Below are 144,179 nucleotides of genomic sequence, written 5' to 3' on the forward strand. Positions count from 1 at the left end.
GGAAGGGAGATAGTCCCTAATGAGGCCGAAAGGTGTAAGAGATTTGAAGAGGGATTAAATGACAACATAAAGATCATGATCACTGCCTTGGGAATCACCGACTTCACCAAGTTAGTGGAAGCTGCAATAAAGGTTGAAAAGGTTAGAATAAGTGAGCAGACCAGAAGAGAGAGACAGCAGAAGAGGGGCCCAAGTCAGTCTAATTCATCTCCTGCATTTGGGAAAAAGTTCAAGGGTCTACCTGCACAGAGTTCAGGTCAACCACAAGGTCAAGGTCACCTCAGGCCCAGTTACGCCACCCCTAGGAGAGGCCACCCACACCATCGGTGGCGCCTCTCTAGGGATGGGGTTCAGGGGACCAGCCCCAGCATCTTCTGCATGTCCACATTGCCTGAAGTGGCATAAGGGGGAGTGTTGGAGAGTGACTGGTGCCTGCTTAAGGTATGGGTCAACAGAGCATCAGTTGAGGAACTACCCACGTAGAACTACTACAGCTGCTCCAACACAAGCAGACAGACATGCTCCTGCACCACAAAGAGGTAGGAAATCTGGCAAATCTGACGCAGTGGGACCATCACAGAGGCCTGCATCTGAGCCAGCAGAGAGGCTTGAGAGTAGACCACCTGCCAGAGCCTATGCCATGAGAGCCCAGGAGGAGCAAGATGCCCCGGACGTCATCAGGGGTACGTTCTCCCTCTACAATACATCTATGCATGCATTGGTGGATCCAGGATCCACTCATTCATACATCTGCATCAACATACCCATAGAAAGGGGGATACTAGTGGGGGAGAGTGACCAAGACATTCTGGTCACTAATCCATTGGGCCACAGTGTAGTGGTGAACAAAGTGTACAAGGGTTGCCCGTTAAGGATTCAGGTTTGACGTGATTTTGGGAATGGACTGGTTGTCACGTCATCAGGCAATGGTTGATTGTAAATTGAAGAGGATTTCTTTGAAAACTCCTGGGGGTAATGAGATCACAGTTGTGGGAGAAAGGACAGATTTCTTGTCCAATGTCATCTCAGCCACAGTTGCAAGAAGAATGATGAGAAAAAGCTGTGAAGCCTACCTAGCACATGTGGTGGATACTAGGCAGGCTAAGCCAGATCTGTGTGACATATCCACAGTAAAGGACTTCCCAGATGTGTTTCCTGAAGAATTGCCCGTTTGCCACCGTAAAGGGAAGTTGAATTTGCTATTGAAACCCCGCTGCACAAAGACCCATTTCCATTGCTCCTTATAGGATGGCACCCATCGAATTGAGGGAGTTGAAAACTCACCGCAAGAGTTGCTTGATAAGGGGTTCATACGCCCAAAGGTGTCACCATGGGGAGCTCCAAGGTCGCTTGTGAAAAAGAAGGATGGGACTTTGAGGTTATGCATCGATTACCGGCAGTTGAATAAAGTGACTGTGAAGAACAAATATCCGTTGCCTAGAATTGATGATTTATTCGATCAGTTGAAGGGAGCAGGAGTATTTTCTAAGATTGATCTCAAATCAGGGTATCATCAGTTGAAGGTGAAGGATGTAGATGTGCCAAAGACTGCATTCAGGACCCGGTATGGGCATTATGAGTTTCTGGTGATGCCCTTTAGCCTAACGAATGCACCAGCAGCATTCATGGACCTTATGAACCGTATCTTCCATCCATACTTAGATCGGTTCATAGTGGTCTTTATTGATGATATTTTAGTGTATTCCAAGACCAGGGAAGAACATGATGAACATATGAGGATTGTTCTGTAAACCCTGAGAGAAAAGAAGCTGTATGCTAAGTTGTCCAAGTGTGACTTTTGGTTGAATGAGATTGCATTCCTTGGACACATAGTGTCAGCTGATGGGATTAGGGTGGATCCCAAGAAAATAGAAGCAGTGATGGAATGGAAGCCTCCCAGGAATACAACTGAGGTCAGAATTTTCTTGGGGCTAGCTGGGTATTACAGAAGATTTGTGAAGGGATTTTCCTTAATAGCTGCTCCAATGACCAAGTTGTTACACAAGAATGTCAGATTTGATTGGAATGACAAGTGTCAGACCAGTTTTGAGAAGTTGAAGGCTATGTTGATAGAGGCACCAGTGTTAACACAGCCAGTGTCAGGAAAGGACTTTGTGGTCTATAATGATGCCTCTCATAATGGGTTAGGGTGTGTATTGATGCAAGAGGGGAAGGTGGTCGCTTATGCTTCCAGGCAGCTAAGGCCACATGAACAGAATTACCCTACCCATGATCTAGAGCTTGCAGCAATTATCTTCGCACTGAAGATATGGAGGCATTACTTATATGGTGAAAAGTGCTACATTTACACGGACCACAAAAGCCTGAAATACTTACCAACCCAGAAGGAGCTCAACCTTAGACAGAGACGAAGGATTGAGTTCCTGAAAGACTATGATTGTGTAATTGACTACCATCCTGGGAAGGCAAATGTAGTTGCTAATGCTTTGAGCAGAAAGTCCATCACAGCTTTGAGATCATTGAATGCCCGTCTAACTTTGGTTCGAGATGGAGCTATTTTGGCTGAGTTGCAAATGAGACCAAACCTGTTACAGTAGATTTTAGATGGGCAGAATGTAGATGAGAAGCTAAAGGCTATTATGAGAAAAATCCTAGAAGGGAAAGCAACTGACTATGAGGTGAAAGCAGATGGGTGTCTCAGATTTACAAAGGAAGACTGTGTACCGGATGATGGGGAATTGAAGGCCAGTATTCTAAAAGAGGCACATACCAGTGTTTATGCTATGCACCCAGGGAGTACAAAAATGTATCATGATTTGAAGCTTCAGTATTGGTGGCCTGGTATGAAGAAGGACATAGCTGACTATGTGACTAAATGCTTGACATGTCAGCAAGTCAAGGCAGAACATCAAGTTCTATCAGGTTTGCTACAGCCTATACGCATACCTGAATGGAAATGGGATCGGGTCACCATGGATTTTATAAGTGGTCTACCTCTCACCCAGAAGAAACATGATGCAGTATGGGTGATAGTGGATAGATTGACGAAGCCAGCACACTTTCTGCCAGTTAGGACTGAGTACTCACTGGAGAAGTTAGCAGAATTGTATATCAGTGAGATAGTTAGACTGCATGGAATTCCACTTTCCATCATATCTGATCGAGACCCAAGGTTTACATTTAGATTTTGGAAGAAGTTGCATGAGTCCTTGGGTACACAACTCCACTTCAGCACAGCTTTCCATCCTCAGACGGATGGGCAATCAGAAAGAGTAATCCAGGTAAACAATTGAATCAATTGAATTAATACAAATATTGAATTAGAATGATAATAATAACATGAAATACATGTCAGGTCCTTTAGGATATGCTGAGGAGTTGTGTCATCGAGTTTGAGGGAAGTTGGGATAGATACCAAGCTAGCATCCAAATGGCCTCGTATGAAGCACTGTATGGGAGGAAATGTAGAACTCCAGTGTGCTGGACTGAATTGGGCGAAGATAAACTAGTAGGGCCAGACCTGGTGAAACAGACTGAGGAGAAAGTAAAACTAATCAAAGTCAATCTGAAGGTTGTCTCAGATAGACAGAAATCTTATGCCGACCTGAAGAGAAAAGAAATAGAATATGCGGTTGGCGACAAAGTGTTCCTCAAGGTGTCACCGTGGAAGAAGGTACTGAGATTTGGAAGAAAAGGTAAGTTAAGCCCTAGGTTCATTGGGCCATATGAAGTCATTGAACGTGTGGGTCCAATGGCCTATAGGCTAGCTTTACCACCAGAGCTGGACAAGATCCACAATGTGTTCCACGTGTCTATGTTAAGAAGATACCACTCAGATCCTTCACATGTCATCTCCAGGGAAGAAATTGAAGTACAACCGGATTTGACATATGAACAAGAACCCATACGGATTCTGGCTCGGGAAATGAAAGAGTTGAGAAATAAGCAGATTCCATTGGTGAAAGTGCTTTGGAGGCACCACAATACCGAAGAGGCAACTTGGGAAAGTGAAGAGACGATGAGGCAACAACTCCCTCAACTTTTTACATCAGGTAAATTTCGAGGACGAAATTTAAATTAGAAGGGAAGAGTTGTAACACCCTCCCGGTAGCAACTCCGTACATTCTACTGTTCCGGTGACCAGTGTCCGTCCGGACAGCTAGAACATCCGGAAAAATATTTAAACTAAAGTGAGGAACCATAATTAACTCAAATATTAATAAGAAAAATTTAGGAAAAATTTTAGAAATAAAATACAACTAAGTTAAATGAGCCGGTGCCCAAGCGATGGGCAACCTAGTGGGAAGTTGCGGTTCTCGCAACGAGGAGCCCTAGACCTGAAGGAAAATTTATAAAATAATTTTTGAAACTCCAGAGAAGGGTCATTGAGGTTCCTATGGCATTAGAATGCCAAGAAAATATTTAGAAAAATTTTTCAATCGGTACAGACAATTTTGACCCGTTAAGCCAAACGGAGGGCATTTTGGTCATTTCGCCTTCAGAGGCGATTTTTGGCCGACTTGTCCAGTTAATTAAATAATTATTATGATCTAAAATATGAATAAATATTGCTAAAAAATTAAATTAAAAATGAATAGAAAAGAAAGAAAAAGAAAATGACTTAAATCCCTAATTATGACATCATTATGATGTCATTTAAATGCCCTCCACTAATCACCATTCAACAACACAACTAAAATTCTTTAAAAAGGGAAAAATGACAAATTAAGAAACCAATTTCTGGTTTCTTCTTCTTCATCTAGCCGTGACCCTCTCTTCCATCTCCCTCCATAAAAATTTTCTTTCATCACTTCCATTTCCCATGAATTCTCACTACTAAACCCTAGACATCTTTCATTAAAACTTGTCTATACCTCTTGGGAAAGTGTTTGGAAACCTAGAAAAAGAAAGAAAGTGAAGTTCAAGCTTGGGAAAATTCTGCTCAAAAAGGTTAGTGCTTATTTATGGACATATCTCTCTTATTCCATGTTAGGGACTTAAAATGAGTATGAAAGTGTAAATTAAATGGAATAAAACTTATGTGTATGTACACTATGGAATTCGGCATCCCTAAGGAAGGGATAAGGTTGATTGTTTTGATAGGCTTAGAGTGGACTAGAGATGATGTTTAAAATATATATATATATATATATATATATATATATATATATATATATATATATATATATATATATATATATGGATAATGAATTAGTGTGTTTAACTAAGGTATGTTGTGTGAATTTGAAATGGGGAATTAGGGTTTTGGAGAGAAACTTGGACTTTGCTTATGTAATGGTGAATGAACATTCTAATGGTCAATTAGTGACCATTTGAGGTAATTTGACCATAATTTGAAGGGAATTATAGCATGACAAACTGATTTGGTATGCTGCCTAGTGAGAGCAGTAGGTGTGGCTGTGAGTCCAACCTGTTTGGACAGCCATAACTTTGGCTGTGTAGGTTCAATTGGTGTTTGGCCAATTGGACATGAAACTAGACACATAATGGCACAACTTTGGTGAAGAAACCATGCCCATAAGACCAAACCAAGTGTACCAAAAACTTACCCCAATCTGGGTGTCCTGCAACCAGTTTCTGCAGAAATGACCAAATGAATAGATTGCTCATTTGGCCATAACTCATTGTAGAATGGCCCAATTGACCTGAAATTTTTACAACAACAAGCTAAGATATAGACCAACAACTTTCATGAAGAAACCTACCCCAAATTATGACCAGAACCTATTCAACAAGAGAGTGGAAGTTACTGTTTACTGCACTGCAGATATGGTTAGTTCTGAAATTTTTCAATCCGGCCAGTTGTGGTTTTTGGACCATAACTTGAGCTACAAAACTCCAAATGGAGTGATTCAAAAAAATAAATTCAACTAGACAAAATAAGGAACAACTTTCATGTTTATCATTTTCCCAAATTCCCACTGCAACAGCAACTAATGGAACAGTAAAATTTGGGTATAAAAACTGAAATTTCTGCTCCATAAATTTTAAGCTTAGAAATGGTATTGTTAACCAATACCAACAAATTTTGAATGCAAAATGTGGTATGTTGGGAGTGTTAAAACCAATGTACCTATTTTCTATGCAAAGGTCAACATTTTTGTTGACTAATGAAGGGAATAGTAATACCAAAACTTGAAATTCAAAAATTGTAAAATTTAAAAGTATCAAATGCCCTAGTACACCTAACAAGATTAGTTTGGATAGTTTGGCATGCCAATAGGGTTCAGTTAGCAGTACTGCACATGGCATTATACCATTCTGTGATTTCATGGCTTTTAGCCATTCTGATATTATGTTGAGATTTGGTCTTGTGCCTGATGTTATTACAGCTTGTTAGCTATTCTGTTACACACCGGGAGATACATATGTGACCGATGGTGTGACGGCCCGAGGTACTTGATACCCAATGCCAGTTTACCCGTTTATCCAGTCCAGTTGTCCAGTATAGGTTACTTGGGCAACCAAAAATGAAAGTGGATAAATTTAATGAAATAATGAATATAACAAGTACAAAATAAGCAAGACTACAAATACGCATCGAAAGTTTATTTGCAATAAGACACCGATACATTCACTGCATATTTACTTCCTTTTATTTCTTTTTATTTTATTATTGGCACCACTAAGCATTATTGCATAGCGCGTTGCTTTTGCCACGCGTAGGTTTTGGAGATACTGACCGAGAGCCCAGTAGACCACAGGCTGGGTGAGACCTCCTGCAGTTCTGCATAGTGTCCGTGTCACCTCACCATCTTCAGTGCATTGGTAGGACACTAGGTTTCATTTTGGTATTTTGTAACTATCTTTTATTTTCTATTGTGTAAATGAGACTTATATATTGTATTTTGATGTTAATGTAAATCGTGAAAATTGTGGTTATGAATGGAAATTTTGAGTATTTATTTATTTATTTCTTATACATATGAGTACTATGAGAAATGAATGATTGAGAAATGTTGTTGAAAAATATTGAGTTTTTGATGATTATTGGAGTTGAGAATGATTGGATATGATTATTGGAAGTGTTTTTCACAGGTTCCGAAGAACTGTTTTCTCCATTTTTAGCCGGTACTCTACCGAATTTTCTATAAAATTTTCGGAACCTCAAACAAATTATAATTTCAATCAATAACTTAAATGAATTATATTTCACAAGTTATATTCAAAATTATGATAAAAATAAATTAAGGAAGAATAAAAATGATTATGATAAAATAAAGGGTTCCGGTACACCGTGTGACATATCTTACTCGGATATACTATAGACGGGTAAGGGGTGTCACACCTTTACACCCATTTGAGATATGAAAATTTTTATATTGCTCTATGTTTGATTGTTAAATTTAGAGTTTTTTTTTTTTTCTTTCTTTTTGTGTGATAATTTTGGAGAATTGGCATTTGATCATTAGGAATTGATTTGCAATAAATTTAGAGAATTGGTATTTGATCATTAGGTATTGATGTTTGGCAATTTTGGATTAGTGAAAAGAGAAGATACAAAGGGGTAGGACAACGAGGAAAGAAAAATTTTTATCATGCTAAAGCCATGGCTCTTGTTTATATGCTATAATCTTCTTCTTTTTCTGGATAAAATTTCGAGATTTTTTCTTAATCTAAAAAAACATTGGATCTTTAAATTACAAAAGCTCGCCTTTTATTGAGAAACATTCAATCAAGAGATACTAAAGATTACTGAGAGGTTCAGATTTTTTCGAGCTGAAATGAATTAAGTGTTTGGATTTCATTAGGTGTTAATGCATTATAATTTTTCAAGTTTTTTTGAGTTTTGATAAATTGATTTGTGGAATTGTAATATAGGCCAATTTGCTGTAAATAAATTTCAAATTATGATCTTTTTCAAACTATTAATAAATTTCAAGTTAAGGTTTTGAGTATTGTTGTGAACTAATTTGTGGATTGTGGTTTTGTTTCATTGTTGATTTTAGCTCATTAGATGGAGAAAAAGGAGAGAGATCATGCACACACAGAGATAGAGAGAGAGAGAGAGAGAGAGGAGAGAGGATAAAGAAAGGAAGGAGATGACAGAGAGTTAGAGGGAGACAATTCGTGCTAAAGAGAGAAATTTTTTATTGTTAAAATGCCAATGTGGCATGTCCACGTAAGCTTATCGTTGGAGATTCCATCAAAAAGTGGCCTCCGAGACTTTGGGTTGTATTAAATTGAAGTTGGATGATTTTTGTGATAAAAATTGAAGTTGATGGACATTTATAAAACAACACTCAAAGTTGAGAAACAGTAGGTAAAATTTAGCCCTAGAAACTTCATCATGTTTAATTAGAAGTACAATTGTAAGGAGGAAAGCTTGCATAAGATGCCTGCAAATGTCACTTGCTAATTACATTAGACTACTTATAGTGTAGATGCCATGCCATGGTCTTGTTTATTATCTTGGGTTGGTAGTAGGGATGTGTGGTTCTGTTTTCAATTTGGTGTCTATTTAGAAATCATAACTGAATCAAAATTTTAGTATGATTTTGGTTTAATTTTTTGTTGTTTCAGTTTTCGGGTCAGTATGATTCTTGTTTTTTAGTTCTAATTTGATTTAGTATAATTCCAATTCAATTCTTGGTTCTTGAATCAATATTGTACGACTATTTCCATTAAAAGTCTTACTTGAATTAATATTTAAGTTTTAAAGTATGTCATTAATCTATAATATATCATGTAATATACTTTTTAACTATTTATTAGTATGTATTCTTTAATTATAAGATATAAATACAAATATAAATTAAGCACATATATAATATAATATAATAGTATAGTATAATTGTAAAATAATTTAGTGTATTTATCACTAAAATTATTAAAGAAAAATAAAAAAATGAAATATAATATTAATTTATATTTAGTATATTTATTTTAAAAATATATAATATATCTAAAAAAATCATGAAATAACACATATATAAATTTGATTTTTAGTTTTGGTATGATTCCGATTAATGAAAAATCATAATTAAATCAAATATCAAAATAAGTTCGATTCAGCACGATTCTTATTAATTTTGTACAATTATTTTTTTGTTTGAGATCTGCATAGCCTTAATTGATAACCATGGCAGGTTCTACGTTCTTATTTTTAATATATAAAATTAATACAATATATAAGGGTAAATTTTATTTGTGATTGTTTTATTACCGTTTCTTAATTTTGTTTCAAAAAAAGTAATTTCAATTTAAGCAATATTTTGTGTGTGAGAGGGGGGAGGGAGAACCAAAGTTGATATAAAAAAAAAAAAGACTTTAATGTAAATAAAATATAGTTAAGTAATTTTTCTTTTCAAAATAATATCCAAAAAAAATTAATATTAAAATTTATAATATTTTATTATAATAATTGTAATTTTACTCAAATTGTAGTTAAAAAAAAATAAAATTAGAAGAAGACAGTGAAACAACTCGAATATAGCAGGTGTCTGGGGGTTGGGTCACTACTAGTTCATCGGATCCTACTACAAACGATGAGAAGTAACTATAAAAAAAGTAACGACCGCATACTAAGCCCAAACAATATTTAAGGTTTACGATTCATTTCAAAAATTGATCATATTTTTATATTAAAATAAAAAAAATTACTTTAATTTATAAACTAAGTTAATTTACAAATTTTAAAAGTAAATTCATTTAAAAAAATAATGGGAAGGACTCAACTTTTTTATCAAATTTTTTAAAGAAAAAATAAAAGAAAAATAAAAGCCCAGCTCACAAATTCAAGGAAATGTCCCATTCTCACGTTTTCAACCAGACAATACAAGGCCTGAGGAACGAGGCTAATCACAACTACCAACTACTTTACAGCCTGAAGGGTCGCCAATCCCGAAGACTTTATCTCAATTTCACTATCACTACCAACCCAATAGTCCATTAGTCTGAAAGAGAAACCCAGGCTATCATAAGATCAAAGACTTGTAATTATATAAAGGAAAGATATAATAATCGCGCGTAAAAGAGAAAAGAAGCCTTATCTTATTTATGGTGTGGTTCTCAACCCATCAACATAGAAAAATGATAAAAAAAAAAAAAAAGATTCTAAAAAAAGGGTAAGAAGTACTGATGACCCCAACCCTGTACGCACACCAGATCCTAATTTACTACCACATGTAGGGATACACCATCACCACCACCATCACCGCCGCGGTTATCATCATCTGCGATCGCAGATCACTTAAGAAAGCTGCCCGCAATCGGCGATCACAACAGGCTTCGAGGTCCTCCCGGAGCTGGAACCTACCTTTTCGATGGCCTTCACCACATCCAGACCCTCCACAACGTTACCAAACACCACGTGCTTCCCATCAAGCCACTCGGTCTTAGCAGTACAAATGAAGAACTGAGATCCATTGGTTCCGGGACCAGCATTAGCCATGGAAAGCACACCAGGACCAGTGTGCTTCTTCACGAAGTTCTCGTCCGCGAATTTCGCTCCGTAGATCGACTCGCCTCCGGTGCCATTTCCGGCGGTGAAGTCTCCTCCCTGGCACATGAAGCCGGGAATCACACGGTGGAAGGAAGAGCCCTTGTAGTGGAGGGGCTTCCCGCTCTTGCCAACGCCTTTCTCTCCGGTGCAAAGAGCACGGAAGTTGTCAGCGGTGCGAGGAACGACATCGGCGTATAGCTCTATCACGATCCTGCCAGCAGGCTGACCGCCGACGGTCATATCAAAGAAAACCTTTGGGTTCGCCATAGAAAGATAATACTAATGAAGAAAATTAGGAACTCTTTCAGGATGAATATTACCGTTTAGGGTTTTTTGTTAGAGCCGGTTCGGGGGGTTGCTTATATAGAAAGGCGAGGCAGTGATTTATCTACGGTAGGTGGATTGGGGCCGTTGGATGAAGACACGTGTACAGATTGAGGATTGGGGAATTAACCGTGGTTAGGCTGGGATTTGACTAGGGTTAAGTTTGGGGATCCGGTGTAATATAGATAAAACCGGTTTGGAGTTTTATCATAGAGAAAAAAAAAAGAATTTTTTTTAAAAATAAATTATTATAAATTTAAAATATAATTATATAAAATTTATATATTTAATAAATAAATTTTATATATTTTAAATTATAATAAATTAAATTTAAATAAATATATAAAAAAAAAATCTAAGCGTCTTAACAAGTGGTCAACGATGCAGATCTACTTTCACGCGAATAATACGGATCTACGAATACGAGGGAAATTAAAAAAAAAAAAAAAAAAAAAAAAAAGCAGCATAGAAGAGGATAGAAAATAGAAAAATAGAAAGTACTTTACTATATATATATATATATATTTTAACTTTCAAACAAAGAGTGGAAGATTTGTCGCACCAAGGATGCATGCTTTTGCCATCCATCAAGTACTGATCTTCAGGCAAATTCGACCCCAGTCATTTAGATCCACGTTCGCTTATGACATGCAGGGTAATTATTGGAAATACTGGAAGCGTTCCTTGCATTTATATATTTATAGATTTTTTTTATATAAATTATGCGAGAATTCTCCATTTATGTCAGTAAACAAACTGATATTTTATAACTTGCCTTGCAATGCTACCATATACCAACCTTCATCTGACAACTATGATTAACCAAAAAAAAAAAGCTGCTATGCCATCGTACAAATCTCTCTCAGTTAAAAAAAAAAATTTCAAATCTCTCACAGCACAATTTTTTTTTTTTTAAATAGTGATACCATACCTCATTAGAGATAAAATTACATTTGGTATACCTTAGGATTGATGCATGCAGCGAGTTGAGGGTGAGAATTCCTCATTTCTGCATCCAGGCATAATTTTTCCGTCAGGAACAGGGCAAAATGAATTCTACGCTAGGACTTTCTTTTTTTTTTTTTAATTTATTATTATATAATAAAAATTTATTTATTAAAAAAATTATAATTTAAAAATATAAATTTTAAACATAATTTTATTAATATATTTTTTTCTAATTTTATAATATATAAAAATAAATTATTTTTTAATAAAAAATTAAATATTATTGTGTAGGAAGCTATAAAAATTCAAGCCATAGAGAAGATCATTCCATCCTTATTTCACACAATATCAAGGCAAGATCGATAAAAATTGATTCAATTTGAAGCGAATCAAATTAAGTTTAAGTTTGAAAACAATTATCATTCCTATTAGACCTGACCACTAACCAATTTTAGGCTGAAACCGCTGGTTTTGATAGTCTCGCAGTTCAAACTGAATCCAATTTGTAATGATTTCGATTCATAATGGTTTCAATTTTAAATGGTTCAATATAATTTTAATTCAATTCCAATTCTACTCAACTCAACTCAATTCCAATTCTAATGTAACAAAATTAAAAGGATCCAGTATTTTTTTTTTTTTTTAAAGAAAAGGAGAATAAATCTTGAATCATGCCAGTTTCGATTCAAATTGGTGATTCGGAACCAGTTCTAATTTAGATTTAAGGAGGGAATCAAAATCAGCCCCTATACTCCAGTTTAGACCGATTCATGAACTAGAATCATTGACCTGGTGGTCCCAGTCTAATTCATGGATCAAATCAACAAGCGGCTAGGTCTACATTAGGTGCTCACTTATTGTCTCGGCAAAAATAATAAATTGTCTTAAAACTCGAAACCTCCAACCTTAACTCTAACCAAGGAACCAAAGCTCTTCGGCTCTCCACGTTCATAGCTCTTAAAACATGCACAAATGAGCAGGGCCCATCACAGCACAAGAGAAAAATATGAGGTAAATAATTATTCATTTCCCGCATGATGACAATAATTAAGATCACTACCAGATACACATTCCCTCTTTCCTTGGTGGGCATACAACAGATACGTTTGTTGAGAAGAAAAAGCCACCCCCTTTCAACCGCAAAAGGAACGGCTGGAGGAAAATGCCACAACCAAGAAATTTTAGGGTACAAAAAATTTCAGTCATGTATGCCTAAATGATTATTCACTCTTTTCTAAAACTTCCTGCAATACACCAATGTCCACTAAAGTATTTCAAACCAAACCTTCGGTTTGTAACAGTCCAGGATAAACCAGAGATATTATCTCTTTTAAGGATTTTACTGATGCCTTCAAGAAAATTTGCCCCTCCATTGCTACAAAAGCCAATATAAATAGTGGTTATACTGGAGTAAATTTAAAAAATCATATACAGCTAGCAGGTGCAGGTTGAAAGGAATTTACCTTTTAACAGCAATTTGACCTCCTTTGAGAAATCCTCTACACGCCCTAATATTGGTCTTATTCCACAAATGTGCAAAACACATAACTCTAAATATAGTGCCATCTCCATTATTTGAAGCATTAAGAGACAGACTGACTGGATTTCTGGATGAACTTGCTTCATTTTGTTTGCATTACACAGTTCAGAAACAACTGAAATTGCTTGATCCTACAATTTTCAGAAAAATATTTAGCCAACAAAGACATCAATAACTTAAAAAGGTTTTGCATAAATGTCTGAATTATTAATGGGAAGGGAAAAATAAAAACTAATGCTCATTTATATCATGTAAGTTACACCTTAAGTATTAGCCCAGAGGAAGTTACAACAATCAAATGCTAGGTAATCAATCCTTGTCCCACATCTTGTATATCCCCTAATTCAGAGAACTAGACAAAGCAAAAGCAGATTTTTACCTGCAAGCCATGTAATATCTCAGGCATTGGAAGCTCAGGAATATGAGCAAGATCAATAAATCCCACTTCCTCTGACCTTCTAAGAGCACCTTTTGCTTCAAAACAAAGAAATTTCAACAGAAGAAATGCAATTCTATATATCTGCAAGGCAACTATGTCTGAGAAATATGTTGGAGAAACAGTATTTGCAGTTTCAGTTGATTGGCCCTGGATTACAAGTGCATTACTTGTGGCTGAGACAGTGGAAAGTTTGGGCTTTGAAGCACAACAAATAGGTGAAAGCGCAAACCATCCATTCCTTATATTTAAAAAGGTTGGCTTCTTGCAGCAATCAAATTCCTCTTTGAAGATAGGAGGACAGAAGAGAGGCGCAGTTCTTCCGGGAGATTCTCCAGGACGATGAATTCCTCGGCTAATAAAGGCCAACAGATGGACACTTTTCTCTCGCAACTGCGAATCCATTTCTTTCATGCCCTTAACCCACAAATTCCAATGATTTGCCAGAGTGCACATCAACAGAAGAGTATGTTCTGTTTCCTTAAGAGCATTCAGAGAAGTTTGTGTCCTTTGTGCCCGCAGTCTTTTCTTATCATGATTATCAGATGGGAAGTCAGGTGCATCAAGATAATAAGAAATCAAATGAGCTTTCTCTGAAAACAAGTAAGGTATTACATTGTCCATTAGATCAGTATAATAAGAGTCTCCCAAAGAATTAATCATAGCTGTAACCACAGCCAAGCCAAAACCCCAAATCTGTTGTGGCTTTTCTTCTTTCTCAGATGACTTTGCAAAGCTATTGTTGTTAATAATCGTTGTGAAAGGCCTACTATCCAATAAGTTGTCAAACAAGGCCCTAAGAGACAAGAAAAAACCAGCATTAAGAAGCATTTCAGCACCTCCTCTCACCTGTGCCAAAGTCAAAAGGAACTTCAATGCTATTGCGATCGATGCAAAAGAATCATCTTGAAGCTTTAGAATAACATGCTGCAATTGTAGATGTGTCCGTATGATAGGGAACCAAGTCTTAGGTGTCAAAAAACTTCTTAGTATTAAGTCAATGGTAGTCAAGGTGAGGCCACTATGTTCAGCAATAGTAATGCAATTGCATAAAATAGGCAATAGTCCTAGGCAAACATTGGAAATCTCTGCAAAGCCTTCAGATTCCTTGTCTGGAGTTTTATTGGACTCCACTGCAAAGAGAAGCAGCATAAGCAAGACCTTCAATGTTTTGTTAACCCCACTAACGGATGACCGGAGGCCACTCAGCATTTTGAGGCCAGAACCTGAGGTTTTCAAAACAAGTACACAAGCAGATAAAGACAAGTTGCCTTGGGCTGATCTTACAAGATGGAGAAGTAATTCTGCTTGTGCTGAAAGGAAATCAAGAATCTCTTCAGAGGCATCAAGAACTGGAGCCAATGATTCCACTGTGACGTGAAAATGTTGGCATATGTGATCAATGCATGAGAAGCAGAGTTGACGAGGGAGCTTTCCTCCAATTACAGTCTTTTTCTCTGGCGACTTCACACAAATAGTAGATTTAAATCATTTTAACAAGGGGAAATGCAAAAGCATCATCCAAAGAATATGGAAACAGATGAAATAAATTTTAATTATGAAAAATATACAAATAGATACATCCCATTCCATCCCATCCCCCACACCCGGCCCCAAAATAATAATAATAATAATAATCTAAAAAAGACGAAAGAATAGAAAGGAAAAAGGATAAAAAAAAAAAAAAAAAAGAAGAAAACAGGTCTATTGGTAAGTATGTCCTTGATCTTGATAGAAGGCTAAAAATCTGATAGGTAAGGCACACCATGTTTGTATTCAATAGCTGCTGTTTAAACCCAAATCTGTGTCTAATATATCATCTTTTATTAAACACAGTGCATCTGATGCTTATGAAGAAAGAAGAAAGAAAGAGTACAGATTGGAAGATAAGATATCCTCCGAAAGAAAAAAATGTATTAAGCTAACATCAGTCATGGCCACGACTGCTTCCCTAACTGTTGGAAAAATGATGGGAGGATGCTCTAAGCCAAACATGAAATGACATCAAATCACAATGGCTGTGAACAGAATTTTAAAAGGTAGCCAAATTCTATTTTGAATAAACTGGCAGTCATACACATAAAGTTCCCCCACTCCAGGTGCCTAACCTTCAACAGGATGCTCAAGAGACATAATTAAGACATCTTACTCTTAACCATTCTCAAAGGACATGATCACAACATTGCACTCAACTATAACAAAGTTAACTTCCAAAACACCAGAAAAACATAAACATACAGAAGTTAAACTAACAATTTAGACAAAATCCCCCAAACTTGGATTCTAATTCACCACAAAATATTAGTTTTAATAAATTCAGTTTACAGCTTAACACTTTTTCATGTAAAAACTATTAACAAACATCGTAGATCTTCATATTGCAAAATTTGGCAATGCAACAAAAACTAATAAGAATTGCGTACTTACATTATCGTCATACAAAGTCAAGACAGTTATCAAGGCCTTCAGTGTGGAAAGTTTTGAACTAGAAAGTAAAATCATTGAATTCACTTGCTGCATGCAATCCAACATTGTTTCTGCAATTGCTTTACATTCTTTCCACTCTGTATGATCCCACATATGTAGTCCCAAATCTGTTCGTATATGATTGATATCATACAAGCAGATGCTTTTGGCATGTGCAAAACATTCATCATTGTACTTTTGTTGGTATGTCTGCAAACATTTTGATTCAACTAGACACATAGAGAGTTCTTTAAATGGCCCGGGACCAATTTTACGGCCTCGGAGCTCCCCTTGTAGATGATAATAAAGATCACTGAGGATCAGACTTTTTAGTTCCTTTCCCTCACTGAAACGAAAATAAAAATAATCAGAAAAATAAAAGTCAATCGCAATATCAACATTTTCAGGACATATAAAAAGGAGCCAAGCATTTTAGACAAATACAAGCAAAACAAACCAATAAACCCACTTATAATGAAGTTTTTTTTTTCCTCTTTTTTTAGAAAAAAAATAAAGATAATTAATAAACCTAATATACATTTTTGTTCATGTTATTTGAAAATTAGTTACTTTACTCCTTACACTACTATAATATTTGACGAATTAGAAAAGAGAGAAGCAAGATTGAAGTAAATTAGCTTGATTATTCCTTCGAGCCTTTTGGGGATGTTGGGCAAATTTTCTCTTGTATTTCACAATGAATTGATACAAAATATATATACACTTTTCTTCCTATCAAAACAGATAATTAAGCTATCCTAACTAATTAGGAATATAAATCTATATAAATATATACAAGGGTCAACACTATCCATAACAGGGAAGATAGATACTATTACAGAAATCCTAATTAGGAAAACAATTACATGCACAATTTAGGCATATTACTACTCTACTTAATTACAGTATAATTTCCTAATCTAAGGCATAATCATAGAGAGTATCTTAGCACTATTAGTGAAAAGTGTAATTTTTTAGGGCTAAAAGTATTATATAAAACAAACTAATAAAATCTCCATGAACAAAGCTTTGGGGCATCTGCACAGGTCTGAATGTAACACGGAATAGAAGCTTCAGGACAGTAATAATTAGAAGGATTTAGAGAATAACACAGTGAAAATAAAGACTTTCAGTCTCATTGTTCAGTTAATACTATTTTGATGCTTTTACGGCCTTTATCAGACCCCACATCCCATGGACATGGACAGTCCTAATAGTGATATACTAGATGATATCAAGGAGATGCTCGAGAAAACTTCCTGGGAGGTGAAGGCTCATCATATACACAAAGAAGTCAATTTTGCTGCAGACTGGTAGCTGGTTATAGGCTTATAGCTTCTCCCTCTCTCACTCTGAAGAGAGATTCGTTTGTTTTGAGTTTCTGCCAAAAGGACTAGAAGAATTTCTGTATAGGGATTTGGTAGAAGTTGCATTTCCCAAATAGTTGTGCTTTAATAGCAGCATTTATCAAGCACACACAAAAAAAGTGTTTCATAATATAACAATTTGGGGACTAAAGTGTTGTCATTAAAAATATTAGGGACTAAAATGTAATGAAAACAATATCATATCTTGCTTATCAAGGGCTAGAGAGTAGAGGAGGTAATAACTATAAATTACGCCAAACTCAAAAAAGGGGTTTAGTAATTTACCCTAATTAATAATATAAAATTCCGTCAAAGCAAGAAAGTAACAATTAAGCGCATATAGCTAATTTCGGAGTTTGGTGTTCCCCAAAATAACCAATTGAGATTTAATGGGTATTTGGTTTGGCTTATAAGTTGGTCAAACCTACTTGTAAGTAGAACATTATAAGTAGATTAACGTTTAGTTTGACTTATAATTTAAAAAAACTATTTAAAATAAGTCAGAAGTCATAATTAAGGATAATTTATCTACGACTTATTTACTTATTTTAAAATTACTCTTTCACCGAGTAAAAGACTATATTATCCTAATAATTTTTTTACAATATCAACATTATTCTCATTTTAACAACTATAACGCTTAATTATATATCCTTTTTGGTAGTTTCAATAAATTAACTTATTTTTAAGCAACTTTTAATCAAATACTTAAACTGTTTAAAAATTATAAATAAGTAACTTTACCAAACGATTAATTACTTAATTTTAATTTGACTCATAAGTTAAAAAATATATTTTAAGTCAAAAGTTAAAAAAAAAGTAACCAAACCAAACACCATCTTGATGTACTTTATTCATGAACTTTAGAAAGATTACATGTTTATGAGTACAATTAAATATATCACATATCCACAATCTCAGTCATACTGATTCCTGGGTTATGAGTGGAACATTTGACAACAGCTAAAATGGCAAAGCTAGAACATATATGCATATTACCTGTAACCCCGTTGAGAGTATTGAGCCAACAGTTCAGAAAGGGCAGGCTGACAGTTCAACTGTTAAGAGGGGAAAAAAAAGGACAAAATCTAAACTCAACAAAATTGAACAGCAAAGCAGGAAAAAATTGAATGCAGCAGTTAAGAAGGAATTACAATGAGCTTTTCAGAGGGCTCGTCAAACAACTCATAATGTAAGTTTTTATTATTTTTTTTCTTTCCTTGAATTGAATAATAAAATTTATCATGTTGACAGGCTATTTTCTGGGATTGTTAGTGTTGTCAGAAGAAGTTCTTGGCTGTTTTGATTCTGACCTTTATTGATAGCATTTGTACTTTTTACCTCATGCTCTTGCAGTTCATGCTGATTCTTTGGATGAGTTTTGTTCACTGCTACTTTTGTTGGTTCTTATGGTCTTGCTACTTTTGGAATATTTGTTCTCACTTACTAGCTTGAGGCTTCATCTAGGACTTTTATCTTTTTTCTTAGCAGGTGTTTACTGATGAGTGTGCATTAATAAATAGTAATATCTCTGATTTATCAGGAAAAAAAAAAAGTCTGGTTTATCCTTAAAGAATTGGCTTAATGTGGAAACAATAAGTTGGCCATCAAGAGCACGGAACATACATTTTCAAAAGTGACACGGATCTTCTTCAGTAATGATACAGATATGCTTCCAGTATTGCCAGATTCCAACTTCCCCATCACATGGACAATGAACATACTGGAAGCAACCTGCAAATTGCAGATGACAAAGTTATTATTACATTATCAATAATAACCATTATTGGGAGTTGCTAGAGGGATTTTAGATCCCAAGTGAACATGAGAGAGTCCAATGAGAACAGAAACAGAATGTAAGTCAACATGCTTGAACTCAAAGCAACAAGAACAAATACCCTTCCCACTCAGAAAAAAAAAAAAAAAAAAAAAGAGAGAGAGAGAGAGAGAGAGAAAGGAAAGTTGAAAGTTCACCTTTGCACGATAACAAATTTCATCATCATATTCACAGCAAGAATACGACTTCATTAGGTTCCCCAAAAAGGACTTGTCACACCAATTTGACAAGATATTCTCCAAATCAAAATCACTCCCAGATTGCAACTTTTCTGTGCTCACTCTATGTTCTGTTTTGTCCTTAGAATGAGGAGCATCTTTTAGAAGTGAGTTAGCATGCAACAACTTCTTCCTCAGAAACATCTCATATGCCATTATTTCCAATACAGCAGATTGACAGCAATATTTGTACACCAAGCTTTGAGCTTCCATTTCGGTCAAATTTTCAAGCACAAAAGTTTTCGAGCTAGTAACCACTGAAACACAGTTGCAGAGTTGCTTCCAAAACATTCTAGAGCTTTTGAGATGCTCCAAAATATTAATATACTGAACAGCCCCTTCCCACAATGCCTTTAAGAAATCTAGTACACCAAGCAGTACACGGGGATTGCTGGAGAATAAGAGAATCAACAAATTATGATGTAAAATATGCAAGGTTCAATCATATCGGATATGAACAAAATCAGAAATAAGATTTTGTAGGATCTTGGGAATTTTAGAAAATCTGTCCATTTTGATCTTTAGAATATATATTATCCAAAACTTCATTCTTATATATGAAAAAGGGATCTATGACTATGAGCAAAATAGGAGCTTGTTTAGTTGATGAAATTTCATATTTAATTGGATCAAACTCCAGTTTTGTCATCTACTTTTCTCATTCCCATCCTCTCTCATCCAAAACCTTGGGTTCATACCTTCTCGTATTTTCTCTCCATGATTTAGTTTGTCCTTTTCCACAGTTCTAACTTTTATCACCTAATTTAACCAATCCTTACTCCCCTAGGCTGCATCAAAATAGTAAACTGACCGAGAAAGAAACCACAACCCAAATCCTTTCAAGACAAACCTGTTAATAAAGTCACCAGCACTGTCTACATATTGCATAAGTGCATCAAGCAGACTTGATTTCTGGGACCCCGGTGGACCATTGGAAATTTCACTCAATTGTTGCTTCATGCCACCAGTGTTACTTGATTGGACTTCAGTATCCACTTTCGGAGCTAAAATCGCAAGAAGAAAAGAAGGCTACATAAAGAAACCACCTATAAGCAAACAATAATTGGACAAACCAAAAAGATAACAATGCAAACATGACTTATTTCCAGAAAAATAAAAGATGATTCATAAATTTTTTAAACAAATTATAATAAATACAAGCTTTATATAATTGAAGCAGATTTTGGTTTGACTTGAAACTCAAATTTTTATCCAAATACAGAAACATAGGGGCAATAAACAATAATTCTTGAAGCTATCAATAAGCTGCAACCAACGACACACCACTGCCAAAAAAGCACAATGCCAAAGGCATGTGGGAAACCTCTTGATAACCAAAATATATGTGCCCGCACATCCATGCCATTGAGCAAGACAAATGCTCATTGGATTATTAGTTCCAAAAGCACAATAAACACATTAGGAGATAGAGCCTTATGAGGCATCTGAATATGGAACAAATCATGATCATTCATTCCATTACACACTGATAACCAAAACAATGACCTCAACCATAGAGGAGACTTTCGCCTTCCAACTAGTTGAGATGGCCAGAGAACTTTGTTTCACCTAGTTTACATTTGCATAAAAATAGAGGTGATGAGCTATATAGATCCTTTTCCTTTGTTTCACCTAGTTTAGAACATCTGCATAAAAATTAGAGGCAGTGGGCCATATAGATCCTATCTGTTTTACTCAGTTTCTAGAGTTACATTTGCATAAAATCATGGCTTCTCGTTTTTGCAGGAAGTAGGATTAGGAAGTTGAGCATCTTTATAATTAGGCAAAATTGGTCTGCTGGGTTAGTCAGGAATAACAAATTCAAAGGCAAGTTAGACCTACCCTTGACCACTCAACTTCCTAAATACCAAGTAACTTACCATAAGGTGGTGAATAAGTTTAGCTCCTACGAGAAAAAGGAACACAATTATTTAAAATTAAAATAATATTCCAATACTCCCATAAAATAAATTTATATTGATATGATAAGGATATTATTGTATTTTTTGATATAATAGCTAGAAAGTTGATAAATATTAGTAAACTTTTTGGAAGAAAACAATTGTGAACCAAATACTAAAAGCACAGCTTCCCACAAAATAAATTCCTAGCAAATTTCATTTCTCCGTTTGTAACTTCCTAGGAATAGACATGTTTGAACCTAACCAGATCCTAGCATGACTAAGTCCTTTTTCTATGAATGGCACCAAACCATCTCAATCTCCATTGTTTCAACTTTTCTTCAGTGGCTACAACTTCTACGAAACGAACTTAGCAGAAACACACCCCAATAATCATACGCAACATTACCCTTGATCTTAACAAGTCTTGATGCCATTGTAATGCCCTTCGTTCCAAATGTGGAGCTGCCACTTTAACCGTCTCATTCTTCACCACATTTGCCACATCAAAAAAATATTCAGCTCTCATAATCCACCCTTCCAATCCCTCACCATCTAACTTTGGAAACTCCAGTTTCTTTGCATGCCCCCAATTCTGATTTCCATTCCCAAATCCACCCCCACTACTACTGGCCCTTGAATCCATCTTTACATATTTCCCATTAGCTCGTTCCATATTCTACAAACTCAAACCAACAATTAGGGTTTTGATTTCTATAGAGAAAATAGACAGAATATAACTCTAACCCAAAATCCAGCTCAAGGGGAGAAGACTTGTTCAAGTCTTTCATTTAGATCAAATACGTTATCCCAAACCAATGTGGAACAACAAACTCCCCTTACGCCCAGGCATAAGCACCTAGAGCATGAAGTTTGTACACAAATTCATTTGAGTGGGCCAACGCCAAAGTAAGATAGGCTCTGATACTATGTAGTGAAAATAGACCGAGCCTAACTCCACCCAAAAACTAGCTCAAAGGGCAGAGGTTTGCCAAAGTCTTATATTTAGCTCAAAAACCTTATCCCAGTTTCAATGCATACCCCCAATTTTGATTTCCATTCCCAAATCCACCCTCACTACTACTGGCCCTTGAATCTATCTCTACACTTTTCCCCTTAGCTCATTCCATATTTTGCAAACTCAAACCAACAATTAGGGCTTTGATTTTTGTAAAGAAAATGGACCCAACATAATTCCACCCAAAAACCCATCTCTAGGAGAGGAGGCTTGCTCAAATCTTATATTTAGTTCCAATGCCTTATCCTAAACCAATGTGGGACAACACACCCCCTCACGCCCATGCATGAATATTTAAAGCGTGAACTTTGCATACAAACTCATATGCGAGTAGCCCAACACCGAAACAGGATAGGCTTTGATACTATATAGTGAAAATGGACCAGACCTACCTCTACCCCAAAAGCTAACTCAAGGGGAGGAGACTTGTCCAAGTCTTATATTTAACTTAAATACCTTATCCCAAATCAATGTGGGACAACACCCCCCTCCTAGGCCAAGTATGAATATCTAAAATATGAAATTTGCAAGCAAACACATTTGCAGGTAGCCCAACATTGAAGCAATATAGGCTCTGAAATAATGATGAAACCAAAGGTTTTATGAGAGAATTTTCTAGTATATTTCTCAATGTAAAAATACTTTGTACATTCTTCTATTTATACACAAGAATCCTAACTATACAAGGAAACCAAAATCAATAGGAAACTAATAGAAATAGGAAACAAGATATACAATTTCGTCCAAAGCCTTTTGATTTCTACCCTCAACTTCTTTCCCCAATTGATCTTGCCTTAATTCCAATTCCTGCATCATAACATTCGTCTTCCATTCCCAATCATAAGACCTAGTCCCTTTAGCCATTTCCGAGGATCGAAGAGCTCTGATACCAATGATACGTAATTCTCAAGAATAGAAGAATACATAAAGGGAGAGAAAAAGAATCCAGAGAACAAGAGACTAAGAAGAGAAGAATACTTAACAGAGGAAGCACTTCCATTAACAATCTTCACAAAGACTATTACAATCCATACAATCTATTTATACAATTGATTACAAAGAATAAGCTAATTTGCGTGTCCCATCTCTCTCGGAAGCCAACTGCGTGTCCATCTCTAACTCGCCCTTCTTGAACTGTCTAACAACCTCCAATTAATTCCTTCAACAGCCATAACAACTCAACAACCCATCCGGCCAATTGTAACCATAAGCTGCACAACGCCGTATGCATAACGTTCTACCTTTCATAATACATTCACTCATGCTCCATCCTTGTATTTTGACACATCCATCTTAGCACCCTTATTTTTGTCACACCAATATTATGCAAATGTTTCTGCACCACTCAACAAACTGCCATCCATCATAGCTCATTGAATCATGCCCTTGCAAAACTTCCCCTTAAAGTTCTCTAGTGTTTTATGATTGCATAGGACTCATGCTGTAATTCTCCAAGTAACCATCCAACTTTAACCCTTTGGTTGAATCTGTTACATACTATAGGAGAAGGAAGAATAAGGGAGTTAGTTAAGGGTGTCAAGTAAAGTGAATTTCGAAGAGAAAGTTGTTGAGAGTTGGTTAGGGAATCAATTATCTATCTAATTAGGTGAGCAGCAATTATGCTACTTTGTTAAATAAGAGAGAACTTACTTACATTCTTTATTCTTTTGAAGAATCAATAACAGATCTCTATTTCTCCTATCTGATTCTATTTCTTTTCTCATCTCCTCTAATTCTCCAATTGTTGTTAGGTTTCTGCCCCAGTCTCTGTGTTCAGGGACTGACCTGAGCTGATGCCTAACAATTTGGTAACAGAGCAAGGTTTCGAAGGGAAATAGTTTATGTTTGTTGCAATTGGAGTCACAACAATGACCAGATCGAGGGCAGTTACTCAAGATGCCAGGGTAGCTGAAATTGATGAGCAAATTAGGGCTTTATAGGAGGCTTCAAGAAATGATAAGGAGGAATTAAAGGAACCTAGGGATAGGAGCAAATTGGAATTGAGGGAAGAAATTAAGTAGTCTGCAGTGGAGACTAGGAAGGTGATTCTTGATGAATTTCGAGCCCTTTTTGCGAGTACTATGGTGGACAAGGGCAAAGGGAATAGTGTGGGGGAAAGTGATGAAGTAGGGACTTTCTTAGCTACTTTGGGTGTTAAGAGAATTTTGTCCAAACCTAAAGAAACTGGGAATCAGTTCAATAAAGATCATATTTGCACCGGATCTACTGTTGAAACTGAAGGTATGACTAAAATTGTACCTAAAGTCAAATTGATTACATTTGATAGAAAAGAGCCTAGGGCTTGGATTAGGAAATATATTAAGTACTTTGAAGTGTTTGGGATTCCTACAGATCAAGTGGTAGGGATTGCTAGTCAGTTTTTGATTGATAGAGTTGATGCTTGGTATCATAATTGGATTACCGGAGAGGGTTTTCAATCTTGGGAAGATTTGAATGGGAATTGTGTAAAAGATTTGGGGAAGATGGGTTAGAAGATGTAGTTGATGAATTTATGAAGATTAGACAAGGGAGTATTGGGGAATATCAAGATAAGCTTGAAGATGTGAGAACTAGGCGAGAGAGAGTTAGGCCAAATTTGGGGGAAGCATATTTCTTGTCTTTGCTCGTTGGGGGTTTAAGAGAGGATATTAGGCCTGTGGTAAAGAAAATGAAACCTGCTACCCTATATATTAGGCCTGTGGCAAAGATGATGAAACCTACTACCCTGTCCCATGCCTTAGAAATTGCTAGATTCCAAGAACAATTCTTGAATTGCAATAAGAAACCACATAATTATTCCAGACCTTTCCAAAACAATTTCAGATCTACTTCTGGTTCTACAGTGGCATCCTCTCATAGATTTGCTCCATTATATTCCAATAACCCTTATGCACCAAAACCACCCAATTCAGACCAAAATACCAGCCCTAAACAGCCTGCTCTTGCGCATAAACCAGTGCCTGCAACTAGTCAAACTTCTATTAATCAACTTGTACTTAAACCAACCTTAAATTCTACCAATTCCAATACCATTACACAGCCTAGGCCTTGCTTTAAATGTGGGGGAGAAATTCTTCCCTAGTCATCAGTGTAAGCAGCAAAAAACTGTTACCGCTATACAAGGCTGTAATTATGAAGGAACAACTTTTCAATTGCAAGTGCAAGAAGGTGAAGAAGGGGAGTAAGTATGGCATGATGTATCTGAAGGAGATGTGCCTAATTCTATGGATGAAATAACTCTCTCAACCCATGCCATTGAAGGGAAACAAGGGGCTGAAACTATAAGAGTTAAAGGTCAATACAGAAACAGGAAATTATAGATTTTAATAGACAGTGGTAGCGCTCATAGCTTTTTGGATGTGAAGGTAGCTAAGGAACTGAAGCTTCCAATAGTACATGTGACTCAATTTGTTGTGACTATGGCTGATGGAAGGAAAATTGGTAGTACTAATATGTGTCCCTCTTTTCCATGGAAGATTCATCATCGATCATTCAGTTTTGATTTTAGATTGCTGGACATGGGGAGTTTTGACATGATTCTTGGGGTAGATTGGATGAAAACCTTCAATCCTGTGTTCTTTGATTTCAGAATTCAACAGTGAGTTTCTATAAGGCTGGAATACTAGTTACATTGAAAGGGATTACTGATACAGACCAAAGTCCTGAGATTTTGAGTTATGTAGATGGGGAGCAGTTGGGTCATAAGCAAGGAGAGGACTTCCAAACTCCATTATTTTGTGTACAATTATCTCAATTCCAGGATGTGGTAACCTCTACTTCTGTTTTAGCTAGTAATTCTTTCGTTGCTGCATATCCTGTTGATTTGTAGCTATGATTGAGTAAATACCAATGTATTTTTGAAGATTCAAATGTATTACCTCCCTTCAGAAGCCACAATCACTCTATTCCTCTGTTATCCTCTGCCCAGCCTGTTAACATTAGACTCTACAGTATCCTCATTTCCAAAAAGCTGAGATTGAAAAGCTTGTTAAAAAAATGTTGGATACTGGTGTTATACAGTCAAGTATAAGCCCTTATACCTCTCTCGTATTATTAGTTAAGAAGAAAAATGGGCTTTCATTGACTATGGAAGACTTAATGACCTCACTATTAAGGACAAATTTCCAATCCCCATTATAGATGACTTTCTAGATGAGCTTCTTGGGGCATCCATTTTCTCTAAAATAGTCCTGAAAGCTGGATACCACCAAATTAGGATGGACCTTTTAGATGTTCATAAGGCAGCTTTTAGAAGTCATCAAGGGCGCTATGAGTTTACTGTCATGCCTTTTGGCTTGACTAATGCCCCCTGCAACTTTTCAAGCCCTCATGAATCACATCTTTCAACCATTTTTGAGGAAATTTGTCCTAGTATTTTTTGAGGTCATCCTTATCTACAGTTCTTGGTCTGACCATTTGAGGCATCTAGAAGAGGTTTTTAAGGTGCTGAAACAACATAAATCATATGCTAAGTTAAGTATGCTTGCTTTTGGGAAGTCCAAAATTGATTATTTGGGGCACATAATATCTGCAAAGGCAGTGGCAACTGACCCTGCTAAGGTTAAAACAATGGTTTCTTGGCCAGTACCAAAATCCATTAAGGAACTCCGGAGCTTCCTTGGATTAACTGGCTATTATAGAAAGTTTGTTAAGCATTATGGCATTATCAGCAAACCATTGACTGACCTGCTTAAGAAGGATGCTTTCCAGTGGAGTGAAGTGGCTCAGAATGCTTTTGAGCAGCTCAAGGAAGCCATGTCTCATGCTCCTATGCTGGCTTTACTAGATTTTTCCCAACCTTTTGTAATTGAGACTGATGCTAGTGGAATTGGCATGGGGGCAGTGTTACAGCAGAATGGGCATCCTATAGCATTTATTTCTAAGGTTTTGGGCCTAGAACTTTATAAGTTTATGAAAGGAATTATTAGCAATCACATTTGTTGTTTCAAAGTGGAGACATTAATTGGAGCAAAGAACTTTTTTCATCAAGACTGATCATGAGAGTATCAAATACCTACTAAAACAGAGGCTGCATACCAATTTACAGCTCAGGGGGTTTTATAAACTCTTGGGACTGCAATATAAAATTTTGTATAAGAAGGGAGTGGACAATAAGGTGGCAGATGCCGTGTCCAGGAGACCTGCAGATCCTGAAGGTCAGTTATTAGCCTTATAATCTTCCTTACGACCTACTTGGATGACTCAATTAACTCAAAGTTATATTGATGATAAGGTTGCTACTGATTTAATCTCTTATTTATCCTTCAATGATAAGGCTCACCCTGGTTATTCCTTGAAAGATGGTCTTCTCTTTTATAAAGATAGACTCTATGTTGGACAGCATGGCACTCTGAAGGACCATTTGTTGACTCTATCATAATTCACAATCAGGTGGGTATTCAGGGATTAATGCTATCTATGTGAGACTAAGCAGGCATTTCTTTTGGCCTGGAATGATGAAGGCAGTAGTGGATTGGGTTAAGAAGTGTGATATTTGTGCTAGATGTAAGTCTAAAACTTGTGCATCTCCTGGATTATTGCAGCCTCTTCCCATTCCCAGTCAAGCTTGGCAATGTGTTACAATGGATTTTGTGAAGCAATTGCCTAGCTCCACAGGAAAAAGCACTATCCTGGTGCAAATTTGCAAATTTACGAAGTATACTCGCTTCCTTGCTTTGAATCATCCTTTTTCTACTAAGGATGTTGCTAAATTTTTCCTAGATAATATTTTCAAGTTGCATGGCTGCCTACCACTATTATTTCTGACAAGGGCAAGGTATTCGCTAGTCTCTTTTGGAAAGAGCTTTTCAAGTTGATGGGAACTATGCTGGTTTACAGTACAGCTTACCATCCATAGTTAAATGGTCAGTTAGAGATATTAAATCAGAGTTTAGAAGGGTATTTGAGATGCCTCTGTTTCCAGAAGCCCCAATCCTAGGGTAAATGGTTATCCTTGGCTGAATGGTGGTATAACACAAGCCACCATATTGCCTTAAAGTTGTCTCCTTTTGAAGCTTTGTATGGGTATAAGCCTACTCCATTGGTTTTGTTGCCTAGTCATTCTACTGCAGTTGGGTTTGTCTCTGAACCTGATCAAGAGAGACAACACGAGTCACTTGATTAGAGAAAATTTATTAGCAGCACAACATAGGATGAAGCAATATGTTGATAAAAAGAGGACTGGGGGGCATTTTGAGGTTGGTGATTAGGTGTACCTTAAGTTGCAACCCTATAGACAAGTGTCAGTAGCAATGAGAAGGATTTTTAGGTTGTCAGCAAGTTATTATGGGCCATTCCAGGTGGTAGCCAAGGTTGGAGCAGTGGCTTCCAAACTTCAATTACCTGATTCAGCTTCCATCCATCCTATTTTCCACATATCTCTTCTCAAGAAGAAAGTTGGGTGTGGTACCACAGTGCTCCAAGATTTGCCTTCTTTTCAGGATCATGTGATCTTCATGGCACCTGAGCAAGTTCTTCAGACAAGGGTTATTACCATAGTTATTAAAGGCGCGCCTCAGGCATGCCTCAGGCTCAAGGCTCACCAGGCTCAAACCTTAGCGCCTTATGTCCTTAGGTGTGCGTCTTTGTTTCAGGCACAAGGTTCTAGAAAATCATGCCTTCTTTATTTTCATCTTTAGCGAGCACATTCATTGGTAAAAAGGACTACCACTCAAATTCAAACCAGCAAACTCCAATTCAAGATATATGCCAAAGAAAAAAAAAAAAAGCATCACATTTATTTGACTTTTATTGACTTTTTAAATTTTTTACTTTTGCGCCTCACTTCGCTTAAGCCTTGCGCCTGCGCTTTGCGCCTAAACTCTAGGACTCCTTGGCGCTTTAGTGCGCCTTGAGCCTTTGATAACTATTATTAGTACCAGAGGGGATTAGCAAGTCCTTCAGGACTCATTAAATAGGTCAATTTGCCTACCGCAGATGCCACATGAGAGGACAGTCATTTACTCTGCATCAATTTCTTGACTTCAAATCTTCTTGGGGACAAGAAGATTCTCTTGGGGAGGGTATTGTTACATACTATAGGAGGAGGAAGAATAAGGGAGTTAGTTAAGGGTGTCGAGTAGATTGAATTTTGGAGGGAAAGTTAATGAGAGTTGGTTAAGGAATCAATAACCTAATTGATTGGCATAGTTGTTAAAGGCGTGCCTAGGCACAAGTCGACCCAGACTCCTGGCTCAACGCCTTGAAGCTCTCCAGGTAGGCGATCTTCCTGAGGCAAGCCCAAGTGGCCAATGTGCCCCAGGTTCGCCCTAACCACACCAAGCTCAGAAAGTCCATTTTCTTTAGACAATCAGGCAAAAAAATAAAAAATAAAAAATAAAGGAGAAGAAGAAGAAGAAGAAGGAGAATAAGAAGAAGAAGGCTTCTCTCAACTCTAGGCTCCAGCTCTAACTCCGGCATAAGAATCTCCAACTTAGTTCTTCTTCTTCTTCTTTTTTCTTTCTGCTCCTTGAAGCCATGAGCTGGCTGGGTTCATTTATGCTTCTTGAAGACGTGATCTTCCTCCTTTATCATAATTTCTTCTTTTTTTATCTGTTAAGTAGCCATCATTTTTCTTTCTTTTTTCTACAGTCCAGGAGGTAACATGCAAAAGTGACAGGATTTGAAGAAGCTAATGGGCTAATAAATGGGCTATAGTTATAATTTTTTTATGTATTTAATTCTATTTTTCATAAATTAAATATTAAATGAATTACCTTTATATTAAATACATAATTATTTATAATAAGTTTATAAAATTCATTTCAAATAATTTTAAGTTATATTTAGTAACATATTATTAAATTAAATATATAGTAAAAATACTAAAAATTAAAAATTTTATTATAATAGAAAATTAAAATTATCATTTTAACATTATATTTGAGTAAATAAAATTAATATAATGTATTTTAATAACAATTTTTACTCATATATATAATTTAATTGATAATGGTGGTGCAATAAGGAATAAAATAAATAATAAATTACATATATTTTTATATGTAATTAATATTAATTAATTAATTAAACCTATAGTGCTTATATAATTTATTTTTATAATTTTTTTTTAATTTTTGTGCCTCAACTCGCTCAAGCACACGCCTTGTGCCTAGGCTCCAGGACCCTTAGCACCTTGGTGCACCTTGAACCTTTAACAACTATGCTGATTGGTTAAATAGCGATTATGCTACCTTGTTAAATTGGAGAGAACTTGCTTGTATTCCTTATTCTTTTGATTAATCAATAATAAATCTCTCTTTCTCCTCTCGGAATTTATTTCTTTTCTAATCTCAACCTAATTCTCTTCTCATCTCCTGTAATTCCCTAATTCTTGCTAAGGTTTTGCTCCGGTCTATGTGTTCAGAGACTAATTTAAGCTAATACCTAACAGAATCCTCAGCACTTTGTTTTTGGCGAAGTGTCCACATCAAACACTTTTTTGAAACAACAAGCATCCAACACTCTTCTAATACACGTCTGTACATGTTGGAATTTAGACCTTTTTTTTTTCCTTGCAATAGTTAAAAAAATATATATGATGAGCATGGAATACATTTATATATTTCAAGTTATGTCTATCTATGCAATAGTTAAAAAAAAAAAAATAAAGAATATAGTTCTTAAATTCTAGTTAATTGATATATATGATGAGCATGGAATACATTTATATATTTCAGCATATTATATACATAATTGAAAATGAATTAAAATTATATCTATGTAAAATATGATTGCCTTTCATTTCATCTTATAATTCAAACTTTAATTATATATTTTATATAAAAAATATAATAATTTTTTTATTAATATGTCCATCCAGTGCCGTATCCTAATCTTTTAAGAATAACCGTGTCATATGGTAAATGTGTCATGTGTCAGCTTTCGTGCTTCATAGAGTTGCTTCCTCCATCCTTTTGTAAAAAATAGAGCCTACATACTCAAAATGTGTGCTTTGCGGGACCTTCAAGTTTATACCACTTAGGTTAACCCTATTTCATTCACTTTTCTTCTATGACTAAAACTGAATACATAAAATAAACCTGTAACTTCACAAACCTGATGGCGAGCTGCAGAATTAAGCAGACTGACCATAGCAACAAACAGATCTCCGTTCCACTCCATCTGCTCAAATAATGCACTTTTCACAGAATGTCTTAAATCTGCAATCTAATTCAAAGTGGTTAATGAAGATTCAGATTAGCTAAAACAATGAAAATGAAAAGATTTAATAAAATAAAAAGAAAAGAAAAATGCCAAACCTGCTCGTCATCCAGACCAAAACACACGTTGCTAGCCAAATATGGCTGCAAATTATCTGCCATAACCAACAATTTAGATAATACCTTAGTAGCCCCAACCTGTATTGCCTGCATAGAATAATGCAAAAATTTTTTACTAACAAAACATAGAATAAAATAAATTAATAATAACAGATTAGCTTGTGAATTGATAGAACATCAGAGACAGAGGGTCACAGTTCATAGATTCAGCTAGGGTTGAACTGAAATTATATTAAAATTATATGAAATATACTACAATCATTATAATTTATTCAAATCACAATTAAATCAAAATGCCTTAAAATCAGTAAAATTTATCTATAAATCGTTTAAATTTTAGAATAAAATAAAATATTCTTAGAGAATAATTTTAAATTTTAGAATAATAATCTTGTTTGATAAAAAAATTAGAATAAAATTTTAAACAACAGCAAATCTATTTATATTAGTAAAAAAGTGTTTTAATAGATTTTATTCATGATGAATTCAATAAATGTAAATTTCATACTTAAAAAAAAAATAGGAGAAATAATTAAATTATTTTTCAAGATACAAACTCAATTGTTTAGCTTGACAGAAATTGGCTAAAAGATTCTTCTTGACAGCCCAGAGTTTATTCCAAGCCATTAAAATATATTTTTGCAAGGATGATGGGGCAACTTATCCATGGGTAAGTATTGGGTTGGTCTGGCTTGTTCAAATCGAAATTTGCAAAATAAAAAAATTTTTTGAACCAAGAACTGAATCAAACTATAAATCAAACTAAATCAGTTACAAACCAAAACAAACTAATCAAAAAAATTCAACAATTTGGCTCAGTTCATTTTGGTTCATCAATTTTTAATTAAAAATATATGTTTTATACATAATATTCACATAATTTGGCTCACTTATTTTAATTTCTTTCCTTTTTTAATATGAAACCCAAAACAAACCAACTGAAAACTGAATCAAACCATAAAAATAACTAAACTGAAAGCATCAGCTCAATTTTTTGCTTTAAAATGAATAATGCCCACCCCCTTATATGTCAAGCTACCATGTCACAGAGAATAAAATGCCCAATAACCCTAAACCTGGCCGAATTGGCCAATTTAGCAGTTACCCAACCAATTCAAGCAGGTGAAAACAGTCTTCTTCTAAAATGCCCACCCCCTATACTATCCAATCCCCAGTTCTCGGAATTACCGGTTGGAACAGTCAGGCCAGTGCAGTCCGAATATGAAAAATATGCTGAAACTACAATAATGCCATTGCAACCTAATAACCATGCAACAAGAAACTACTGCATGCAGGCCATATGTCAGTTCGTCATGAATAAAGAGTCTACAAATTTGCACCCAAAAACAAATCTATATCCTTCATTAGTCCAAAATGGAAGAAGTACCATAAACTCAACTCAACTCAACTAAGCCTTTATCCCAAAAATTTGGGGTCGGCTATATGGATTCGCTTTTTCCACTCTGAACGATTTTGGGTTAAATCCTCAGAAATGTGTAATGCTTTTAAGTCATGTTGTACTACTCTCCTCCAAGTCAATTTAGGTCTACCCCTTTTTTTCTTTCTATCCTCTAACTTAATGTGCTCTACTTGTCTAACTGGAGCCTCCGTATGTCTACGCTTCACATGACCAAACCACCTCAATCTCCCTTCTCTCAACTTATCTTCAATTGACACCACTCCTACATTTTCTCTAATACTCTCATTACGGATTTTATCTAGTCTAGTATGGCCACTCATCCACCTTAACATTCTCATCTCTACCACTCTTATCTTAGATGCATAAGACTCTTTCAGTGCCCAACACTCACTACCATATAACATAGCCGGTCGTATGGCTGTACGGTAAAATTTTCCTTTCAATTTATTGGGAATCTTACGATCACATAAAACTCCCGCGGCACGTCTCCTTCAACCATCCGGCTTTAATCCTATGATTAACATCCTCCTCACATCCCCCATCTGCTTGAAGGACTGAGCCTAGATATTTAAAGTGATTACTTTGTAGCAGTACCACTCCATTCAAACTAACTCCTTCCCTATCACCAGTTTGGCCTTCACTGAACTTGCAATGCATGTATTCTGTCTTCGTTCTACTTAACGTAAAACCCTTTGACTCTGGAGTACTTCTCCAAAGTTCTAGCTTTCTATTGACTCCTTCTCGTGTCTCATCTATCAGAACAATATCATCCGCAAACATCATGCACCAAGGAATACTCTCTCGTATATGTTTCATCAATTCATCTAAAACTAATGTAAAAAGGTAAGGGCTTATGGCTGATCCTTGGTGTAATCCAATTGAGATCGGAAAATCTCTTGTGTCCCCTCCCACTGTGCGCACAATAGTAGTTGCTCCTTCATACATATCTTTCAATACTTGTATGTACCTAATAGATACCCTCTTTTGTTCTAACACAGTCCATAAGACCTCTCTTGGAACACTATCATAAGCCTTCTCCAAATCAATAAAAACCATGTGTAGATCTTTCTTCACATCTCTATATTTCTCCATCAAACTTCTAATGAGAAAGATCGCTTCCATAGTTGAACGACCGGGCATGAAACCAAATTGATTGAGAGAGATAGAAGTATCATGATGTAGTCGATGCTCCACCACTCTCTCCCACAACTTCATAGTATGGCTCATGAGTTTAATTCCCCTATAGTTTGAGCAACTTTGTATGTCTCCCTTATTTTTAAAAATAGGTACTAAAATACTCTTCCTCCATTCATCAGGCATTTTCTTTGAGTTTAGAATCTTATTAAATAATTTAGTTAACCATGCCACTCCCATATCTCCCAAATACTTCCACACTTCAATTGGTATTTCATCGGGTCCACAGGCTTTACCCACTTTCATTCTCTTAAGTGCTTCCTTTACTTCTAAAGATCGAATCCTTATAGTATAATTTACATTCTTTTCTATTGTTCTATAATCTATATTCACGCTATTACCATTTTGACTATTATTAAAGAGATCATTAAAATAATTTCTCCATCTTTCTTTAATGTCCTCATCTTTCACCAACACTTTTCCTTCTTTATCCTTAATGCACCTAACTTGATTGAGATCTTGACATTTCCTTTCTCTCCTCCTTGCTAATCTATAAATATCTTTCTCCCCTTCTTTAGTTCCAAGTTTCTCATATAACTTTTCAAAGGCCTGTGCTCTTGCTTGACTAACTGCCTTTTTTGCCTCTTTCTTTGCTATCTTGTACTGTTCATATGCCTCATTATTATCACATTTAGGTAATTTCTTATACCATTCCCTTTTTCTCTTCACTGCCTTTTGTACTTCCTCATTCCACCACCATCTCTCTTTTGAGGGTGGTCCATGTCCTTTAGACTCTCCAAGTACTTTTCTAGCTACTTCTCTAATCTTTGATGCCATCTGTATCCACATATCATTGGCCTCCATATCTAGCTTCCATACTTCGGACTCGAGAAGATCATTTTTAAACTTCACTTGCTTGACTCCTTTGAACTCCCACCATTTTGTTCGAGCTACACTATTTCTTCTGACCTACTTGAATTGTTCCTAAACTTGACATCCAAGACCACCAACCTATGTTGACTTGTTAAAGCCTCTCCTGGAATGACCTTGCAATCCTTGCATAGAGCTCTATTTGTCTTCCTGGTTAAGAGGAAGTCGATTTGGCTTCTATGTTGTCCACTTTTGAAAGTCACTAAATGTGACTCTCTTTTTATAAAGTAGGTATTTGCTAGTATTAGGTCGTATGCCATAGCAAAATCCAGGATGTTTTTTCCCTCCTCATTTCGACTGCCAAAACCAAAACCTCCATGAACATTCTCATAACCTTGTCTATCACTTCCTACATGTACATTCAAATCTCCACCAATGAAAAAATTCTCTTCATTCGGTATGTTTTGCATTAAATCATCCATATCTTCCCAAAACCTTTGTTTACTCTCATTGTCTAGTCCTATTTGTGGAGTATAAGCACTAACTATATTTATTGTTTCTCCTTCTAGTACCAGCTTTACTAGTATAATTCTATCTCCTACTCTTTTCACAGCTACTACTGCGTCTTTCAATGTTCTGTCTATGATTATACCCACTCCGTTCTTGTTTCTCTCCTTTCCGGTAAACCACAGTTTGTACCCTGAATTATCCACTTCCTTACTTTTTTCTCCTACCCATTTAGTCTCCTGAATGCAAGCAATATTCACCATTCTCCTTTCCAAGGTATCCACAAGCTCCATTAATTTTCCTGTAAGTGATCCAACATTCCAAGTACCAACCCTGATCCTCCTCCTATCCTGCTCCTTCCTAATTGGTCTCCTTCTATGATATCTTCTATTGTTTTCTATGTCTATCTTGTGTTCTGTTCTACTATTTGTTCTACTATCTGTCCTATGGACTAACTTCTTTACCCACACCCGTCCATGATGTGGGAACCCTTGCTCACTTAACACCACACCCGGGCGCCAGCATGGCGCGTCGCTTTCGGTGAACGCCCTACACCCTTGCATATTTATCACTACACCCGGGCTCCGATGTAGCGCGTCGTTAGTAGAGGACGCCCCAACGTTTATATCATTTGAATCCATATCATAGGGTGTGACGAAATTTTTACGCTGGTTGTCACCTACCGCAACCCTCCTCCTTTATCCGGGCTTGGGACCGGCTAAGCGCAAACTACTTAGGCGGAGAAAAAAAATAAAATGCAACATTTGGGATGTGGAATGGTAATGCAATTACAAGGAATGACAACAAGACTAAGTAGATCACTTCCATACAGGATTGAGTGAATATGATATCAAGGATATAACAGCTGCAATAACAGGAATCGGTTTGGCTGAAGATGACAGCACCGCTTGGTAAAAGACAGGAAGACTGGGTGAGATATCCTGCAAAGATAACACACTGCATCATGTAGATTGGATTAACAAAGTAAAGTATTAAGATAAGGATTATAGCAAATATGCACTTCACATGAATATATACATTCCAACCAAATAAGATAATTAAAGATATTTTAACATATAAAAAAACAACAAATCTCCCAAGATGTTTGGGAAAATTAATTTTCCTACGTCTGATTGAACCTAAATTGGTTCATCTGGTTTCTTCACTTCAGAACAGAAACTAAAAGGTCTTTTTGGATTGCTTAAAATTGCAGCTCAAGAACAGCAATCATAAGAACTTGATTGATGTGCATACAATGAAAAACAAATACTATTTCAATTAATAATATGATAAATAGACATCAGTAATCCTGAAATGTACCTCAGAAAATTTGGAGATCATGATATACAGAATGTCCAAAGCAGAACTGATAGCAAGCTGAAATCCTTCTATTTCCACCGGTTCAACAAGACGGCTGACATTAAGCTTCTGCCAAAAAATATGCTTAAAAAAATGAGCAAAAAGATAACAGTGACCGACCAATAAACAGGAAGCCATGACAGAAAAGGCGGGAAAAATCATGGCTGACCTCTAAGGTTCGTTTAGTTGTGCAAACAAGCCGAAAGATTACACTGTGGATAGAAGAATCGGAGAATAACATATCATGGATAGCAACACCCAATTTCTCAGAAAATGAGATTGATAACACGCATTTTTTCAGCACTTCCAAAACCTAACAATTAAATACATGATTAGAAATCCATTTTCACAGCATAAAAAATTGAATGGCAAAAAGGAATGCTTCTAGAATTTTCCATCTACCAAATAAAAGCTATCTTCACTAATTTATTGTTAAAATACTATTTTCCAAGCCCACAGGTTAGCTTTTGGTTAAATCTGATTATCAGAACAGATAAGAGGAATGGTTCCCAAGAAAGAATAATTAAAATGAAATAGGTGATGCCATGTCCATGATCTTGGATGAGCCGGTTTTGAACCTTTCTTTATTTCTTTTTTACTCCATTTATTCTGCATAAACACAGAACTTCATCTTAACATCTGTAGTTTCACTCATTTTATTTGTAAGTTCTTTCATCCAAAAATAAAGATACATAAAAAGCCATTAACCAGTAGATTCTCAGGCTGCTAAGTAAGAGCACTTGCTCATGGAACATAGCCAGATCAAAGCCCCTTGAACAAATTTGGAAGTCGTCATCTTATAAGTTCGTCCATAGCAGAGAGAAAACAAAAATGAGAATAAAGAAAGAAAAAAAAGAAAAGAATACCTTCAATGTTACTTTCCATCTAACGTTCTTCAGCTTGTATTTCCAGTACTCATGATTAATTAGAATATACTGCAGAGAAAAAACAACTAAAGCGAGAACAAGTTCATTTTCTATTCCCGTCTCTACCAGCTGCATGGTAAACTCCAGCACTGCAAGGAATTATGATAGTCAAAAAAAAAAAAAAAGCTCCACGCTTAAGAAATTTGAGTGGGCCTACAAATAAAATGTTCGATAGAAGCTACAAGTTACGACTAGGGGTGAGCATAATTAAGTTTAAACAGAATTAACCAACCAAACTGAACCAAAAGATTCAGTTTACTAGGTAATTCAGCTCGATTCAGTTTTATTTTTTAAAAAAAATTGATTTAATTGGTTCGGTTCAGTTTTTGAGAAAAAATTTTTGGTAAAACCAAATCGAACCAAAATAACTATAATTTTAAAAGCCATGAGATACAAAACATACATATGGCTTAATGGTGGAGAGGAAATTACTGACTTTGGAGGGTCTTGGGTTCAACACTCACCATTCACATCTTTCATTGTTTTTTTTAAACATAACTCTAAGATTAAATCTTGACCGTCCATTTCAAAAGATCTAAGCCATTCAGTTAAGGATATATATTCACCACTTTCAGCATCTAAAAGCCCTAGCCACTCAAAATTTTCTTTTAGTCCTCTCCTTCTTTACCTTGTCTCTGCCATCTTCCCTCACCGAAAGTCTATCATCTCCTCTTCTCCCTCACCCAAACTGAAAACCCAACAACCAATACCCATTTCACATCCTTATCTCAATCCTACTCCTTACTTTCTACTCAAATCTCATATTTTCCTCACCAACAACAAACCCATTTAGCCTCCTCATTGACAAAGCTCCAACGGCGTCTCAGCTGTTCGCGTAGCTGCATGTCCCCTTCATCATGTTCTATACCCATAGAACGTCTATGTGATATGAAGAACTTCATATCATGTGATTGGCAAGAGTTATACATGTTTGCTCCAGTGTTTTCATATGTCTAAATCTGTGCTGGATTGATGGAATTTATTATGGCTAGGATTGCAATGAAAATTGATTTGTTTGTTCTGCTTGAAGCCATGAAATTTGGTTACTGTAACTTTGTCTTTGGATGAATTTTCTAGGCAATGAAGGATAGTGTAAACCTCATTTATTTTCGAGTATTAATTTTTGTTGATGGTTAAACTTTAATATAGCATTGATTTTGGTTCATTGATTTGCAATTGATATTTGATTTCAATTCTGAGAATTGAGAATTTGAGATTTAAAAGAGGGGCAAAACTAAGCAACTTGCAAATCTGCTTCCTATTCTGAAAACCGAAGTTTTAAACCAAACCAAACCGTATTAATTTGGTTCAATTCAATTCGGCTATTTAATAAATCAATTTTGGTTCGGTTTTGTATTTTGAAAACTTCGATCTATTCGGTTTTACTGGTTCGGATTTGTTTTGAACTGAACCAACCGAATGCTCACGCTTATTTAGGACCACATGTTAAAAAATAGTACACAATAAAACAATTATAGAAAATAACAGAAAAATTATAAAATCTAAACCTTAGGATTTTTTTTTTCAATTTTAGTCAACCCTTTTAATTTGTAACAATTTAACCCAACCCAATGAAATTGGTAACAATTTTAGCCAACTTACTGAAGGAGAGTGGAAATTTGCACACACATATGCAACTTTTTTGCAATCCCATTAAATATAAATATAAAATAACAATTCATTTAAAAAAAAGGATTTATATAAAATTTTCCCAACAATTCATAATAAAAAAATAAATTTTTTTACAAAGGAAAATAAATTAAGAAAAATACAATTTTTACTGTTAGCATTGGAAAGAAATGGAAACCATATTTTTTGCCTATTAAGGCAGCCATGTAAGCTTTACACATATACTCCAATTCTCACTCACCAAATTGACAAAAATTAGTAACAAAATATCACAAGGTTAGGCTAAAATTGACAAATTAATAGGATTGGCTAAAATTGAAACAGCCCTGCAAAGATTTGGATTTTTTTGGTCATTAGGCCTAAAATAAAACCATAAAGAATGATACTAAGATGGTGCTTCCACAAGTAGATGACACTGCTTCCACAAGTAGATGACACTGGCATTATAGTAATGCTAGATTAACAAAAACAAGACATGGAGATGAACAGAAACATGGCTAAAAAAATAATATGTGATGAGAAATCACATAAATGTTAATACATTGTACTTTTAAAACACGTGTACAATTGCACAAAGAAGAGGACTGTGAATTTTCAAGTGCCAACTTTTATTGGACCTTCCCCAATGTCACTCACTATATTTGCTGTCTTGTGTATTTGTGATTATCTAATCATGCAATCAACTAAAGTTTTATAATGAAAGAACAATATGTTCCATAGCATGAAGAGAGACACTTGCACCCATTTCAAAGATAGAGGATTTTCTCCCCTTTCTTCTATGAACTATCCAAATGAGGCAACATAATTACAAGATTTATTATCACTGCTCTTGAAATTAAAGTCTCAAGAGTAGTTGCATTGTGTCCACATATTACCTCAGATACAAAGGTTCAGAGTCCTAAAATTCCATTACCAACAAGCCAGACCAAAATGTCTTCTCAATCCAAAGTTATTTGAGGCCAGGATTATGTTCAAAATAATAGATAAAAATCTTTCAAAAAACTATTAATCGTTCAGATATGACTTCTTATATCCATAATACCATATATTCACAAAAGCCATCAAATATTTATCCATGTTCAACACAAGCATATAATACTCCCACATTTTGCCATCATGAAAAAGGCAATTCAAATAAATATCCACAAACAATAGTCTAGAAACAAATAGCAGCCATCCACTAAAATTATACATAAACACATAAGTTGCACATATATAAATATACAGAACATGAAAACCAGAATAAAAGAAGAGATGTAGACATCTGTACAAAGGAAATAGAAGTCAAGACAAACGAATTTACTATATATACCTGATATTGTTAATGGCTTCTCATAATCATTCAGCTCAGAGTCTATCAAAAGCATCTTTGCTAGTTTTCCAGAAAGAAACCACGATCCACTATACCAAAGAAGTGTTGTAGAGTCAAATAACAAAGTCAACACAAAAAGGGAAACCTGGACTGTTGAATAGTAATTCATTATTACACAAGGATGCCACTCCAAGACAAAGCAACCAAACCAAAGATCATTGACAACAAAACCCACCTAACACTTTAAAAAAGGTTTTATATATATATATATATATATATATATATATATATATATATATATATTTTTTTTTTTTTTTTTTTTTTTTTTTTTTTTTTTTTTTTGGGGGAGGGGGGGTGGGGGTTGTGGGGTGGTGGAGATCAAATTAAAAACCCCCATCTTTGATCTTGCCTTGCATGGAGAGCGAAGCCTTAGGGAGAGTATGTCAACAAAAGTAACCCTCCATGTCAATAAAATTACAGAGCAAGTAATATAACCAATGACAAAAACTTAAAAAAGGATTCTTGAATTGTATATGCATCGCTTAATAATTAAGGTAGAGTTTGGCATTACAACAACAGTTTGTTGTACTTGTGCACCTAACATTAAAATTGAAGCCATCCCCCCTAAAAAGAAATTCCAGAAACTACTAGAGATGTCAGACATAATTATATTAAGAAAAGCTCCACATACGCCAACTAAATTTAGAATCCAATTCATTCCAGATATATGTATTTACATGCTGTCTCGGAAACGCCACAACTATAACTGCATATAAAATTTATGTGTTGATCCTAGAACTGACCTTGATAATCCATCATTTCCAACATCGAACATGCTTGTCTTCAAAGTCATCTCAAATATATTTGTTTTCAGAGCAACAGCAGCAACATGAGATGGCGCACTACCCAACAGAAAGGGGAAAGAATTACATTAACAACTGAGATTTTTACCTACACGCTTGGCTTAAAAGCAAAATATTCTTGACAGAGCAGACAATTTAATGTTGCCAATAGCAGCTAGTATTAGCAAGAGATTCATGAAAGAGCGAGAGAACCCAGACATAATCATTGAAAATAATATAGAATTATTTGTACATATAAACAACTAAAAGAAGACAGGAATGAATGCATAATCACCCAACAGAATCAAAGATTGAATTACCATTTCAACATCATTGCCAAAATACTGACACCCATAGACATCATTGCAGCACCACCAGAACTAGGATACAACTTTTTTATCACTGCACAAATAACCTCAACCACCCTGCAGGAAACAAAAAAAAAAAAAAAAGGTTTAAGTAGATGAAAAGGAGGAAAAGAAAGAGTCGATGGAAGTTTAAGCCAAAAAAGATTGAATCATAAATGGAATCAAAAAAGAAGAACTACAAATATTGCTCAGTTAATTACCACAAACTCCTCTCGATCTGCCAATTCACTCCAACTTCTTGAAAGTAAAATGAGTTGCCAATGTCCATCAAAGAAAAAGTTACAGCCTGCAAATGAACACCTTAAGAATATTGGGATGGAAAAGAATAAAGCTCACAACCTGATCCTCCCAACAAGATACCACTGACTTGTTCTTAAATGATTCATAATAGCTAAACTAGGCTCATCCTTTAATCAGAAGAAAACTTTCAATGACAAAATTACCATGTTAAAAGACACCATTCGACTAAGAAGGTCAAGAGTGAGAAAAACTTCCTCGTTGCTCTCCATATACTGCTCCCGAGCCAAACGCAGAAGCAGGATGAGCAGCCCAGATTGCGTAAACTACAAAAAAAAAAAAAAAAAAAATGCATGTATTGGCAAGGAACAGAAAGGCAATAGAAATTACATTGTCCAAGTTCAAATAGATACCAAATTGTTCTCTTAATGAATACATAGGTTTTTCAAGAGTATCCTAGTTAAGCAGATAATGGAGATTGCATTGGAAGAGTTTAAATAGATATCAAACTTTACTTTGTTCAAAAATACAACTTTTTATTTTTTTTTTTCTTTCCAACTTCTAACTTACTAGCATCTGTATGTAGAATATTATGCTGTATCAGCACAAAAAAGAAAAAAATCCAACAATAAGTGGCAAGTAATCAGAAGGAATAACGAACATAGCAATCACATCTTTCAGATATAATATACAAAGCCAACAGAAAATAGTCATTTAGAGAATGACCAGGTGAACAAATGCAAGATAAGAATGTCGGAAAGAGGAAATCTATGAGAGATTATATGGTCCCATAAACATGTGATGTGGCAACACAATAACGACAACGATAACAACTACATCAACTAAGTTTTAATCCCAAACTAGTTGAGGTCAACTATATAGATCTTTTTTCGCCATTCAACTCTATTTTAAATTAAATCCGCACCAATATCCAAAAATTGCAAATCTTTTGATATTACTCTCCATATCATTTTAGGTAGTCCCTTTTTTCTCCTCCCTCCTTCCTCCACTAACTTACCACACATTCATACTAAGGAGTTTGACGCTCTATGTTGCACATGACCAATCCATCATAATTGCCCTCCTTTATTTAATCTCCAATGTGTGATACACGCACTCATTGGCGGACATGGTCATTCCCTAACTTTATTCATTATGAGCCACCAAACAACCTTAATATTTGAATTCCTGCCACACACATCTTATGGGTATGTTATACCTTAGATGTCCAACATTTACTCTCATACAACATAGCTAACTTAGTCATAGTCCTATAGAACTTGCCTTTTACTTTTAAGGGATTTCATAGTTATCAAAGGCTCATGGCACACTAAGGCGCCAAGGGCTCTTGGAGCCTGCGCCTAGCACCTAAGCGAGGTGAGGCGTAAAAAAATAAAAAATTATATAATTCAAATAAATGTGAATATTCCATCAAACTTCAAATAATATAAAAACTAAAAATAACAGTGACTAACATGTACTCAAGTACTAATATATTAAAACTTGAATAGTCTTTTAATACCTCAAAACTAAAGTCAAGCAATTATAAAATAATTACTCTTCAATCTTCATCAAAAGCAGCATCATAATCTTCTTCATATTCTTCTACACCTTCATCCTCTTGATACTGAACTTGAAAATCAATATCTTCATCATCTTTAGGAACTGAAGGAGTATTCTTTAGTTCTCAAGTTAGTGGATGATGTTTTTTCTTTTTCTTTTGACATAGATCGTGAAATAGATGTAGATGCAACATTTTAAAAAAAAAATAATATGAGTGGTAGTTTTCAAATGATATAAACGTTGGGGCGTCCTCTACTAACGACGCGCTACATCGGAGCCCGGGTGTAATGAAAAATATGCAAGGGTGTAGGGCGTTCACCGAAAGCGACGCACCATGCCGACGCCCGGGTGTGGTGTTAAGTGAGCAAGGGTTCCCACATCATGGACGGGTGTGGGTAAAGAAGTTAGTCCATAGGACAGATAGTAGAATAAATAGTGGAACGGAACACAAGATAGACATAGAAAACAATAAAAGATATCATAGAAGGAGACCAATTAGGAAGGAGCAGGATAGGAGGAGGATCAGGGTTGATACTTGCAATGTTGGATCACTTACAGGAAAATTAATGGAGCTTGTGGATACCTTGGAAAGGAGAAGGGTAAATATTGCTTGCATTCAGGAGACTAAATGGGTAGGAGAGAAAAGTAAGAAAGTGAGTAATTCAAGGTACAAACTGTGGTTTACCGAAAAGGAGAGAAACAAGAACGGAGTGGGCATAATCATAGACAGGACATTGAAAGACGCAATAATAGCTGTGAAAAGAGTAGGAGATAGAATTATACTAGTAAAGTTAGTGCTAGAAGGAGAAACAATAAATATAGTTAGTGCTTATGCCCCACAAATAGGACTAGACAGTGAGAGTAAATAAAGGTTTTGGGAAGATATGGATGATTTAATGCAAAGCATACAGAATGAAGAGAATGTTTTCATTGGTGGAGATTTGAATGGGCATGTAGGAAGTGATAAACAAGGTTATGAGAATGTTCATTGAGGTTTTGGTTTTAGCAGTCGAAATGAGGAGGGAAAAAGCATCCTGGATTTTGCTATGGCATACGACCTAATACTAGCAAATACCTACTTTATAAAAAGAGAGTCACATTTAGTGACTTTCAAAAGTGGGCAACATAGAAGCCAAATCGACTTCCTCTTAACAAGGAAGACAAATAAACCTCTATGCAAGGATTGCAAGGTCATTCCAGGAGAGGCTTTAACAAGTCAACATCGCTTGGTGGTCTTGGATGTCAAGTTTAGGAACAATTCAAGTAAGGTCAGAAAAAATAGTGTAGCTCGAACAAAGTGGTAGGAGTTCAAAGGAGTAAAACAAGTGAAGTTCAAAAATGAGCTTCTCGAGTCCGAAGTATGGAAGCTGGATATGGAGGCCAATGATATGTGGATACAGATGGCATCAAAGATTAGAGAAGTAGCTAGAAAAGTACTTGGAGAGTCTAAAGGACATGGACCACCCTCAAAAGAGAGATGGTGGTGGAATGAGGAAGTACAAAAGGCAGTGAAGAGAAAAAGGGAATGGTATAAGAAATTACCTAAATGTGATAATAATGAGGCATATGAACAGTACAAGATAGCAAAGAAAGAGGCAAAAAAGGCAGTTAGTCAAGCAAGAGCACAGGCCTTTGAAAAGTTATATGAGAAACTTGGAACTAAAGAAGGGGAGAAAGATATTTATAGATTAGCAAGGAGGAGAGAAAGGAAATGTCAAGATCTCAATCAAGTTAGGTGCATTAAGGATAAAGAAGGAAAAGTGTTGGTGAAAGATGAGGACATTAAAGAAAGATGGAGAAATTATTTTAATGATCTCTTTAATAATAGTCAAAATGGTAATAGCGTGAATATAGATTATAGAACAATAGAAAAGAATGTAAATTATACTATAAGGATTCGATCTTTAGAAGTAAAGGAAGCACTTAAGAGAATGAAAGTGGGTAAAGCCTGTGGACCCGATGAAATACCAATTGAAGTGTGGAAGTATTTGGGAGATATGAGAGTGGCATGGTTAACTAAATTATTTAATAAGATTCTAAACTCAAAGAAAATGCCTGATGAATGGAGGAAGAGTATTTTAGTACCTATTTTTAAAAATAAGGGAGAAATACAAAGTTGCTCAAACTATAGGGGAATTAAACTCATGAGCCATACTATGAAGTTGTGGGAGAGAGTGGTGGAGCATCGACTACGTCATGATACTTCTATCTCTCTCAATCAATTTGGTTTCATGCCCGATCGTTCAACTATGGAAGCGATCTTTCTCATTAGATGCTTGATGGAGAAATATAGAGATGTGAAGAAAGATCTACACATGGTTTTTATTGATTTGGAGAAGGCCTATGATAGTGTTCCAAGAGAGGTCTTATGGAATGTGTTAGAACAAAAGAGGGTATCTATTAGGTACATACAAGTATTGAAAGATATGTATGAAGGAGCAACTACCATTGTGCGCACAGTGGGAGGGGACACAAGCGATTTTCCAATCTCAATTGGATTACACCAAGGATCAGCCATAAGCCCTTACCTTTTTACATTAGTTTTAGATGAACTGACGAAACATATATAAGAGAGTATTCCTTGGTGCATGATGTTTGCAGATGATATTGTTCTGATAGATGAGACACGAGAAGGAGTCAATAGAAAGCTAGAACTTTGGAGAAGTACTCTAGAGTCAAAGGGTTTTAAGTTAAGTACAACGAAGACAGAATACATGCATTGCAAGTTCAGTGAAGGCCAAACTGGTGATAGGGCAGGAGTTAGTTTGAATGGAGTGATACTGCCCCAAAGTAATCACTTTAAATATCTAGGCTCAGTCCTTCAAGAAAATGGAGGATGTGAGGAGGATGTTAGTCATAGGATTAAAGCCGGATGGTTGAAGTGAAGACGTGCCACGGAAGTTTTATGTGATCGTAAGATTCTCAATAAATTGAAAGGAAAATTTTACCGTACAGCCATACGACCGGCTATGTTATATGGTAGTGAGTGTTGGGCACTGAAAGAGTCGTATGCATCTAAGATAAGAGTTGCAGAGATGAGAATGTTAAGGTGGATGAGTGGACATACTAGACTAGATAAAGTCCGTAATGAGAGTATTAGAGAAAAGGTAGGAGTGGTGCCAATTAAAGATAAGTTGAGAGAAGGAAGATTGAGGTGGTTTGGTCATGTGAAGCGTAGACATATGGAGGCTCCAGTTATACAAGTAGAGCACATTAGGTTAGAGGATAGAAAGAAAAAAAGGGGTAGACCTAAATTGACTTGGAGGAGAGTAGTACAACATGACATAGAAGCGTTACATATTTCTGAGGATTTAACCCAAAATCGTTCAGAGTGAAGAAAGCGAATCCATATAGCCGACCCCAAATTTTTGGGACAAAAGCTTAGTTGAGTTGAGTTGAGTAGGAGTGGTAGTTTTCTCATCTATTATTCTATTTTCGAGATGATAGAACCCAAATACTTGAATTGGTTGCATTTTGAACCAAAACTCCATCCAATCAAACTTCAAGAGCTAAACTTGCAATGCATATATTCCATCTTACTTTTACTTAGCTTAAAACTCTTACTCTCAAGAGTTTTCTCCACAACTCCAACTTTTAATTAAAACTCTTACTCTTAAGAGTTCTTCTCCACAACTTCAACTTTTAATTAACTCTTTCACTAGTTTCATTCACTAAGACCACATCATCTACAATGCACCATTGGACATTATCTTGAAATAATTAGCTAGCTCATCCATAACCAAGGTAAATAAGTACATACTCAAAACTGATCCCTGAAATAAACCCACTGCTGTGAAATAACTACTTCTCTTGGGATACGATCCAGATTGCAAACTCTCCCTATCTTTATATTCTCCATGGCTTCTTTAACTTCAACAAACATGATTCTACAAGTGTAATTAATATTATTCTCAGTCAAAAGATCATTAAGGTCTACAAAATCATCCTCATAACTCGCATTGAATAGCTAATCAAAATAGCATTTCCATCTCTATTGCATCTTATTATCTCCTGATAGAACTTGTTGATTATTGTAGAAAGAGATGATTCTCCTTAATTTCAATTAATCTGTACATGGGTATATATATACAATTGATTCATATAATTGTATTCTACTAATTAGGAAGAAATCCTAAATAGGAATACAAAATACAGGATATACAGAGAAATAATATAGTGATTGACTTGCCATAACAATTATCATCTTTAATGCACTTTACCTAATTTAGATATATATCCCTCTTTTCCTTCAGTGTTCATCCGTGCTAGCTTGTACAATGAACAAAAAAAACACTCTATAGGGTGTAGTTGTTAATGAATTAAGCTACTCATAAGCTACTTGGACCTTGATTAGATGAAAATTCACCTAAGCTTATTCAATGGGGCTAATGAGCCACACTCAAGTTACATAAACTCAACTTGGCTAAACTTGCAAGCTGGCTCATTTGCAGGTTTAGAAGCAAACTGTTACGTATGGTAGGAGACAGCATAGGAACATAAATATGTGAATTATATTGGAGAGAAATAGTGGATGGAAAGTTGGTGATAGCTATAGAAAGCTGTCACCAGTTGTGAATTGTATTGGAGGGAAATAATGGAGGGAAAGTTGGTTATAGCTATTGAAAGCTGTCACCAGTTGTTACTGAGCAGCATAGTTAGAGGACATATTGTATAAAAGAGATAATTAGGGGCAATTTTGTATTCATGCAAGAATTCTAATCAATAAGATACTTCTCTTTTCCTTCTGTACTTTCCCTCTCTTTTCCTCCACCTCCCCCTTCTCTCTTCTTCATTTCTTACTTTGTTGAGAACCAATTAGTGTTTCTACCTAACACAAACCCATATGAAAATTAATTAATAATTATCTTTCAAGTAATAAATTTTTCCATTTATAATATGCAGGGAGGTATCTATTTGGAATTATTTATAATACATAGTTAAAGTATAATCACTAAGATTAGAAACTTTATCATACAAATTATTAAAAATATTGCCAAGTATATTAGCATTTTTAAATAAATAATTTTTAATTGATTTCCAAAATGATTTTACTTACACCTTAAGTCTATTGAGAAAGACTTTTGACTTGATTTAAACTCATTTTACAAATGAACAGTACATAAACACGGTTGTGTTTGAGTTGGCTAGTATAATAAATAATTTTATTTACAAGTTAGATCTATTGAGAAAGACTTGATTTCAACTTGTTTTACAAATGAGCAATACAGGAATAGGGTTCCATTCAAGTTGGCTAGTTTAATAAATGAGTCCATGTTAGAGCACAAATTTAAAGCTTATTTCATAATTTAGTTGAGTGGGAACTTGCCAAACTCAACTCAATAGCGCTACTGCAAGGGGTCCTTGGAAGATTATTGTAGCCCTATTGAAATGGGTCCTTGGAAGATTTTTGGATATGTTCCAATCAACAAAGCACTTATTAATGAATAAATCATTGGTAAAAAAATTGATAGTAATGTAATTCTACATCCAATTTTTTCATGAATATTGGAAGAATTAAAGGTGTCTTACTTTCAAAATATCAATGTGACACTCTCCTTTTTTGATACAAAGAGATAGTGTAATAGCAACAAATGTATTTGTAAGTGAGAGGAAAACATATTTAATGTGCTTAAACCCCAAATGCCTTCTATATTTTTTTCTTCATGTCATCAACAAGACTAAAAGCTCATGGTGAAACCAATTTCTTAGCGAAAGAAAACTAAATGAACCAACAGAATATGCAAATACAACGCAAGCATTCAGAAAATTGTGTGCCTTTACCTCCCAACGTACAAGAGCAGTATTCCCACCAATAAGTTTCAAGACATGACCACGAGTTTTACTTGGTATTAGCAAACCTTCCACCCCAGGAACGTGCAATGGATGGTGAGTTTCAACAATCTGTAAGATGTTGTCTAACCAGGATTCACTAGTAATTTCAAACAGGGATGATATGCCAACAGACTTATCAAGAAAGTTATACCTGTTTACAAGATGAAGAAAAACTTATGAGTACAAAATATTGGAATAGCAATCTGCCATCAAAGCAAAGGTCTAAACAAACAAATTGAAGAGTTATAAGAGAATATCAAGAAATAAGCTTACATTGTTATGAATATGAACACAAACACAATGGGTTATAAGAGACTAGAAATTCTATTCAATAAAGCACCGCATTCACAATAAATTTCAAATTGTATCTGTTAAGATATGTACCATAAATAGCTAGGATATGTATATCTGTAGTGATTGTGTGAATATATTTAGGTGCTAGAATTGTGGCTATAATTACGTATTTAATTACGATTGTATTTCCTATTTAGTTGTTCTGTACATGTTATAAATTGACACAATTGGCTTGAGGGAATAATCAAGCTCTTCAATCATTCTCAATATTCATCTTCTGTCCTATTTTCTCACATGGTATCAAAGCCCTCGGTGGGTCTGATTTGAAATCTGAAACAAAGTCCTCATAGGGAGGAACTTTCACCCTTTTTCCGGTCACTTTCTGAGAGTCCGTGGCTGTCATAGCCTAGCTTAGTGGATTACCCAACCTAGGATCAGCCTCAACCACGCTGGTCCCGTCATCTGTTTCTCATTTTTTTGTCACTACCTCTTCATACAGTAGGCTTTTCTGACGTATTTCTGAACAACATTTCAGTGTGCTTCTCTTGCCAACATGTCTGAGATTGAGAAGTCCTCCAATACAGCCTCCAACACAGGTTCTGAGATTCTCACACCCATATTTTCTTCTATTGGTAATTCACCAGCTATTACTACAGTTAAATTAGTAGGAAGTCAAAATTATATGTCTCGGGCTGCATCAGTGGAATTATGGTTTATGGGGCAGGGGTATGATGACCACTTGGTTAAAAATGCCATAAATATAGCTTTAACAAATAGAGCTAATTGGACTAAGATTGATGCTCAATTATGCAGTCTCTTGTGCCATTCTCTAGAACCAAAATTACTTAATATTTTTCAGTCTTGTAAAACCTGTTGCAAAGTCTGGACTAAGGGGAAAACCTTACATACAAATGATGTGCAGCGTATTTATAAGGTAGTATCAGATATGGTTCATCTACAGCAAAATCAACAAGATATGTCTAGCTATTTGGGACAGGTAGAATCATTGAAAGATGAATTTAGTTCTATCATGCCATGTACTGATAATATTTCTGAGCAACAGCGGGACAGGTTCTTCATGATTTTGGCATTGATTGTGCTAAGACCTGACCTTGATTTTATTAGAGACCATATATTAACTAGTCCAATTATTACCACTCTAGAGGATGTAGCTGTCAGGCTTCTACGCATCTCACTCAATAAGAATAATTTCTCCAGAATTGAATCTTCAATTTTAACTGCACAAAGTGGAAACCAACCGAAACAGGATACTTATAAGAGAGGCAAGGGTAAAAGGCTCCATTGCACTTATTGTGATAAGAGTAATATCACTCGACACACTTGTTGGGCCCTTCATGATCGACCACCACGCCCCATTCAATCAAATAATGTGGGTTGATCAACTGCTCATATGGCTCAATCTGGTGAAAATGGTATTCTTCCATTACTAGATGGAAAGGATCAGGTGTCAAATTCTATGCTATTAACTAGAGCTGATTACAAAGAGTATTTGCAATATCAAACAGCCAAACAGCAATCTTCTAACAGTGCTCATTCTGGTAATTCCTTTGTTTGTCTAACACAGTCTTCGCTCACTGGTCCATGGATCCTAGACTCTGGTGCTTCTGATCATATATCTGGTAACAAAAGTCTTTTTTAATCTCTAGTTTCTCCTCCGGTTTTGTCTAAAGCTACTTTGGCTAATGGTTCACAAACTTTAGTCAAGGGCATAGGAGAAGTAAAAATATTTCCATCTATTCTTTTAACCACGGTTTTGTTCACTCCAAAATGCCCATATGATTTAATCTCCATTAGTAAATTAACTAAAAATCTCAATTGTTTTGTCACATTTACAGCTAACTCTGTTGTTGTGTAGGACCGGAGTACGGGAAAGATGATTGGAGTAGGATGTGAGTCACAAGGATTATACCATCTTTCTACTTCAAATTCTCCAGTTGCTCTTGCCTCTACCACTTCCGCTGATCTTCTTCACAATCGTCTGGGTCATACGAGTCTTGCCAAATTGCAAAAATTAGTTCCTAGTCTTTCTAGTTTATCTTCTTTTAAATGTGAGTCCTGTCAACTTGGAAAACAAAGCCGTGTTTCCTTTCCCAAGCGAGTCAATAATAGGGTTAAGTCCATGTTTGAAATTGTCTATTCAGACATTTAGGGTCCAAGTCGTGTCAGTACAACTTTGGGATTTCATTATTTTGTTACTTTTATTGATAATTATTCTTATTGCACTTGGTTATTTTTAATGAAGACTCGTTCTGAATTACTCTATATTTCAAAAATTCTCTACTGAAATACGTAATCAATTTGGTGTTTCTATTAAAATATTTCGCAATGACAATGCAAAAGAATATTTGTCTACTTCCTTTACTCATTTCTTATCTTCTCAGGGTATTACTCACCAAACTTCATGTACTCATACTCCTCAACAAAATGGGGTTGCCGAACAAAAGAATCGTCATCTAGTTGAGGCTGCCCGCACTTTACTCATTCACCATTGTTAAATTCGGAGAGAGTGTCAATCAAATTATAATCAATTCATTTTAATTCGGGCTTATATAAGTGATTAGATTGCTGTATACATCAAAATGACTAGTCAAGTCAATGTTGCAACTTAACCACTTGTATATTGCCCTTTTACTTCATATTCTTTCGATGTGGGATTCCAACACTCCCCCTCAAGTGTAACTATATAGTTATCACTTGACAATTAGTTTGTATTTTTTATTTTTAACCCAACACGGGCCCAATTATACAGCCTTATAGGCAGCTGAAACCCACAACCCAATCCTAACTCTGATACCATGTTAAATTCGGAGAGAATGTCGATCAAATTATAATCAATTCATTTTAATTCGGGCTTATATAAGTGATTAGATTGCTTTATACATCAAAATGACTAGTCAAGTCAATGTTACAACTTAACCACTTGTATATTGCCCTTTTACTTCATATTCTTTCGATGTGGAATTCCAACAATCATAATGTTCCTCTTCGTTTTTAAGGAGATGCTATTCTTACTGCTTATTACTTAATTAACCGAATGCCTTCTTCTGTTTTGCATAATTAGAGTCCTCATTCCATTTTGTTTCCCAACCAAGATGCCCATCAGTTGTCTCCAAGTGTATTTGGCTGTATTTGTTTTGTTCATGATCACACTCTTGGCAAAGACAAACTTCAGCCCAAATCAATAAAATGTGTCTTTTTTTGATATTCTAGACTTCAAAAGGTTACAAATGCTACAATCCACTTACAAATAAATACTTTGTGTCAGCTGATGTAACATTCTTTGAAACATCTCCCTATTTTTCCTCCAACACCGCATCCAAGGTTTTTATTCCCACCACCATCACCTTACCAGTTCCTACTCTTCCTCCGCCACCAATCAGTCCACCACCTCTACACGTCTACTCACGTCGTCCTCATCCTCCCACTAATACCATTGATGCTCCTTTGCTTGATGCAGTACAACACAGGCTCCTGGTGACTCTTGCCCTCCTTCATCTTCACCTATTACAGTCTCGCCTTCAACAAACGATGCTACTCCTCCCATTGCCATCCGAAAAGGTATTCGTTCGTCTCGAAATCCTCATCCTATTTATAATTTTGTGAGTTATAATTGTTTGTCTCCTTCCTACTATGTTTTTGTCAAGACGATGCTACGCCCAGACATCTCATTTGCTGTAAGTGTGGTCAATCAGTTCCTTCAAGCACCGTGTAGTAGTCATTGGAATGCAGTTATTCGGATACTTAGATATATTAAAGGAGCTCCAGGACAAGGCCTATTATATGAAGACAAGGGTCATTCACAGATTATTGGTTACTCGGACGCAAATTGGGCAAGTTCTCCTTCAGATAGACGGTCTACTTCAGGATATTGCATTATGATTGAAGGTAATTTGATTTCTTGGAAAAGTAAGAAGCAAGATGTGGTTACTAGGTTAAATGCAGAAGCAGAATATCAAGCTATGGCTTTGACAACTTGTGAACTTATATGGTTGAAACAACTTCTCCAAGAGTTGAAGTATGAGGAACTTAAACAAATGCGGCTAATCTGTGACAATCAAGCTGCACTTCACATTGCCTCTAATCTAATGTTTCATAAGAGAACGAAACATATAGAGGTGGATTGTCATTTCATCAGACAAAAGATTGAATCTGGGTGTATTGCCATTAGCTTTGTTAGCTCAAATGACCAATTAGTAGATATCTTGACAAAACCTCTCAGAGGCTCTTGGATTGAATATATTTGTAACAAGCTTGGAGCATATGATTTGTACGCTCCAGCTTGAAGGGGAGTGTTAAGATATGTACCATAAATAGCTAGGATATGTGTATCTGTAGTGATTGTGTGAATATATTTAGGTGCTAGAATCGTGGCTATAATTACGTATTTAATTAAGATTGTATTTCCTATTTAGTTGTCCTGTACAAATTATAAATTGACACCATTGGCTTGAACGAATAATCAAGCTCTTCAATCATTCTCAATATTCTTCTTCTGTCCTATTTTCTCACGGTATTTAGTATTTACTAATAAAAATCTTCACTCTACACCAACAAAATGGAGAAGAATTATTGCCCACTTCCTAGATTTGTTTGTGAACACCAAAGTTCCAACAATTCCATTGACTTGAGCAAAGCATATTAGTCAACTAATAAAAATGGCTAAGGAATTCTTCCACACTTAAAAATAAATCATACCAAAATGAATTTAGACTCAACTAAGGGTCTTTTGGCATTGTTGTTAAACTACTGTTGAGAAATACACTTTTTTAAATATATTAGTTACATAGTATTAAAAAGTGATTTAAAACTAAATTTGATAAGTTTTAATCATTAAAATACTAAAATAACAAAATAATTTTTTTCAAAATGCTCTTTTTAACAGTATCTAAAATGATTTTTTTTTCCTAAGAAGCAATTTTGGCCTTCAAACCACAATAACAAACATGCATTAAGATGGTGCAATATCCAATTCCCCGCAATAGGCAGTCAATTACTCCATCGTAATGAAAGATTATGTTAGATGCTAATCCTATTTTTGTCACATGGACTAGGTAAATGTGCCTCATTTGGGCATATGACCAAGTTTTTGATAAACTGAAAAACTATAAAATCTTAGCATACTTGCACATGGACCCAAAAGTTGGCTGCGATCAAGGAAATGTCTATTAACTAAAACAAATGGTAGTGAAAAGAAAAATTAAAAAAAATGAAACAAATTGTTAATTTCATCTGTAGTCACTAAATCCCATTAAAATCATTAAATTTCAACACGTTAAAATACACTAAATCTTAATTTTGTTAAAAATATAATTACTAAAACCAAATTCCATAAAAGTTCAGCACCAAAGTTTGATGTTCCAACCGTTTTGGAGTATTTAAATGTCTTCTATTCCAAGTGGGCCATCTAGAAAAATTTTCTCTTCCCTCTCTCTTCATCTCTTTGGATAAAATACATAGTGAAAATAACGTGGAAGAGAGTAGAGAGACTAGGAAGTAAGAAGAGACAGTCTTTATTATTATTATTATTATTATTATTATTATTATTATTATTATTATTATTATTATTATTATTATATCTTTTGAAAGTAAGGCGAAAGAGAAGACATGCACTGAGAGGATGGAAAAATATCTTGGGTAGCCAGCCAGGCATACAAAATATACTTTAAAAAAGTATACTGCCATGTCATTTTTTCATTCTTAATTTGTCTAGATTTTGATCTCAATAGTTTTATCATTATAGAAATTAAGATTTAGTGATTTTTGTGAGATCTAATGCGGGGCATCCATGGGTGAAGAAGCAAGTCAAACAACAATGGACGCATGCTGGTGTAAAAAAGGGGAAAAATAGCAATTTCTAGCAAATTTGGCAAGGGTGATTTTGGGGGCTGCAAATCCCACACCCAAGTGTGAGATTTTCTGGACAACAAGGCAACAACTTTTTTTAATTAATTTTGATCTCCAACAGTATTAATTCACCTAGGACATCTTATGAAACTGAAGAAATAGTTTAGAGTAAATATTGGAAGCTTTCCTACTCTTTTAGAATTTATTTGTTTTTCTACTTTATCCAGGATTTAGTTTTCCCATTTAATTTATATCTTCCTATTGTATCTAGGATCAATTAAACTTCCTAATTAACAATTTTATATTCCTATTAGGTTTAGGAGCCTAAAAGCTCTGTAAACACTCCTAAAGCTATGTATTTTCAAAACAGATTGTTATCAATAAAAATACTGCAAAATATTTTCTCTACTTTCACTCTAGTGCATGAAGCGTGTTTCTATTTTAACTTCATGCTGCGTCAAGATCTAACAACTAGTTTAGTGACTACGCGTAAAATTTACTCCTAAAACAAAAGATTATCAACCCTTCTGCAAAAGCCTCCGATAATATTCATGTCTAAACAATCAGTATGAGAGAAGGGAAGAGAAAAACACACATGCACTCCATTGATCTTTTAACATTTTGACTACATTCCTGCTTCTTTTCTTAAGAGATGCTGGCTTCCAAAGTGGCAATTGGACCTTGTACTGGGTTATCATGTGGAACCATAGAAGGAATTCAATGACTACTAATTGGTATCTTTCACACAAAGTATCTAGCTACCAGCTACTGGCCAGAGGTCATTCAAGAACCCCATGTGACACTGCCAGAGCAAAGGCTTAGCGCAAAGTTTTTTCCCCTCAAACAAAAGGAGAAAATATATTAGTTGTATAACAAAGAAAACAATCACATGCACTTTTAATACCATTCAAGATACCATGTAAATGCCAGAATCATTGTCATATATCAATCCTCCCTTTCCTACTTAGTATCACTTGCTATTCTCCTCCAAAACTTCTCCATCCAATGTAAGAATCCTAAAATTTACCAAGCAAATTCAAATTGAAAACCCTCAACTTTCTATAACCAGCCCAAACCTCATACACTTCTACTTTGCAAAAATAATATCCCGCTTTACCAAGTGATTTAAAAGCCCCATCCACTTGCAAAAAGACATCTCTTCGAATTTTCTCTAGTCTCTTCAGCAACTGAAGCCATAATAAGAAAGTATAACATGCGATAGACTCATAGACAAAATAGACAAAATGCTCTTTATCACATTAACTTCCCATTCTCTACAAGTTACTTCCTCTTTCGTCCCACTATTTTTTTTTCTACCCTTTCTTTATCAACATAACCTCAAAAGATAACAATGAAATTTCGTAAGGAAGCAAACCATACACGCTAATACACCAAGTGGAGCAATTTGAACTTGCATAGACTTTAGAAATTGGAAGATATTTGACCAAGGGGAAGCAGATAGAAATGATAGTGCCAAAAGCTCAACCAATAGCAAAACAAGGGTTGAAACATGATTGAGTGATTCATTGAGTACTGAGATTGTGAATATGCCTATAATTGTGCATGTAAAGATGTGATGCAACATTCCATTCTTAGATTGTGACTAACAATACATATACCTAGATGCTTGTGGAAATAATCATGCAAATTTTCACCCAAATTCTTCTTCCATTTTCTTTTTCCTATAGAATTATTTCTGAAAACCATGAGAAGATATTGATGCCCTAAAATTTCAAAAGTATGATTCTAATCCTAAACATAGTTAGTAGGCAAAAATGATTCTTTCATTAAGCCCTCACTCCTCAGTAATAAGCAGACAAATCCTAAGAAAAAAAAAAAAATATATATATATGAGCCACCCTGTTAACAATTTAAAAATCTTTGAATTTTCAAACAACAGGTTACTCCCTACCATCACATCACATGACTTCAGGAAAATAAACTTGACTATCTTTCCTATGATTACACATCCTCAACATTTTCATGCAATTTCAATGCATTGATCCTCAATAGCATGTATTACATATTTGAAAACCATAAATCCCACATGATCTACGATAATAACAGAATGAGATAAAAATGAAGTTAGAAGATGAGCACGGCCAAGAAAACCCCAATGAATAGCTGATCAAGAGCATGAATCAACCATAAAACATTTTGCATGAAGTGGACGTCAATCAACAAGGAAAACCATGCCCAAAATAAAAAATAGTGGTCCTCTATATTTCAAGTATTAAATTTGTGCACATTATAGAAAACATAGTTCATGAGGTTTTAAAACAAGCAGAAGATGATGCCCATCAATGCAGGGAAGTGCCAAGACAAGCAGCAGCAATTAAGTAGGACAAATACCATAATGAAATGTCACACTTGAGCACCAAGACATGTTATGTTACATAAAAGCAAATGATCACAATATCAAATTAATAGTTTTGCTATCTATCTGTTTCATGGTCAAGTAGAAAAATAAAATTTCATGCTGAAAAATGCAGGGGCATAATTGAAGATAAGGTGAACAACAAGAAAATATGAAGTAATTCCGCTTACACGCATTCGGTGGGCCAACTTCCTTCACTAAGGGATGATAAAAGGCGACTAAGTTCTGCAGTCCTGAAGGGAAATTCACCCTCTAAGTTGCAGAGAAGACACCGAATAGGGCCATCAATGAAACTTTCCTTGTCCCAAAACTGACTACAAAGTGATTCCTGCAGAGTTCATGTCTATCAAATTAATATACTGAAAGAAATAGATATAATAATAGGGGGAAAAAACTTCAACAACTGATTTTCGAGAAAATGATTAATGGAAACGTAGACAAACCTCTCCTCGATAGATCTTGCAAAGAATATCTAATATGAGATTAAGGGTTCTGTCTTCTAACTGCAGCATGAAGAAAGCAACCAAAATAAATAAAAAATAGTAAAAAAAGTAAATATAAATGTGTTGCATGCAATTCAAAGACCGAAAAAAATGCAGTTACCTGAAGATTAATCTCATAAGATGCAATAAATGCAGAAACAAAAGTTCTCAAGACACTTCGATAACCAGCAACAGGCCCCTAGAGATGAAGAAAGCAGAATGTGCAACAACAAAACAGATGCAAGTCAGCACTATTAAACTCACCATCAAGAAATATAACAGAGACTTGACACAAAAGGCAAGCTACATACAAACAATTGAAACTATTGCTAACACCAAAACAGTCACCATGACCAAAAGGATTTGAAACTGAGAATGTAAATTAAGTTGTCACCCCATAATGCGGTAAAGAGAACCAGTAAGCTTTCAAAATTGAAAGGAAGTATTACTTTTTGTTTAGATTATTAACCACATGAGAAAAGACATCTTCTCCAAAAAACAAAATCCATTACCAAATGGTGCTACTACTGTCAATCTACAATTTGTCCTTACTCCACACAAAAATTAAGAAATGAAAGCATTTCAGCATAATCTAAAAGAAAAGGGACAGATTTTACATTAATGCATCAGGGGTGAGAAAGGCAAAAGCAAGATACACAATGCCAAGAGTAGCAGAGTAAGAGATAAAGACAAGGATCATAAAACTAATTCATATGTTTTATCCCACAAAAGACGAATTAGCTTACTGGCAAGCTCTTCAGTCAAATAACTTACATCTGACTCCTTCATCAAGCTGCTATCAAGAATTTCAACAAAATAACTCAGCGATTCACTTTCAAATGCTTGACGAAGATAACCAACATGATCAATTTCCTGGCAAAAATAAAATAAAATAAAAAGATAAAAGAACATGTCAGCATTAATAATATTTATACATCCTAGTTTAAGGAAGCCATTTGAAAAAAATACCTACCATTAGCACTTTATTTTCTTCTTTTCCAGGAAGTGATGAAATTAGACAGAGACATACAGCCCATGTAAGTATTAGCGGGCCTGCTTCTTTAACTTCAAAAGCACTAAAACTAGATAGCAATGCATCCATCTGTTGAATATCAGTCAATGAAAATATGGAAGCACCTGACCTAAGAAATAACCAAACAAATTCTAACAATCAGAACAAAGCACATAAAGAAGGCAATGAAAAAAATAAGGGATTTCTTTCATTGTGCAGGTTTACATCAGATTAGTCATTCCATTCCTTCTAGATAACCTAAACATGGAGGCCCATGTAGAAAATTTTATGCCTGCCAAATTTTCTACATGACCTCCATTCTTTTGGCATGCCACATTTCAACCCTAGAAGGTTTGTCACCTATACAACTCTTAGATAAAACTAATTTGAAATGTGGTATCAACATAACCATGAACAGAGCTCTAAATCCAAGGGTTAGCTTGAGAATGACAAAAAAAAAATAAATAAATAAATAAGGAATATGTAAAAAACTATATAACTTAAATATTGTAAGTGATTCCTTCCCCAATTATATATATATATATATATATATATATATATATATATATATATATATATATATATATGCAAGTGCACACATGCATATACATCTTGCATATACATAAAACAAATATAGATATTCAAAATAAAAATGAAAAAGGAAAAAAAAAGGGAGAAAATTGTAACATCCCACATCCAGTGGGAATAAGGGAGAAAAAGGGTTTATACACCCTAGGCTCCAACTACTAAAAATAATTTGGGCTAATAATTCTGGGTCAATGAGTTAGTGCCTGAAAGTTATTTGGTCCAATTGAGCATGGAATATTACAATTGGTATCAGAGCCACCATGGTTCAAAAAATTGTGCAGAGTTGGTGAGCTCCATTTAGAGCTTTTATGAAAATGTCTCCTAATTGCTCTCCAGTTTTGACATGTCCTATCAAAATAATCTTCTGCTGAATTTTTTCACGAACGAAGTGACAATCAATCTCAATTTGTTTAGTTCACTTATGAAACATAGGATTAGATGCAATATGAAACGCAGCTTGATTAGCACACCACAACTTAGCAAGTAGTGATGTCTTAAGATCAACTTCATTCAATAGTTGATATATACATACAATCTCACAAACAGACTTTGCCATAACTCTGCATTCTAATTCTGCACTAGACCGGGATACTTCATTCTTCTTACTCCTCCAAGACACGAAACAAAGACACAATATCCCATAGTGGTCTATCAATCTCAGATCTTGCCCAATCCGCATCTAAAGAACATTCCATACTAGTGTGCCTACGATTTCCATTAAAATAGACCACGTCCTAGAGCTCTCTTCAAATAACATAGAATCTGTTCTAAGGCCACCCAATGATTAACTGTAGGACAAGACATGAACTAACGTACAACATTAACTGAGTATGCAATATTGAGACAAGTTACTAAAACATAATTCAATTCTCCTATACTTTTCAGGATCTTCAAACAATTCACCATCTTGTTTTGTAAGTTCCAAATTGGATGCACTGCACAGCTTAGCACACAATTTTCCTATCTTTGCCAACAAGTCAAGAACAAATTTTCTTTCTAACATAAAAATACCTTTGTTACAACTTGCCACTCCAAGACCTAAGAAGTACTTCAACAATCCCAAGTCCATTGTCCTTTGTGTGAAGAAAGGATTTTAATGATGAAATGCCTGCAATGTAACTCCCAGTAATAACAATATTATCAATATATACAACTAGTAAGATTATGCCAGTCTCAAATTGTTCATAAAATACTGAGTGATCACACTTACTCTTTTGCATCCCAAATGCCTGAATTGTATTACTAAACCTATCAAACTAAGCATCACGAATCTATTTCAAACCATACAAAGATTTACAAAGTCGACACACTTTCCCATACTCCCCCTGAATAGACTTCCTCCTGAAGATCACCAAATAGAAAAGCATTCTTGATATCTAACTGGTGTAATAGCCAATTATGGGCAGCTGCCATAGAAATGAATAGGCAAAAAGAGTAAGTTTTGTTATTGGAGAAAAAGTATCAGAATAATCAACATCATAGGTCTGAGCATACCCTTCAGTAACAAGACAACCTTTAAGACGAGCCACCGAACCATCAGGATTAACTTCTACTACAAACACCCATTTACACCCAATAGTTTTCTTTACTACAAGCAAATTTAACAAATCCCATATACCATTATCACCTAAGGCCACTATCTCCTCATCCATAGCAGCATGCCAACCAAGGTGAGACAAAGCCTCATAAACAGTTTTAGGAAATGAAATAGAATTTAAGGGTGCAATAAATGAGCTGGTGGATGAGGAAAAATAATTATAAGAAACAAAAGAGAAAATAGGAAAATTACACTAATGTTTACCTTTTCCAAGAGCAATAGGAAGATCAAGACTAAAATCACCATCACTTAAGACTGAATCTGAAAATGAAGAGGCTAGTAGAGTAAGATCAATACTAGAATCATGAGCACTTGAGAATGGATCTGATGGCAAAGAGGCTAGTAAAGGATGTGTTAGGAGTCTCTAGACGCCTAGAATGGAAATGCACAGCAGGAGGCCAAGTTAATGTTGGAACAGGTGCAGGAATATTTGGAGAACTGACATAATGGGTTATGGTGTAAACCAACAAATCAACTTCCTCCCCTTAACTCTCATAAGTGGAGGTGCAGAAAAGAAAGGAGAATTTTCATGGAATGTGACATCCACAAAGATAAGATAGTAGTTAAGAGTAGGAATATAACAGCTATACCCTTTTTGAAGACAAGAGTATCCAAGAAAAACACACTTATGAGACTTTTGGATCTAATTTGGTGACCTTGAGACGAACAACACAAACAAAACAAGCACAACCAAATATTCTAGGTTCACTAGAAAACAAAGACTTAGAAGGAAAGAACAATATAAGGAATATCACCATTAAGAACAAAGGGAGGCATTCGATTAATCAAAAAACAAGTTGTGGAGACGACATTAACCTAAAACTCTATAGGATCTTTCATTTGAAAAAAAAGTGCTCAAGGTACCTTAAAAAGATGTATGTTTTTCCTTTCGACAACCCCATTTTGAGAGTTTATAAACACAAAAAGATTGATATAGAATGTCATTTTAGGTCACATAGGACTAAAAGGTAATTGAAAAGTATTCTTTGGTATTATCACTTTGTAATGTGTGCATAGAAAAATTAAATTGTTTGTTCATTTTAGAACAACAAATAGAGAATAACTTAGAAGAACTTTTCATTAAATATAGCAAACACGAGAATGGTCATCAACAAAGGTGAGAAAATATTTAAATCCAAATTTTGAAACAACTAGACATAGACCCCAAATATCTAAATGGACTAACTCAAAAGGGGACGAAACCCATTTATCAACTCTAGAAACTAAAGGTAAACAATGACGGTTAACAATCTGACACGACTAACATTCTAAAACTGACAATGACTGAAACTAAGGACATAATTATTTTAAAGCAAAAAATGAAGGATGTCCTGATCGACAATGAACTTCAAAAGGAGTTTAGACATTAGAACAAGCAAGACACCTTAGCACCCATTTCTCAAGAATATAGAGACCTCTAGACTCATGACCTCTACCAATAATCTATCTTGTCCTAAGATCTTGTAAGAGACAATGGTCAGGAAAAAATGAGATACAATAATTCAAGTCTCGAGTGAGTTTACTAATAGAAACTAAATTGAAAGCAAACTAAGGTAGACTTAACACAGGAGACAAAGAGATTGATGAAATTGGATTAACAGCTCTAGAATCAACAATACAAGAGGTAGACTCATCTGCTAAAGTGACACTAAAGGGTGTTCTACAAGATTGAAAAGTAGAAAAGAGACTTGAATTACCTGTTATATGATCTGTAGCACTAGAATTAATGACCTATTTGGATAATGAGGTAACAAGACATCTAGAGGAGTTACCTAAACCAGCAAAAGAATTGATAGGAGTAGTGGACCTTAGTGATGCTTGATATCAATAAAATTGGACATATTCATTCGCAGATACTATGATAGTTTCGCAGATACTATGTTAGTCTTACTTTGTGCCGTAATCTTACTTTCTACCAATGATAATGAGGAAACAAGACATGTAAAGGAGTTACTTGAACTAGCGATAACATTGATAGAAGGGATAGCGGACTTTAATCGTAATTGACCATATTTATTTGCAAATACTATGATAGTCTTACTTTCTACCATTGTCTTCAGGGCAATAACTCACTAAGCTACACAAGAGCACAACATAAAAGAGACTTAAAATCTTATCAAAATAGTTGTTGTAGTAAATTTACCAACTCAAAATAGGTCACAATATATCCAAAATACCTCACAATAGATCCAAAATCTCCATAGAAAAGTGGTAGCAAAACCCAAAATCTCCCAAAAACTATTCCGATGAATAGTGTAGTGAACAATATCCGTGACAGTACTCGTAGTGTGAACAGTACCAAAGCCCTAATAAATTGAGAGCTCTGATACCGTGTTATGGGGAAATTCTCTTATATTTCACAATGATTTGATACAAAATATATATACACCTTTCTTACTATCAAAACAAGTAATTATGGGATCCTAACTAATTAGGAATTCCACCTAGTTAGGAATCTAAATCTATACAATTATATACAAGGGTCAACACTATCCACAATAGTTTACAATTTTCAAGCGTGACTGTTACTAATACCCTTTGTAACAAACGAGTATAGAATTTTAATGCTGATAATGGCCGCAACAAGTAGTTACTTAAGGGGCAATAAACATTACCATATTGCAGAGAACATGCTTTTTCTTTTATTGTATATTGACAACTACACATTCACATTTTGTCTAGTTTCTCCAATGACTCTCTCAAATTTCCTATTCCTACAAATCCTCAAATTTTCATCTTTATCTCTTGAGTTAAGAATCATCAAATAAACAATGCAAACTAAAGGTTTATTTGAAGGATAATTAATCTACACTTTTATATGCATATTTTGCAAAGAGTGAGTTATTTGTTTTTGTTGCTAGCATTTTTACTCATTTAATAAAAAGAAATTAAGGATTATGTTAGATCATTGATGTAGGGGTGGCCACGGTTCAGGAACCGCCGGTTACGGTTCCTGAACCGCCGGTTCAGGTTCAATGAAATCATGAACCTGAACCAAACCGTCATAGGACGGTTTGGAAGACGGTTCTTGAACCGCCGGTTCCGGTTCGAGCCCCGGTTTAAAACGGTTTAAAGGACGGTTTGAAAAATGACAGTTCAAGACGGTTTGAAAGCGGTTTAAGAGCGGTTTAAAAGTAACTTAAAGGAAAAAATTAGAGGAAAATTTTGTTGATTTAGAACTTAAGTTATATTTGTAAAAATATTTTAATTTTTCTTAAAAATCTTTCAATCGAAATAAAATAAGAAAAATAAGAATAAAAATAACTTATTTTTAAGAAAAATTTAATAAGCAAAGACTTGAACTTATTAAAAAACTAGAGATAAAATTAATTTTTTAAAAAAAATTAGAAAAATGTGCATGAACTTAATTTTGCCTATGTATCCATTTAGGATTTAGAGGAATCAAAATTTTCAGTTATAAGTTGAGAGAAGGGAGATTGAGGTGGTTTGGTCATGTGAAGTATAGACATAGGAAAGCTCCAATTAGACAAGTAGAGCATATTGGGTTGAGGATAGAAAGAAAATAATAGGTAGACCTAAACTGACTTGGAGGAGAATAGTACAACATGACCTAGAAGTATTACACATTTCCAAGGATTTAACCCAAAATCGTTTAGAGTGGAGAAAGAGAATCCATATAGCCGACCCCAATAAATTTTTGAAATAAAAACTTAGTTGAATTGAGTTGAATTGAGTATTACTTGCCATTTTTAAAAAAATTATATGATAATTGATAATTAAAAAAACATAAAAGAAAAAAAAATCAAAATAGAGAGTATTGAAAATTTTATTGAAGATATAAAATAATAACAGAGTAATTGAGATAGTATTAAAAATTTCAGTGAGCATAAAAATAATAAAGTAGGGAAATTGTGAAAGTACTGAGAATTAAAAGGAGTGTAGAAAATAATTATTTAAAAAATTTGAGAGAAATTGAAAGAGTATTAAGAATTAAAGAGAGTGTAGAGAATTAATGATATATATATATAAATGAATTAGGAGTAGAGTGAAGTATTTATTGAATTTTTTTTGTATTTAAATCGCCGGTTTAGTGCAGTTCGAATCGCTTGCTCAATCCGGTTCGAATCACTACCACTGCTTTCTAAAAATTATGAACCTGAACCAAACCGTAGAATGACGGTTTCGGTCCGGTTTGAAGCCGATTCCGGTTTTGACCGGTTTAGGACCGGTTTTGACCGAACCGGTTCCAGTTCGAAACCGGACCGTGGCCACCCCTACATTGATGAACTTTATAGTATAAAGCACTAGTTTAGTTTGTATGTATTATAGGTTGTCCTTTTTTTTGGTTTTTATCTATTTTTGGAATTATTTTTAGTAAAATACATAATCAAGAATCTCTTAGACACTCTTTTTGGTGGTAACAAGATTAGTTCTGTACTATACACCTAGCTATTTTAGTTTTAAATTGATCAATGCTAACAATATCTTAAAATGAAGGATTTAATGTCTATATTCAATGTATTTATGCTTATCATTTAGCTATGTATCTTACTTTTAGTTATATCTTTAAATATCTATTCATTTCATGAACTTTGTAGTTTTTTCAAAAAATTTGCATAACGATAGGTTGTTACCGTCATGTTATAGTTGTTACATGTCTATGTTAGTTACCTACAACCGCAACCGTGACCGCAACCACAAATGCGGCCTCAATTTAAATCCACGATTGTAGCTTAAGGTGCCTTAACATTATGGGCTCGTAACAGGCTTTATGTAATGTAAGCATGGGTTGAGCTTGGATCAAAGTTGAGCTCAATAACTTGGCCATAGGAGAAAAAAGAAAAGGTAGATGGTTTAGACCAAGAAACCTTTATTTTTTTTAATAAAAATTTTATTTATTTAGTATAATTATTTACAAATTATATAAAGAAACTATTATGTTATAATATTATATCATATTTTACAATATTTATATGTTTTATAATAAAACCTATAAAAATTAATATATGTGTGTGTGTGTGTGTGTGTGTGTGTGTGTGTGTTATAAATAATTTTGGGGCCACATTGAACCTAAATGATGCAGGGATTGGATTTCCAAATAGCACAAAAGACCAAAAGCTAGAAAAAATAAAAAAGAAAAGAGCAAAAATTCGTGTTTCCTTATGTAGCAGCTCAGGAAGATGTGTTTTCTAGTCCAAACACATTTCCAAGTGTGTTTTCAATAGTCCAAAGTTGTCCTAACATGATCCTATTTGTTTTGGGAAAGTTTCCACTTGTTTTGGCAGAGTTTTAACTTACCAAAATTAGCTTCTATATTTTCCTATTTCAATAGGATTTTCCATTGTTATTTAGTTTATCTAAACTTTCTAGTTCATAGAGTTATTTTTCTATTCGATTTAGGAGTCCAAAATCTCTATAAATACCCATATCCAGATTTCAATTAATAAAAATCCTACAAAGAATTTTCTCTTTTCTCTCTATTTTTCACTTTATGTGAGTGTGTTTCTTTGTGAGCTTCACGCCACATTAAGTGGTATCGGAGCAGAGAAATCGCCCCCATCAAGATGACTTACCTTGATGGAGGTGACAATTACGATAGTTATCGTGATGTTGATTGGGGAGCTAGAGCCCTTAACCATAGGGATGAAACGTTGCAATGATGGAAGCAGCATCTAGAACAACATATGGATCTTATATTCCAGCGTAGAGAGACACTTCGAAGAAATTGCAAATCGTCTTAGAGGTTTGGGAACTTAAATAAACAAGAGTTGGGTTGACAAAAGAACATCAATAGTTGGTGTAGCTCGTGGTGACCCTATTTATCGATCAATTCCTGCACGTGGGCGATATACTATGAAGAAGATTTGGAGGAAGATGACTATGAGCTAATTTGGTTGAATAGACATCAATGGAATGGTGGTGATAGAAGAAAGATAGGAGAAAGGGCACACATGGGAATCATGAAAAGTAATATCAAATTAAAATTGATGTTCCTAATTTTTATGGGGATCTTAACATAGAAGAATTCTTATATTGAATTGCAAAGGTGGATAGATTCTTTGACCATATGGATATACCACCTGAAAAACGAGTCAAATTGGTGGCATGTCCATAAAAGGGTGGTTCTTCTGCATGGTAGGAGCAATTGCAATCCAAGAAAGCAAGAGAAGGGAAGGGACCAGTTTGTAAGTGGTTCATAATTAAATATTTGTTAGAACAAGAATTTATGCCTCTAGATTATGAATAGATTTTATTCCAGCAAAAACAACATCGTCAACAGGAGGTCCAACCAAAGCACTTAGATGTGTAGAAATGAGAAAGTGAAGAAGAAAGGGAGTTTTGGTATTCAACAATGCAACTTGAAGTGAAGGTGCCTAAGTTTGAAGAATTTGAATTAGAAACTTCAATCAAACTTGCTTTTGCATAGGTTGGAGATGAAGAGCTTGAGGAATGTGTCCCAAGAAACGAAGAATATCATGCCATGGATATTCCAATGGAGGTTGAGGGAAAACAATTGATGGGGACAATATTGGAACTTGGAGAAAATCAAGTCATGAAGATGATGGAGATTAAAGAATTCTCTAACTCTTTAATTCCTATGGTTTTCTTGATTTTATTTGTCCAGGTATTCTCATAGATACAAAGAAAAACATGAAACTCCACAAATCCATTTTGTTTAGGTCCACCTTATTGATCCCGCCCAAGAAGACCATATGGAGTATTCTTCCAATGAAGTTTTCATTCTCTTTCACTTCCAGGTTCGCGAACGGATTTATTCCAAGTGGAAGAGAATGTTATGGGAGAGTTCTAACTCAAAGATGAGTTTTTTTCAAGTGAGCGAGTATGACGTAGGGCTTGGATTTCCAAACACCAACAAAAGAGGCAAAGGAAACCAAAGGGTGAAAAAAAACAGAAATCTGTGTTTCTTTATGTGGCAACTTGTGAAGATGTGTTTTTCAGTCCAAACACGTTTCCAAGTGTGTTTTCAGCAATCCTAAGCAATCCTAAGTCCTACCATGATCCTACTTGTTTTGGAAGAGTTTTAGCTTACCAAAATTAGCTTATTTTATTTTTCTATTTCAATTAGGATTTTCTATTGTAATTTAGTTTATCTAAACTTCCTAGCTAGTAGAGTTATTTTCTTATTACATTTAGGAGTCCAAAAACTCTATAAATACCCATATATCCTATGTACTTTCAGTTTTAGAGTTGAGATTTCAATTAAAAAAAATTCTGCAGAGAATTCTCTTTATTTTTCATTCTTTGTGTGAGTGTGTATTTCTTTGTGAGCTTCATGCTGTGTCACTAGACTCACAGTAACCAAGCACAAGCGCAAGCCCAACACAGTAGTTAAATGAGTCTAAAATTTAGGCCTAGCCCATGAATTTTAGAGCTATCCTTGAGCCAGCTTATGAACCACCTGGCCCATGCACACCTTAGTTCTATAACTGTGAATTTCACAAACTTGCTTCATTCTTCAATTTTGAAAGCAGATTTTGTAGACTAGTAATGCAAGAATATTATTATTCCATATTATTCAATATTGGTCAATGTAAGACCAGCATGAGAAAACCTCAAGCATGAAGCATAAATCTCACAAGTCAAGTGCCTTCCACCTTTAGGCATATCAGCATTTAGCATATAGCAGCAACTTCTCTTGCTAAATTTAGACCCAGGTTAACAATTTAATAGACAATTGACAGCAATTCTTAGAAGACTAGAAAACCCTTAGGTGTTACCATAGCACTGGTATTTAACAGGCAAAATTGACAATCTATCAAATAAATGTCTCAAGCACGAAAAGACTATCCTAATGTGGTTCCCACAACATCCTTCCACGGCCAGAAGACCCAAAACAACACGTATAAACTCCATAAATTACACCCAAATGTATAAGAAACAAAACTAAAAACATATTAGAAACCTGAAAGGAATTTCATCATGGACCAATTGAAGAAGATTTTCCAGGTCCAACGTTTCCATTAGGATGAGTAGTAATAGGACTTTGGCATGATAAGAAGACTTTAGTGCTTCAGTTGATATTGCCAGCTTTTCAAAATTATACAAGCCAAATAAGATCCCCTGCGGCATGACATTAACAAGCCCAATTATAAGAAGAAAAGAATAAATTAATCACTTTCCATAAAAGGGAAACAATTTACCTTGTAAAGTGAGCATAGGTTTTTCCATGTATCACCGTTACAAGTACAAAGTGACTCATAGTAAATGAGGAAGAGAATGTCTAAAACCAAATTGTCCTCGATCAGTGTCTCCTCAGCCCACAAAGTGAAAAGATCTACATCCTACAAAGCATTTGCACAATCCACTATGTTAAAAACCCTAAATGTTGATTCACAAAGAGATGTAAGTATCAATTTTTTTCACTTGCAATGCACTTCTATTGCAGAGAACAAAAACTTAAGATACAAAAAGAAGTACAAATTTCAAAGCAGCACAAGAACAAACAAAGAAATACTACTCCACTGTTTAGATTTAACAAGAAACTCTTCTATGCATCATCCCATAATAACCCATAAGTAAATTTGATACTAACCTCTATTTGTCTCCATATCTCTCTTTAAGGCCCCAATTATTTCACGAAAAAGCCTCTCCCTAAAATCAGTTTCCACATTTTTCAGTATTTGGCGTGCAAAGGAAAATTGGCAACAAAAAATATTTCCTAGGCCAAAAGGAAAACTAGTTTACTTCCAAGTGAAGTACTTCCTATTTTCAAAATAGAAAGTAACTTTCCAAACTTCTACAAATTCATAAATATGGAAGAAACATATAAAAGAACCACAAAGCCACATACCCACTAGCTATGTAGCACGGAAACGGAAACGCGGACACGGGGAAACGCGGAAACGGACACGGGGAAACGGCATTTTCAAAAATATAGGAAACGGAAACGTGGGGGAAACGCGTAAATATAAAAAATATAGGGATATATATATATAAAGTCCTAATTATAACAAATTTAAATATTAAAAAAAAATAATAATAAAATTAATTATTTGATTAATTAATTAGATTATTTATATATTTATAATTATAAATAAATGAAATAATAAATATATAGAATAATAAAATTAATATTAAAATACTGAAAATAAAGGTTTAAAGTTTTGATAGAGTGAAAATTGAATAAAAAAAATAATAATGATTAAAAAAAAATTTCAAATAGGAAATAATGTATTAGGATTCGGGGAAGGAGAGCCATCCAAGAAGGAGCAGCGCGGCAGCGCCATCGGGGACCAGTCACCTACCATGCCGGCACGTTGCCCCCACCAGGTACACCTCCTCCTTCTCCTCTTCTTCTTCTTCTTCTTCTTCTTCTTCTTTCTTTGCCTTCTCCTTTCTTTCTGGAGGTGCGCGACTTTTTTTTTTTTTTTTTAAGAAACGCGTGTCCGGTGAAGGAAACGCGTTTCCGATTTCAAGGAATTACGGAAACGGCCCGGAGACGTTTCCTCGCCGTGTCCTAACGTTTCCGGCAAAGAAACGTTTCCAGAACGGGGAAACGCTCCTGCCTCCCGTTTCCGTGCTACATAGCCCACTAGTTCACTAACTACCTGTGATTACATGTCACTATAGGGCATAACTAGTCATCAACAACCAACACAATATTTACCCCTTTTTTTGGGCTCAATGGCCAAACATCCAAACTTACATTTTTTTTTTACAATTCTATCCATACATTTTAGTTTTGACTTCAAAAATTAATTATCATGCTGTCCAATCGAATAAAAATTAAAATTAAAAAAATAATATTTTTTAACCAATTTGAGTAAAAGATGGTCAAAATTAATTGCAAATCCCTCCTCCCCATGTTGTACTTAAATTATGAGTTTATCCAAATTGATGATAAATTATCATTTTGCTGCTTAACTTTTACTTAATGGACACAATTGCAACTACGTTTTGAAATCAGAAGAAAATTGATAAAAAAAATTATTTTTTTACCTAATATAATTGTGGGTGGGGAAGGAAATAGAGTTTTTATAGGTCCAGATATTTTCAAGTTTTCTATATTATTGAAAGAAAAACCATTTAGTTCCAATGTAATCAAACAATAGAAAGTAATTTGCAATTGATTATTAAATTTACAACCAAAAAATGGAAAGATAACTTATTTTCTTGTCAATAGAAAATGTGTCACAAAAACTATTTTCTGCAAAACAATGGAACCTTAACAAAAGAAGAAAATTTTATCAATGAAGAGAAATATGTACAAAAAAATGGTTAATGTTGGAATTGATGAGATTCATTTTAAAGGGCAGTGTTTTGGAAGGTCAATATAAATTTATATATTAGTTTAGGATAAGGATAATAGGCTCCTTATAAGGCCTTAGGAGCTCCTCTCCCTTGAGCTAGCTTTTGTTAGGGGTGAGTCAGGCCCGACCTATTTTCTTAAGAGATAATAGTCCTCCTAGCAGTGATACAACTTTAAATAAAGGGGAAAAAAAAAAAAAAAAAAAAAAAAACTAGCACTCTCCAATAACATTGAGTATCAGCTAAAGAGACCCTTTGGTAAGCCCTTGATGCAAAGATCCAATAAGTAACATGATAACATCATTGTCCCAAAACAATCGAATAAGCAATTTTTGGCTCTTAAAATTCAAATACATTTGTCTCCAATCAAATCCTACTAATTACCACAAATACAAATAATAACCTCTTAAGTAGTAAGGAACTTTGATATTTGCACATTATCAAGAGTAGATATTCCATAAAGTTCTAGAGTAAAGAACCAAAAGTTTAGAAAAAAAAAGAGAGAGAGAGAGAGAGAAGAAGAAGAAGAAAAAGAAGAAGAAGGAGAAGAAAATAGCCTCCATCCTAAACATACTTCCAAATTTCATTTTATATCAATCTCCTCAAATCACATTCCTTTAGTCAAAAAAGCTTCAAGAGAAGCCCAATACAGCATTATTTTGTCCAGACAATACAATTGAAAGTAATTCAAATCCCATCCACCTCATTGTTCCGATGCAGCCAATGCATAAAGAACAGAGTGTTTTAGAGCTATAAAACTATTCTTGGAGCCCTCACCTACAAGTTTGAGCTTTAGATTGAATGATTTCTTAACATGGAATCAAAGCCTCTCAAACCAAAAGGTACAAAGTTCAAATCCCAGCCAACCCCATTAATTATGCTTCAAGCTTAATAGGGTCTTGAGTGTGGGGGCTGCTACAGATATAAAAAAACAATCTTAGAGCACTCGCCAACAAGTTTAAGCTTTTAGATTCAATGCATATTTTACAAAATACAACTCAATAGAATGTGAATGGTAAGCCCGCACACCAAATGCAAAAGCTGATGAGACTATCAGCCATTAAAAGAGTAAACACAAAAAAGGTAATAACAGAATATTATTGAGCATCTTTGTTCACTTTCACTCTCTAGTTTCCTATCATACACAGTTATAACCTTATAATTGGCAAAAGTCAGAAGGCATGAATTCATTTTAAGCATACCATCTCCTTAGGATGACTAGAGGATAAAAGGTCCCGCAGAACAGAGATTAATTTGTGTTCCAGTCCATCAGAAATCAGCTTTGTCACCTCATCCCTAACAACATTTTCTCCTTTTGAGCTAATTCCAACATATACTGCACCCAGATTGCAAGCACAGATATTAGGGTATTAAGATTCAGAATTCAGCTTATCAACTAAATAAATTGTTGCTAAATGTGGGTGAAAATTTCCTGGTTATGAATCAAATGGCTCCTGCATTCCATTATATGACATAAAATATGGAACGAAAACACCTAAGAATTTAGGATGTGAAAAATTCAAATCAAAAGAATCACCAAGATGAACTTACAAGCATGCATGAGAATCTGCCTGGTACACTTCAGCAAGCACTGTCGCTCAATGTAGTAGTGGAGCAATATCTTCACAACAATAGTAACTATGAAAAGCATTAGACACATTTCTAATTATAGAAACAATACTTGGCAAAAAAAAAATGAGTAAACTTAGTTAAATACCACACCACTTTAACCACAAAAAAATTAGTGAAACAATTATATCATTACAATTTTCAAACTTTAACTGTGGATAGCCTGATAGCCACCAAACAAGGGAGGAAAAATATATAATAAACAAAAAATTGTGCATCTTTTAAAATATTAAGAATATTGATAACAGGCGGAAAGAGTCAATATTGCAGCAGTTAGGGGATAGAACATAAGACCACAATTGCTAAAAATAAAACTAATGAAGTATAAAATAATAGCATTCAATCAAATACAGCAATTCACTCTCTCTCTCTCTCTCTCTCTCTCTCTCTTCTTTCCTTTATTCCTCAAGAGTATGGTTGCCAGGTTTTAAGCTCAGGACTACACCAGGTTACAATGGGTGTCCTTAACTATTTCTAACAATGACACCAGAAAGAAGTATAAACTTGTTACAGAACTCAAAATTTCCCAATAGTGTCTTCAATTACCACTACATAAACACTTAAATATAAAATAACAACTTATCTCCAAGATTTTATTAAAACCAACTGCAAAAGCTAAAGGAGCAAAAGCGAAAATGCTACTAACCACATGGAGATATTCTTCAGCTATGGAATCAATAGCTAAGCCATTGCTTTCATGAGATCTTTCCACAAGAATATACGATTGCACCTCATCTAAACACTGAAATAAACAAACAAACAACCAAGACATTAGTATAGTATATATGTAACCAAAAAAAAAAAAAAACAAAGCAGCAGCAAAACAATTACTAGTAGATGTATTCTATGGTTACCTAAAATGCAAAGTAAAAATTACTTTGTTATGGAAAATAAGACTGTTTAACAAAATTTTATAATTCATCTCATGTGATTTTTGTAAACTTTTTTTTTTTTGTAAAATTGCTAATTATGAAAAATTTATTAACTTAAAGGAAAGAGTAACTTTCATAACGTCAAAAAAATACACATATAGTACTTTTTTTTTTTAAATCCAATATATAAATTATATGCAGCAAATTTTATTAAAAAATTATAGAAACATATTATCCATTCATTATAACAAATTAGTTAAATTAAAATAATTAATGACCATTTGCATAGTCTTCGTAACAATTATTTTTTCCATTAAGTTAATAAATTTTGTGTAATTATATGCTTTGCGAATAAAATGTATCCGATTACAAAAATCACATGATATGAATTGCAAAATTTTGTTAAATATTCTTATTTTCCGTGACAAATAATTGTAAGTAACCATAGAATATACCTTAGTAGAAATAGAAAAAGTAGAAGCATCAAACATATGCGGAACAAGTGAATTTGCAAGAATAAAATCAATTCCAAGAAGAAAATTGGGGGGAAGGGGCATTAAGAAACCAACCAAATAGGAACTAATTTGCAAAGCCTTATTTTTCAATTCAGGCTTGATCGTCAATTCATGACTGCCGATTTTCACTTGCTGTGAATTCAAAACCTCTCTTGATTTCGCATTTGGAGGCCTGAAGAGCGATACTGTATCCACGAACCACGCATGATTCTCCTTCAACTTCTTCGCCTACAAAACCATGCACAAACAAATCCACAATATCACACAAGTAAAAGCGAATGATTGTGAGTATAAAGAGAGAGAGAGAGAGAGAGAGAGAGAGAGAGAGAGAGGTGTTTACTATGGATGGAGGGAGGTCAGAAGAGAGAGGAGCGTTTTCGAGGTCAGTGAGAAGGGAAGTGAAAGGATCCCACCAGAGGAAGGAATCTACAGACTTAGGGTTCGACATTGGAAGAAGAGAAGGGGTTAAGAGCTTCAGAGAAATGAAATTGAAACCCTAGAAGAAAAAGTAGGAGCAGCAGAATAAGCAGCAGTAGTAGCAGCAGAAAAGAGAGATACAACTAAGGTAGACCTGTAATTTGATTTGATTTTTCGCGCTTTTAAAAAGATTTTTTCAGGAAGAGCGCTTGAGATATAGCCCGTGTGCTTTAGCTTTTGAGTCGCTGCTTAGCGCTTTCGGTGCTCGCCAGGGTACAATTGTCACTCGAGCGAGAGGAGTCTAACAAAACGATGTCGCAGGCAAAAACAACGTCGCGCCTGTTAAAGAACCTAGTCTTCTAAAGTAATAAATTAGAGGTGTGTAGTTCCAATTTAAAGTCCGCCCATAAACCAAAACAGAAACAAAATTTTGATACAATTTTAGTTTTTTTTTTTTTCAATCTCGATTTTGGTTCTGTTTTCATTTTGAGTTTTGATTTTTAAAATAATTTTATATAATTATTTTTAATAAAAATTATACTTAATTAATATTTAAGTTATAAAGTTGGTTTTAAATATATAAATATCATATAATATATCTGATACTACAATCTCAAAAATGGTACCTATAGGCAAATACTCAAGTAATCGACTTAAAGCTATCATGACCACGTAATCCAAGTATAAGTTCAAGTTACCTCGCACAGCTCAAATATCTGTTACTTGACCCTTAGTTTGACTTACTTCGAGTTACCCTAAGAAATACGTTGTAAGTACAATCCTAGTACCTATAAAACTCTAGTATGACGTGGACTTCGAATCTCATTCTAACACCAACTCCTATCCTTAACAGGAGTCAAATTCAAAGCACATATAAAGGCCCAATAGGTATGATTAGCTTAACTTGATTCCATTTATTCATTATCAGTTTCACTTAAATATTGAAAAGGTTGCCAACCAATCCACTTGATATTTTCCTTAATTATATTGTAAATCTAAGACCCAAAGAGTTGAGAACAACATAATACCTTTTAGCTATTTGTAAACTTTATAATCATTAACTATAAAATACATTTATAATTTAGGACCAAACATATCATATAATATACTTTTTAGTTATTTCTTAATTATATAATCTTTAACGATATGATGCATATACAATTATGAAGTAATCATTATTAAGAAAATATAAATAAATGAAAGATATTCGGTTCAGTATGGATCTAGTTCAGTTTCGGAATGATTCTGGTTTACTTGTTAATGAAGAATCAGAACCAAACCAAAAACGTTAAAACAAGTTCGGTTCAAAATGTCCCAAAAATAATGCACAACCCTATAATAGACAACCTTGTGAATATGAACAGCAAGTATAGTTATTTCAATTTGAAATGCTTCCTTAGGTTTAGATACAGTCTAGGATAAGCTATGAATCGAATCAAATTTGGAATTAAACTAAGTTAATGGTTCATTGAATCAACTATGAACCAAGACCAACTATTAGAAGACTGGCTTTTGGCCCCTTTAACATAAATTAAAATTAAAATGGAACCAATAGTTTTAGCTCGATTCAAAAAGGGATAAAAAATATTGGCCATGTTGGCATTTTTTTTTTTATCTTTGTTTTTAAAGATTGCAAAAGGACTTTAATAGTAAAGAAAATAACTAGTTTTGTAGGACATTTTGGAGAAAAAAATTCAATTTGCCTTCAAATATCACTCATTTTCATATAAAAATTCCCTTCCCTCTCAACTTCAATTATCTCTTGACTCTTCATCTCAACTCATCAAATCATGTAAATAAGTTCAAGCCCCATTTTTTCTTCATCTTGAAGACATAGTTGTAATTTTTTTTTTCTAATGTATATTTTATTTATGATCAATCAATTATTAATGTAGCAAACAATGTAATATATTTTGAACTGATAAAATTCATTAATATTTATTTTACTTTTCATAAGTTTTCTTTATTTTGTATGTTTTGTAATATTTTTTAATTTATTTTCATTTAATGATGCACAATTCATAAGAAAAAAAAAATATTGATCAAAGTTAGTTCCATTTTTTTTCAATATCTATCATACAAATCACTTCATTTTAAAAATTAATTAATCAAAATTAAACTGTAAATAGACCAAAATCAAAACTATCTAAAATAGAAATCAAAATCAACTGAGAACTAGACCAAAACCGTTCTGGCAGCAGCTAAGGCCCAAAATCGATTGGCACTAGCACAACTCAACAACTAGCCCCGATTCAAGTCCTTTCTTCCCCTAGTACATGAATTACGAGTTTCAAATTGAACCAATGGCCAGGTCTATGCTTATTATATTAGTATTATGGCATGTAATGGTTTTTAAAAATCCAAATATTGTAGCGTTCTTATGGCTTTAGCTCTACTATCCTAAGTAAAAATGGCAATTTTGTCTGACCCACCACTGACCAAAAATGAAATTGCTTAAATTTTATATAATCTATTTGAGTTGCTGAGGAGGATATTGATCAATGTTATTGAACCCAGATTGAATAGACAAGTCGACTTAGAGAATTGATGAAGACATAAAACTAGTCTAGTTCTAAATTTCAAACACATAAGGAAGAGACTTAGAATGAACAGAACAAACTATTATTGACTCTCATCAACATATATTTCTTAGAGATTTCAAGCACATTTTTAGTGCAGAAATTTTTAATGAATGTGAAAATATAAAACACAGAGTCAAATTTCTTACAACTACAGCTGATGTTCAAAGTGTCCATGTTAAAAGTAACTCCACTAGCATTCTTATGCTTCCCTCCATGTGTCAACATCTCATATTCATATAAATTAGGCCTATGGGCTTGAAAAATTCATAACTTTGCTTGAATTGCTCATTCTATCAAATTCTTTAAATTTTAGACAATTAAACCAAACTTTCAGTGTAAAGAAATTTCATCAAATTACCAAAATAAAAAAAAATTAAAATTAGGGATTTTGACTTTTGCCTCAAACATATAGTTCAACTTGTATTTCTGCTAATATTGATGATCAAGTTTTTGCATTTTTCAACTTTTTTGTTTACAAAAGCAATTTTATGTGTCATTCACACAATCGAAAAATAGATTGTTTCCCCTGAATAAACTGTTCTGTACTAAAATTATATAATTGATTTTAACCATAGGGCATTTATCCTAACATTCTAGGTGGAAAAAGTCAAAACATCAAATTCTAATTTTAGAGTTGGACAAAATTTCTTCAATTTGAATTTTTTAATTATCCAAAATTTAAATAATTAGATAAAAAAAAATGCAATTTACAAGATGTTTTTAATTTTTTCAGTCAACAAGCCTATAAATTATCATTACAAATTTTCTCTTCATGAGTTGTTGCCCTTGTTCCTTTAAAATATTCCTTCTTAAAAAAAGTAGATATTTTATTGGTATAAAATTTTAAAGCTTGCTGTAGCACTCTCTCATGGCACATACGTAAGCTCCCGAACTAAATGGAAGTCCTCATCCCTCTATTATGAATGCCATCTCGTCACTATTTTCTCAAAACCTTCAACAAACTTATACATTGAAGTGGTTTTATCACCAAGTCCATTAAGAACAATTTGCACTCACTTCGAATTATTGATTAATCCCACAATAAAAAGTGTCATTATTGAATGCAATGCTTCACTCATGGCAAAAGTCGGATAAATTTTGACAACCGTCCTTGAACTTATCTAGTATAACATTGTAGTCCTTCAACTTAAAAATGTAACTTAAAACCCCTTCAATTTTTAAATTTTGAACAGTAAAATCCCTCTAACTTCTAATTGTCAGTTTTTCAGTTAGACGCTGACCTGAACAATTCTAGCGTGGAGCTTAGTCAATATTTCTCTTTTCTATCTCAAGTTGTGTAAATTAAATCATTTTTCTCATTATAAATAGAATGATTTTTCAAGTGCAGAGAGAATAATTTTACAATTTAAATAAGAGAGGAGAGAGAAATGTTGACTAAGAGTTATGCAAGAGTTGTTCACATCAGTTTTTAACTGAAAAATCAGTAATTAAAAGTTAGAAGGATTTTACTGTGCAAAATTTGAAAGTTTAGGAGGTTTTATGTTACGTTTTAAAGTTTAAGGACTGTAGTGTTATAACCATATAAGTTCATGGATAGTTATTGAAATTTACTTAACAAAAGTCATAAAGAGTATTTAACCATTTATGCTCTTATACATTATGTTCAATTATCATTTTCCCTAAAATTTCTTCAAACTCTTCCTCAGTTTCACATCTTCACATACATTTATAAGAATAGTTTTGAAAATTGTGACTTAAATTAATAGTTCCCAACTGTAAAGGAGCTTTCTCAGTTATATGCCATTGGCAAAGACAATGGCGAGAATCAAAGAATACTTTATCAATCGTATTAGACATGGCTGCATGTTGATCAGTGAATATTATTTTTGGTAGCTTATTACTCATTGATACCAAAAAAGTGTTGAATAACCACTGAAATACATCTTTTGTCACACTAGACAATAATGCGCATCCAAACATAATTGTTTGCAAATGATGATTAATACTAACAAAAGAAGCACATATCAAATTATAATTATTTCTTTGATAAGTTGTATAGAATGAAACAAGATCTCCAACATAGTCTATCATTGATCTACCATCTCTCACACAAAAAAGAAAAAAAAATTGTTATCCAACCTTATGATTAAGTTGGATGTTCTAATAAAATACTAGCTCCTTGTGAACCTTATTCTCAAAATAATTCACCAAATTTTGTAAGCCACCTATTTCAATTTAGGACGCCTTCACCTCTTGTGCATAATTGTAAGCATCTTTTTTTGTAAACCCAATATTTTCTATGCCCCCACTTTCATAAACTAAATACTCAAATGTCCAAACAAGTGGAATCCTAACATTTACCATAGATTCCAATACACCCCCACTAGCATTAGATACAGACCGTGCATACCTTAAGAAATGTATTTCATTGTTTTTGGCTAATTCATTATTGTATTACCATCTTTATTACATGAAAACTAAACCATTACCTCGCAACTTGTCCTAGTATTCGATTTTTGAAAGGAAACATTGCCTGATACTCCTTCCCTCGTCATTATTTCCTTCCTCTAACAAAGATATTGTCTAGACCTAATTTGTTTAGCCTCATTAAAATAATATTGTTTTCCCTTACGCTAAATCCTATTGCATGTGCATAATCACAATACAATTTATATGCTTCCTCATCACTATTCACAACTCCACTTGTAATAACCTGAAAAATTTTTTATGTATAAATTTATAAATTATAAATTTTATTTTAGTATTATTTTATTATTGCAATCATGATTTAAACAATTTACTTAAATGCACCATTAATATGTTCAATAAGTTATAGGTGCTTCTATTTTAATTTAACAGATGATAGTTACTATTATTATTTCAACTATATTTAAATTTATCATTTGCTAAAGAATTTTTATTATATTATTAAAGTTGATTGTAGTAAATTATAGAAAATGTGTAATAATATTATTTTGTTATTGTTTTTATTATTTTTGAAAAGTAAATTAAAATTTAATACTATATATTATATTAATAGATAGAATATATTATTTTCTTGATCTAAAGAATTTCCATTATGTTGTTATTGTTGTTGTTATTATTATTATTATCATCAATTGACTTATATTTAAAATTAATAATAATTTAAGTTATTATGTCTATATGTGTGTGTGTGTATGTGTGTGTGTGTGTACAACCAGTAAAATAATACTAAGAGATGAGTAACGAATAACTGAGCATTGAGTAAAGAACAATTCGAATCAGATGATACTTGGACACTTGGACAAAGAGAGTTGCTTGCCTAACTATGCTAGTGATACTCAGATCACTTTTGAGGATAAGGATCCCAAGATATCAATTATGATTAGAACACCATCTGTATGAGGACTTAACTAGCGAAGTAGACTTCTAGTTCTACTCAACTATAAACTCCTAATCCCAATAGGAATTCACTTCATAGGCCTATATAATGGCTATCAAGTATGCGCACTACTCAGCTTTTACCTATTTATTCTATATTATAGTTCTTATCACTAACTTAGGCATCAGAGCAGTGATCATCTAACCCATCCGATGCTCTTCTCTCTTGCAAATCCTTAAACCCAACATCCATAATCTGCAGGAAAGGAGAGCAGCATCATTGGCGCTATCTATGGGAAAGATTACTTTGATAATCTTTTCTTTAAAAAACAAAATTCTGTGATTACTACTTTGTCTTTCCCACCGTTACCATCACTGCCTCCAACCTTTCACCCATAGAACCACCACCGATTCCTACCAACCCTTCTACTGGTAATGGTACCACAATTGCTGAAAATACCCCACCTTAAACCCCCATGACCTTTGAGCAGTTAACACAATGTATCAAAGAGCTAGAAGCAAAAAATGTTGGCCTAAAAAACCAAAATATCCAATTGAAAAACTTAAGAGCACCTGAGAACAGTGCCATCCTAGATCCCCAAAACCTACAACAACTGAAAGGCAAAAAAAAGGTCAGTGATTTTAAAGCAAATTCCACAAAGGAAGGCATCAACTAGAAAAAGTTAAGGCCTTTCCCAAATTTCAAAATAATTTTCATCTTGACAAAAATTTTATTGTGGGCGACTATTTTTCTTTAACAAATGAAATCCTGGCTGAACCTTTTCCCCCAAAGTTTAAGTTACCCACTTTGGATATATGATGGTAGATCTGACCCAAAGAGCCACTTGGCAAATTTTAGAACTACAATGCAACTGCAGACTGTTAATAATTTCATCCTATGTAGGGCCTTCCCATCAACCCTGACAGGGCTTGCTTAGAAGTGGTATCAAAATCTTTGGTCCAATTCGATTCCAAGATTCTAGCACTTAGCTGCAGAATTTAAGCAAAGATTTATTACCTGTATTCCATCTAGAAAACTGTTATCTGACTTGCAAAAGTTTAGACAAAATTTGGATGAGTCACTAAGAAGTTATATTGATCATTTCAATGTAAAAGTCATTCAGGTCGAGCAACTGAATCATGAAATCACTTGTAAGGCTATTAAAGAAGGGTTTACTAATGTCAAATTTGTAAATTCCCTCATTAAAATCCCAACTCGCAATTATTATCAAATCATTGAGTAGGCCTAGAAGTATATATGCTTGGATGATGAAAACTAGTTCTTAAGGCTAGATAAAGGTGTCAGGACTAAGGAGAAGAAGAGTAGCTTGGATAAAATACCGAAGTGACAAAGTAACTCTGCTAGTGATAAGGACATAGGGCATAACAAATATAAAAAATATACCCCCCTAAATGAGTCTCGATCCATAGTATTAATATGGATCCAGAAGTATGGGGAGTCAATCAAATATCCAAGAAAGCTAAACCCTAGGATCGTAAACAAATGAGATCAGAATCAATTCTACGGATTTCATGATGATTTCAGCCACAACACTGATGAATGTAGACAGTTGAGAGATGAGATTAAAAAGCTGGTCAAGGATGGCATACTAAGGCATTTCACTCACCATACATGGTCTAATCATGACAGAGAAAGGAGGGAAAGGTCTGAGCATAGACCAAGATAGGGTAAGGACGAAGAGCCCATTGACACTACTAATGTAATCACAAGAGGTCTCAATCTAGCTAAATAAGATAAAAAGAGAAAGTTAACAAATAGCTCGGACATGGTACTGGTTGTGAAGGAACTATGCTAGTCACCCATAACCTTTAGCAAAGAGTATGATAAAGTAGCTCGCCCACACTCTAATCCTCTATCACCATTTACATGAATAAATATATGGTGAAATGTGTTCTAGTTGACACTAGAAGCTCAATGAACCTCATCATTGTAGATGTGTATGAGAAACTTGGCCTACAGAGAAAAGACTTATAAAAAAATCCCTTTTTCTTTAATGGGTTTAGGTGATAAATTTGTTCTTGTGCTGGGTATTACAAACTTAACTATGGTCATCGGAGGTGAACACTATAAGAAAAAATTAGATTTGTGATGGAAAAATCCGTCACAAATCTATCACAAATCTTATTTTGTGACGGATTTCTGACGAAAACATTAATGTCACAATTTCGCTTGTCACAAATTTTTAGCGACGGCTAAGAAAAATTCGTCACAAATTTGTGACGGAATTGTGATGGAACTTCTGTCAAAGTTTGTGATGGAGTGACAGAATTCGTTCATTTGTCACAAATTGTTGGCTAGTCAAAACACGAATCCGTTACAAAATTGAGATGGATTAGTGATGAAAAATACGTCAAAAATATTGTCCGTCACAAATTAATTTTTTATTTTTTTTAATATTCTAATTTTTTAAGAATAAATAAATAATAGTGAATTAAGAATTATTATATTTATATAATTAGTAAAAAGCATAAATAAATATAATAATAAAATGTACAATAATTAGTAAATAAAAATACCATATATTATGTAAAATATAAAGTTAACCGTACAAGTAACAAGTTCAGTTAGCTAATGTATATAAACAATATCATATTACAGATTTGGTGTGCTTTGATCATGGGGATCAATAGAATCATTTGAAGGGTGGGATGATGACACCGTCTGCCTCATCATATGCCTCATCTCCTCCTGCATAGAGTGAAACTGCTCCTCACTCTGTTGCCTATGGCGTGATACCTCCTCCTCAACACATTGTTAGAGAATTCACTCTTGATTTTCCCTCATGCGCATGATCTCCTCCTCAAGTGCTCTAATGCGCTCATCAGTAACATGATTTGTCATCGTAGGTATCCTACATGAAGTGGCAGAGCTGCTGAATGAGTCTGAGTACAAAGTTGAAGCATGAGAGCCCAAACAGTACACGCGCTGCTTCTTCTCTCCACCTACAATAGCCAAGTATAGACGATTCACATTGGTTGAGATGTCCTGTGAATCATCATCCTGTGAGTTCGAAGTAGCATCAGCATACTACAAGAAAGAAGGAGATTTGAAATCGAATATTCCGTCTCAAATTAGTGAAAATCGGTTTCTAAATATATTTAGAAATTGATTTGAAGCTGAAATATTCAGTTTCAAATTAGCAAGTTTCTAAATCAATTTGAAACGGAAAATGGCGTCTGTTTCAAATTCTGAAGCAGTTTTCAAACCACTATTCCATTTCAAAGTTATAAACCATATATATTCGGTTTCAAAATCCGTTTCAATTTAAAAATTGATATTTTGGTTTCAATTTTTTCAAAACAGATTTCTTTTTCCAATCGGTTTCTAAATTAGAAAAAAATAGAATACTTTTTAAAACCAAAATGCATTCAATTTTTAAATAGAATCAAAAATTCGGTTTCAAATCGGTTTCTAAATTCTGAAATCGATCCTTATGCTATTGGATTAGAAACGGGAATTCGTTTCTAATCCGTTTCAAATTACTAGTAGAAAATTTTTATTTTTTCATTTAATATATTATTTCCTGTATTGAAGCATATAATATAATATTAACTTTAAATGCTCAATATCATAATATTTATAATATCAGGCTGTCAAATATCAAAATATCAATCAATATTATATATAAATATGATAATGAAGGGTTATGATAATAATGTACCGTATGGAAAAATAAAATATCATAATAACAAAAAAATAAGCTACTTGTCATCAACAAGATCATCACTCATCACCACTATCCGCCTCTCTACCATCATCCTAATGAGTCGCATCTGGAGTTGGGGCTGTAAATTGCATACCCTGTATCATTTGTGCCATCATGTTTTGCATAATTTGTTGCATGCGCTCCTCTAGTGTCTGCTCATGTTTTGGTATCTCTCCTCTAGCATCAGCTCGCGTTGTCGGTCTCTCTCCTCCAATGCAGCCAAACTATCCTTGAGCGTTGCAACAGTTTGATGCAATTGTTGAATCTCTTCCTCCATTGCCTCCGACTAAGCGCAATAGGATGTAGTAGAAGATGATCCATGTGATGAACTAGGGTAAATCGATGCTTGGGATCCAATGCCATAAACTCTGTTCTTCTTCTCCCCCCCCCCTAAACTTGATAATATAGTGCGACCTCATCTATAATAGGAGGGTCACTGCACCCCTCTTGTGGTTGAAACGACTGCTCCTTAAGTGCCAAAAATGCATCCTGCATAAGTCAATACACATATTCTAAATTTATTTTTCTTGGCAATTGAATAAACAAACTCACTTATTCATTTTTTCTGTATAATTGAAAGACATACAATACTTGTTCACTTACCTTAATTGATTGCGCTCGTGCATCAACCATATCGAAGGTGCCTTTCCTAGTGTGGGTCTTATGGAAAAATTCATAAGAAAAAGCTCTTCGACCAAGCTGGGCTTCCTGAAAAGATATAATGATTTTAGTGATGTTTATAATAATGTTTGATTATTTGCCACTAATATGTAGACAGACAATAACAAAACCAGTAAATATGAAATCATTACCATTATATCTGTGTGGGTAGCATGTGAAACTAAACCCCCTATGTGTCTAGAGATGCCTGCCCCAACTCCCCTTATCTCACTACAACGGTTAGTAATGAACTGATGGCTCTTGGCTTTAAACTCTGGGCTACTCCATGCCTCCTTCCATTTTTGCATTGTACTATTAGGCACGATGACCTTGGATTTTCCTTTCCTGACGTTGCACATTAGCGCCTTGTAGCGCTCTGCAGCCTTACACCTCCAAGCTTCCTTTACGAGTGGAGTCACCTCTTGCCAATCAAAGTATTTATGTTATAAAACAAATAAAAATTAAGACAGTTGTATTAGTATGATAATATTTTAGAAAAAAATTGACAACATTTCCCCTTAATTTTAGACAATCCAGCCTAGTTATTAAGTATTAATTGCACATGTTAAAAACACTTTATATATTCTTAATAACAAACAACATCCACCCTACTACAACAATATATATTTTCAAAATCCTCAACACAAGCTGTACATAGAACATTTAAGTATTAATATACTTCAATTGTGTTCTTTTACATTAATTCGCAAATTCTCATCACTTAAATGATATTTGTTCGTAACATTCCTTGTTGAGGTTTCATAAACCATGAAAATTAGTTATCTGATAGCTAATTATATTTAAATATTTATTTTATTACTTGAAATTTATCCCAATAAAACTCTTTTGTCTTAGGCGTGACAGTTTTCCAACAATGCCCCTCTAGGTCCATCCTCTCCTTGAAGATATTCTTCATCTTCTTAACACATTCCTCAAATGGATGTAACCTGTACACAAGAAAGATAGCAAACGTATTGATTTTATGCAAATGTAGAAACATGGTACTTCAATTGCCAATGATATGTAATACCAAATCATAGATAAAGTTAATTAATTTTTAATACTTATGTGCCATTAATGAGCTTTATTCATTTCTTTCTTCCAAATGTAGTGACTGATAAGCTATCTATCGATGATATTGGTGCTGCCCCAACTGAATGACCTTCATGACCAGAGGTTGATCCAATTGCAGGCTTAGAAGATGGGGTAATAGGTGGTAGCGGTGGAGGTGGAGGTGTAGCTCGATGCTGTGTTGAAGCAGTAGACCCTCTGGATCTGGTGTCGACCTCCCAGTCGATCGTGAAGGAACCTGAGGTTGACCCTATGTAGATTGGTCTAGTTGATCATTGGGCTTATCCTGCACAAGTAACTACCTTGACTGTGAACGACCCAATAAACCTCCCCTGCAACCGTTGCCTCGCATCCCGCATGAACAATTGTATTAATTAGTTAGCTTTATTCAACTTATGATATATAATACAGATGAAATTTTCCAATAGTTAGAATTTATACTTCAAGTTTAGAAATATAAATTCATTAAGAGAAATACCTAAATCTAATTAGTATCAATATCATATACATCATCGCATTCCTCATCGCTTTCTGAGTCCAATTCAAGCTCTTCTTCATCTTCAACATCCTCTTCATCAATTTTAACTAGTACACCGTTTTAATCATTCAAATATTGTTGTTGATCATCATCATCATCAATTTGAATCAAAGGGAATTCCAGTTCATCTTGAAATGGTTCTTCCCGTGCAGGGGGGGTAGTCACATTCACTTACTCAGGAAGATCAATAACAAATTGCTTTGATTTTGAACACGGCCCACCAATCATCCTTGTCACGCTTTAAGCTTGGATATATGGAATAATTCACCTGAGCAGTTTGGATAGCAAGAACAAATGGTTCATACCTATTGAAGGATCGTTTATGATTAATATCCACAAGTTTATATTTTGGATGAATCTTTGTTCCCACATTTGGTGTTGGATCAAACCAATCACATTTAAACAATACAGTTCTTTTGATTGGTAATCCAGGGTACTCCAATCGTAGCACTTCAATTAATTATCCATAGTAGTCACTTTCATTAGTATTGTAATTAGTCCCCTTGATACATACCCCACTGTTCATCATTGCCCTATGCGAGCCATGACTTTTAGTGTGAAATTTATAACCATTAACCACATAACCATTGTAGGACATAACACTTCTTAATGGACCCTTTGATAGATCCTTTAAAAACTAGCTTGATATATTGTTGGAGGGATTGTGAACATATTTATTGAATCACTTATCAAATTCACGCTCTAGTTTCTCATCAACTTATTTATCATTGATATTTGGATTAGCCGTGTGTAACTCATTAACAAAAATGCTGCACACAATGAAAGCACTTAACATGTTTGGAATCAATAATGGCATTGCAACAATTATAATAATTGAATATTAGAAAAACTTACTCAATGTACGATTTTACTTCTATACAATTCAATAAGATGTACATTTGTGCTGCTTGAAATTCTTGTTCTGTGAGATATCTAACCTTTTCTTTTCCTAGTGGCCTACCGAAATGAGTGAAAATTGATAGATTCCCTGGATGTTCATCCATATGTTCGACTATATCATCATTGCGTGGAACCTTTCGATGCCTTGTGTTGACATGGGGTTCAAAATAATGAGCGTAGAATGACGATGCTTCTTCAACTAAGTATGCATTACATATGGAACCTTCCACTTTGTCTTTATTTTTCACATTATTTTTTAACTTCCTAAGGTACCTGTACCATTTACTATTTAGTCACAATAAGGTTTTTATTTCTCCATGTAATGGTAGTATACAATAATACATTAAACTAGCTACCTCTCAAATGGATACATCCACTGATATTGCACTGGACCAGCAATCCATGCTTCATAAGCCAAATGCACTGGAAGATGTTCCATGGAGTCAAAGAAACTTGAAGGGAATATACGCTCCAATTTACATAATATTATAGGAATCTCTTCATTGAGCTGTAACATGGCGTTTTTTTCTGAGTGTTGTTGAAGTTAACTCTCTAAAGAAATTGCTCAATTCGGTCAATGCTTGCCACACATTTTTTGGAAGTAATTCCTTAAATGCTATTGGGAGTAATCTCTACATAAAGACATGATAATCATGGCTTTTCATCCCAAACAACTTTAGTTTTCGTATATCTATACACCTACCCATGTTTGACACATAACCATCTAGGAATCTAAGATTTTTAAGCCATTCACACAACACTGCTTTTGATTGTTTGTGCTTTAGGATACTTTCTTATTGCCATATCCCTCTCTAACTTAGGTCGGTGACAAAACTCTTTCAAATCTTCCCTTGATTTTGCATTGTCCTTCGTCTTCCCTTCAACATTCATCACAGTATTAAAAATATTTTCAAATACATTTTTCTCTATATGCATGACATCCAGGTTGTGGCAAAACATGTTAGTACTCCAATATGGCAAATCCCAAAAAATGCTTCGTTTCTTCCAACCCATGTTTTTTGCTTTGCGACTGTTATTCTCATCTGCACCCATATCTGTGACATACATTAATCCTAGATGTTCTATTTGTTCTAAAATTTCCTCACTAGATAGAATGGGGGGAGCACTTTTTATGACTGTCTTGTTCTTTCTAAAAGCAATTTTGTTCCGTCTGAAAGGATGGTTAGCTAGTAAGAATTTACGGTGATTGTTAAACCATGATTGTTTACCACCCTTTGTTAATGTGAATGCATCTGAATCATTCCTACAATATGGACAAGCAGTCTCGCTGGCTGTGCTCCAATCGGACAACAATGAATATGCAGGGAAATCACTTATTGTCCATAATAACGCAACCCTTATATTAAAATTATTCTTCTTTGATGCATCATATGTCTTAAATCTAACTTCCCACAACTGTTTCAACTCTGCAATAAGGGGCTGTAAGTACACATCCAATTTGTCTTTTGGGTTTCTCGGACCAGGAACTATTACCGTTAGGAACATATACTCATCCTTCATACATAACCAAGGAGGCAAATTGTAAGGAGTGACAATGACTGGCCAAGATGAATATTGTTGTCCAGACTGACCGAATGGTTGAAACCCATCGGTGCACAGTCCTAGTCTTACATTCCGAACCTCAACAACAAATGAAGGATGTGTTTTATTAAAATGCTTCCATGCAGTTGCATCTGAACAATGATGCATTACCCCATCTTCATGGTCATGCTCAGCATGTCATCTCATTTCTTTTGCTGTTGCATTCGAAGCATATAATCTTTGCAATCTCTGTGTGAGAGGAAAGTAGTACATTTTCTTATGTGGGACATTGGTTTGAAAATTAGAAGAGCCTCGACTATGTCATTTGAACTGTGGATCATCACAAAATTTGCAATTCATTAACTATCTATCTTCAGCCCAATATAACATACATCCATTAGCACAACAATAAATCTTCTCAACCGGTAGGCCCAATGCTTGGACCAACTTCTTCGTACTGTAAAAGTTTTTAGTCATTAAATTTTCATCCGGTAACACCTCTTTCATAAGTTGGCAGATGTCATCAAAACACCTTTCTGACAAATGATGTTCTGCCTTGATGTTCAACATCCTTGCAACAACTAAGAGCTGCGAATGAGTTTCACAACCTGGCCACACCTCTTGATTAGCAGCTTGTAATATGTCATACAATTTTTGAGCTGATGGATTTGGAGGCTCCTCCATTACATCCTGAAAGAAATCAGGATCTGCTACATCCATTACCATTTGCTCATATGTATTGCTTGTGTTATTATCAACCTCTTGAACAGACTCCGCTATCATAACATTTATGTTTTGACTATCAATATTACTTGTGCAGCGTTCCCCATGTAGAATCCATTTATAATAATATGGCACGAATCCATGCTTCACCAAATGTAATCGAATTGTATTCTCATTAGCATAATTACGATTCTGACACTTTTGATGATTACATGAACATTTCAGTTTATCCCCATCCATCCACTCTAGATGTTATTTAGCAAATGTTATGAATTGTTCAATACCTTTTATGAATTCTGAGGTCCATAAGCCATATTTTAACCTAGCATACATCCATCTCTGATCTGATCTCATTTTGCTAATAGCTGTGTAATAATTAAGTGAATATTAGTAATGACATGTCATATATCATAATTACATCATATCCCCATTCATGCGTTGAAAGGTAAGGCCCTAACCCAATCAAAATTGTATCATCTCTACCAATAATAGACAGATAATGACATGTCATATATTTGTAAAAATTCCGGTAGCATCTCCCATTAGTTCTCCAAGTACACAATATAAAGTCTGCACCCAGAGAATAATGAGAGATGTTATGAAATTTCTACAAATATATAATACATATTTATATCCATCCTATTTCTATGTAGAGTATACAATTCCAATTTGTCCAACAAGATAATCCATTGTCCACTGACATTAATTGTCAGTAGGACATTGGATGGGTTTTCTAAGGTTATTATGTAACAAATTTGATAAAACAAAAAAACTATTAAGATATATAGAAAATCTAGAATAGCGTCCAACAATAGAAAAAATTATCACCTCAAAAATTGATATGCATGCATCTACAAATTAAAATGCAAAATGTAAATATTTGTTGCCTGTGTAATACTGAAAGCAAGGGACAAAATAACGAGAGATAGTGACTAAAAGAGAGTGATACAGACTGTAGTTCCAAAAAAAAAAAAAAAAAGAAATTCTGTCAGTAAATTCTTGTATAAATTTAACACCCAAAAGTAAATAAATAAATAAATATGAACCCCACACAATTATACTATATGGCATAATGGTGTAAAATTAAAAAACATAATAATCATTAAAATTAAAGGACATGAAAAAATAGATATTAGTATAGCAATAATATAAACATACATTCTTTTATTTGTAATTAAATATGTAAGTTTGGTTGCTAATTTACATCTGAACTATTTGAGTGTACTCATCCACTACTAATAGCCTACTAAATAACTATAAAAATAATTTTTTTATTTTTTATTTTATTTTTAAGGTCAATAATAGAAATTTTTTATATTTGAAAATTAAAAAATTATTTATATATTTCATAATTAAAAAAATAAATAATTATATATATTAAAAAACTTATTTTGCTTTTATAATTTTTTATATGTATTATTTATTTATTTTTTTATAATAATATGATTAATTTATTATTATTATTATTATTATTATTATAAATGAATCAATTTTCAAATAATTATTTAATTCTAATAACGAAAATTATAGTATAATTTCAGTTATAAAAAAAGTTATTTGTAAATCAAATAAAAATATGACTTTTATTATAAAGAAAAAGCATAGAAAATAACTTAAAACTGTTTTTTAAATATTAGTTAAATTTTAATATATATATATATATATATTATTTTACATTTTTTTAATTTTTAAATTAAACAAAAATTTGCATATAATATTCTACTTATAAATAAATTTAATTCACATGTGTCATATTAAACACTCTTATGATTTATAAGGCTTAGATCTCATTATTCATTTTACTGGTTGATTATCCTCCTATCAATTGGTTATTAGACCACTCAGATGTTATCAAGACCAATCATTCAAAGTACAGTTTGAAAAAAAGATTGAAGGATAAATTAAAAATAAAAATCAAGTAAGAGCATTAATAAGTTATACTAAAGTACAGCAAAACACAATCAATATCACCATTACTAACAATATAACCACCATCATAATAAAAACAAGAACTTAACACAATATACCAACTCTGCATCTTATACCATTAAAATTGAATACTAGTACTTAGTCTATACACGATATCAATGTTTGGCATTCTATCCAACCATCGAATACATAAAATTTTATGATCACAAGATTGAGTATTAGAACTCATAGTTAGTCTTACTATTTTCTTTGTTGTCCTTATTTTTTAATTCTTATTAACTTAATTATCAGAGTGCCACTATGGAACAAATCCCTTTTGATTTTCTAACGGCTTTGCTATCTTGTAAGAGTAGATACATATCACTTTCCACCAATCCAATCTGATTGGACAAAAGTCTTTACCACTTGGATAGCACATACTAAATCTGTATTCTCATCATCTTGACCCTATCCATGTCTCACTCATCTACGTGCTTAGTTACCTAACATCAAATATTAATTAGATTTAAATTATAGTGTTTATTAGGCAATCAAAGACCTGCTATAATAATCATAATAAAAGAAAAAAAATTGCTCTAAGAACTTTTGAAAACAGAACACATTAATTCCAACAAAGTGATTTATTATTATCATGGCAGAAGACAACTGAATTTCTGCTTCTGTACATAAAGAAACGTCACTCTTCCTATAGTGAAGTTCCAAAAGAGTAAAAACGCAGAAGAAAATTGCATCTGTATGTGTGTGTTTGTCTCCAAGCTTATTTCCCAATTTAACAAAGAAGTGAAAGAAGAGGATGTGATTAAGAAGTGAAAGAAGAGAGTGAACCTAATAATTAAGAAGGCAATTGAAGATTAAAGAATAATCGAAAAATTATTGTGTGCTCTTAGAGTATATGTTATATTTATACAAAGTCATGGATCACATTCTCTATTAACATGAAAAAAATGAAAATTTATCTCTAAAGGAGCACTAAGTTAGCGCTCTTTGCACTGCATGCACAGTAATTAGGAGGATCTCTTGGCAAAAATTTCAAAGAGAGAAGATGTGGATGTGGTATTTTTTTTTTAAAAAAAAAAGATAAAAATTAATAATATGAATGTGCTCTGAATGATCCAGTTGCCAGCCCATGTTGGGGAGGTGGGGCCTCCAAGCCCACCTTACTACCGGATAAAACACAGAAACAATCGTATGTTGGGCTTTGTTTGTACCACTTATCCATCTCACTCTTCTTGGCCCAAATTGTTCTCACTTAGCACCTTTAGAATTTTTTGTTTTAAAATTGTTTTATATATATAAGGGGAGGAATTTTTTTTTTTATAATATTCAAATCCTCAAGTCCACTCTAGTTAAAAGCTAATTATTTACATTGAAATTAGAGGTTTTATAAAGAAAAAGAATTTTTTTATGATGTGGCTCAAAAATTAAAATCCAAGTGGACAAAATAAAAATAAAGCTTCTTTAACAAGGTATTATTGGTAATGGATAATTAATCAACAATTTCAGAGTCTCTACTTGCTCAAATTATTCAATGTAACCGTTACAGTGAATGAAAGTTGGTTATTTATTATAATAGAAATGCTATCATTGTACACTATTGTATTGACTTGAGAAAGAAAAGGGAAAACACTCTTACATATTACCACTAGAAATATTAGGTAATAGTTGTATATTGATGTTACCTTACTAAAACCAGTTTTCTCCTATACTGCATATCCAAGATCCAGCCTATCCCTATGCCTGCAGAACCTATCCACAAGGCACTCTAATCCTACCCCCTGCTTCGAATCAAATTCCATTATCCTATCACTGAAAATTTCACTAGCCAAGAGGATAGGCCCTAGCCCAAGAAAGAACCTCATGAATTGTACCCATATCTGTATGAATTGGAGGTGGTAGTTGTGCTGCTTTCCAGTTCACTTCACAATTTAACAAAGGTTTGCTAGCTACTGAGCCTAAGAAGAGTTTTCCCCGCAAAGAAGAAGCTAGTGAAGACCAGGGTGTTTGAATGCCTGGTTCATTGCGCAGCACCAAACAAGGCAGTTACTTGTTGCTGCACTAAGCCTAAGAAGAGTAAGTCCATATTTCCAAACCCGTAATGTAACACCATTTTATACAGTCCTCCCCTGCTCTTATCTGTTCCCATTGTAATATATTTTCTTCAGAGGCTAGTATTTTCACTTTCTGTCTTCAAAGTCTTGAGATTGTTTTAGCGTTAATTATGGGATGTGAGTTATAATTTGCTCTTTATAATATTATTCTTGTACACTTCTTTGGCTTTGCATTCTAACCTCCATGTATTTTCGTTATTTGGGACTGTATGGCTTTGCCTTCTTTTTGTATGGGTTGCAAACTATATCATTTTCAGGTAGTCTTCCTAACATTAACACCTTATCTAGTGTGATAAAAACAAATGGGTTTTCTCCTTATTTCTTGGGTCTAGAACTATTGGAAATCACTAACTAGCAACTAATCACTGATATAAATCTTGAAAAAATAATAAAGAAAAAGGAAAAGGACAAAATCCAGAATTGGGGACGTTAACATTTTAGATGTGATTGTGCAAAAATAATTGTCTCCACACTCAACTTGAATAAACTAGATACTATACCGTATTGAAGTACCACTAAGAAAGCTTCAAATTAACATCAGAACTGTAGAATTAAGCTCCAAAAAACTAACCGATAATAAATTCCCACCACAAAAGGCAACAAAAGCAAATCCTACAACACATATTTAATAAGCAAAGAACTTTTGACTTCAATCCAAAATTTCAACCTGCAATTTTCTAGAAAAACACCTCAAATCTAAAGGTCTAAATTAATACATAAAGAAGTAACAGAACCCAAATCTCCCTTTATAACCATTGTCGCAAAAGAACAAATCTCCTAGCAAATTAATGGTCAATGAACTCAAAATATAAGAAGCAAGCATAAATCTAGCAATTCAAAGAAAAACCCCTAACTACAATATGATAACAGTGGTCCACATAAAGTATAGGAGAAAACAAAAGAGTAAACGCAAAAAGAAGGAATAACAAAAAAACAAATAAACAAAAAGAGAGAGAGAGAGAGAGAGAGAGAGAGAGAGAGAGAGAGAGAGAGAGAGGGAAATAGAAAATTACAGGAGCTTGACTTGAAAATAGAGGTAAAAATGCCAAGAAGAATTCTTATAGTAAAGTCTCTGATCGACTCTCCAGGAGGAAAGCGAGACGAAAGAAACCCTAAGCATCAGAGACGACCAGCTAGCGTAAAAGACCCAGAAGCAAAGAAACAAAATGACCATCAAATTAAATAGCAAACCTTAAGAGCAGATTCCTAACAATTCTCCTTTATTACATTTTCAAGAGCCTCTCAAACAGCCTTGAGCCAAACCTATTATATTTCTTGGAGTTGGGTATTTGGGAATCCCGTAATTGAATTCCAATCCTATGACCAAATTGATCCCACTCGAGCTTCAATCCACCGAATTAAGGAGATTTGTTCTAGAGAGCAAGGAAAGCTATTTGGGTATTTGGGAGAACAGGCACAGGCAGCTGAGTGACATTAGATGAGAGCTTTTTTTTTTCCTTAAATAAATAAATGACAATTAGAAACCGACTAAAAAATCAATTTCTAATACAATAATAATTTTGAAATTGAAAATATTCGATTTCTAAATATACATAGTTATACATAAACTTTTAAAACCGCAACAAATCAATTTTTTATTATAACAAAATAAATTAGAAACTGATAAAACTCGGTTTTTAATTTTCTTTAAATTTAAATAAATAAAATAGATAATAGATTAGTTTTGAAACCAAAATTAATCAATTTCGAAATATAAATAGAAGAATTAGAAATCGATAAAATCAGTTTCTAATTTGATTAAGTTTGAAATAAAAAATAATTGATTTCTAAATATAATTAAATAACACTTTAATTTTTGAAACCAAAAATAATCAGTTTCCAAAAATAACAAAAAGAATTAGAAACCAATATGAATCGGTTCCTAATTTGACTTTAAATTTAATCGATAAAATTGGTGATAGATTTAGTTTGAAACCGAAACTAATCGGTTTCTAAATATTACCAATGGAAATAGAAACCGATAAAAATTGGTTTCTAAGTTGACTTTAAATATATTAAATAAAATACATAATTAGATAAATTTTGAAATCGAAAACTATTGATTTCTAAATTTCAAAAAGGAAATTAGAAACTGATAGGAATCGGTTTCTATTTTGACATTAAAATTTATAAACAAAGTAGAAATAATATTAATTTTGAAATCGACACAAATCGGTTTTTAAATATACCTAATGTAAATAGAAACCGGCACCAAACGATTTCTAAATTAACTTTAAAATTTATTAAATAAAACATATAATAGATAAATTTTGAAACTGAAAGTTATCGGTTTCTACAATAAATTAGAAATTGAAAATAATTAGTTTCTATTTTGATTTTAAAATTTAATAAATAGAATAGAAATTATATTAATTTTGAAACCAATAAAAGTCGGTTTCTAAATATAAATAGAAAATATATTCATTGTAAAAATCAAATTCAATCGGTTTCTAAATTAAATTCAATGAATTAGAAACCGACGTTATTTGGTTTCTAATATGACCTAATACAATAGAACTAATTTTGAGCTTTCAAATTAGAAATGGAACATATGTCAGTTTTAGAATTCGGTTTCTAATCAGTTTCTAAAATGATGCTAAATTTGCCTTTCTCGCAATTTTGAAATCGATTTTTTTCCGTTTCTAATCGCAATTTTGAAACCAATTCGGTTTCAAATCTGTTTCTAATCGGTTTCTGATAAATTTAACTAGTCCTACTTAATTTTCGTTTCAAAAGCTATTTCAAATTACAAACCGATATAAATCCGTTTCTAAAGTCAACTTCTGTTCCGATATTTTCTTGTAGTAGTAGTAGTAGCAGCAGCTACCATAGCCTTCATTTGATCCTATGTATAATTATTGGAGTTGATAATTAATTACAAGTAACAATAAAATTAGGGAAAGGAAATTTAAAATTCCAATATACAAACTTAATAATTAAGAAAATTTCAGTAGAGTCTCGTCTATAACAAAATATATCATACCTTCTAATTAAGGCAAAATAATATTTCTGCATATAAAATAATACTTCCAATGTTCTCCTTATACCATTCACTGCTATAACATTTATACACAAACACAAAGAACTTCTAACATTAATAATATAGCTCAATTTATAATAGTAAATCAACAATATTAGATTGAATCATATCATTGTTACATTAACTTTGATAATGAAATATAAATATTAATACAAATAACAATAAATGAGAAAATTAAATATATACAATAATTTAAAATCTTAATAAGTATTAAAATTTCAACAAAATATCATTTGTACAAAAAAATGTCATACTTGCCATGAAGGCAAAATAATATTTTTACAATTAAAATAATACTTTCATTTTACCTCTCGAGTTTTTTATTTTGTCCAATTTTATTTATTTTTAAGTTATTTAAATTTTTTTTTAAGTTTAAATTAGTCTCTCCACTTATGGAAGTTACTCCACTAAGGGAGTGGTAATTTGAGTTAATTGAGGAAAAAATTTTTAAAAATAGTAGATTTGAACATAATAAAAAAAATTCATGGACAAAAACTTTCTTCCAAAAAAATTAACGGACACAATTGCTTGGAAAACAACACCTGAAAGCCGTCCTTACCCGTATGTGCCACAGAACAGTGAAGATAAACAAAACTAACAAAAAACCCGGCATAGTAAATTGGCCCTGCTAGCTACATGGTCCATCCCATATATGTCTGAACAACCTTAGTTCCAGAATTTCCAGAAGCTTTGGATCTGAATTAAGTCCAAACCAACTACACTGCGGCCAGCAATATCCATCTGGTTTGCTTTCAGGGTCCATTAGGCACTCTCATACCCAGATTTAATTTCTCTATATTATGCTTTTCTCAGCTTTCAATAATTGTCTAGTCCAATACACCTAAAAGACAAATGGTAATATATTTATTTTTATAGGTTTCACATATTTAAATTTAACATAAATGAATGAATTTCGTTAAAATAAGAATCTATTTGAGCCAAAATAAAACTTAAATATAATTTTATATTTATTTTTTTCTTTTAAAATATCTTTATGCTTTTCTTATTATTAATATTATTTTATAGAGTAATATAAATATTACTAAATAAAGAATACTTGAATATATTATATTTCTTTAGTATATTAAGATGATATAAATAATGTGATGATGAAAATGACTATATAATTTAATCAACTTTAAAATATACTATGTATTTAATAAATAGTTTTATTATATTACTATAATTGGTATTTATTTTTTAAAATTTATTAGGTTAATAGAAAATGGTGATATATATATATTATAAAGTGAATAATTTTTGCTGAAAAGTTATTTTACAAAAAATATATTAAATTAAAAAAATAGTTACACTTTGTCAAAATATAAATATATAGCATTTTTAAAATATATATAATAAATATTATATATTTTTGTTATGTGATCCGATGTCATAGAAATATTATTGTTACAACAAGAATGTGAGCCATTAATATATTAAATTAAATTAAAAAATATTAAATGGATATTGAAGTGATCAATTTTTAAAAATATATTAAATATAAAACAGGGTATTGAAATGGATATTGAAGAGACAAGAGGGATCTGGGAAGAAGAAAAAGAAGCAACGCATGAAATGCATTTCAAACGCAAACAAAAGTGGTTCGTTGTTAAGGGAAAAGGATTAAACTTTAGAGGTATTTGTTGGGCATATTAATAAGAAAATTAAAAGAAAGGGACATGGTTCCCTGCCTTTGATTGGGCAAGTTAGGGTGGCGGCTCATGGACATAAATTTACTAAATTTTTATATTAGACACTTGCTAACATACGGAGAAAGAAAAACCATGAAGCATAATTTTTTTTTGTAAATGTATCATTAATTGTTCCACAGATTTATGCAACATGTACAAGTAGATGGCCTGAGAAGTTATGGTTGTATAAACTTATGCAATAATTATGTTAGGATTTATGTAAAGGAAAATTAATCATTGCAATTGTAAATAGCCTTACGATTTGCAAGTTTCTTCTCCTTGTAACAGCTAGTCTCCTAAGTTTTATAGCTTCAGCAAATGTTGATAGCCTGTAACCAAAATAAAAGTATAACACCCTTCACTCATTTACAGCATAGTCAAGCAAGACATATCACACTTGGTGTCGGAGCATCCTAATTTATCTTACTTTATTCCTTTAATAATTTAAACTCATTATATTGTAATATCAATTATTTATTTAAAGAGAAACTGATAGCATTTTCTCTATTTTATTTTCAGTTGGCGTATTTCACTATTTACCTGCTTAAAATTTTCAATAATATTTTATAATAAAAATCTTATCCATTATTCTCATAATCATCTCATATTTCAAATATCATCTATGTATTTCAATTTCATATTTATTTCCATACATTTCCATTTATGCACAATTTATATATAGAAATTCTCAAGTTTCATTAATTTACATGATTTACAAATTAATTATAATTCCATAATCTATATTTCAACGTACAATTCATAATTTACATTACAATTAATAACTAATTATAATGTACAAAATACATAATATGACCTGTATGGGCTCTATCTACATGCATTGCTGAGGATGTAACAATCTTGAACACTCTGCAGATCCGAACTCCAAAATCTCAGTTTAATGTCCACTCAGCTTTGTTTTTAGTACCTGTGCGAGGGAAACAAATCCATCACGCTAAGCATTTCTGCTTAGTCGTGCAATAATATAACAAGAAAATAATATATACAAATAAAGAAAGAATAGATCATAATTTGGATACTCTAGAATTTAATCTAATTTAATATAATACTTCTAGTATCAACTATCTTTTGTTCTAATTTATTCCTTTTCAAAAACACTTAATTTCTAAATTCACAGTAATAATATACAATCCACAAAATTCTAATAATATTATTCTTAACTTTATATTATTAATGAAAAGGTGCATTTGTAATGTTTATTTAAGTTATATTTCTATTGCTAATCTTTTTATCATTTCATTCAATACTTGCTAGGTTATCTTAGATTATTTTATAATAATTAACGTTCTCAGAGTCATTTCTTAATAGATAAAATTTAACATCAGTCCAATTCATTTCAATTCTTTCTACTAAATAACTAATCTAATTTATTTTAAGTTTTCTTACTCGTTTATTTAATTTCTAATATTTTTAATTGCTAATATTCTTAACTTGTTTCAATAAATTTCACTGCCCAAGTAACCTATGACAGACTGACTAAATTGGATAACGGGTCGTGAGTACTAGACACCGTGGTGTCTCGGGCCGTTATACCATGGGACGTGAAATACGGAACGTCAACAACGTATGCAGTCAGTATGGCTGAAAGCCATGATAATAGATTAGTATGGCTAAAAATCATGATAACAGATAATCGGGCATACAAGCCATGAGTACGGGCATAAAGCCATAAATACGGGTATAAAGCCATAAATACAGGCATAAAGCCTTATGCAGTACTGCTAAAATAATACCTTATTAGCATGCCAATCTGTTCAATCTGACACACGTATCTAGGCAATACATGGGCACATAAACACCATTAAATGTTAATATAATTTGTTTTATTATTTCATTATTTCATTACAAGTTCCAATTATAATTTATAATATTTCAATTTTTATTCCTAATAGAAGTGTAAATATCTAAAATACAATTCTACCTAAATTATGCATTCATCATTTTATTCATTCATTATGTCATTCATATTGATCACAATTTATAACAATTATTTTCATGTGTAATTGTACTCAAAGCATTTTTCCTTATCCTTTCTCCAATAATGAGAACTAAAGTCTCATTCATATATTCATTTATTCATTACACTATGTATATAAATTATCATTCATATTCCAAGTAATCTATGAACATTTTATGGATTTCAAATTTAACTAAATTTTCCCTAAATTCTAGAGTCATTCAATTTCAAGAATTTAAATTCATTAATCACATTATCTATATTAACCATCCTAATAGTTTTTCTAATTTAGTATACCATTTCCTATATCATTGGGGTTACTATTCACATTATTATTTATTCAACATGTTGAATTTTTCATATATAATAGGTATATTAATTCTAATTGCACTAAGATCCCACATTTTGGGTCCTAAATTTGTTGGCATTGATTACTAATTGCAATTCAAAGCCTTCTAAAAGTATTTCCAAATTTTCAGTTTTTATGTCCTATGTTTAATATTGTATTTGTCTATGCTAAAGTGAGAATTTGGCTAAACTTTCTCTATGAAAGTTGTTCTTTTATGTATCTAGATTAATTTCCTTTTTTAATCACTCCATTTGGAGTTTTGTAGCTCAAGTTATGGTCAAATAACCATAACTGGTTTATTTCCTAATTCTATCTCTTTAATTGGGAAGATTTGGGCATTACCCTGTACCAATTTAATTGGACATGTTACAGTTACTTTTAGGCTTAGTATTCTTCATATAATTTGTTGCCCTATGTCTTATGGTCACTCAAAAATTTTAATTACAATTTTTCAAGTTTTGTAAAATTAGTTATAACAATTTAATTGGCCTAGACTCCAGTACCCTGTGTCTTTAGGGTCCAGGTTCTGGTCAGTAGCTTTGATCTCCATGTTAGGGTTCTTATGTTCATAATTTAAGGAAAATATCTAAAACAAAGTTGGAGCCCTGTTTCTCAAGCTTCCAGATCAGTATGGCTCAACCTAATTAGAGTTTCCAAGTGGAAGATATGCTATAAACACTATTCTGGGGTCAATTGTGATTTGGTCAAACTCCATGTTTTGATGTGTTAATTTCTTCTAACCATTTGACCTAGTTCCTTTGTGTTCTGGGTTTTGGTCAAAAGATCAATATTGTAGAACTATGTCTTATAAAATTTTTGCCATTAGTTTCATTGCATTTGAATTTTTATAGACCAAGTTATGGCCATTTTGCCAAAACTGGTCGGGTAGGCTTATGTCCAGGAAATTCTGGGCAGAATGGTTCTGGTCAATTTGATAACCTAAAGTGGGCTAGCCATTTCATTTGATTAGAAGCATTTCTAGGCTTAGTGTTCTCAATAAAAGTTGTAGTCCTATGTCTAAGCTTTCCAATGGTATAAAATTCAGGTCATTTGGACCTGTCTAGAGGGAGTTATGGCCAAATGAATTCATTTGGTCATTTTTCTAGGTTCAGTGTTTGGATATCCGGATTGGGACAGTAAATTGGTTAACTTATGGACAGAATTTGGGCAGGGTTTCTTCATGATAAATGAGGTATTTTGGGTCTAGTTCTACCTCCAATTGGCCTCATACCAATTGGAGCTACACAATTTCAGTTATAGTTCAACCAATACACTAGACTTATAAAGTCCCAAACCTGCAAGGAAAAGTGTGAAGGAATGGAAGCGTGAAAAACACAAGTTTATACCATTGAATTCAAAAAATTTTCACCTAGTATTTTTTATACCATTTATGTTTATAAGTTTATACCATTTATGTTTATAATATAAAAAGCTTTTAAATTATTTTTTATATTAATATGGTTTAATTTATTAAAATTATTTAAAAAATTAATTCTAATTTTTGTGATGGATTAATTAATTCGTCACAAATTTGTGACAGAATAATGTATTTCGCCACTAATTTGTGATGGAATTAAGTTTTTCATCACAAACTTTGTGACGGAATAATGTATTTTGTCACAAACTTTGTGACAGAAATACATTCTATCGCAAAATTTTTGATGGCAACATTTTTCCCTCACAAATTAGTCATGGAATAATATGTTTCGTTACAAAATTTGTGACTAAAATACATTCCATCACAAAAGATTTTGACGGCAATATTTTTCCATCATAATTTAGTGAAGGAAAATTTGACGGAAATACATTCCGTTACAAACTTTGTGACGAAAATATATTTTATCACAAAGTTTTTTACGGCAATATTTTTCCGTCATAAATTATTGACGGATATTATATTCCGTCACAAATTTTGTGATGGAAATATATTTCGTCACAAATTTTTTAACAGCAACATTCTTTTGTTACAAATTAGTGATGGATAAATTCGCTTGTTACAAATTTGTGACGACTTAGAGATAGAATATTCCGTCTGTCAATAATTAAAGTATTAAAAAAATAACTAAAAAATTTGTGATGGATATTCCATCACAAATTCTTCCTAGTGATGTAATCTGTCAAAAATCTATCTCTAATTTGTGACGGAATATTTCCGTCACGAAATTCTATTTCTCTTGTAGTCGAACAATTCAAAAGAGAGATGTATGTTGAGTTTGCCATAGCTGATATCTTTCTCTTCTAATGCAATTTTGTGGAGGCCGATTCTGAGTAACCATGACATAATTATCAACATGGAGATGTTGTGCCTAAAGCTTCCTGCAGTTGGGGGAATAGCGGTTGCTCGAGGAAGTCAAAAGTTTACCCAGAAGTGTTACAGGCAATCTATCAAAACCATATCCCAACTTTCATTCCCAATTACGTTGTTGGAAAAACCAGAAAACAAGATAAATGCCAAGCCAGTAGATGATGTTAGTGAAGTCAAGATGGAAAAAGGAAAGAAGGAGAAGCTCAAATCAACACTCACTGGACTAAGTAGGGATGCAGTAATCCAAATACTTAAATCTAAGATATCAACTTTTGCTTGTAAACTAGAAGATGTGAAGGGAATATACCCAAAGGTCATGACACACAGGTTTAATGTCAATTCGACAATCAAGCTCGTTCAACAAAAGAAAATGCATTTTGCTCCTAATACACAAAAAGTGATAGCTAACGAAGTTGCTAAGTTAAAAAGGCAGGGCTTATCAAAGAAGTACAATACTCAACCTAAGTAGCAAATGTTGTCCTGGTAAAAAAGGCAAATGGCAAATGGAGGATGGTGTCAATTTGACTGATCTAAATAAAGCCTGTCTAAAAGATTACTATCCTCTCTTAACAATTGATCACTTGGTAAATGCAACAGCCAGCCATGCAGTATGCTCCTTAATAAATGCCATCTCTGGTTACCACTTGATACTCATGGAGCTGAGTGACTCAGAAAAAACATCTTTCATAATAGATAAGTGTGTATTTTGTTACAAAGTAATGCCGTTTGGACTAAAAAATGCAAGAGCGACCTACCAAAGGTTAGTTAACGGTATGTTTAAAGGCTTGATTAGGAAAATAATAGAGGTATACGTTTATGACATGATAATCAAAAGTAAGAAGTTGAAAGATCATGCAGCTAACATAATAGAAGCTTTTGATGTCCTACACAAAGTTGGCATGAAGTTAAACTTGGAAAGATGCACTTTCGAGATAAAATTAAGGAAATTTCTTGCATACTTAGTGTCAGAAAGAGGTATTGAAGCAAATCCGAAAAAAGATCAAGACAATCATGAAAATGCAACCTCTAAAAATAATAAAAGATGTATAGAGACTAAACAGCTGAGTAACTATACTTGGCTGATTCATGTCATGCTCGGCCAAAAGATGCCTCCCCTTTTACAGAACCCTCAAAGCTAAAAAGCAATTGAAATGGGGAGAAGATTGCCAAAGAGCATTTGAAGAACTAAAGGAATTCCTCACTTAACCATCCCTGTTAGACATGCCTAAACCAGGTGAAACCTTATATTTGTACTTGCCTGTAAGTAATGAAATTGTTAGTTTAGTGCTGGTCACCAGACGAGCAATAAAAGGGGGGGGGGGGGGGGGGGAGCAATATCCTATCTACTATGTAAGCTAAGTATTAAAAGGGGGGAGAATGTAATTACCCAGCTTTAGAGAAGTTAGCTTTACTAGTAGTTACAACTGCTAAGAAACTCAGACCCTATTTTGAAGCGCATACAGTAGAGGTTCGAAATAATTACCCACTTAGAAAAATCCTACATTGAGCAGAGGCCACCAGACGAGTAACAGAATAAGCAATTTACTTGGGGGCATATGATGTCTGGTATAGTTCTAGACTAACACTTGAAGCACAGGACCTAGCTGATTTTATAGCAGAACTCACCCCAGTTGCCTACCCAGCAAAAGTCAAAACAGGAATGGAAAGTTTGGGTGGATGGTGCAGTTAGTTTGGACGAAGCAAGCATCAATGTAATCCTTAAAGGGCCATATAAAGCTAAACTCCAATACACTGCTAAGCCAGCATTTAAAGCCACCAACAATATGGTTGAGTATGAGGTACTTCTATTGTCACTTTGAATTTTGAAGGAAGTAAGGGCAATACACGTGGCCATACACTCTGACTCATAGCTTATGGTCAATCAATGCCATGGGTAATTTCCAAGTGAAAGATCAAAATCTAAGTAAATATGAAGTTCAAGTGCTCAAGTTTTTAGCTAACACATAGGCCAAAGGAAGGGAAATTATAATTATTCAAAACCCTAGAGAGGAGAATTTTGAAGCAGATAGCCTAGCCAAACTTATAGCAATAGGCGAGCAGAACTTAACTCGCTCAAACCCCTTCGAAGAGATAGAATGCCCAACAGTCAACCAAGATGAAACATTTCCCATTGACGTCAGCAAAATATAGATGAGTCCTTTTTTTTATTACCTAACGGAGGGAATCCTGCCTCAAGATCTCATAGAAGCAGGTAAAATAGTTAAGAAAGCATCTCGATATGGCATTATTAATGGTTGGCTTTATTACAGGTCCTATTTATGACCTTGGCTCAAGTGCATCACCTCTAAGGAGGGAATCCAAACTCTAAAAGAAATCCATTAAAGTATTTATGGCAGCCATGATGGTGCCAGGACAATTGCCAAAAGGCTTTTTGGTAGGGACTTTATTAGCCAGCTGCGATTAAAGATGCCAAGTAGTTAGTCTGAGCATGTTTAGAATGTCAGGAATTTGATCATATCCCTCGCTAGCTCGTAGAGATTAGCTGTCGTTGGTAGCCCATGGCCTTTCTATCAATGGGGAATTGATATTATTGGCCCTTTTTCTAAAAGCCTCTAGGCAACTCAAATATGTGATAGTAGCAATTGATCACTATATAAAATGGGTAAAAGTTGTGGCAAGCCCAAAGATCACTATAGAGAAAGCCATCATGTTTGTAAAAAAACTAATATCCTAATAAGATTTGGCATCCCAAATGTGATAATCACTGAAAATGGCACCCAATTTGAGTCATAAAAATTTAAAGGTTTCGACATGGAGTTTCAAATAAATCTCCACTTCACATTAGTCTACCATCCACAGTTCAATGGAATGACTGAAGTAACCAATAGAACCATCTTACAAGGATTGAAGAAGTGATTGGGTAAAGTAAAGGGCAAAAGGCCAAATAATGTTCCCAATATCCCATAGGCTTACCGAACTATGCCTATAAGTGAGGCTCCTTTCTCCTTGACTTATGAAGTCGAAGTAGTGATCCTGGTAGAATTCCACACTCTGATAATAAGAGTGGAAAACCCATAGGCTACCACCAATGAAGAGGACCTCAGATTCACCCTTGATCAGCCGAAACCTCAAAGGAAAAAGGCTTTTATTCATAAGGCAGCTTATAGACAAAAAATGACTCACATGTTCAATATAAAAGTCAGAGGTCGAGCTTTTTGTGTGGGCACTCTAGTAATGAAAAGAGCTGGTTTAGAAAAAGGTAGAGCTGGCATAGGTAAACTAAGCTAAGACTGGGAGGGCCCATACTCTATCACAAAGGTCATCTGCCCAGGAGCATACAAGCTAGCAAATATGGAAACTAAACAGCTCCCTCTTGCATGGAACATTAGCAACCTTAAGAAGTATTGCCAGTAGGGTAATATATTCAATAATTTATGTAAGCAATCCTTTCTATTTTTCAATAAAGATAGTACTTCCTTACTTACTAAATTATTAGCAACATAATAATAAAAAATTTAATGGCACATGTTCGCTCATGAGGCATTAACAAAGCCACCAATGGTACACGTCTACTCATAAGGCATCAACAATGCCACCAATAACACATGTCCGCCTATAAGGCACCTATGAAGCCAACTAAGGCAAAAATCAACCCACAAAATGCAAACAAAGCTATTAAAAAAGCCTACATGATACCACTTGGAACAACAACCTTAAAAGGGCAACAAACAAAAATCTCTGAAGGATGAATCATGCAAAAACTTCCAGGTAAATATTCAGACTTCATTCCTTAGAAAAAATCTTAAGTATTTTATTTACTAAGTTGCTCAAACTTTAGTCCTTACAAAAAATCCTAAGTATCTTTTTTACTAGGTTGCTCAGACTTTAGTCCTTAGAAAAAATTCTAAGTACTTTATTTACTTGGTTGCTTGGACTTCAATCCTTAGAAAAAATATAAATTTTTTAGGATGTTTGAACTTCAGTCCCTAAAAAAATCTTTTTTAGTCAAATACTCAGACAGTAATCCATTGCAAATACCTTAAAAATTTAGAATGAATTCTACCCTTAGTCCAGTGTAAATATTTTATAAGATGTATGACTAGTCACATATAAAAATAAAAATATAGAACACAAAATGTCACAAAAGAAGATCCACATAAGAAAGACTATGTTCATTAATTGAGCAAAAAAAATTACAAAAAATACAATGCTTAACGAATACCCATCCCTACCTCATCACCACTGGCAGGAGGAGTACCCTCACCCTCCCTCACAGCCCAATCTCTCCAAAATCAGTTTGACCCGAAACTATTTCCTTGATCCATTCGAGGTCAACACCTAGCTAGTGCTTAGAAAGCTTTGACATAATAATTATCTATAAAGTGATGTACAAATCTACCAATCTTTCATCAGAAGACTTGGTCTCAGCTTCCATCTCCTGGATCCAGGCATTAACTCAATCCATTTTAGCTTGATGGTAGTTTTTGGTAGATGATAGCTCTGTGGTAAACAAGGCCACCTTCCTTTCAGAAACTTCCACATCAGACATTAGCTACTTGATTTAGTCATCTCTCTTCTCCAGTGCAAACTCCAAGGCACTATAATTAGTCTGAAGCTCCCTGTAGTTATCGTGCAGTCCTTGGAGGTGCTCTTGCATAAGGTTATTGATAATCACTACCTCCAAGCTCAGACTCAGAGACCAGAGAATCAAGTTATAGTTGCTCTCAGTCTAAAGTCAAGCTCTATCCTCAGGAAGAGTCAGCTTCTTCCCCAGAACTCTCTTAGTGGTAGATTCTCGGCCACTTGGGATTGCCTCTTTAAAATTACATCTAACCCACTAGCACTTGGGATGGTAGCAATATCCGTAGTAGGAGGATGTGACATAACTTCAGCCACAAAAACCTCAGTAATGACACTCACAGGAGAGGTAAGCATCTTTTTTGTCTTTTTTCTTTTTTGAGGAGAAGGCTCAGTACTCGTCCCACCTTACTTCCTCTTCTTAGCAAAGATCACCTTTAGAGAATTGTACTTTCCCCTTGGCATACCTGCAAATACAAAAAGAAATTAGTAAGTACAATAAGAGTAAAGATAGAGAAATTTTGAGTTTAACCTCTTTAGGCACAGTCGTGATTTCCCCATACTCAAATGAAAAGACTCGTCAACATGAGGACCACCTTCATTTGCCTTAACAGCAACAACAAATTGATATATGTAGAGGAGAACAACACATTAACTCAGTGTTTTTCTTTCTTACAAGCCTTTTCAAACTCTTTGATGGTGGTGTAGTCATTCTTACTTAGAATTTGTTTGCCCACATGCTTGGTGGGCTTAGGCATCTAGTACAGTGAGACACATTCCCAACTTTGCATCTCTTTTATAGAAACCATAAAAAATCAATTTTTCCATCATTTCAAGGAAGATGGAAGCCTAATAAATAGGGGAACCCGCCCTTAGTAATAAAATAACAAAAGTGTACGTTTTCGTGTGAAAAAAAACTTATGGAAGCTTTGGAAAGCCTTCTTCATAGCAACCAAGTTCTTCTCCTAACAAAGCAAGAGGAATACGACCAAGACTTGCTAACTTTTAAGTTGAAGCTAAGAGATAGGGATACTGTAAAACTAAAGGACTTCAATGAAGAACATATCCAAAGGAAACCGTATGCCTGCCTTGAGTTGTTCTTCATAGATCATGATAGAGTTACCATGAGAGAAGATATCATTAGCCCTCATATGCTCCTTCAGCTTATAAGCAAGCATGTAGGGCAAAAGATGATGCTCTTCTAAAATTTCTTAGATCTCATCCTTGGCAAGTCGACTAGCCAACATACCTACTCTTGGAGCCCTTTCACAAATTTTCTTCCTTTCCTGCTATAGTGAGGAGATACACGCCTAAGATCCAAATGGACTTAGAGGCTTAGGCCCTACAATCATATCTCCTTCTCCAGCAACCATTACCACGACCTCTAGTTACTGCACAAGTTACTGGGAAGTTTCGTTGCTAGTCATTAACGCTTTTCATAGAGGAGTAGTCAAGTCAAATGAGTCTTCCATGTCTTGGCCTAGATTTGGAGTTAGAGTACTCATCGGGAGGTGAAAGAGGAAGAAAAAAGTGAAAACAAAAAGCAAATAAATAAAAGAAGTTTACATTAAAAACAATGTTGAAGAAGAAAATAAATTTTTCGGACAATAAAATAGCCAAATCTCCAATGAAAAAGGCAAAAAGCAAAAAGAACTAAAGCAAAAAGGTACGAAAATGAAATAAGTTTTCATACTCACATCTATATAGTAGAGACAATAAATGTGAAAACCCTCAAAATGCTAAATAAGGCACTTGGAGCATCATGCTTACATGATTAGTACACGATTCTCTAAGCGATAAGACATTTCAAAACTTTTCATATCTCACCTATCATTTAATGACACCGAAGTGATAGGCATGGTGGATGATCGTCACAAAATAAGAATACCTATTAAAAACTCACTGAGCCTAAAGACTTGGATATTCATCGGGGACTAATAATATCACAACCACTAAAATAATACTAAGACACAAGTAACGAATAACTGAGCATTGGATAAGGAACAATCCAGATTAGATGATACTCGGACAAAAAGAGTTGCTTGCCTAACTATACTAGCGATACTCGAATCAATTTTGAGGATGAGGATCTCGAGATATCCGCTGTGATTAGAATATCATTTGTATGAGGACTTAACCAGTGAAGTAGAGGACTTAACTAGTGAAGAAAACTCCTAGTTCCACTCAACTATACACTCCTAATCCTAATAGGAATTCACATCAAAGGCCTATATAAGGGCTATCAGGTATACACACTACTCAACTTTTACCTGTTTATTCAATAGTCCAATTCCCATCATTAACTTGGGCATCGAAGTGGTGATCATTTAATACACCTAGTGCTCTTCTTTCTTGCAGATCCTTAAACCTGACATCCATAATCCGTAGAAAAGGAGAGCAACATCAATTATGAAAAAAACACTAAATAGTAGAATGTGTATCATCAATATAAATACTTTAATTATGAGATAAAAATAATAATAATAAAAGTAAGTTAATAATACTAACCTCTTTTTAGCAATTCTAATGGTACAAAGTTGATGGAACTTAAAAACCCTAATGGGCAAAGATACAACTTGAGTTAAGAATATAAACTAAAGAAAAAGAAAGCCCACTAAAATATGGCTTGCTACAAGCCCACCAAAATATGGCGGCACTCCCCACCACAATTTTTTTTTTAAATTATATATATTCTTCCCTACCGTCCATGCACAATATATGAGGTGAGGGTTGCATTAAAAACTTATTCAACTTTCAAAAAATAAAATAGTCAACTAAATAATATATTTAAAATAAAAATGAAATAATATTATTAAACTCAACTTTTAAATCAACGGTTTTTTCCTATATATTTAACATTATTTTGTTATTTTTAAAATTTTTTAATGAATAAAAATTATTTACTATGTTAAAATTACTATAATTTTGATTATAAAGTGCCAAAAATTAAAATATAATTATTTTCAATATGGAATTATTTAATTTTTTTTATTATTGTGGTAGGAAAATTTTTAATATTTAGATTTTTAGAACAATTTTAAATGTTAGAGGATGTGTATTATAATTAACTTCATAAATATTTTTGGAGGAGCCTCTGAGGCCCTAATAAAACAAGATTGACATCTTAACAGAAACCCCATCGCCGTCCACGACCCATGCTTAGTGCTATTAAAGGAGCTGAACGAAGATTGAAGCTAATTATCATCAACAATTGCGGAGCAACCAAAGTTGCCCATCCAAGCACAATAACCCATCCATAACAAAGCAAGCTTCCTAGAAACGCAACTTAGCACCGGTAAAAAGGGGGGTTGTGACAATGTTCTCCAGCACTCTAAGCCATCAAGAAGGCTTTCCCTACCATGGCGTAGAAGCATTTCCTGGTGGTGCGAAACAACCAAACTCAAGAATATCCTCTTCGCTAAACAAAAAACTACCCCTAGACCCAAGAGATGCAATATCAACTAGTCTCTAATCTACTATGAGCCACCACCATTGCTGCTCCGAATCAGAGATCTCAAACCAACCCATCACACAAGCTCTAGAAAAGAAGCCCTTTTTTTTTTTTTTTATGAAAATCTGCTTGCATTCATCCCAAACCAAGCATAAAACCTAGCTAGCTATATGCATCCTAACCTAGCTAGGGAAGGGCATCCCTAAAAGCTAGGCTGGAGACCCAAAAATAAAGCCCTCCCCTGCCCAGAGGTAGGGGAAGCAAACGAGAGACAACCGCTCAGCAACTCGAGAAAAATGATGAAGAACACCACAATTTCAAGGCTATAATTGATGGACTTTCAAGGGAATTTCAAGGCTACAACAATTTCAATGGCAGTGGAATTTTGGGCTGTATGTTAGGGTTATTGGAAGAGAAATTGGTTAATTTAGCATTTTTTTAATTAGTTAATTGTGGTTAATTTTAACCAAAGCAGAATATCAATGATATATATTCAACAGTTAAATTCATTAAATGACATGGATTTTTTTCCATTGGCTAGGTGTATAACTCAGTCAAACACTCAGGTGTGTCTAAGAAATTCCTTTAAATATGTTCTTCATGCTATTTAAGTTTTTATTATTTTTTAAAAGATAATGGGTTGGTATATAAACATCTATGGTGAATTGGACTCTTGTAGTGACAACTCAGATATTATAATTCAAAGTTTTTATTACTAAATGCATATTATAATATTGTACAATCATTGATTTTAAAAGCGACAACTCAAATATTATAATTAATGACTCATTGATTGAATTTTTGACCCATCAATTCATCCAGCGACTCATCTACTCATTTTTTTACCGAGTCAATATTTAAGTTGGGTTTCATAACACTTGTAATACCTTGATTTTTTTTATATAATAATTTTTTTATGAATATTGATTTTATTTTAACATATGCATTTGATTTTGAAAAAAAAAGTTCATTTAAAAGTAAGATGATTGACTAATAAGTTGGTCTAGTTTATAATTAATAAATTATATTATGTAATATTTAGTTGTGTTTAATTTTATTTTTATTATTATTATTTTGTTATTTTAATATAATTTATTAAGGAGTTTATTATAAAGCACTAATAATACTTTAAGACAATTTTGATTAGAGATTTGATAAACGTATTTTAATGAAATATATGTATTTAAAGTTAAAAGTATTGTTTTTATATAATAATGATAATAATAATAATAATAATAATTTATATATATATATATATACACACACACGAAAAGACAATAGCTGCTCACTTAGACAGCGTGCATGCAGTAGATTAGGTAAGAAAAGAAAAATAAAGAAAGACAGCTAGCAGCAGTTAGCAGTCCCCCCTTCGTTCTCTCTCCTCTCCCCACCGCCTTTCTTTTTTCCTTTTTTTTTTTCTTACACTGATCGAAGATAGTGATAGCGGTAGCAGGGACCTAGAATTCCGACAAGCAATGTAGAAGATGAAGAGAGAGAAAGGGGAGCTTGCGCGGGTGAGGCAACAAATTTGGAGCATCATTTTGACGTTATACGATGGGCTTTTCCAGCCATCTTGGTGGCGCTGGAATCTTTGTGAACCCAGCTTTAAAACTTGACCAACCACGCCTGAAATGGTGGCTGGAGGAGAGAGAAAATGGGCCTTTTCAAGGTTTTTGATTAGATTTCGATCGATCTGGCTATCAGATTGGCGATCCGAGACCACCGTTGTATTCAACACACTGAAACCTTCGAGATGGGATTAACCTCGCTCCAATTGAACAACATTTAAAAAAGGTGATCATTGGACGACTTAGATAGAATGGTGAGTTTTTCAAGTCTTTCCGATGCCTGTAAATTAAAAATAATTATATGAATTATTAACAATTTATGGGCTTTGTTTAGGAGTGATCGGATTAGTGATAACTCACTAGCACTCGGGATCGAGTTTTCGGACCAGTTTGGGTGCCCGATGGGCTATCCCAGAAGGTGGTCATATTTACAGTGATTTCCAATGTTTTCAGATATTTTGGATGTGTTCCAGATAATAGAATTTGCAAAGGTAGCCTTGAACTCAAGTTGTGTAGTTTTTACCTTGGTTAAGCTAGCTGATTAATCTGTAAAATATTATCGACTTAGTGAAATTGCATAAAAATGAATTTAATTAATGCAAGGACAATGTAAAGGAGCTCCTAGAATATTTTCATAATTTTTGAAGGGCTGAAAATATTTTTTGAATTGTAGAGGAGTGAGGGACTCAAGCTATAGATAAGAGATTTGGACTTAAATTAAGTTCTTGTAGGCCTCGTATGGGCATGTGATGTTTTTGTAGGCCTGAGGCCCTATGTTTTGCTTTTTATTGAGTTTTCTTGTAGTGGGTTAGGTTCAGTTATAAGACAGACTCTATCGAAATTTTGGCAAGACCTTAGGATTTATTTTTTTGCTTCTGTAAATTAAATTGATTAGCTAATTCTATTAGTGAATTGATAGAGGTCAGTGTGTCTGTATAGGCGATCGGGACGATCGTCTTCTACTTCTAGTCAGACCTGCTACAATCGAGTCAACCAGTCTATTAATTAAATGTTGATTATTTTTATAATTTCAATATTAATTATATATCTGACATGCTCATTCATTTTATAAATATTTAGTTATGCACACAAATATTAGGGGCAATTTGGTTGCTGCATATTTAATTATTATTATTTCTTTGTGATTATCACCCTGAGGATAATTTGGAGCTGGGTGTGTTATTTATATATGGTATATATGGATGTGGATTAGACAGATAGTCACGACTTAAGCTAGTCTCATTGAAACCCAGTCCTTATAGATATGAAATGTCAGGGTGAGGCACGGCTTTGAGTTGATCTTGTTAGCCCATACATTTGGATTTAAGTAAAAGTTCGACTTGAGTTGAGCTCACTGACAGAATTTAGATTGAGAGAGCTGTATAGGGAATTGGCTCCTATATTTACATATTGATATGATACACTGGGTGCGTGAGTAGCTCCAAATTATTTTCTCGTGCGAATATTGAATGAATTACTTGTTATGTGTGATGGATATGTATTTCGTAGTAGGATTGTATTAGTTTGGATTACATCGATAATCAATATCTAAACTCTCTAAGTTGAACGCTCATTCTTGTTTAAATATTTTTTTTCAGATTGCAGGATGAGCAAGTTTATTTTTTGGGTTTAACCTATATTTTTCTCCAGAGGTGGTGATGCTTCTTAGTTAGTAGTTTTTATTATATTTATTTATTTATTTATCTATTTGTTTAATTAATAGAACTCTACTGTGACACTAGTATGTATGTATGCTTATGTGTGTGTGTGTGTGTGTGTATATATATATATATATATTAATTAAAAGTAATAATATTAAATGTTTGTGCATGTTGGGCATCAGGGTTAAGGTGAGCTCCCCTGGTTATGGATTTTTGATAGTTTTTAGGTTCAGTTGGCCCAAACTAATTTATAATATTTTGATTTTGTTTTGTTTTACACGTTGGACCTTGAATTTGGGTCTGGTCTTGGGTCTGCGAGTAGTAAGGCTTACTATAGATTTCAGGAGCTTTATGTTGGCCTAAGTCCTAGTGTCAATCCAACTCATAGAATTGGGTTATGATAAAGTTAGTATTAGAGCTTAAGCTCTAGATTCATGGGAAAATGTGTACTTAGTGTTGTCACATGAAAAGTATAAGATCCTATTTTGTCTTCTTCTATAATTCCTTATTTCTAGTTTCAGCGTTATCCTTTGAGTTATGTGTTGTGATGTTTGTTCAGTGTCTTAGTTTTGGTGGCTCACAAAGTAATATAAAGCGTCTGCCATAGTGATACGTATCCTAAAAAATAATGTGATAGTCATTGTGGGGCCATGTGGTGTGCCTACTTAGTGAAAGGCACAGGTATAGGCAATTGAGTTGTGGCAATATAGTCACCCTAAGTAAGCGCATGAGTGCCATTTTTGGCAGGTTGATAGTGGAGTGTTCTATCAATACATGTTTCCTTATATGAATTATATAAAAGTGCAAGGGGTTAAAGAAACATAGTCTGTTGGGACGTATCCTAGTAACTTATGCAATGCTTTCGTTATTTGTACTGTAAGCTACATATTATAGTATCAATATAGGATTATTGTGTAGAACTACATGCATCCCTAATGTGTTCTATCCAGATATTTGCAGCTAGCTTTTATTTTGGTATAGTTATAACAAAATAGAGTTCTATTTCTGTAAAGGAGTTTAGAACTCTTAAATAGGGGTTTAAAACCCTTAAGCTAGAGTACTAGAGATCATAATTGGGCGGTAACCAAAGTTAGTGACTCGATCACCCTCACATGAGCTAGAGTTATATGAGAAGTTGCCATAAGATTAGAGGTTTCATAATAGTCACAGAGTAAAGGTAACACCTACAGAATGAGATCGTCTGGTCTCCGGTATGTTGTCTTAGACAGTTTTGGCATTACAATAGACATTTTGCCTAAAGTTTAGTGAGAATAATATCTCCTTTGTGTGGCAACAAGGCGCAGAATATGACTTTGCTCCTAAAGGAAACCAAATGCTATAAATGATATTCATAGCCTGTGAAATGACGTTTTAGGAAGTTTGCAGTAATAAGAGAGCAGATAACTTTACATGGTTGTGGCAATGTGGTAGATGAATACCTCTCTTATAGTCAGTTGTGTTACAGAGTATGGTCTTATTCTTTTAAGAGAGACAGAAGGTTACTGCTAGTGATGGTGACCTATGGACTAGTATCCCAAATGGGATTATAAAGAGTGGTAGAGAGTTATTGGCTCAGGTTCCCTAGGGAGGGTACGATTCTCACTGTAGGAATCATAAGTTATCAGATCATAATGGATGCAAAGCCTTTGAATGAAAGACAGGTTTGAGTACCTAGTATCTTAAGTTTTGGCTAATTAAGTAGAAGAGGGAAAATAGAATCCCAACAAATCCCCTCCTCGAGATAGTAAAGGGTAGTATGTATTTTAGAGGATAGGAATAGAGATCATGCAATGAATGCATGGCTGTTATTCCCTGAGTATCTTCTTAACTTCTTATTGCTTAAGACAAGAGTATGAGGATAAGGATTGTAAGTCAGCATAGATAAATCATAGAATATTAGTAGATAGAGGAAGTGCAGTAAGGAAAGATAAAAATAGTTGGTTCAGATGTAACAGGAGAGATAACTCCATTGCTAGCGGAAGTGCTGGCTAGAGTGGTTAGAAGACCAATTCTGAGTAGCACCAAGGTGTAGATGACTTGGTAGAGAAAGTGAAAAGGGTATAAATTTCTGACATGACGGTCAGGTCAAAAAGGAGAATAGAGTTAAAGAATAAAGTAGTTAAAGTTTGATTTTGGGTAAGATAAAAAGAATTGGCTAAAGAACAAATTGAAAGGCTCATAATAAGACAAGATTAGGAAGAATAGAGTCAAGATACAGAGAAGGCAAAGTGCTTTTCTAGGAAGGGTAAGCGAGATAAACTAAAAAGTAAGGATAGGGAGCTTAGAACAAGACCACATTAGTGAGAATGTTTGTCAGGTATAGAACTCAGAAGTGCATAACTCAGAGTAGGTCATAGTTGGTGCAGTAGTAGGAGCTAGAATATGGGGCTCAAAGTTATAGGATTTGGATTAGACTTTGTCAGTTTTCTGTGCTCAAGTTGGAATAAAAGACAATGAGACAAGATCCCTTTAGCTTGTTAACAGTATGAGAAAGGATAGGTGAGGTATGCAACCCGAGCAGGTAGTAGCTAGAGGGTGTGTTATGGTAACTTGAACTATCTTATCAGACAGAGAAGCAAAGTTAGTAGTAGTAAGTTGAATGAAAGTCAACCTAATGGATTCAAATATACTGATGAGAGAAAAGAATAAGGGATAAGGACATAAAGGCTTGATGTTAGAATTCAGGATGGTGAGACAACAGTTATAAAGTCTGTAATCAAGGGTTAGGTATGCATTTTCAGTATGACCAATAGGGTAACTATAACACCCTAGGCAAATCCCACATCGGCAAAACACGGGAGAGATACTGGGTTTATAAGTTGGCGGTTCGTAACCCCTAGTGACGCATTTTAAAACCGTGAGGGCTTCGGCCCAGAGCGGACAATATCACTAGTGGGTCGGGCCATTACATTCGTGGTATCAGAGCCGCTCCGCGTGCAACCTTGAGCGATGGTGGGGCAAACCTCAGCGAGGACGCTGAGTCCCATAAGGGGGGTGGATTGTAACACCCTAGGCAAATCCCACATCGGCAAAACACGGGAGAGATGCTGGGTTTATAAGTTGGTGGTTCGTAACCCCTAGTGACGCATTTTAAAACCATGAGGGCTTCAGCCCAGAGCAGACAATATCACTAGTGGGCCGGGCCATCACAATAACTTTGTAAGAAAATGTGAGTGATAGTATGATAATAGGTAATAGAATAAAAGTAGAGAACAGGATAAGGTAAGATAGGTATTGATGTTACTCACAAGTTACTAGAAAGTACAAGGATAAGAGAGATGATTGTTGGGAAGAATGGAGTTAGTTCTAGAAGATTCTGTCAATGAAAGGTATCTTCTAGAATATAGCAGTGTAAGGGACACAAGACAAATGATGATAATATGGAAGATGAATAGAGTATAAACATAGATAGTAAATTATAACATGATATGTCAGGTGGGATAACAATATAACAAATGGTAGGTGCAACTAATATCTTATAAAAGAGCACAATAATTGGAAATAGATGATAAAATTTATAGAGGAGTATAAAGAGATATGGTAAATTTAAGGTTAAAGTTTGGAAAGCTGTGAGCAGTAGATGCAGCTATATTAAGAAGAATGAACTCATAAAGTATCTAGTTGGGAATTGTGGCAAAACACACTTTGACCACTGCCTGAGTAGTTCAGGTGGAACTTTTAGATTCGAGAGCCCTATCTAACCATAACAAGTAATTTCCCACAAAGGGTAGGAAATGATAGTATTTTAATGTTCAAGTTCGGAAGGGAGGTACAGGAAAAATCTTCCATGGTGAATTACAAGTGTTGCATAATGTGATATTATATGAAGAATAAGTTACTGGAAGCAAATCACAGAATTTGAATTTTAAAAGATGAAGCTAACAATCAAGCAAAGACAAAAAAAAAAAAAAAAAAGAAAAAAGAGAAGGTTAAGGTTAATAATGAAAGGATGGATATCTTGAAAGGAGATGTATAATAGTGAGAAAGGACAAGGTCGAGGATAGACAGCATGGACAGTTACAGATACTATAAGCTCAAGACTCAAGACAGAGGTTAAAAAGAAAGTATAACAAGTAGGGGAAGGTATCAATAGTAGCAAAAACATAAAAGAAGGAGCAAATAAAACATAAGGACAGGTGAAAGATTCAAAAAGAGTTGGTTACAAGGGTGAAAACAAGAAGGAATGAGCATGTAGGAACACACTAAGGGATGTACAAGGCAAGTTATGGTGTTATGATAGGGAAAATGAGTCATCCTTGCACAACGAAGATTGACGATATAAAGTAATAAAGACTAGAATTGCAAGATACCACATCAGAAAGTAGTGGAAGCATAATAGTGATAGAGATGGTAGAAAAATATCAACAAGTAATCAGATAGGATAGTTTCGCTTCTACTGGAGGATGATAGATAATGTGTTACGGAAGAGGTAGGTAGTAATGAATCGCTTTCAACTAGCTATGTAAAAACTTTTGTCATGTCCGAGAAGAGGCCTACTTCACTTTCCAGTGTCAATTGATAGTGTAGGCAATTTTTGGCTTAAATGGAGCTCTACACAGCTAGTTACTTATTATGGATAGGTGATGCATACATTTTGCATAATCATTTAGGTTTAATTTCATAACCATTTTTATTTGATTATTAGTCATTTTTTAGCTTTTTTTTAGTTATATATAGTTTTTTTTCATAATTGTTTTTTTTTTTTATTAATTTAATTTTACTTTGTTTTAGGGCTCCATGTCAAAAATGCTATAAATAGTCCCATTTTCTCATTTTATTTAATAAATTTATGAGGTTTAATCCATTTCATAGATTGATTAAAGAACCTAATAAAGAGTTTTCAAAGGATTTTAGAATTAATCTCTTTTAAACCAATAAATTCATGATTTCATTGTTAATTTCTAATCGAATTTAATTACTTGCCATTTTGAATATTGCCATATTTAAATTTGCTTTTTTTTAATTTGATGCAATTTTTTAAATAATTAATACATTGTAATATAGAATATTTTTTTTTTTTAGATTTCATTTTCATTCATTATTATTTTTTTTTTTTTTTTTTAAATACTTCAATTTAGTCAACAATTCAATCATTAACACAACTATCAATAGGTGTTGGTACAGGGACCTCGGTAATAAAACAAAGTAGGATTCGAGGAACAAGTATTCACACTTATTCCAATCATATTCTTTTCGATATCCCCTATTTGTTTGAATATTCAGGGAAAAATGTTCTTAAGGGGGAAAGAATATAGTACCCTGATTTTTTTTATAATAAATTTTTTTTATAAATATTGATATTATTTTAATATGTTGCATTTGATTTTCAAAAAAAAGTTCTTTTCCAAGTAAGATGAGTGACTAATAAGTTGATCTAGTTTATAATTAATAAATTATATTAAGTAATATTAAGTTGTGCTTAATCTTATTATTATTATTTAGTTATTTTAATATAATTTATTAAGGAGTTTATTATAAAGCACTAATGATACTTTAATACAATTTTGATTAGAGATTTGGTAAAAGTATTTTAATGAAATATATGTATTTAAAGTTAAAAGTACAATAATAATAATAATAATAATAATAATTCTATATATAAAAAATATATATACATGAAAAGACAATCGCTGCTCACTTGGGCAACATGCATGTAGTAGATTAAATATGAAAAGAAAAAAAAAAATTAAAACAGCTAGCAGTAATTTCCCCCTTCGTTCTCTCTCCTCTTCCCACCTCCTTTCTTTCCTTTTTTTTCTTTGGGGAGCAAGCCACCCAACCAATGTTGGTCGGTGAGTCCTAAGCCTCTCTTGCATTGATCGAAGATGGCATCAACAATGATAGGGGCCCAGAATTCCGGCCAGCAACGCATAGGATGAAGAGAGAGAAAGAGAAGCTTGAGCATGTAAGGTAGCAACTTTGGAACGTTGTTTCGGCGTCGTCTGATGGGCTTTTCTAGCCATCTTGGTGGCATTGGAATCCTTATGAACTAGCTTCAAAACATGACCAACCCTACCAAAAATGGTGGTCATAGGAGAGAGAAAATGGGCCTTTTAAGCTTTTCAATTAGATTGTAACACCCCTACATTCATAGTCCTGTGCATTTCACTATTCCGGTAACCGATGTCTGTCCGGACTATTAAGAGGATTAGGACCATATTTAAGTCATCTAGAAAAGCTGTGAATGAAAATAAATAGCCATTATATGATGATGAAATGAAAACTATGAAAACAAAGCATAAAAGGTTAAATGAGTCGGGGGTCACAACGATGGGTAACCATACCGGGAAGTGACTGTGAGGTCAGTTGTAACCCTAATTTCGTACAGGACATTATGACATCGTAGTCCTAAGAATTTTTGTGAAGCTAGTGGAAATGAGAAAACCACAGAAAAGAGTTGAGAATCAGGTCAAATAATTAGATCGGGGTTCAGGAAGAAATACAGTGTTATTGGTAAACCGGATCAAACTGGCGAGGGGCAAATTGGATAATTCACCCTTGTTAGTAGTATGTCCTAAAGCATATAATTTAGTATGTATCATGTACATGTTTTATTAATAAAAAGGCAATTTCACTTTTCCGTTTACATAATATATTTATGTGTAATAGAAAAGGTCCATTGATATTTTATTAGAAATTCTATTCTTAAGTTGTTAAGAATATGAGTAATAGTATTTCTAGCATAAAATATCATAAATTAGTTCACAATTGAGGATACTTCACAATAAGGACATGACTTATCCAGAAAGATTGTAATCATGTTTGTTCCCAAGTTATTTATATGAGATGTAAATAAGATGGAATGGTGAGTCTCATACCATATAACAAACATGATAGGCACTTATACATGATAAGTAGGCCGAAATAGTGACACTTATGATAAGCACGTGGAGTTTACTCTTGTCAATGCATTGTCATAAATCATATCAGTGTATATAATCTTCAGATTTGAGATAACACAGTTATCTTGTATATAGGTGGTTTGAGTTTGATACTGCTTTCATACTTGTACTGTGTATGGGTATATGGGCATGTGTTGGCTCCTACTAGTTGTATATGGAGGTAGGTGTTAACCAAGATGGAATCTGTTGCTCTAAGTAAATAGGGATAAAATTCTATATTCATTTAATTATTCTTGATGTTTCAAGTTCCTGGCCAGGACAGACAGATTTAATCAGAAAAGAGTTTCTGATGAGAAAATCTTTTTAATCAAGAATTAGAATTAAAAGAAAACATAATATTCATAGCAAATGGGGTTTGACATAAACCATGACTCTAGCTCGAATTGGGATTTTGTAACAGAGAGATTCTAGTGCAAGGTAATATATGATTATAGGTTCATTTAAGGTACTCCTTATTACTAATTAGGTGGCCATGGTGTGCTATACTAGGTGTTAACCATAGTCTATGGGGTGCTTAAAATGATTTAGAGAAATCATTTGTGGTAAGAAAAGTTCTGATGATATTAAAAGTTGATATCATATCTCATTGCCAATTAGTGATGAGCCTAGTGAATCACACACATACACAAGTAATGACCAAGTTAAATATGATTTAATTAATTAGTTAAAGAGTTTAATTGATTAATTAAATAGGTTTGGTTCGCAATTTGATTACAAAGTCCCTAGCATGGCTTGAAACTAAATCTAGGTTATTGGATGTATAGTATAAGTTAAATTTATATTTAAAGTGTTTAAATATGAATTTAATTATGAGAAATTAATTAATAGAGATTAATTAATTAATTTATATCTGATATAAATTGATTAGAAGAGGAGAAATAATTATTTTGGGTTGAGAACTCAAAATTGAAACACAAGGGTAATTTGGTCATTTCACAAGGTGACATGTGGCACCATGAGATAGTGACACATGGCACCACATAAGCTTGCCATTTGTCTTCCAATCATGTAAGATGATCAAAGTCAAGATTAAATCTAGCTTTGACACTTGGCATAATGTGATTGGGTCAATTAAACTAAGATGCAATCAGAAGATGACATTTGAGAAGGGTTTTAAGTGGTGACCTAATTATAAAAGGGAAAGGATGAACGAATAAAAGACATTCTGATTTTTATCAAAAAGGTGCCGCCACCTCTATTCTCTCTTCCTCTCTTCTTCTTCATCACTCATCAATTCAAAGAGAATAGCCCATATTCTCTTGAATTAAAATTGCTAGAAATTGTTTCTAGTGTCCTATACACATCTACAACCTCTCTAAAGGCAAATCCCTATTTTCTAATTGGTTGGCAAAGCTTGAGAAGCTGTTCAAAGGGCTACCATTGGTGATCTTGGTGTAGCCAAACTATAGGGATAATATTTGGGGTCCTAGGTACTTCACAAAGGTACCAAACACATCTATAGTGCATCCAAAGGTTAGTGCACATGTTCTTGAATTAATCTAGAGTTCTAATGAATTAATCTGTTAATTCAAAAATCTTAAATGGCAAATATAGATCCTAATACATATTAAAAGTATTTTAATATGCAATTGAACATTGAAATCAATTAGGTAAATAATGAATTTTGCATGATGCATGAGACTCTAGAAGAAAATTTTTGAATTCAATGTTCTAATCTAATAATTTTCATGCTTCCGCTCCTTCAATTGGTATCAGAGCCACTATATTTGCCATTTAGATTGTTTAATATATGATTTAATTGTGTGATTTGATCATAAGATGATTGATTCATTGCTGGTTGCAAAGAAAAGTGTGGCGGCATGCTTGGTTGTGCACCTTGGTGCGCATGGTTTGAGCACCACCATGGTGCGCATTGTATTGGTCTTCAATTTTGCAATTGTTGTATGCTTTGATGTCCATAATTATGCCCATGACTAATTAAATTGTTTAATTAGGAATTATAATCACACAATTAAATTTGTTTGAATGTGATTCAAATATGAATTTTTAAATTTGTTTAAATGTGATTCAAATCTGAATTTTTAAATTTGTTTGAATGATATTCAAATCTGAATTTTTTAGTTGAATATGAGATATTCAATTTAATATTAGTATGTATGTTTTATTTAATTGTTAAATGGTGATATGCATGATGGATGATCATGGATAATAAAAGACCAATGTGATTAGATTTATTTCTTTTATTTTTCTTTGGGTTGTAAATTAATTAATTTAATTTTAGTGGCATGTATGATAAAGGTTGTAATATTTTTGGGTTGTAATTTCATTTATTTGAGGACTTTAAAGTCTATGTTCTTGTAAATTCGCCTTGGTATGCCAAGGATTACAATGTAATGGATTGCAAGAAGATCAAGGAAGTCAAGAGCATTGATGGGACTAGTGGGAGAAATTCAAGATCAAGTGTTAATTATGTACTCCTTCAGCAACTCTTGTAAAATGAATGAATGAAATGCACCTAGGAATGCCCTGATTCAATTCTTGGTGGCTCAGAATTGAATCCCTTAGAAAGTCCATGATCATACCATTTTTTATTATTTATCCATGTATGTATAAGATGTATGGGAATGTATGCAAGTATATGATATATGCATGCTTATTGGATAATGTGCAAAGTGAGACCATAATAGTAATTAGGCCGACCATAAAATCTTTCAAACAAATGATTAAGTTGGAAATGGTATAATTAAAGGTAATTATGTCATGGGCCCTCCATTGAGGCAATTATTTTAAGAAATTTTAAATACTTGCATAAGATGCAATTAATCTAAGAGATTTTCTTAAAAATAATTGTTAAGCATGAGATATTGTAAATATATAAATGGTTTGGTGGCCAATAATGGATGTGCCTGAGGACATTAAAATTATTTGCATATTTACTGGCTCAATGGGATCAAAATAACTAATGCAAGATAAGTCAATAATGGATGTGCCTGAGATTTTGAGCATTAGGGGCTAGGTAAATGATTGAACCTCACATGAGATGTGATGGGCAAGGAGTTGCTCACTTACAATTTATTGTAATTCCAATAATGGATGTGCTTGAGGATGATCAATAAGACTATAAGAATTCAATCACCCACTAGAAATCCATCCAACTAGGATTTCCGTTTTCTACTTTGGAAGTGTAGGATTCGCTAAGTTAGTGGGAGGACCAATTTGATTAAAAAACCATAATTATTTTGGTTTAATACATGATACATTTATTAATTAATCTAGTTATTTTCTGTAGTTAATTTTCTGATAATAATGAGCACACCACAGCCACTACCATTCAATATCCTTGTGAGCATACTTGATCACAATAGGATGACAGGACCTAATCTTTCTGATTGGCTAAGAAATTTGAAACTTGTTCTAAACCTTGAACATATAGGATATGTTCTAGACTCATAGGTTTCTGGTCCCTTACCTTCAGAGGCCACTCAAGAGGAACATGAAACTTTGGACAAGTGGAAGGAGCATGATATGAGAGCCAAGTGTTACATGCTTGCTTCTATGAGTAATGAGTTACAGAAGCAACATGAGAACATGCAATATGCAAGTGAGATCCTCCTTCACCTACAAGAGTTGTATGGTGAACATAGCAGGAATGCCAGGTATGAGATATCTAGGCAGCTATTTCGCATGAGGATGTCTGAGGGATAAAATGTTGGGGATCATGTCCACAAAATGATTCGGCTTATTGAGCAGCTGGAACATCTTGACTTTAACATGGATTTTCAACTGCAGATGGATTTGATCCTTCAGTCCCTTCCTGAGTCATTTGGGAATTTTGTGAGAAATTTCCATATGACTAAGTAGGAATACACATTGGCTAGTCTACTTAACATGCTAGTTATTGTCTAAAAGAATATGCTGGGCAATAAAGTAAAAGAGATAGCTTTGATTGCATCTTTTTTTGCTAGAAAGTCCAACAAGAAGAAGAACAATAAGAAAAAGAAACCTCAAATTTCTGGTCCTTCCAAGAAGATAGCTAAACAGAAAGGGAAGACCAAAGCTGATGGAGGCAAAGGAAAGTATTTCCATTGCCAGAAGGATGGGCACTAGAAAAGGAACTACCCAGAGTATCTTGCTTCTCTGAAGGACAAGAAGGATACACCTTCAGAAGGTATATCTATATCTTGTTATTTAGATGTTGATGATGCTCATAGTTCATCTACAGCTTGGGTTTTAGATACTGGTGCCAGTTCTCACATTTCTTATGATATGCAGGAACTAGCAATAGTAGCATCTTGCGTTCTTGAGATGTTAAACTCTAGATTGGTGATGGCTCAACTGTTGAAGCTTTAGCCATAGAATCTAAATCTTTTTACATGTCTGGACATGTTTTGTGTTTGAATAATATCTTATATATACCTGATGCTTTTAAGAACATCATTTCTATATCTAGTTTGACTAGAAATGGCTATGAATTTCAGTTCACAGATGATGTTTGCAATATTTATTTTGGAAATAAATATGTTGGCTCGGGTTATATGCATGATGGTCTTTATTATTTGGATAATAATGATAAACACAAAATGAATGCAAGCAATCTAAAAGAATGCAATGCCATGGTGAAAATCAACTCAAGTTCAAAATATATTTGGCACTTAAGATTAGGTCATGTTGCAGAAGATAGGATTGCAAAACTTAAGAAAATGGGGATTCTATCCTCATTGGGTTCTGAACCTACTCCAACTTTTGAATCCTGCCTTTAGGGAAAAATGACCAGATCACCCTTTGTTGGACAAGGGCTAAGAACTAAAAATATTTTGGAGCCAATACATAGTGATGTATGTGGTCCATTTAAAGAAATGGCTAGAGGTGGTTTTCATTTCTTTATTACCTTTACTGATGATAAATCAAAATTTGGGTATTTGTATTTGATGAAATACAAATATGAATCATTTGAAAAGTTCAAAAAATTTAAATCTGAAGTAAAAAATTAAACAGGAAAAAGTATTAAAGCTCTTCGATCAGATTGTGGAGGTGAATACTTGAGTACTAAATTTGATGAATACTTGAAAGAGCATGGCATTGTTTCCCAGCTAACTCCTCCAGGAATACCACAGCTGAATGGTGTATCTGAAAGGAGAAATTGTACCCTATTAGATATGGTACGTAGTATGATGAGCTATACTGATATGCCAATCTCCTTTTCAGGATTTGCATTAGAATCAGCTTTGCATATTCTAAATAGGATTCCATCAAAATTAATATCTTCCATACCTTATGAGATATGGCATGGAAGAAAACTAACTCTTAAGCATGTTAAGATTTGGGGTTGTCGAGCTTATATCAAAAAGTTGAACACTGATAAATTGGAAACCAGATCAAAAAAAGGTCGATTTGTTGGATATCCAAAAGAGAGTTTTGGATATTATTTTTATTTGCCTACATCACAAAAAGTTGTGGTAAGTAGAGATGCCACATTTCTTGAACAACAGTTTGTTCAAGAAGGAGGTAAATGAAGGCAAATAGAGTTAGAATTGGAGAATTCTGACCAACCAATAGATCAGATGGATATAGATTCATCTAGTCAACCTACACCTATTGATGAAACATCTACAGCTGTTCCTCGCAGATCAACCAAGATATCTCACCCACCAGTGAGATATGGTTTTCTTCATGAAGAAGAATAAGAGTTGTTTACTCATGAAGAAGTAGATCATGGAGATGATCCACTTACCTATGAAGAAGCTATATCAGATATAAACTCTTCAAAATGGATTGATGCTATGAAATTCGAGATTGATTTCATATATAAGAATCAAGTTTGGGATCTTGTTGACCCACCTGAAGGTATTGTACCTATAGGGAACAAATGGGTTTTTAAGAAGAAAATTGGTTCTGATGGAAAGATAGAGACCTATAAAGCAAGATTAGTAGCGAAAGGATTTTGCCAAAGGCAAGGAATCGACTATGAGGAGACTTTCTCGCCTGTTGCCATGCTTAAATCAATTAGGATTCTATTAGCAATAGCTGCATACTATGATTATGAGATTTGACAGATGGATGTCAAAATAGCTTTTCTCAATGGATACATTGAAGAAAACATTTTCGTGAAACAACCTAGGGATTTTGAATCCCAAGATGGTTCCAAAGTATGCAAGCTAAAGCGATCCATTTATGGGTTGAAACAAACTTTGAGCAGTTGGAACATCCGTTTTGATAAAGCCATTAAGTCATTTGGTTTTATGAAAAATAAGGATGAGCCATGTGTATATAAGAAGGTTAGTGATAGTGCTGTCACTTTCCTTGTCTTATATGTGGATGACATTTTATTGATGAGTAATGACATAGGTATGTTGACAACTGTAAATGTATGATTGTTAAATACATTCTCCATGAAAGACTTAGGAGAGGCAACCTATATTTTTGGGATTTGCATCTATAGAGATAGAGCGAAAAGAATAATTAATTAATCCCAAAGTCTATACTTGGAAAAGGTGTTAAAGAGATTTAACATGCTTGATTCCGAGAGAAGATTGTTACCAGTGAGACATGGTATCCACCTTTCTAAAGAGATGTCTCCAAAGACACCTGAAGAAAAAGATAAAATGGCTAGGATTCCATATGCTTCGGCAATTGAAAGTTTGATGTATGCAATGATGGGTACTAGGCCGGATATTGTACATGCTGTTAGTTTGACTAGCAGGTTTCAATCCAATCTAAGTTTGGAACACTAGATAGCTATCAAGAATATCCTTAAGTACTTGAGAAGAACTAAGGATTTATTCTTGATATATGGAGGTAGTGACTTGCAATTGGATGGTTATACTAATTCTGATTTCCAATCAGATATCGATGATAGAAAGTCTATCTCTGGGTATGTGTTCATTTATAATGGAGGTGCAGTCAGTTGGAAGAGTTCCAAACAGAGTACGACTGCAGATTCCACTACAAAAGCTGAGTATATTGCTGCATCAGATGCTGCAAAGGTAGCTATTTGGATAAAGAAGTTCGTAACAAAACTTGCAGTAGTTCCTTCCATTGAGTCAGCAGTTTCACTCTACTGTGACAACAATGGAGCAGTCATGCAGGTTAAGGAACCCCAGTCTCATCAAAAATCCAAACACATAGAAAGGCGCTACCATATTATCAGAGAGATAGTTGAGCAAGGCAATGTAGTCATACAGAAAATAGCATCAGTTGAAAATCCAGCTGATCCATTCACTAAGCCTATGTCACAAGCTCAATTAGACCGACATCTTAAGAAGATGAGTCTAAGGTAATGTAATGAATGGCTTTAGTGCTAGTGAGAGATTGTTAGTTGTATGCCCTAGAGCATATTATTTAGTATGTATCTTTTACATGTTTTTATTAATAAAAAAGGCAATTTTACTTTTCCGTTTACATAATATATTTATGTGTAATAGAAAAGGTCCATTGATATTTTGTAAGAAATTCTATTCTTAAGTTGTTAAGAATATGAGTGACAGTATTTCTAGCACAAAGTATCATAAATTAGTTCATAATCGAGGATACTTCACAGTAAGGACATGACTTATCCAGAAAGATTGTAATCATATTTGTTCCCAAGTTATTTATATGAGATGTAAATAAGATGGAATGGTGAGTCTCATGCTATATAACAAACATGATAGGCACTTATACATGATAAGTAGGCTGAACCAGTGACACTTATGACAAGCACGTAGAGTTTACTCTTGTCAATGCATTGTCATAAATCATATCAGTGCATATAATCTTTAGACCTGAGATAACACAGTTATCTTGTATATAGGTGGTTTGAGTTTGATACTGCTTTCATACTTGTACTGTGTATGACTATATGGGCATGTGTTGGCTCCTACTAGTTATATATGAAGGTAGGTGTTGATCAAGATGGAATCTGTTACCCTAAGTAAATAGGGATAAAATTCTATATTCATTTAATTATTCTTGATATTTCAAGTTCCTGGCCAAGACAAACAGATTTAATCAGAAAAGAGTTTCTGATGAGAAAATCTTTTTAATCAAGAATTAGAATTAAAAGAGAATATAATATTCATAACAAATAGGGTTTGACATAAACCATGACTCCAGCTCGAATTGGGATTTTGTAACAGAGAGATTCTAGTGCATGGTAACATATGATTATAGGTTAATTTAAGTTATTCCTTATTACTAATTAGGTGGCTATGGCATGCTATGCTAGGTGTTAATCATAGTCTATGAGATGCCTAAAATAATTTAGAGAAATCATTTATGGTAAGAAAAAGTTCTGATGATATTAAAAGTTGATATCATATCTCATTACCAATTAGTGATGAGCCTAGTGAGTCACACACATACACAAGTAATCACCAAGTTAAATGTGATTTAATTAATTAGTTAAAGAGTTTAATTGATTAATTAAATAGGTTTAGTTTGCAATTTAATTGCAAAGTCCCTAGCATGGCTTGAAACCAAATCTAGATTATTAGATGTATAGTATAAGTTAAATTTATATTTAAAGTGTTTAAATATGAATTTAATTATGAGAAATTAATTAATAGAGATTAATTAATTAATTTATATCTAATATAAATTGATTAGAAGAGGAGAAATAATTATTTTGGGTTGAGAACTCAAAATTGAAACACAAGGGTAATTTGGTCATTTCACAGGGTGACATGTGGCGCCATGAGATGGTGACACATGACACCACATAAGCTTGCCATTTGTCTTCCAATTATGTAAGATGATCAAAGTCAAGATTAAATCTAGCTTTGACACTTGGCATAATGTGATTGGGTCAATTAAACTAAGATGCAATCAGAAGATGACATGTGGCAAAGGTTTTAAGTGGTGACCTAATTATAAAAGGGAAAGGATGAAAGAATAAAAGACATTCTGATTTTTATCAAAAAGGTGCCGCCACCTCTATTCTCTCTTCCTCTCTTCTTCTTTATCTCTCATCAATTCAAAGAGAATTGCCCATGTTCTCTTGAATTAAAATTGCTAGAAATTGTTTCTAGTGTCCTATATACATCTACAACCTCTCTAAAGGCAAATTCCTATTTTCTAATTAGTTGGCAAGGCTTGAGAAGCTGTTCAAGGGGCTGCCATTGGTGATCTTAGTGTGGAGAAACTAGAGGGACAATATTTGGGGTCTTAGGTGCTTCACAAAGGTACCAAACACATATACAGTGCATCAAAAGGTTAGTGCATATGTTCTTAAATTAATCTAGGGTTCTAATGAATTAATCTGTTAATTCAAAAATCTTAAATGGCAAATGTAGATCCTAATACATATTAAAAGTGTTTTAATATGTAATTGAACATTGAAATCAATTAGGTAAATAATGAATCTTGCATGATGCATGAGACCCTAGAAGAAAATTTTTGAATTTAATGTTCTAATCTAATAATTTTCATGCTTCTGCTCCTTCAATCCTTAGAAGTGACTCTTGGCCTAAATGTTCAATAAAATGTAAGAAATTAATATTTCGAAATATAGATTTAAATTGAAGAGGCTATGGAAAAAAAATGATAAAGAGAAAAGAAATTCATAAAGAAAATGCATTTTTACATCACTTAAGTGATGTAAGCATGACCTAAAAAAATAATATAATTTCATAATTATTAAAGTGTGGATAATTAAAGCATAAAAAGCCAAAAATTGAATTTAAAAGAAAAAAATTACCCCTTCTTCCTCCTTGTTGCTGTGACCTTTCTCTCACCTCTCCCTCTCTTATATTTTCCACCATTAAGGCTTATTATTAAGCTTTCAAAACCCTAAATTACAGCATAAATTCTTTGTGAAAAATAGTAGAAATCTCAAATTGAACCTCAAGAAGAAGATTGAAGGAAAAAGTAGAAGGAAAATTTGATGAATTAAAGAGATAGAAAAGCTTCACCCAAGGTTAGTTCAATTTTAGTTTTCTTTCTTCATTAATCCTTGAAGTTAGGTTGAGTGATGCCTGAATTGAGTCAAAAATTAAAGAAATTATGTGTGAACCTTCAAGAAGGAAATTCGGCTAGCCATGGAGGTCTATGAAATTGATATGTTTTTCTTCAATTAATTATGTGTGCAAGTTCAATTAAGTATGTAGAAGTGAATTATACATCTTAATTGCATGAATTAAACCAATTGAAGAATTAGGGTTTTGACCTTAGGGAAAAATTTGGGGGTTTTTGAAATTGAAGCAAATTGACCTAATTGAGGCTCAATTTGGTCAATTGGTGGGAATTAGAGTGTGTTTGAATGGTGAGAATTGAAAGTGAATGTTGATTGGTAAGGGTCCAATTCTGGACAGCTTGACCATGGCCACTTAAAAGACCAAAATTGAAATTCTGCTACTCCAATTGGTGTGGGACCAATTGAAGATGAAAAATAAGACCCAAAGCTACAATTTTCATGTGGAAACCCTGCCCTAAAAATGACCTTAAGTTAGTGAAAAATTAGGTCAAACCCGGATTAGGCACACTGCCACTGTACAGAAATGACTATATAAACAATACTTATTCAAATGGTCATATCTTGGTGTAGAAAGGTCCAGATGACTTGCCTTTTACACCATTGGAAAGCTATGACATAGTACTAAAACTTTCATGAAGAATACAAACTCAAATTCTGCCCATAACCAAGTCAATTTGTCAACCAAAGTTGGTTGCTTAAAACTGCCAGAACAAATAATTGCCTAGAATTTTTGGGTTGTAACCAATCCAGCCAGCCCTAGAAAAATAGGCATAACTTGAGCTACAAAACTCTAAATAGAGTGATTCAAAAAGGAAAATAAACTAGACACAATAACGAATAACTTTGATGAAGGACATTCAGCCAAACTCCCACTGTAGCAAGACCAATGAAACAGTAGAAAACAGTGACCTAAAACTGAAAATTTATAATTTCTCTTAGGAAGCTTTGAATTTAGAATGGCAATCAATGCCAACAAATTTGACACTCAAAATGTGGTATGTGAGCATATTTAGGACCAACATACCTATTAAACATAAAAAAAAAAGTCAACATTTTGACTTGAATAGTGCAATAAATAGTAATCCCAAATTACCAAACTCAAAAAATTCTATTTTAAGCAAATTTAAGGGTACAATTAAGTATGCATAAATTAAGTATGCATGAAATTAATTGTTAGAATCATTATAAGAAATGATACTGAAATACTGTAAATTGTGTGTTTTAGTTGAAAAAAAAACTGGGAAGTAAGATAAGAAAAAGTGAGTTAAGGCCTAGAGGCGACTCATACAAGGTTTATGCACAATACCTTTTTAATTTTAATTTTGCTATGAAAAAATTTATTTGAATATATTTTGACATAATTTATGCTGAATAATGGTTTGAGAAATGTTGTGTTGCCCACTTTGTGAATTAAAATTTGAAATGGGAATTTATGTTTGAATAACTTGATTTTAAATTAGTTTGGATTCACACTTAGCATGACAGTATCACTGTGTTCCTCCTTCGTTTACGGGGTTGAGATCAATTATATTCCTCCCTCTCTGGCTTGCCAGTTGAGGTTGAGATCGGATGAGTACTCATATAGCTAGCTAGCCACCTCCCTCATTGATTTTGATTAGCGTGGTTGAGATTGCTTTGTCGTGGTGTACAATAAGGCATTGATCGAAAATTTTGTGTCATTACCTAAGTTGTATATGGATTGGCAACACTGTGATTTATGAATTATTTTAACAAAATGGTATTACAAAAGTTGACTTGAACTTTACGAATTATATTGTACAATGGTTTAAATTTGTGTTTATGGATGTATGTTTTGATATTCAATATTTTTAAATTTTTATTGTGTATCACTGAGTAATCATTACTCAGCGATAGCTTTTATTTGTTGTCGCAGATAATGGAAAGGATAAAGTAGCAGAGTGAGCTACTGCGTTGTCAGGAGAGCTACATTGAGGATTTTTGTATGGGTATTGCTTTATACCCTTGTAAATTAGCTGATGTAAATATTATTTTGTTCATATGTATCAATGTAATTAATTGAGTAGTTGTACATTAAAGTCTATAATAATATTATTTTTAATTTTCTTTCTGTAAATTGAGACTTGTTTATGTAAATTAAATCAAAAGCAATGATGAAGAATTTTATTGAACTGTATTGAGTTGTATATTTTGAAATGAGATTGTGTTGACTTGTGTTGATTTGAGACTACATTGGAGTTTGAGGTTGAAAAAATAAATTTATTGGAAGTGTTTTTACAGGTGTTAGAAGAACTGTTTTTCCCAATTATAGACGGCACTCTGCCAAAATTTTTATTAAAATTACAGAAAACAAAATTTACCAAATTTCTTAATTCGTATTTAAACTCCAATTAAAGGTTTTTAAATAATGCTTTAATATTATTTTACCAATTAAAATGAATTGAAATGTGTTAAAATCCCTTGTAGTATATTTAATAAATTATCGGTAGACGAAGTTCGGTGATTCATTTAGTATACTACGGGATCATGTTATACCTTAAAAAGGGGTAAGGTGTGACATGTTTTAGTAGTATTAGAGCCATATTTTGAAATGAGTTTTGACTATACATTAGAATATTTCCTTTAATAAGTACAACTGCTCAAGTGTCCTTTATTGATACATATGAGATATTTACATCATGAATATGAACTAATGGAGATAAACCTCATTGTGTTTGTTATCAGGGAGTAGATCAATCATGTGAAATCGGAATGGAAGAAGAAGATCATTCCGTCGAGTAATTTGTTAAGGCTGAGGCACAAGGGGAAGCCCTAGCTCTCTAAAATGTGAGTGGGTCAACCACTCCAGCTCCTCCAATACTGTAATTTCCTGCTCAGTTCGCTCAGTAGATGGTTGCACTATTTCAGCAAATGGCTGGGAATTTGCCAACACAAGCTCTAACTCAAGCACCCGCAGCACAACCACAGCCCCTAGCCAGGCAATATGAAAAACTAATGAAATTTGGGGCTACTGAGTTCAAAGAAACTATGGATCCGCTAGGAGCAGAACAGTGGATCGAAAGGATGGAGAGAGTATTCAAGAAGTTGCATTGTATAGAGGAAATCAAGTTTGAATACTCGATCTCTCTATTGCAAGGCGATGCATATGAGTGGTGGAAAACCATCCCTCATAGTCTAGTGGAGCCCCCCGTCCTCATATGGTCAAATTTTCTGAGGGAGTTTTGATAGAAATGGGTCCCCGACACGTATGTAGACGTGAAATTACAAGAATTTTTAGGGTTGAAGTAAGGAAATAGATCAATGGCAGAATATGAGAGAGACTTCTCCATATTAAGTCATTATGTTGGAAATTTGCTTACCACCACCAGGGATCGATGTAAGAGGTTTGAAGCCAGTTTGATGCCCATTTTGAGGATGCAAGTAGTGGGATTCAAACATAAAAATTTCTCCGAGCTGATATCTCAATCACTGGAATTAGAACAAATTGAATTGGAAGGGGCACCTAAAAGGGTTCAGAAGAGAAAGAGAAAACTGGAAAGAGTAGTGATCAAGCTCCTGATAGTGGGTCAGGAAAAAAAAAAGCACTTTGGAGGATCTAGCTCACGTAAGTCTGGTAGAGGTAGATCTTCTGGACAGAGACCACCTTGATCTGGTCAGCAGACCCAGCAGACAACCAGAGGTACACTATCAGTCCGTGTATGTGAGACATATGGAAGAACACATGGTGGAGTATGCTATAGTGCCACAGGCACATGTTTTAACTGTGGAGGGACTGGTCACTTTGCTAAGGACTATACAAGTGCACGTCGTTCTAGACCATCTATTACATCAGAAGGATCAGCCCAAGCTTCTACCCCGAGGTGTTTTCCATCAGTTAGTAGAGGCAGAGGCAAAGGCAGAGGCAGGGGTAGTTCCTCTGGCAGTCAAGCCACAGTTAATCAGCCTGAACCGAGTGGTGCACCAGCTAGGGTATACACGATGCGTCAGAGAGAGGAGGCTGAGGCATCAGATGTTGTAGCTGGTACTTTTTCTATCCTTGACTAAGATGCATATGTATTATTTGATCCTGGCTTCACACATTCATCTGTCAGTGCTAGTGTTATCTATTTTACTGCTATTCCGTGTGTAAAAATCGACTTTAATGTGTTAGTGACTAGTCCATTAGGCCAAGAGGTCAGGGTAAATAGGGTGTATAAGGACTGTCCTTTGGTAATCTAAGAACATACTTTTCTGTCTGATTTGATTGAAATGCCCTTCAAAGATTATGATATTATCTAGGGCATGGATTAGTTAGTTGAGCATCACGCCATGATTGACTGTAGACTGAAGACAGTCACTTTTGGTCTCTCTCAGTACAGTGATGTGGTAATACATGAGGAGAGGTAGCTACTGCCATCAAATCTCATTTCAGCTGCACTAGCTAGGAAAATGATCAGAAAGGGGTGTGAAGCATACTTGGTCCATGTGGTAGACACCCAAGTGAGGAGTCCAGCATTAAGGGACATCCTTCCAGTATGTGACTTTCCGGATGTGTTTCCTTATGAATTTCTAGGATTACCTCCAAAAAGAGAGGTACAGTTTGAAATAGAGGTTATGCCTGGTGTGGAACCAATCTCTATTACACCATACAGAATGGCACCTGCTAAATTGAAGGAGTTGAATGTGCAGTTGCAAGAGTTGCTTGATAAGGGCTTCATCCGCCCTAGTGTGTTACCTTGGGGAGCGCCAGTGTTGTTTGTTAAGAAGAAAGGTGGCACTCTCCATTTATGCATCGATTACAGATAGTTAAATAAGGTGATAATAAAGAATAGATATCCACTGCCCCGCATAGATGATTTGTTTGATCAGTTGAAGGGTGCAGCTGTGTTTTCCAAAATTGATTTGAGATCAGGTTATTACTAGTTGAGGGTGTAAGAACAGAGCATTCCTAAAACTGCGTTTAGAACTCGATATGGCCACTATGAGTTTCTGGTTATGCCATTTGGGTTAACTAATGCTCCAGTTGCATTTATAGACCTGATGAACACTATCTTCAGGCCATATTTAGATCAGTTTGTGGTGGTGTTCATTAATGACATCTTGGTGTATTCGAAGAGTGCAGAGGAGCATGATAGATATCTGCGGATTATGCTACAGACTTTAAGGAAGAACCAGCTGTACGCTAAAATGTCGAAGTGTGAATTTTAGCTGAAAGAAATTTCTTTCTTAGGGCACATAGTATCAACAGAGGATATGAAGGTAGATCCCAGTAAGATAGAAGCTATCCTTAATTGGAAGCCACCCAGGAATATTACAAAAGTCTGCAGTTTTCTGAGTTTAGCTAGATACTACTGTCCGTTTGTGAAGGGATTTTCTATGTTGGCATCTCTACTGATCAAACTACTTCGAAAAGATGTGAAATTTCAGTGGACTGATAAATGTCAGCAGAGTTTTAATGAATTGAAGATATGTTTGACTGAAGCTCCAGTCCTTACTTTACCTACACCGAGTAAAGAATATACAGTTTATAGTGATGCTTGTCACAATGGGTTAGGCTGTGTACTGATGCAAGATTGGAATGTCATTACTTATGCATCACGCTAACTGAAAACCACATGAGAGAAACTATCCGACACATGAGTTGGAGCTTGCAGCTATTGTATTCGCTCTGAAGATTTGGAGATATTATCTGTATGGGGAGAAGTGTTATATCTACACATATCACAAGAGCTTAAAGTATCTGGGCACACAAAAAGAGTTGAATTTGAGACAGAGGAGATGGCTTGAGCTGATTAAAAACATGATTGTTTGATAGACTACCAGCCAGGAAAAGCTAATGTGGTTGCCGATGCTCTGAGCCGTAAAACCATGGCTAACTTAAGAGTTTCCCCTTTGTCCATGGTGCTTGAACTAAAAGCATTGCATGCTAGTTTAGAGATTGATGATGAGGGGTAGATGGTAGCTACATGGCAAGTGAAACCAGTATTGATTGATCAGATTAAAATAGCTGCACAAACTGATGAGAAATATCAGAAATTAATGAAAGAAGCTCGAAATGGCAAGAAATTTGAATTTTATGTGAATGATGATGGGTTATTCCTACACTAGGGTAGAATGTGCATTCCTAATGATGTTAAATTGAGACAAATCATTATGAATGAAGCACATGAGTCTCTTTTTACTATACACCCTGGTGGGACCAAGATGTATAAAACAGTTAAAGAGCACTATTGGTGGATGGTTATGAAAAGAGACATAACTGATTATGTATTTAAATGCCTAACTTGCCAGCAAGTGAAGGTAGAGCATCAAGTGCCAACTGATTTGCTACATTCATTGCCAGTGCCTGAATGGAAATGGGAAAGGATAACTATAGATTTTGTAATGGGACTTCCAAGAACACAGAAGAATCATGATGCAGTGTGAGTTATAGTGGACAGACTAACCAAATCTGCTCACTTTTTGCCAGTACGGATAGACTATAGTCTGGACAGATTGGCTAAGCTGTATATTGATGAGATTGTGAGACTTCATGGGGTGCCAGTATCTATTGTGTCAAACAGAGATCTAAGGTTCACTTTTAGATTCTGGGGTAGTTTGCAAAAAGCCTTAGGAACTAGATTAAACTTCAGTACGACATTCCATCCATAGACAGAAGGCCAGTCTGAGAGGGTGATTCAAATCTTGGAGTATATGCTACGGGCTTGTGTGATTGAATTTGAAGGTAGTTGGGATATACACTTGGCTTTGATAGAGTTTGCTTACAATAACAGTTATCAATCAAGCATTGGGATGCCTCCATATGAAGCCTTGTATGGCAGGAAGTGCAGAACTCCTCTGTGTTGGGATGAAGTAGTTAAAAGGAAACTGATAGGCCCAGAGATTGTTCAGCAGACAGAGGAGAAGATTAAGCTTATCAGAGATCGACTCAAGGCTGGATCAGACCGATAGAAGTCCCATATTGATTTGAAGAGGAGAGACATTGAATATGCAGTGGGTGATAAGGTATTCGTTAAAGTTCCCCTTGGAAAAGGATTGTGAGGTTTGGCAGAAAGGGAAAACTAAGTCCTCGCTTCATTGGACCTTATGAGGTTCTGGAAAGAGTAGGTCCCTTGGCATACAGATTGGCACTACCTCTAGAGCTAAAAAAGATACATAATACCTTCCGTGTGTCTATGTTGAGGAGGTATAGATCCGACCCATCTCATGTTCTACCTATTGAGGAGATTGAGGTTAATCCAGACATCACTTATGAGGAAGAGCCTATTGAGATTCTGGCATATGAGGTGAAGCAGCTGAGAAACAAGCAGATACCATTAGTGAAAGTGCAGTGGAACCATCATTCAGGCCAGGAAGCTACTTGGGAACGAGAGGAGGATATGAGGAAGTAGCACCCACAGCTGTTCAGAAACTAAGACCAGGTAAAATTTCGAGACGAAATTTATTTTAAGGAGGGACAATTGTAACACCCCTACATTCATAGTCCTGTGCATTTCACTGTTCTGGTGATCGGTGTCGGTCTGGACTATTAAGAGGATTAGGACCATGTTTAAGTTATCTAAAAAAGCTATGAATGAAAATAAATAGCCAGTATATGATGATGAAATGAAAACTTAGAAAACAAAGCATAAAAGGTTAAATGAGCCGGGGGTCACAGCGATGGGTGACCGTACCGGGAAGTGACTGTGAGGTCAGTTGTAAACCTAATTTTGTACGGGACATTGTGATACCGCAGTCCTAAAAAATTTTGCGAAGCTAGTGAAAATGAGAAACCACAGAAAAGAGTTGAGAATCAGGTCAAATAATTATATCAGGGTTCAAGAAGAAATACAGTGTTATTGGTAAACCGAATCAGACCGGCTAGGGGCAAATTGTTCAATTCACTATTAAAGGTGACTCTTGGCCTAAATGTCCAATAAAATGTAAGAAATTAAAATTTCTAAATATAGATTTAAATTGAAGAGGCTATGGAACGAAAATGAAAAAGAGAAAAGAAATTCATAAAGAAAATGCATTATTACATCACTTAAATGATGTAAGCATGACCTAAAAAAATAATATAATTTCATAATTATTAAAGTGTGGATAATTAAAGCATAAAAAGCCAAAAATTGAATTTAAAAGAAAAAAAATTACCCCTTCTTCCTCCTTGTTGTCGTGACCTTTCTCTCACCTCTCCCTCTCTTATATTTTTCACCATTAAAGCTTATTATTAAGCTTTCAAAACCCTAAATTACACCATAAATTCTTTGTGAAAAATAGTAGAAACCCCAAATTGAACCTCAAGAAGAAGATTGAAGGAGAAAGTAGAAGGAAAATTTGAAGAATTAAAGAGATAGAAACGCTTCACCCAAGTTTAGTTCAATTTTAGTTTTCTTTCTACATTAATCCTTGAAGTTAGGTTGAGAGATGCATGAATTTAGTCAAAAATTAAAGAAATTATGTGTGAACCTTCAAGAATGAAATTTGGCCAGTCATGGATGTCTATGAAATTGATGTGTTTTCCTTCAATTAATTATGTGTGCAAGTTCAATTAAGTATGTAGAAGTGAATTATACATCTTAATTGCATGAATTGAACCAATTGAAGAATTAGGGTTCTTGACCTTGGGCAAAAATTTGGAGGTTTTTGAAATTGAAGCAAATTGACCTAATTGAGGCTCAATTTGGTCAATTGGTGGGAATTAGAGTGTGTTTGAATGGTGAGAATTGAAAGTGAATGCTGATTGGTAAGGGTCCAATTCTGGACAGCCTGACCATGGCCACTTAAAGGACCAAAATTGAAATTATACTACTCCAATTGGTGTGGGGCCAATTGAAGATGAAAAATAAGACCCAAAGCTACAATTTTCATGTGGAAACTCTGCCCTAAAAATGACCTTAAGTTAGTGAAAAATTAGGTCAAACCCGGATTAGGCACACAACCACTGTACAGAAATGATCTTATAAACAGTACTTATTCAAATGGTCATAACTTGGTGTAGAAATGTCTAAATGACCTGAGTTTTACACCATTAGAAATCTATGACATAGTACTACAACTTTAATGAAAAACACATACCCAAATTCTGCCCATAACCAAGTCAATTTGTCAACCAAAGTTGGTTGCTCAAAACTGTCAGAAACAATAATTGCCCAGAATTTCTGGGTTGTAACCAATCCGGCCAACCCTAGAAAAATAGGCATAACTTGAGTTACAAAACTCCAAATGGAGTGATTCAAAAAGGGAAATAAACTAGACACAATAAGGAACAACTTTGATGAAGGACATTCAGCCAAACTCCCACTGTAGCAAGACCAATGGAACAGTAGAACACAGTAACCTAAAACTGAAAATTTATAATTTCTCTTAGGAAGCTTTGAATTTAGAATGGCAATCAATGCCAATAAATTTGACACTCAAAATGTGGTATGTGAGTGCATTTAGGACCAACATACCTATTAAACATGAAAAAGTCAATATTTTGACTTGAATAGTGCAATGAATAGTAACCCCAAATTATCAAACTAAAAAAATTCCATTTTAAGCAAATTTAAGGGTACAATTAAGTATGCATGAAATGCATGAAATTAATTGTTGGAATAATTATAAGACATGATACTGAAATACTGTAAATTAGGTGTTTCAGTTGAAAAAGAGATTGGGAAGGAAGATAAGGAAAAGTGAGTCAAGGCCTAGAGGCGACTCATACAAGGTTTGTGCACAATACCTTTTCAATTTTGATTTTGCTATGAGAAAATTTATTTGAATATATTTTGACATAATTTATGCTGAATAATGACTTGAGAAATGCTGTGTTGCCCACTTTGTGAATTAAAATTTGAAATGGGAATTTATTTAATGTTTGAATGAAATGTTTGAATAACTTGATTTTAAATTGGTTTGGATTCACACTTAGCATGACAGTATCACTGTGTTCCTCCTCCGTTTACGAGGCTGAGATCAATTATATTCCTCCATCCTGGCTTGCCAGTTGAGGTTGAGATCAGATGAATACTCATATAGCTAGCTAGCCACCTCCCTCATTGATTTCGATTAGTGGGGTTGAGATTGCTTTGTCGTGGTGTACAATATGACATTGATAGGAAATGTTGTGTCATGATCTAAGTTGTGTATGAATTGGCAACATTGTGATTTATGAATTATTTTGACAAAATGGTATTACAAAAGTTGACTTGAACTTTATGAATTATATTGTACAATGGTTTAAATTTGTGTTTATGGATGTATGATTTGATATTCAATATCTTTAAATTTTTATTGTGCACCACTAAGTAATAATTACTCAGTGATAGCTTTTATTTGCTGTCACAGATAAGGGAAATGATAAAGCAGTAGAGTGAGTTGCTACGTTGTCAGGGGAGCTACATTGAGGATTTTTGTACGGGTATTGCTTTATACCCTTATAAATTAGTTGATGTAAATATTATTTTGTTCATATGTATCTATGTAATTAATTGAGCAGTTGTACATTAAAGTCTGTAATAATATTATTTTTTATTTTTTTTCTGTAAATTGAGACTTGTTTATGTAAATTAAATCAAAAGCAATGATGAAGAATTTTATTGAACTGTGTTGAGTTGTATATTTTGAAATGAGATTGTGTTGACTTGTGTTGATTTGAGACTATATTGGAGTTTGAGGTTGAAAAAATAAATTTATTGAGAGTGTTTTTACAGGTGTTAGAAGAACTATTTTTCCCAATTATAGACGACACTCTGCCGAAATTTTTATAAAAATTATGGAAAATAAAATTTACCAAATTTCTTACTTCGTATTTAAACTCCAATTAAAGGTTTTTAAATAATGCTTTAACATTATTTTACCAATTAAAATGTATTGAAATGGGTTAAAATCCCTTGTAGTATACTTAATGAATTATCAGTAGACAAAGTTCTGTAATTAATTGAGTATACTATGGGATCATGTTATGCCTTACAAAGGGCTAAGGTGTGACATAGATTTCGGCCAATTCATTCGCCAAATGGGCGATCTCAAACCATTGTTGAGTTTCGTACATCGAACCTTCGAGATGGGACTAACCTTGCATCGATTGGACATTGTTTGAAAAAGGCAATCATCGGATGGCTTAAATCAATTTGTGAGATTTTCGAGTCTTTCCGATACTCGTAAATTAAAAATAATTATATGATAATTATTAATAATTTATGGGCTTCATTTCGGAGCTATCGGTTTGGCAATAGCTCAACGACACTTGGGACACGGTTTTTAGGCTGATTCGAGTGCCTGACGGGCTATCCTAAAAGGTAGTCATATTTTCAGTCATTTTCAATGTTTTCAAACGTTTCAGATGTGTTCAAAGTAGTAGAATTTGCAAAGATAGCCCTGAACTAAAGTTATGTAGTTTTTACCTTGGTTAAGCTAGCTGATTAATCTATAAAATATTTCTGACTTAGTAAAATTATGTAAAATAAATTTAATTAATACAAAAATGATGTAAAGGACCTCCAGGAATATTTTCATAATTTTTGAAGGGCTGAAAATATTTTTTGGACTATAAAGGAGTTAAGGACCCAAGCTATAGATTGGAGATTTGGACTTAAATTAAGTTCTTATAGGGCTCAAATGGGTATGTAATATTGTTGTTGTGGGCCTGAGGCTCTGTGTATTGCTTTTTGTTAAGTTTTCTTATAGGGAGTTAGGTCTAGTTACAGGAAAGACTCTACCGAAATTTTGGCCAAACCTTAGGATTCATTTTTTTGCTTTTGTAAATTAAATTAATTAATTAATTTTGTTTGTAAATTGATAGAGGTCATTGTGTCTATATAAGTGATCGGGCTAACCATCTTCTCTTTCTAGTCAGACCAATTGTGGTTGAGTCAATCGCTCTATGAGTTTTATGTTGATTATTTTTGTAATTTCAATATTAATTATATATATGGCACGCTCATACATTTTATAAATATTTAATTATGCACAAAATTAGTTAATATATTAGGGGCATTTTGGTTGCTATATATTTACTTATTGTTATTTGTTTATGATTGCTGCCCTGAGAATAATTTGAAGCTGGGTGTTTTATTTATATATGGTATATATGGATATGGATTGGACAGGTAGTCACC

At 34.0% G+C, this 144,179-nt stretch overlaps 3 protein-coding genes across 5 annotated transcripts; all 3 read right to left on the reverse strand.

Moving 5' to 3' along the window:
• Positions 1 to 9,952: 9,952 nt before the first annotated feature.
• LOC110643731 (peptidyl-prolyl cis-trans isomerase 1) lies at positions 9,953 to 10,778 on the reverse strand. The gene has a single exon (XM_021796208.2). It carries the CDS (start codon positions 10,691 to 10,693, stop codon positions 10,175 to 10,177), a length of 519 nt encoding a protein of 172 aa, XP_021651900.2. The 5' UTR covers positions 10,694 to 10,778; the 3' UTR covers positions 9,953 to 10,174.
• Positions 10,779 to 12,705: 1,927 nt separating this feature from the next.
• On the reverse strand, positions 12,706 to 75,859 carry LOC110643732 (uncharacterized). 3 transcript variants are annotated; one of them, XM_058146726.1, is made up of 32 exons: positions 75,563 to 75,859; positions 75,277 to 75,450; positions 74,482 to 74,577; positions 73,758 to 73,827; positions 73,409 to 73,542; positions 70,100 to 70,240; positions 69,862 to 70,019; positions 59,753 to 59,921; positions 59,554 to 59,652; positions 58,901 to 58,978; positions 58,741 to 58,800; positions 58,468 to 58,625; positions 49,711 to 49,912; positions 42,573 to 42,692; positions 42,330 to 42,415; positions 42,082 to 42,186; positions 41,723 to 41,821; positions 40,920 to 41,008; positions 37,919 to 38,067; positions 37,222 to 37,365; positions 37,014 to 37,121; positions 36,524 to 36,634; positions 31,742 to 31,849; positions 31,539 to 31,649; positions 20,413 to 20,591; positions 19,482 to 19,953; positions 19,134 to 19,241; positions 18,507 to 18,565; positions 16,102 to 16,486; positions 13,618 to 15,138; positions 13,162 to 13,369; positions 12,706 to 13,073 (listed from the first exon to the last, which is right to left on the reverse strand). In XM_058146726.1, the coding sequence occupies exons 1-32, from the start codon at positions 75,668 to 75,670 to the stop codon at positions 12,973 to 12,975; spliced, it is 5,910 nt and encodes a 1,969-aa protein (XP_058002709.1). In that variant the 5' UTR covers positions 75,671 to 75,859; the 3' UTR covers positions 12,706 to 12,972. The 3 variants fall into 3 exon arrangements, with proteins under 3 accessions (XP_058002709.1, XP_058002713.1, XP_058002720.1); XM_058146730.1 differs by lacking the exons at positions 75,277 to 75,450; positions 75,563 to 75,859 and having other exon boundaries at positions 73,758 to 73,844; XM_058146737.1 differs by lacking the exons at positions 70,100 to 70,240; positions 73,409 to 73,542; positions 73,758 to 73,827; ... (1 more) ...; positions 75,277 to 75,450; positions 75,563 to 75,859 and having other exon boundaries at positions 59,753 to 59,881; positions 69,862 to 70,000.
• Positions 75,860 to 89,192: 13,333 nt separating this feature from the next.
• LOC131183255 (uncharacterized) lies at positions 89,193 to 90,947 on the reverse strand. Its single transcript, XM_058153721.1, has 2 exons — positions 90,377 to 90,947; positions 89,193 to 90,136 (listed from the first exon to the last, which is right to left on the reverse strand). The coding sequence occupies exons 1-2, from the start codon at positions 90,945 to 90,947 to the stop codon at positions 89,193 to 89,195; spliced, it is 1,515 nt and encodes a 504-aa protein (XP_058009704.1).
• Positions 90,948 to 144,179: the final 53,232 nt, after the last annotated feature.

The sequence above is a fragment of the Hevea brasiliensis genome, chromosome 1, assembly GCF_030052815.1.
Source record: "Hevea brasiliensis isolate MT/VB/25A 57/8 chromosome 1, ASM3005281v1, whole genome shotgun sequence".
NCBI classification, from domain to species: domain Eukaryota; kingdom Viridiplantae; phylum Streptophyta; class Magnoliopsida; order Malpighiales; family Euphorbiaceae; genus Hevea; species Hevea brasiliensis.

What these genes read in the sequence shown, in the direction of transcription:
- LOC110643731 (XM_021796208.2), bottom strand. Translation starts at nt 10,693, where the DNA reads ATGGCGAACCCAAAGGTTTTCTTTGATATGACCGTCGGCGGTCAGCCT.
- LOC131183255 (XM_058153721.1), bottom strand. Translation starts at nt 90,947, where the DNA reads ATGGATGGGGATAAACTGAAATGTTCATGTAATCATCAAAAGTGTCAG. An exon ending in TTATTGTTGTGCTAATGGAT is followed by an intron (nt 90,137 to 90,376) that starts GTATGTTATATT and finishes ATCATTGTTCAG; the next exon opens with ATGCAACTGCATGGAAGCAT.
- LOC110643732 (XM_058146726.1), bottom strand. Translation starts at nt 75,670, where the DNA reads ATGTCGAACCCTAAGTCTGTAGATTCCTTCCTCTGGTGGGATCCTTTC. An exon ending in CTGAAGAATATCTCCATGTG is followed by an intron (nt 73,828 to 74,481) that starts GTTAGTAGCATT and finishes ATTGTTGTGAAG; the next exon opens with ATATTGCTCCACTACTACAT. An exon ending in TATCATATTCACTCAATCCT is followed by an intron (nt 31,850 to 36,523) that starts GTATGGAAGTGA and finishes TATTCTATGCAG; the next exon opens with GCAATACAGGTTGGGGCTAC.